The sequence below is a fragment of the Pithys albifrons genome, chromosome Z (genome assembly GCF_047495875.1).
Source record: "Pithys albifrons albifrons isolate INPA30051 chromosome Z, PitAlb_v1, whole genome shotgun sequence".
NCBI lineage: Eukaryota > Metazoa > Chordata > Aves > Passeriformes > Thamnophilidae > Pithys > Pithys albifrons.
Genome location: NC_092497.1, coordinates 54,179,133 through 54,323,311, shown reverse-complemented (window position 1 = coordinate 54,323,311; position 144,179 = coordinate 54,179,133). Strand labels below are relative to the sequence as shown.

The 144,179-nt window shown below is 40.4% G+C and overlaps 1 protein-coding gene and 1 pseudogene across 3 annotated transcripts; both read left to right on the top strand.

Annotated features, from left to right (window-relative positions):
* The first annotated feature begins 24,946 nt into the window (after positions 1-24,946).
* Positions 24,947-25,896, top strand: LOC139685041 (NADH-ubiquinone oxidoreductase chain 2-like; annotated as a pseudogene).
* A 36,240-nt stretch (positions 25,897-62,136) lies between these two features.
* Positions 62,137-130,160, top strand: SLC12A2 (solute carrier family 12 member 2). 3 transcript variants are annotated; one of them, XM_071579879.1, is made up of 27 exons: positions 62,137-62,859; positions 85,078-85,197; positions 86,732-86,807; positions 87,410-87,505; positions 89,119-89,258; positions 90,176-90,286; positions 94,368-94,476; positions 94,918-95,045; positions 95,132-95,216; positions 100,250-100,398; positions 105,291-105,398; positions 106,045-106,168; positions 107,781-107,882; positions 109,054-109,209; positions 110,321-110,420; positions 113,539-113,650; positions 115,703-115,843; positions 116,604-116,710; positions 118,555-118,634; positions 119,918-120,055; positions 121,082-121,129; positions 122,613-122,732; positions 122,889-123,000; positions 123,471-123,557; positions 125,335-125,470; positions 126,375-126,442; positions 127,169-130,160. In XM_071579879.1, exons 1-27 carry the CDS (start codon positions 62,380-62,382, stop codon positions 127,302-127,304), a joined length of 3,369 nt encoding a protein of 1,122 aa, XP_071435980.1. In that variant the 5' UTR covers positions 62,137-62,379; the 3' UTR covers positions 127,305-130,160. The 3 variants fall into 3 exon arrangements, with proteins under 3 accessions (XP_071435980.1, XP_071435979.1, XP_071435981.1); XM_071579878.1 differs by having other exon boundaries at positions 62,138-62,859; positions 119,915-120,055; XM_071579880.1 differs by lacking the exon at positions 121,082-121,129 and having other exon boundaries at positions 62,138-62,859; positions 119,915-120,055.
* Positions 130,161-144,179: the final 14,019 nt, after the last annotated feature.

Here is a 144,179-nt window from a genome sequence, read left to right as displayed (position 1 = left end):
TGCTTATATCTTTCAGGTGCCCATTCGTAATTTTTTTTAATTTATATTTGCAACTGGAAAGTTTACTGCCATCTCATGTGAGACAAAAGTTCCTGGTGAAGGACTACTTCTTATTCTGTGTGCAATGATTTTATCTGATCTTTTAATTCATGCTTGGTGAGCAACAGTGAGTAAAGTATCACATTTCTTTACTGCCCTGTCTGGACTACAGACAGTGATAATGATCTCTTCTTGTGAAGATACCTCTTGTGAGGCAGCTGCTCTCCTTCACTGTGAAATCTGCCATGCATTCCTCTCCAACTGCATCCACTGCATGATTTACAGCATTTAGTGCCTGGCCATAGAACCTACATCTTGGACATAAACCCTCCTTACCATCCTTATATCCTCCACATACTTTGGAAAGAAACAGCTAAAATGTCTTACAATTTCTTGTGCCATTTACCCTAGACTCTGCTTATGATATACCACTTCATTTTCCCTAAATTTTTAAAGAAATTTGTGCTTCCCTTTTCTGTTCCTTCTTTATACCTTTATATACTGCTGGATTTGGGGTCAGGAATTTGGCTTGGAACTTGCTTTCATTTTCAGCCAGGCTTTTATGTGCCCTAAATGATACGTTTAAATTTTTAACATTATATATCCTTGTTTTACACCTCTCTTCATGGCTGGCAGCCCAGACAGTTTTTATTTTTGGTGACTTCTCTCTCAACAAGATGAATATACAGTGGAAATCTGGTGTAGACACTACAAACAGCAGCAGCCAGTTGCTACTGTGGGGTTAAAACCTGCCCATTTTCACTTTAAGTTCAGTGTTTCCACTGAAGTCCCCCTTCTCTGGGGTTAAAAAGCCAAAGGAAAATGTAAACTTTCACCTGCTGTATGCTCACAGTTATGAAAGAGTAGTTTGAAACATGTATGTGATTGTAGAAGCAGAGAAATGTCAGGATTTCGATTTCTGTCGTAACTTTTATTTTTGGAGGACTCACTGCTTCTCAGGGTGTCTGATAATACTATGTCCTTGACAGAGGTTTCTGGAGGTTATTTGGCAATCCAGCACAGCAAATGCCTGTCTGTGGCTGCTGCTGACACTGGTGCCTGAGGACCTCAAAGAAAAAATATCAAGGTATGTAAATAAATCGTAGGAGTCAAAGGTCTATATTGAAAAAACACTGTACACTAATATTTCTCTTATGAGTGACAGGGCCCTTTCATACTTTATCCTCCTGAAGGCTTGGTTAAAAAAGTAGCTGGGCCTCAGAAACATATGGTGCACGTTCCTTCCCTTTCCTTGTCCTTTATTAATGAAAATATTTAGACAAAAAGGGAAACTTGTTTCCTTGCAGTTCATCTGCCTCTCCTGTTTATTCTCTACCTGGTGTCACAGTCCTCCGAGTTTTGGCAGCGTAATAATTTCCACAGCAGTCCTGCTGTGATGTCACAGGCAGAGGTTTAGGATTTCACATTTTTAATAAGTAGAAAAAGGAAGATGAATACCTAAACAAAGACTCTGTCTTTAAGTAAATATCCTCAATAATGTATGATAAGGAAAGAAAAATAGGGGAAATGTCTAATACCTACACAGAACTGTGTGAGAACAGTTTAGCTTTCTCAAACTTTTCCACACACTCCCAGATGGACTTCAGGAATGCCACTGCCTTTTGTCTTTATCCTCTCTTAGGAAGCTGGTTCTGTATTTTTTGGGGGAAGAAAGCACTTGGCAAAGTTTAAGACTGGAATTAATTAGATATTAATGACTTTTTTTGTAAAGCTTAATGGCAGGATCCCACCTTAAACACAGGGCTGGATACTCAAAACCATGTAGAGAGAATTCCTCCTAGATGAAGGCAGAGCTAGGCAAGTATGAGATGTACTGGAGAGAACCAGGCAGTGCTGCTGCTTATTGTTTAGGGCTTGGAGATGTGAAAAAACATCAGATGTGGTTCAGAGGAGGCCTCAGCAGTTTGTAATCTGCATTGTGGGGCACACTAAAAGAGGTACAGGTGGGTTAGACAAATTGGATGGGTTAGTCAAACACACAAATAATTCACCTTTAAATTAAAGGCACTATGAAGCCTGTGAAGCAATTGCAGTTTGCAACCATGAATACAAACCTCCAGGTGTAGCTTGCATGTCTAATTCAAGTTAAAATAATCACTAGGGACCAGATTGTGCCATCAGAATTCCCACTGGGTAGTTGTTTATTCTCCAAGTAATCCCTTTGAAACCGAGAGTGTTTAGAACTGCAAAACCTCTGGTAAATATGTACCACCAAGTGACCAGGCAGCAAATAGGAATTCTCTGAGAAACTATGCTTCCATATTTTAGTTGCCCAACCATGTCTAACCAGAATAGCATTTCGGTGATAGCTTTTTAACTCACAGCATTTCACACCACTTCTTAGATAGGATGGGACAACCCCAATCCTGGGGAAATCTGCATTTGTTGTGAGACAAAAACAAAGTGAAATAAAAACCTAAGTTGTATGACCTGTATAATGTGCTGTTTTCCCTGCAATATGTTTCACTGCACTTTTGCAAATACAGCAGGAAGAAAATTTTTATGCTTTGGTTAAAGGAAGTAGCACATAATTTAAAAGAAAACTGGTATTTTACACATCATATTTTATTTTCAATAATGATAATGTCTTTTGTTAAATGCTTCCCTCCAAAACGCTGAATTGCTTAAGGGTTTTCTGAGACTGATCATTTTTCTATTGTAGTAAAACAAATCAATTCTGAGTGAGAAGTAGGTCCTTGGTACTTAGTTTCTTGCTCTGTGTTTGCAGCCTCTTAAATAAGTTCAGTAGTCAGAGCAAGGTATAAAGTAAATACTACTTTGCTCTGTGACTGCCCTCCATAGTTCTAGTCAGTTCTGTACCAGGAAATTAGCACTGATTTCCTGAAAATATAGCACAAAATAAATACAACACAAAAATAAAAGGTATCCCTGGAGTAGACTGGATAAACATGCAGGTTTTCAGGACTACACTTGCACTTCATGTGTGTTTTACATGGTCAAATCAGTAATACTGTGATGTATTTTCTCATACATGCCTATAGCAGTTACTGTGCAATTTGTCCAAACAGTGGTTTCATTTGCATATTCAACCATTGTAATTATATTTGCAAATTAGGTATGTACTTATGCATATGCATGAGATTACCGCTTTTTTTTTCTATTTAGATTATATTTATTTTTTCCAAATGAACATTTATCTTATTAATTTCTCCATTGTGCATAAGTCTTTCTTCTGAGTGGGAGCTGCTTCAGCCTGCAAAATACTATATTCTTACCCACACTAGAAAATAAGTTTGCTGTCATTTGTACAGCTCCATCTTCACACCAAGTTGTGGATTATTGTAATGCCAAAACTCTCACAGCTTCTCTTCATTACATGTTTGTTTCCTGATGATTAGAGCACAAAGTCCTCCCCAGCTGAGCTATTCCCTCTGGTAGTTTACCTCTGGCAGCATTCCCAAAGGGTTTGGGGTTCCTTTGGGGTTGATATTTTCATACTCTCTGCTTCTGTAAGTGACTTTACAATGAGTAGCATTACTAGTTCAAAGTTAGCCCATTTTCCCCTACTCTGTGCCAATCATGATGCTGGAGACACATGAAAAGACAATTAGGTAAGGACAAATAAAGATAATCTAATGCCACTGGGGGCATTTAGGGATGTGGATAGGTTTATTTGGATGATATGTTATCTGGGTTGTGCTGCTTGTTTTTATTTCTGAGAATCACAGAATCATAGAATGGATTGGATTGGAAAAGACCTCCGAGATCATCAAGTCCAGCCCTTGGTCCAACTCCAGCCCCTTTACCAGATCATGGCACTCAGTGCCACGGCCAAGCTCACCTTAAAAACCTCCAGGGATGGGGAATCCACCCCCTCTCTGGGCAGCCCATTCCAATGCCTGAGCACTCTCTCTGCAAAGAAGTTTTTTCTGATCTCCAACTTCCATTTCCCCTGGCAGAGCTTGAGCCCATCGTGCCCCCTTGTCCCATTGCTGAGTGCCTGGGAGAAGAGACCAACCCCCACCTGGCCAGAACTTCCCTTCAGGCAGTTCCAGACAGTGCTGAGGTCACCTCTGAGCCTCCTCTTCTCCAGGCTAAACACCCCCAGCTCCCTCAGCCTCTCCCCATAGCACTTGTGCTCCAGTCCCTTCTCCAGCCTCGTTGCTCTTCTCTGGCCCCGCTCCAGCCCCTCAATCTCTTTCCTCAACTGAGGGGCCCAGAACTGAACACAACACTCAAGGTGTGGCCTCCCCAAGGCAGAGTCCAGGGGAAGTGTCACTGCCCTGGTCCTGCTGACCACGCTAGTTTGGATCCAGGCCAGGATCCCATTGGCCTTCTTGGCCACCTGGGCACACTGTTGGCTCATGTTGAGCTTCCTGTCCCTCAGTCCCCCCAGGTCCCTTTCTGACTGGCTGCTCTCCAGCCACTCTGTGCCCAGCCTGGAGCACTGCAGGGGGTTGTTTGGCCAAAGGGCAGGACCTGCGCTTGGCCTTGTTAAACCTCATCCCATTGGAATCAGCCCATCCCTCCAGTCTATCCAGATCCCTCTGCAGAGCCCTCCTGCCTTCCAGCAGGTCAACACTCCCTCCCACCGTGGTGTTATCAGCAAATTTGCTGATGATGGACTCAATCCCCTCATCTAAATCATCAATAAAGATGTTAAACAGGACTGGACCCAACACAGCCCCCTGGGGAACACCACTGGTGACCACTGGACACAGCCCTGTTCACCAGCACTCTCTGGGCACGGCCCTCCAGCCAGCTCCTAACCCAGCAGAGGGTACACTTGTCCAGGCCATGGACTACCAGCTTTTCCAGGAGTATATTATGGGAGACAGTGTCAAAGGCCTTGCTGAAGTCCAGGCAGACACATCCACAGCCTTCCCCTCATCCACCAGGTGCGTCCCCTGATTGTAAAAAGAGATCAGGTTGGTCAGACACGACCTGCCCCTCCTAAACCCATGCTGGCTGGGTCTAATCCCTTGTCCACCCTGAAGGTGCTGTGTGATTGCACTCAGGATGATCTGCTCCATAACCCTGCCAGGCACTGAGGTCAGGCTGACAGGCCTGGAGTTGCCAGGGTCAGCCTTGCAGCCCCATTTGTGGATTGGGGTGAAATTACGAGAAATCAATTTTTTGATATAAGATGGTGTGCCACAGGCAAGGAGAGATGGATGAAAATAGTAGGTGAGGTGAATGTTCAAGTAACTTTGTTCAAGTAATTGTTTTCCTCTGCTGTTTCAGCGTGGAATAATCTGCTATTTGTAGATCCATTACACACTGGCAAGTGGGGGCAGTTTCCAACTGAAGGGATGTGTCCTTAAACCATCAGGGGGATAAACTTGTGCATTGGTGTTAACACTTCCAGGGACTGCAGGTGAATGGCCACCACTTGCAGCACATCATCCAATCATGCTGTGGAATCCCTGGTATAAAACTCCTCGAGGTTATTTATTTAATTGATGGAAATTTGTGAAAGAACTTGAGGATTATCTGTTCACAATATCCAAATTCAGGCAGCAGAAAAATTTTCAAAGTCACCAAACCTTTCAGGATCAGACCTGGGAAACAGGATATGGGGTTTAGCATGCTGAACAGTGAAAAACATGATTTTTATGTAGAAAACATGAAAAAATAAGAGTAAAGCAAACTTCTCAGAGTGCCAAGGATTCCCTAGGGATTTAAAACAGGGATTGTGTTTCTGCAGGTGTAGTTGGAAATGTCTTTGAGTAGGAGTCACAGGGTAGATTTTTCTTAACCATGAATGATGCAAAAAGATATGTTTCAAAAGTCACAGGGACTCCCATACGATTTTTGGGGGGTGTAGCTTAGATTATACTGAAGAGCCTCCAACCACCCATTCCCACTTTAGAGGGATCCATTTAACAGATTGTTCCTGAAAGGATGGACTTCAAAACTCCTGTTTATCTCTATGAGGGGCTCTGTGGAACACAGAATCAGTTCAATTTGCCTTTGCAGACGAGTAAGGATATAGCTGGAGTTACAGCAGTCCAGGATGAGAATCATTGCTCCCCAGAGAGGAGGTTCATATAGTCCTCCCTTCTCATGTGGAAAGAGGGGCTGCCACAGAAACTACTCTGGCATTTCTGCTTCTTTCTGTTTGTTCTTCATCTGAGTTTCACAGCAATATGGTTTGAAACTAAAATTAAGGTTCACCTTAATGTAATTCCAAAAATTTTCTATGTGTAGCAGCTCCCAAAAGTTTGAGTATTGAGAACATCCCTTTTCAACTTGGATTTCACAGATTTCAGAGGTCTTTCCTGAAGAGGGAGATTTTCTTTTGAAGCTTGGCCATAATATTTCCTCCTATGCATTACAGCTGCTGATTTCCAAAGTAACTGCATTACAATGGCCCTGGTTGAAAAATCTTAAAACTTCTGAGATAAAATGGCTACACCAATTTTAAAACACATCTGTTGTAAGAAATCTGGAAGTTCTACAGCCTTGTAATGGGAATATACCTACTAAACCAGGCTTTGCCTGGAGCTTCCACCAAGGAAACAGACTGAGAATTGTGCACGGGAGGGGCTCAGAGAGCAAGAGTCTCTTTTTGGAAGGCAGAATGGAGTTGTTGCACCAGTCTCTGACTGAAGAGCTAGTCCTTGGATGGCAAGAGGAGCTAGATTTAGACTTGGCATTACAATAACAGCCTCTCTGACAGCTGGTTTTGGAATACTGGGGGGAGGGGTTATGTGTTTGTTTGGGGGTTTTTGAGTGTTTGTTTTTTTAACAAGGATTAAAGAGAGAAATAACCAAATCCAGAGTAACAGTATTTGAGAACTCAGATATTAAAGAGTATGAGGGAAGAGAGTTTATCTGGTGAGGAGGTAGTGATGCTGTGATTTCTGACTTTATAGTGTATTTTTTTCACCAGGCAGCTCCTTCTCTCTTGTCTTCATGAAGCCACATATTGCGACTGTTTTGGAAATACAGCACCTGTTCTGTAGTGGTTGTGTTGCTTTCCTGTCTTGTTCCTTGTTCATTTTTCTCCTCTTTTGTGAATCATTATCAATGTAACTTTGTTCTGAGCATAACTGTGCTGTGGAAAGAAAAGGATTCGTGTCTAAAAAACGAGAATACTGTGGAGCTTTATGGTGTCAGTTTTACTCTCTTTTGTTTTAAGAGAAGCAACCTTATATGAGATTAGATAAATGAGAGATAATCATGGTTCTTACATTTTTAGAACTTGTTGAGGTCCTTACATGGACCACAAGTTAATTTTCCGGTAGATGTAACTATTATTTTATTTTCAACTTGTTATCAAGTGTATTGCAGCTAATCATCCATTTTATTATATTTATCCTAGGAAATAAATGGCCCTTCATTTTTTGTTTTAGATTTCCTGAAAAATTACTGTTTGGATAAACTATGGATCAGTACAGAAACTGTGAGCCATATCTGGTATTTTTTTCTAAAAAATCAGGTAAAATTGTGATCTATTTTCTAGTAAAATCAAAGCTAAATATGTGAGCTAAATATTTTTATGGAAAAATTTTCTGGTATTTGCTTTGGGGCTGACAACATAAATTTTTAATACTGTGCTGAAGGATAAGAATTAGACAACAAATTGAAATTGTCTGGTCTCATTAAGATGAAAGGAAAATCAAATCACATAATTAACAAAAATATCAAATTATAGAAATAACTGTTCAATTTGTCATATATTTTTTCTTTTAAATTATTACTTGTGGGAGGACATTCCTCTGCAGACAGTCTTCTGAGTATACTTGATGAAATTAAGGGATTAAGTTATTGCTAAAATAGGTAAATCTATTACTGAGTAACTTGGCAGGTTCACTTGTGCTTTCAATTAATTTTAGTATTTTGGACTATTATTTAATTAACCAACCAAAAAAATTTGCCTGAAAAAGTGGGAAAAGGATCAAAGGCTGTTAAATGCTTTAGCAAAAAAAAAAAAAAAACCTGCATAAGAAAGATGGGGAAAGACTTTTTACAAGGTTCATGACAGGACAAGGGGCACAGCACATTTCCAGTGTAAACCACCTTAGGATTCCTTGCCTTTTAGCAAAACTTTTCACGGGTCTCAAAATAAAATAATATCTTTGTTGACCCTTTTTTCTTGGCCTCAAAGAATGCTGAATGGCATAGTTGAAGTAAAACAAGGACTTGGCTTTGAGGTTGTATTGAAACATAGTGTTACTCCAACCTTCTGCTTTTGCACTTGTTGCTTAGATGAGAAATGGCACACAAAGAAAACTTCTACAATAGTTTATTGTCACACATGTAAATAGGAAATGTTTGCCACATAGGGGCATGTTTACCATAAAGACTCACTGCATACACAGGGAAGGTCACAACTTTGCAGTGTGGAGAAAGCCAGTTCCTTCTGGCAGGTCCTGGGGCTCTCTAGCAGGAGATTTTATGACATTGACCTTAATTTATGGTTTATTGTCTTGTATTCTGTGTGGTGAAATGTTCAACATTTCTTATATGAAGCCCTGCTTCTAATACTGTGTCAGAAGGATAACTGTACATAAACAGATAAATTGCACAGGTAGCATGGACTTTACGGAGTTTATTGAATCTGATTTCAAGTGCAGGTATGGGGTTTTTTCCAGCTGGTACTAACAAAAACAAAGCATTAGTGACCCACCGTGTTAAATGGTAAACTGAAACCTACCATAACTGAATTGCAGAAGTAACTGTATGTAGAAACATAAGAGTAAAATCTCTGGTGCACTGAGGAAAGCTTTACATCTGTAGAATATCCTTGAAGATGTTGCCCCTTATTTCCATGTGCCTATTCCAGCAGCCTGTGCCTCCAACAAGGAGTAGTAATCTGGGTTATGTTTTCTTGTTGCTACTGCAGTTTTTGCCTCCCTGATCATTTGCTATTCTGCTATACCTGAGTAAGAACTGTGTCTATACCAAGTATATTAACACTGCTGAGGACTGTCCAGTCCTGTCCTGGCTGACAGGGACTGTAGGCTCACATTGATTTGACAGGTTCATAGAACACTTAAAAGTAGCCCCAACTAGTTCCACTAGATTCACAGCATTCTTGTGCTCAGACACCAGTGTGAGGCTGCTCTAAAGAGCCTTGGAGTCAGAACAGGTTTTTTCACTTTTCTTCAGGCAACAAATAAAAAGTTGTTTTAAAATAAAAGGGAAGTAAAAACTTCAGAAATCCCAAGTGCCAACCAATATAAGATCTCACAAAACCTGCTATGTAGAAACCATTTTTCAAGGTGATTCAGGTGTTTCAGGTCAAGGTGGCAGTCAAAAAAAATTGTTGCTCTCACTGGTTTAGGTGTTTAAATCCCTTGAAAATCTGGCTTTCAAGTCATGTGTACTGTGCTTACCTATCAGAACAGCAGTCATTTTTACAACTTCCATTTTCTTTAGGATATACAAATTCTGTGAATCCTATACTTATTTCATGTGCTTTCCTTCCTGCTGTCTTCCTCTTTGTGCTCTGTATCTTTCCTCTAGGGAAAAGGGTGACTTTCAAGAACATGGAAAATATTTGGATACTGGATTTGAAGATCCTCACATTTCTGGTTGCTTAAGGAACTAATAAATCTTCAGATATTCAGCCTTATTCTATGGTAAGATTGGAGCTTCAAGCTCTCTTCCAAATTCCTCTCTGTCAGTGTCACCATAGTTGTCAGCTGTTGGCAGTAGTGATAATAACCCGTCTTCACATACATGGTATCCAAATATACAGTGGTAAAAAAGTCAGATAAAAGGGAAATCAATCAGAACTCTTCAGACACAGCTGATATAAGTTTAACTTCAGAAGTTTTCCAGCAGGAACCCACAAGTGTCAACATCAGTTGTAACTCTTTAGCCTGTTTTGATTTTTTTTAAACTTTTCTAAGAATTTGTGTAACATAGTGACCAGAGGAAAAGGAAACTTCTCACTTCAGCCAAGTGAAATTGAACAGACCTTCTTTTAAAGTTTATTTTAGAGAAAAGCCTGCCAGAATAGGTCTGTAGAGGTCTCAGACCAGCTGGGGAGAGAGACACTAGGCTTTGTTTCATTCTGCTGTCATCTGCTCAAGTTCACTGTAGCCTGAGAAGATAAAGCAACTGCAACAAATTTCAGAGCAAAGTGAAAAGAAGATGCAGCAGCTGGTAGCAGATTTGGACTCCATGGCTATTCTGGTTGCTCAAATCTCTTAAAAGCATTTATCAAATACACTGAATGGCAATAATGTCAGGATAAATCTCACTGAAACTTCTGAGAACTGGAACTTTCTTAAGTGAAACCACCGAGTTTATAATGTGATATCAAATCAGCTAACGTCCACACAGTTCCCAAAAGCAAAATACACAGCAGCATGTTTCCCAGCAATAAACAGGACTTCTTCCTGCTTAGTTCTATCACTTAGGAATAAAACCCGACAAATTTCAAAGCCAAATCAGGGAGCTGAGCCTTAACGATAAGTTTAATTGTGTAATTAGCAAGGTATGAATAACCTTGAGTGAGGGAGACACGGTATCGGTTAAACTGGAAAGAATGCAGCAGTCACACTCATTAGAGAAAGCAGAGAAAAACAAACAGAAATAGTGCAGTTCAAAGTTACTGAGCAACTTCATTTAAAGGAAGAAATACCACACTCTGCATTACTCTTTGTATGTCCTGTTTATTGAATTCATTGCAAAATTATTGCTAAGCAATAAATTAGCCCGGAAAGTGTCTCTGAGTTTTCTAAGTTTTGTTGCTGTTGCTTTTTATTTGTCTAGAACACATTTCATTAACAGTTCATAAATGTTCACAACACTAAAAAGACAGTCTAGGCTAACTGTGGTGTGATAATTCCAGTCAAGTGGGCAAATTCCCTGCAGATGTTGGGAGTACAAATCTGTGAAAGCACAAGAAAGTACTTTCTCTCGTGTCTATAGTTGACTAAAAAAGGAAGTGGAAATACCAATGAAAGTTCTACCTTGTTCAGACACCATGGTGGGAGTAACTCTTGGGGAGGGAAAATTTTTTTCTTTTAAATGGAAAGGGAAATTTGGATAAACACAGAACCACTCTGTGTCTGACCCCTCACAGAATGCCAATGTGCTGAGCCACAGCCTCACAAACGTTGTGGATCAGTTCAGAGCTGCAGTCTAAGCACTCTTCTTCCTCAGTGATTAAATCCCACGGGGTGGACAGAGGTAGAGTCCTGAGCACAGCTCATCAGCAGCTTGAGGCAGAGGAAAGTGTTACTCCTTGCAAACTAAGGTGTTTTGTGGGTTCAGGGAAGCCTTTCAGTTCTTGTTTCTACTGTTTGGTGGCACGGTATAAAACATTACAACGTGAAATCTCATTCATTCTGTGCAAAGTGTAACAACAGCTTTTATCTTCACAGGGAGCAATCCTTTCTCATCTCAGCTGCAGCCTGTGCTTCTCAGGCTCCAGATGATTTAGGGGCTCCTACAGTCTGCCCTGCAGTCTCTCCTAGAGCCTGAAGCTGCCACTCATCATTATAGTTAATTTTTTTTTTTTTACTGATATAAAGCTTCCTTAAGATCCATAACTTATTCCATTTAATGAGCCATTTAACCATAGCATAATGAAGAATGTTCATTGTATCGTTTTAGGACACAGAAAAAGAGTTGCATGAAGAAGGACATTAAGAGATATTAAAACACTGAATGTCCCCCATCCATGTGACAGTTTAATTTTGTCACATGACATGGGGTGATATATCCATGAAGACCATTGTCCTCCCTGGACTTTGAGAAGTTGCTGATGCTGTATAGCATCAAAGTGAAGGTTGATAGAAAAATGATATAATTGATTTTCCACTAGAGAAAACTGCTGTGACAGAAACTTCTTTGTTAAGCAAATCATAGCACTTTCAATCTCTTAATAAAAAAAAAAAAGTTGGAAAGTGTTAAAAATTACCTAAACACCCATTTTCATATTTTAAATTTATATTAATAATTTCAAAATAATTATTTACTTACTGTATTTCTTAGTGTTTCAAAGGGATGTGAATTTCAAATTAAATGTTTCACATTTATTTAAGTAAAATATTTATGTTGATCCAATTTGGCCTTTCCAGGCATTTGAAAGTATCCATGAGCTTGAAAACCAATTTTCTGAGAAGGCATAACTAAGCTTATGATAGAAAATATGAATTCATGAACTATAATAATGATCAAGCTTCGTAGCTTTGCATAAAGCAGTGAATAACTTCAGTTAGTCACAGAACAAACACACTGTGGTCATGTAAGAATTTAGTAAATCCACAATAAACTAGATTCAAAGTAAATTTACTTTTAAAGCACAGTAAAAGCTGTTTCAGAGTCAGTCCTTATGTAGTGAAAAATCATTATTTTCAAAGCCAAAAGTTGCATTCAGATACTCATGGTAACAAAGGCTGTAACCTGCAGTCATGAAGCAGGAGAAACAGCTCTGGCATGACATGCTGTGAAAGCCCTGATGTTTCTCATCAGAAATTAGCCAGCTGTAGGAGAGTTGAGGAACTGTTCAGAACAGACTATGTAGTTTTTGTACAACAAGCCTGTAAAAATCCCAAAGTGCAATATTTAAAATTTTTAGAATGGATTATTGCTACTTATCACCTAAGTCCTGATGAAGCAAGGAGCTTAAGCATCACTGCTAATCCCTTTGACTTGAATGAGCTTTGAGTCAATTGCTTTTTTGTATTCACACCCTTTATTGTAAGTGTTTTCTGATGCAAAACAGAGTCTAAGTTGGTTGTATTGCCTACTTGAATACAAATGCTGTAGTTGTTTTTTCATATAGTTAGTTACCAAGTCCAGAAGCATGGAGCTTGTTCAGAGAATCCAAAGCAGCATCATATCACACTGCTTGTAGGTTGCTGTCCTGTGTACACAATATAATGCATGTGATCCTGCCAGGAATTTGGTACTCTTAAATATCACTTATTCCTTGGTGCATCACTTATTCTTTGAAATCTATTTGGAGCAATTACATGAAAGAAATATTGTATGTAAATGCAAAAATATTAATTCTGGTTTTCCTATGATTTAAAAATTAGATGTATGTTTGTGATTGTAATTGCTTCTGCAACAGAGTCTAGTGTAATTTTTACTTCACTTTTTAAAAATTCAGCAGGTTATGCTAAATGTTTAGTTAACACATACACCAAAAAAACCCACCCCCCCCCCCAGGAAACAAAACCACACAATAAACCCCTTGCTCCCCATAATTCCTGTAGAAAATAAAAACGTCAACCAAGAGGGACATTTAGCAAATATCTTCAAAAAATATTCATAAGAAACATAAAATTTAAGCTGAGCATTTCTACCACTATTGTATTTCACAAACATAACCAGCTGAACACGTGATATAAGGTTTTCTCTATTTGGGATAAACAATTTTTCTTTTAATCTTCTCTTAATCATTTAGTAATTTTTCTATATCTATTTGCCTCAGAAATGTTTAGTGTGAGATGAGATCATCCCACACATACAAACATACTAATGTAGTTTCAACACTTTAAGGAAGAAAATATCAAATGAAAGAATTGCACAAACACAAAATACTTTGGCAGTAGGTCTAAACTATAGCAGTGTAACTATGAATATAGTTTTGGGAAAAAAACCCACTGTTCATCAATACTTGGCTCGTGATTGGAATGTTTTTCTCATTAATTTCATTCCTACATGTTTGCAAGAGTGAGAATGAGAGTGTCCTATCATTAACCTTGGGAAAATATTAGAGTGCTCATGACAACTTGACTACTTCTTTTTGCTTAAGGATAATGAGAGCATCATTTCCCAAATATCTAACCAAATATTTGGGACAAGCAGTTGAGACATACAAGCACATATGACTCCCCAAAACTTAGAGTCTGTTGTCTGAGTTGAAAAATTATCATTGTCATTAATATTAAAGTCCTAAATAAGTTGTCAGAAAAGTGTGAGAACTATGTAGAAAGTAAATTATTAAGCTTTTCCTGAACCTTGAATAAAAGAATTGTTCATTTTTAAAGAATGTGACCCTGAAAGGATATGTTTGTACAAGGATGCAAATAACCTTGCACTTCACTATGTTTTGGTTCCATCTAAAGAAAGGTGTAATGAACATGTATCAGCTGTGAGAAAACAGAACAAAGACAACACAGGGAGGAAGAAGAGACCTAATAATCACTTTTATGTGTGTAAAAAGGGATCTGTTTGTATGAAAAATTGAGCAACCAGGTCTGACAGAAAGATGCTGCAGCCCATGACAATGTGGTTGGAACTAGGAGAACCTGAAGACCCTTTCCAATCCAAACCTGTGTCTGATCCTATGAAAAAAACAGATTCATATTAGTGGATTCCTGCTCACTTCTTGCTGGTATGAATTTTTTTAATATACATTATTTTTTCACCTTTATGTATTTTAATTAAAGGAATCAGGGCCTGATTTTAGGAATTTTGAAACTGATACAAAGTTTTCCCTTTTTATTTTCTGTTTGCTGGATTCATCTCATGGGACAGAAGACCAAATGCAAGAGAAAGGTCATGATGACAGGATCTCTCTCCTAGACCATTTCCAACTTGTTTTAGGGGTTTGAATGGTCTTCTGGAGGCAAGTGTTTGCAATAACTTTCTGCAAGTGCAATTTGCTCACTGTCATGTATACAAAAGCACATCCCTCTGTAGAAATGACAACAGAATAACCCAAGCAGTAGCTTCCACCACCCATACTTTTACCCAGCTTTATTGTTGTTTTTCTTTCAAGACATTTATCACCTGAGGATGTTGCATTTTTGTTTTCAAGTCCCTGAAATAACTCCAGATGTGGACAAACACCTCAGTGGGCCTTTGAAAACTGACATTCATCTTAAAATTAATTAGATGTGCAGGGGGTTTGCAAGTTCTGTGTCGGTATGTAATCTTTAAATACCTCTAAAACCTTTAAATACCAGCACCTTGATAAATATCAGTATTGGCTTTCAAGGACATCCTTCCAGGAAGTAATAATCCCTCTTGGTAGAACAAAACTAATTTCTTTCTGACATTTATTGCACATGCTTACTGGTTTAAACAAACAGGTCATTTCAGGCTATACATGGGAAAAACAAAGAGGTTTGTAGGATTGCTACCTCTTGCAGATTATGTAGAAAACAAAAACTCTGTGTTTGAGCGGTGATTTAACATCCAAGTACTTAAGAACTACTATCAAATACAAATGCACTGAAACGTGTATATCATAATTTCTTCAAATTAAAACAATGTGGCAATACATGGAAATATACAGAATGATACTTAAGTATTACTTTTTTAATTCTTACAAGAAGAAAGGCTCAGACTGACATTTTTGCCCAATGGTGGATGGAATGCTAATTAAGCAAACAGCTCCCATCAATAGAGAACGTTATTCCTGCTTGTCATCTTTGTGGGTCTGCAGTTACAGTCTGGCAATTTTCAGGACATCTTGTCTCTCTGTAAACCTCTCCACACATGAAGTTCAATGAGCTATGGGTTTTCTATATGTTATATTTGAGATGTGGAGGTACTACAGTACCTGGAATGAATGATCTCACTTTACCCCTAATACATGTAAAATTATTTTCGCTTCAGTCACTGGTGTTACACAGTTCAATCACACACAAGTCAATAAAGACACTTCCCTCTTGGCTGCTTTTCTTGCAAAGCAATAGGTCCCTCTTCCTTCTTTTCCTTCTTTGCCCATAGCATGGGAATTTCTGTGCTGCTTCCACTCTCAAGAGACCACCCACCCCCAGCTGCTGACAACATTTACTACATACTTGCTGTGCATTTCCCAATAAGGAATGGAGCCACATTCTTTGACCTTTCATTTAGCTTTCACAGTAGCTTTGTTCCACTGACAATGTGTAGTCCTGACTAGCTGAGTTCTGCAAGACTGGCTGTACAACCAGTTTTTAGGGAGAGTGTTTACAAGTGGCATAGCTTACTCCACTCATTAAATTCTCAGGCAGTCAGAATCCAGGAAATTAGTATCATAGCTCTGAGTTTAAAAATAAACAATTAGTATTATTAGCCCACTCCCCTCAGTGCCATCCCCTCCATTTTTCATGAAAAACATTGTGGTGCCACAGTGTGAGCCAGGAGCTGTCACACACTGAATTCTGTACATAGCTCTGAGTGCTTCATTTTGGAAAACAGTGGCACAAGAAAAGGTTCACAAAATCCAAGTGAAGCATGTGATCCATGAACAGGAGTGGCATGAAGGTGGGAACACATACACCAGAGCTCCTCTCTTTGGAAAAGGCTGAAAAAGGCCCAGACAGCACTCCATAAAAATAAAGCGCTTGGGACAGGGGAAATGCAATGAGTTGATTGCCTTTCAAATACAAGAATCAGGAAACATCTAATAACACATCCAACAAATCTGTGGTCTTGCAGGTTCAGGTCAACAAAAAGGAAAGATAAAAGTTGTCATGTACTCATAAAGTGACCATAAAAATCTAATGGAAAAACAATCCAGCAGGAGCAATTAAAAGCTTGGAGTGGCAATTACTGAAGGCTGTGTCTTTTCTGAGAAAGTACTATCACTAAGTGATGCTGGTGTCCTCTGTTCTTATTTAAAGTATCCAGCGTTGGCCCCCATTTGCTTTATTACTCCAGTAATTTTGTGGATTTTCTGCACATTTTGAAATGACAACACTGACACTGATTTTTTTTAAACTTATACAGGTATCCCTGCATTTACCACAGTGATTGCTGTGGTCTGTCACTGCAGGTGTGCTAAGTAACACACTCTCACAAACAGGAGGGATTCCCAATAGCGCAGAGTTAATTCACTGCAGTCCTTTGGCAACATCCAACTTTATCCCTCAGAATAACAGGCAAGTCCCCATTTCTCTCCTCCATTCTGCTTCGCCAATGGTACTCTATATTTGACTGCTTTGTGCTTATCTCACAAAATCAGTGAAGTAAACCCTGCACACAAGAACAACCAATTAGGTAAGAGCTTCCCTTCACAACAAATCAAGTAAAATTTCTTTAGCATACTTATTTTTGCATAATTTAGGGGATCATTTAAAGGACTCCATGTAAGCAGCCATATGTGGTACATATTACATAGCAGGTTTTCTCCTGTTTGCACGGAGAGTGTAGCCGGAACTTATCTCCTTGCTTCTTGCTGGCAGCTTCCATTCCTTCCAGTCTGGAGGAAAGCAGTTTGAGAGGCTACTGTGGAATTAAACTCAGTATTTATTGTGATCCTAATAATTTACTCTGCCAGCAGGATTGAGTGAGCAGCTTTACAATGAGCTGTGTGACAGAGCAACCTGCCAGTAGAAAAGCTCTGTGTGTTGCTGATTTTCATCCCAGCTGGTTGATTCCATGGAGCCCTGGATCTATTGGAAAGAGGAAAGCCTGAGAGCTGGACTAAATAGGGTGGAAAAATAAGAAAGTGAGGTGGTTTACATCATGGATCCTTCAGCACCTCCCATACACACACCACCACCTATGGAGTGTAAAGGTGGAAATGAGACAGATTCCTTCTGAGCTTCCCTGCCAAAAGCTAAGGAAAGACTTCTGAAACTAAGTCCAAGGTGAGTAGAGAGGGTCTAGATATTTCAAGCACAACCTGTGCACTTCAGCACCTGTGCTAACCTGTGGTATGTGCAGTATTCTGGCTCAACTGTACATTGCCCTGAAAATTTTCTTTCCTGGCCAGCAGTATCTTTTAGAACCGAAATAAACAGATCTTTTAGAAAATAAATAAATTCCATATTTAATGTTATGTAAACTTCTGTGCAGCTCCCCCGCTGCTATTTTGCCTTCTTTAAAATTATTTTTCATCAACTATGAACATGGTAATCAGGCTTCTCACACTGTGCTTGTGCTTTGTGCATTTCCTGAGGATATGAGAAAAAATTCACCACCTAACTGACTTAAAATGATTGAGCCATTCACTTAACCTGCCAGGGGCAAAGCCAGAGGAGCCTCCTCACACTTTTGGGGTTTTGAAAGAGACTAATTATTTTTTTTCTACCTTCCTGTAAGTAGATAGTTGTAGCGCTCCTACATCTAATGCAAAGGGCACAAAGAAATATCCAGACTGAGATGAAGCTCCAGTTTTGACTTTGACTTGACAATCCTGTTCAAACCAACAGGAAACACTGAAAAACCTTCTCACAAACAGATTGTTCTTTTCCTTTGACAAACATTACATATATATAAATAAAGTAAAATTTGCCACCATTCATGGGCACAGTTTTATGATTCCAAAAGGAGCTGAGCCTCTTGGGCAGGCACATTCCCTACAGGACAGAGGCAAAATTCCTATGGTGTGATCACAATATTTTTTGTGCCTTGAAATAACCTCCTTTGCTGCAGAACTCTTTGTTTCAGCCTTGCTCACTTGTTGAGACACCCAGTCATGGGAAACTGCGATTAAAACCCCCACCCCTCCTTAAATACTGTGGGAAGAGTCCTTTCAGTTGCTGCCATGGCTATGAGATATAAGCCAAGGTCATTGTTTGTTATGATTGTAGCTGTGCTGAGCCTGGTTTGTTGGGGTTTTTTTTGTTTTTTGTTTTGTTTTTCTTTTTTAAATCAACAGCTGCTGCATATCAGGGAAATTAAATCATGTTTGAGGCAGATATAAAGTGTAGGATTTTTCTAATTCAGGTGAATCATGTTGGTATTTCTGACCTCTCTAATCACCATTGTCACCCTACTTTAAATACAGAATAACATCTCTAATAGTCCTGCATCATAAAAAGTATATCAGAATGTGTGACTTCATATTAATAATTTGAAATAAATTGGTAGTTACAGAAGTGGGTTCAGTTTGCTCGTTTGCAAACATCCATGTTTTAGAGATGCTTTTTCTAAAACTAATGGCATTGCTGGCAATCTGCACTTGTGTTTTATTTAAGTCGTATTATCTTCTGAATTAATCAGATTTATCAGATTTATTCTGCGTGGATTTAGGATCAGCCACTCACAAGTAATTTCAAAAACAAGATAAACAAAGAGACATGTAAAAAATAAGGACCCTTCTCTTTATAACTCTAAGGTTGATTTGACTTTTTTTTTTTATATTTCTAGTTTAAAGAAGTTACTTTTAAGTACCTGTGCTGCAAGGAAATCTGTCATGTATTTTAAATGAGGTCTCTACTAAGGACCACTTCCCAACATATGGTGAAAACATATCCTAGGATGAAAGAAGCTGCTCCAGAGCCACCTTGTTTTTTAGGCCCATTCAGGAAACAAGAGAAGTAAAACCAATTTTCAGGGTAACTTAAAGAAAATTCAGAATTGCTATTGTGTGTGAACTGGGATTGTTTCCTCCAGTGACTTAATGCTTGTATTAGGTTAAAATTGCTGCTACAATAGCAGGGGTTTTGATACAGAGCAGAAGTCAAGGCAATAAATGAGATATGGTGTGATGTTGGGTATGGAACTAACTTCTCTGGAGTAGTTTTTTCTAAGCATAACCCAGGGAACTGAAATACAAATGACAGAACATGTAGTATTTTGCTTTTTGCTTACTCTCTGTTTATAAAAGCTGTTTTCCATGTGCAATTTTCCAAAATACATAACAAGGGTTATGACAGGTATTTGTCACAAAAGAGAAATATTGCCAACATGTGTATTCCTCTGCAGAAAATTTCCTGTACTAATGCATTTTCCTTTCAAAATGGAGTAAAACACAATGCTTCACATCTCCAGATGAAATATGATCACCCTCTAAGCATCCACTTCCTTAAAAAAATTATATATATATATATACACACTTATAACCAAAGCTGTGCTTATCTTCTATTTCATGTGGACAGCCATGGAATATGTGTTCTTAATACATCCATGACCTTAGCTAAACCTCACAGTGCAGGCTCTTATTTTCTATCATTTCCTTTCTGACAGTGTTGGCACTAAGCCAAGTGAGCAGACAGAATCCTTATCTTGGTGTATAATGAAATAATTAAGGATGTTACTTTTCCAGGACTAAATCACTCAGTTTCAGAAAGGCATATGGAATAAAGTACTTTGCAAAGAATCACTGAGTTAATGATCTCTTTGCTTTCAAGCCTTAATATATTGCAGTATTTCTGAATGTAAACAGACTGAAGATTTGTTAGTAGGGAAAATAGTGGATGACAAATTCTTGGGGAAAATTATTTACAGGAAGATAGGAAATGAGTCAGGATTCTCAGGAAAAAATAGCTATCTTACAGGCATCTGAAAAAATGTCCAAAGTGTTTTGTTTTTGGTTTTGTTGGTTTTTTTTTTTTTTTTTAGCTGGAGGAAGGAAGGGGAAATGTATCAATAGGAGCTACAAATCACAAATTCCTAACTTCCTTCTTAGCTGCATACCAACTTTGTCTTAAACTTCTAGTGCTAGGCCCCAATGGGCAAAGGAGAGAAATGGTTCAGCTTTTTCTGTATGTTAAAGGCTCCTTGATGCATACAACAAATAGAATTTGAATAAGCAATTCGCTCTGCTCCTGAAATTCTTTGGAAATGTCAATAGCACTGCACAAAAAAGGTTTTTGAAAGCTGCTTCAGGAGCTTTTCATATGCAATGCAGAATGGATTTTCATATGATAAGCAGAATAACAGGATAGTTAGCATGTGGTAACTACAGTTTTGTGTGCTCAGAAAAATCCAAAATGTTCATGGAGAGAATAAGGAAGATATCAGGGCAAGCAATCACTGAGTACTATTTTAAAACTTTGATAATTCAAAGAAATGGCTTTATAGTTGAGGAAAACAAGGTTTCAATAGCATCATCTGGTATATTCTTTTGGGATGACTTGCTATTTTCATGCAGCAATGAGATGGATGCCTTTCTGCATGTCTTTCCTTTGGTATCCAAGAGATATTAAAGAGTCTGTGAGACTCTTGCTAGGACCAAATTATAAAAGTTGCATGTTAGTCAGAAATGTGATGTGGATGAAGGGCAGAGAAATACTATGGAGAGTTTCTTTTTTTTGCTAAACAAGTGAAAATTCTCGCTTATAAGATGTAAGCTTGAAGATGATACTGAGTGTTGACTCTCTGGAGGACAGGAAGGCTCTGCAGAGAGATCTGGACAGGCTGGGTCCTTGGGATGAGGCCAGAGGTGTGAGGGACAACAAGGGGAAGTACTGGTTCCTGACCCTGTGTCACAGCAACCCTACAGAACACTCCAGGCTGGAGAACAAGTAATTGGAAAGCTGGAAAAAGGACCCATGGGTACTGGCTGACAGTGTCTGAACATAAGCCCAGGGGTGTCCAGGGGTGCCCAGGTGGGCAGGAGGCCAATGGCCCTTGGGCTGTGCCAGCCATGGGGTGTCACAGCCCCAGGGCAGGCACTGACCCTGTGCTGGGCATGGCTGAAACCACCCCTCGAGTCCTGAGGGCAGCTCTGGGAACCCCAGGGACAGAGGCTGGAGCTTTGCAGGGCAGGGAGCTGGGCTGGGAAGGGGCTGGAGCAGCAGGAGTGGCTGAGGGACCTGGTGGGGGGCTCAGCTGGAGACAAGGAGGCTCAGGGGGGACCTTCTGGCTCTGCAATCCCTGCCAGGAGGGGGGAGCTGGGGGAGGTCGGTCTCTGCTCCAGGGAACAGGGGACAGGAAATGTCCTGAATTTGACTAGGGGAGGCTTAGATTGGATATTAGGAAAAATTTCTTCACCCAGAGATGTCCAGTATTCGAAGAGGCTGCCCAGGGAAGTGGTTGGAGTTACCGTTCCTAGTGGGATTTAAAAGACATGCAGATGTGGCACTTGGGGTCTTGGGTTAGTGGTGGACTTGGTAGTGCTGGGTCAGTGACGGGACTCCATGATCCTAAGGGTTTTTCCAACCTCAGTGATCCTATGATTCCAAGAACATGAACCCAGAGGGAAAGGGCTCATTTTTCCAGGGGGTCTAATTCAGATAAAACCCCTCACCTTGATTCATATGGGCAAGTTTTTCTGGCGTAGTGGCAATACAGTCATTACTGCCCTCCAGAGAAGTTGGTCAGTTCTCTGTGCACAGGATTTTTCATGCCAAGCAGGTGCTCGTAAAGGCTTTTCAAGATTTGAAAGTTAGAAAAGGGTGTGGATAATTTTCAACTAAACTGTGGTAATTTGCTTTAAAAATTTAAGATTAATCAGACCTGGTCTGACATCTTTATTTCCATTTTAGCAGGTCATCTTACAGCTCCACAGACCACAAATCTATTAGCTCAAATCAATTGGGGAATTGATCTCCTTCTCTTACCCCCAAGAGAGCACCAGCATCCACAGCTCTATATCATTACTGTCAATCTCTTTGAAAAGGTGGTGATTTCCTTGAAAAAAGAAGCAAAAATCAAATCTCATTTACTGAGGCCTTTTTTTATATGGAACCCATAACTTATTTTTATTGTAATTCTCAGGTTCACATATGTCAGCAGTAAAAAAGCCAGCCCGGATGGCAGTCCAGGCTTTAAAGAACAATCCATTTCTCTATACAGATGATTAATAGATCTTTTTTGAGCCTTTTTTTTTTCGAGGGGAGGGTGGTAGTTGTTGGTTCACTGTTTTGGTTTTTTTTTAAACATAAGCCTACTTAGGTTAAGTTGTTATTATTATATTTGCTGTTGCTCCCCAAAATGCATGTTTAAATCCAGTGTTGCTCTTGACTAAAAATACCTCTAACTTTGACAGACACATCTTCGATTGTGTGATAGTCCCAGACAATGATTTGACAAAACAGGCAGAAAATGACCTAATTGATTCTCTGTACTCTTCTTAGGTTATCTCAGTCTTTCCAAAGCTCCAGAGAAGTATTTTAAGTATGTAACCTATATTTTAGATACTCTATGTTCCCTTATAAATATTATTAATGGAAAAAAATACTTCAGGTATTTTTATATCAGAACAGCTCAATCCCTTCTCTTGCAGTCCTCAGAATGTGTAACTACCACAAAATAAATCACCAGCCAGTAATGAGTGTTATGCAATCATTTGGTGTAAGACCTTGTGCATTATTTACTCTTCATCATTGGTATTTACATTATACATACAGAAGGATTAATTTCCTCCTAGATTTTTCTCTGTGGTCTCATGATTTTAGGACTTCTTTCAACATGATTTAATCACCCTCCAATGTCCCATGTCTATTTGCTCTCATAAGTTTTTAATATGTCTATTTCAACTCTAAGCACTTATTATCTGCACCTTGATTGTTTGAAAATGTTGCTCAATAACAACTATGAAGTTAGCTGGCAATTTTCTTAACTGGGGAGGAGGCTGGGAAAACATTAAACTTAAAATTAATTCAGAATTGACAGTTTTATAGTATTTATAAAATACTATAAAATACCTTTTTTTCAGAATGTTTAGCTTATTATAGGTCATTGGAAAGTAAGCTGTTCACTTTGACAGCAACAGTCACTGCTGAAATTTAGTGCAGAGCAGGTCCCAGAGCCTGACAGAATAAAACTATTAATTAAAGATCCTATCCATCCATCTACCTTATCCCCATCCCTTTTTATCATGACACCAATTCTAGCCCTCCTCATAGCAATCACAATCTGAACCCCACCCCCCCTTCCTTTCTCCCTAACTGACTTAAACCTGGGAATACTCTTTCTAGTAGCCCTGTCAAGCCAGCAGTCTACTCAATTCTGTGATCTGGCTGAGCCTTCAACTCCAAATACTCCCTACTTGGCACCCTATGATCAGTCGCACAGACCATCTCCTGTGAAGTAAAACTGGCCATCATCCTTTTATCTGTAATCATTTTAAGCTGAAACTATGCCATCAACACCCTCGTCATAACTCAAGAACCCCCATACCTGTACTACTCCTCCTGACCCCTGGCAATGATATGATATTTCTACACTTGTCAAGGCAAACCGAGCCCCATTCAACCTTACAGAAGGTGAATCTGAACTAGTCTCTGGGTTTAATGTAGAGTACTCTGCAGGACCATTCCACTGTTCTTCCTAGCTGAATATGCTGATGCCTATTCCTCTGAAAATAGACATTTGGAAATAGTTTTAATGGAGAAAGATATACAGCTTACCTTTATTAAAAGCTTCCAAGGTGCACACCAGAAGGTCTGCCCCCATGACCAGGAATGTTACAATTTTTTATCTTCTCCAGTAATTTACATTTGAGATATTGATAACAAACCATGATCTTCATTTCCCTCTGTACCCCTCCCATAGGGGTCCTCAGAACTGCCCCTTGGATATCTCTCAGGACCTCCAGGCCTTCTTCTTGTGTTTTCTCTTCACTCTATCTACAGATGGCTTCTCATAAACACCATGGCCTTGGCAGGGCATGAGAAAGCTCCCAAATCTGTGAGAAATAGCTTTAGTAACTGACTTTAGGATGTGAACAATGTAGAAGAATCTGTGGAACTTACATGATTCTAAAAATCTACGAAAACACACTAAAATCCTTAGGCATCAATGCAAATATTATGCTCATAAATACACTCACTGCCATTCTATTTTTCAATCCTAGCTCACTAAGCCTACCCCAAGAACTCTTTCCCTCAATCCTAGCCACAAAAAACCTGCTCCTCTCTATGGGCTTCCTTTGAGTCTGTGCCACATACCATCGATTCCACTATGACCATCTCATGCACCTCCTCTGAAAAAACTCCCTGCCCTTAACACTGTCACCATGCCTATGGCACACCAGCCCAACAATCTGCCACACAGGTTTACCCCTGTTATGGGTTTAGCCAGGTGGGCCTAAATTTAGGTTTTAAAGTTCAGACTAGTTACACCTGGTTACTAAGGAAGCCATGGATCAAACCCATCACAACCCCCCAGCTAAGACCCCTAAGGAAATGTGCCTGAGTCCCAAGGATCACTATGATAAAGTGAACATAGAGGTATACCAATCCTCTCATTTCATATACTTAGAAAAGTAGGAGTCGAACCTACACAGAAGGCATCAAACCCTTCATACTTCCCTTACAGTATTATCTACCCAAGTGGGGTCAGCTAAAAAAGCTATTGGGTCCATACCCTGAAAACAATGGTTTAACCCCTTCCCCTACTAATGAACCCCCAAGCCAAATTAATCTCTATCATAAACTCATTCATAGGAACAACCATCACAATCTCAAGCAGCCACTGAACAATAGCATGGGCTGGATTAAAAATGAACACTCTAGCCATCCTACCCCTTATCTCAAAATCTCATCACCCACAAGCCATCAAAGCTGCAACCAAATACTTCCTAGTCCAAGCAACTTCCTCAGCACCACTACTATTCTCTAGCATGACTAATGCATGATATACTGGGCATTGAGATATCAGCCAGCTCACCCTCCCCACATCATGCCTGCTCCTTACAGCAGCTATCTCAATCAATCTAGGACTAATCCCATTCCACTTTGAGTCCCAGAAGTCTGTCAAGGTGCATCTTTAACTGATGGCCTTCTACAACAAACCACCATTAAATTCCCACCAACCACGCTATTCCTCCTCACATCCCTCTCACTCAATCCCACCCCACTGACCCTCATAGCCATTGCCTCAGCAGCCCGAGGTGGCTGAGCTGGACTAAAATCCCAGCTTGTTTTTCCATCTTCCATCTAGGCTAAATAACTATCATTCTTGTGTACAGCCCTAAACTCACTCTACTCATCTTATACTTAAGCTGCCTGATAACTGCCCCCATTTTTCTCACCCTCAATGCAACCAAAAGCTTGAAGTTAACTACAATAACAACTTCATGAACAAAAAATCCCTTCATTAACAGCCACCCTTATACTAATACTTTTATCCCTAGCTGGATTACCCCCACTGACAGGATTGCTCGCAAAATGATTGATTATCCAGGAACTGACTAAGCAAGAAACAACCACAGCAGCAACAATCATCTCCCTACTATCCCCACTTGGACTTTCCTTTTACATATGCCCTGCCTACCTTGCCACAGTCACACTGGCAGAAATGAACAGCATCTGGGGAAGTGGGACATGGCCAGCACTGCATCCCATCTAATTATTCAAGGTGACATTCGTGTACCATGAATGTGAAATTGTTTGGATTTTCCTGGATTTTTTTTTTCTCTTGATTTGTTGCCCACCTTTGGCTACATCCAGTAAGTCATACATGTAAATAATTGATTTAATGAATAAATAAATACATTCAAGAAATGTATGAATGAACATTTTAGATCTCAGACACTTCAGCTTTGGATAAAATTTATAAATTATTTCTGCTAGTTAATAGACTTTCTTTGAAAACTATGACAGTCTGATGCTTGATGGATTGCTAGCAATGCAAATTATTTTACAATTAATTTTGAATACATTTGCATAAACTTTAACCTCTAATTCAAAAATCCTGGAAAATTTTTAAGTTATATTTTTGTCTACACCTGGATGCAAATGCAATTGCACAGAGCTGAAGTCCTGGTCTCTGAAATACCTGTTTAAGCCAAGTACTTCATTAATTCTCCTCCTTAAATAAATGTCATGGATTATCTTGTTCTTTCAGCAGTGTAGCTGAAACAGTAAGTCTCATTAATTAATTAATGAGAAGGATAAGAAAGAAAAGAATCAGCTTATCAACAAATACATTCAACAGTTTAGTCATAATAAGGTGCTCTTACCACCATGTGAACTTTCAGGATATAGGATTGAGCAAAATGGGTACAGCTTTCTTTGTAAAGGTCAGGTGCTGTTGGAATTTCTCTTCCACAAAAAAGAGAATTTATTTTACCTTCTAAACTCTCACAAGGTGAAGTTTGTCAGACAAAGTCAGCTCAAGTGTCTGATTTTAGGGCCTTGTTGTTCCAATATTTTTGCCCTTTTGTTTGTGAAAATCTACAGAGTTTAGAATAATTCTTCTTTAAATCTCCTTTGAAATGGAATAATTTCTATTTATAATGATATTTCAGTCTTAGTTCATAGAGGTGCCAGATTTCTCTTCTTTCTTTTTGAATCAAGAGCATGTTCTGTTTTACCAATTTAATCATAAAACCAGAAAATAATTTAAGAGAGCTAATCCCCCCATCAACTGTGTACAGCTTAGCTATGGTACTGAGGCTATAGGACAGTTATATTGTAGCTTTAATGATGTGAATAAGCATAATACAGTTTCTTGAAACATCTTTGCTTGTACTGATGGGGTTTTTTTAATATTATTTCAGTATTTGAAGACTTCAAGAAGGACTGATTTCTCATATTGTTGCATGTTGTGCAAACATAGTAAAAACCAGTCTGTCCACTGAAAACCTCTGGTCTAACATGAGGCAGTCACAGAACTATGAAGAGAAGAAAAAAAGCCATAGAAAAAGTGTGACATCCAGTTGTTATATAGCCAGCTGCTGAGTATCATAATTAGTTGATATACTTGTCATTAGTTCAGTTGTTATTTGTTGCACCTTTATATTGTTATCTATATTGTCCATATAAAGTAATCATGTCTGTGGAGACTTTACCCGTATGATAACCTGCATTATCTGTATTGCAGAGCTATTACAGACCTTCTCTTGTCAGCAGGAACTGTTAAAAGAACTAACCTGTTTTACAGATAACTAATGGATTCTTATCCATTCTTGTTACAAAAAAGACTGAAAACATTGAGGTCAGGGTTAAAACCCTTATTAACAGTAGTACTGTGTGAGTCCTGCAACATGCATTAGCAGTTAACTCTCACATTACTGCAGCAAGTTGACTGGAACATGGCAGTTTCATTTCTCATTAAAAAGGTTAACCAAAGAGATCTGTGAAGTTGGCAAAAATTATGAAATTTAGAAGAGGTGAAAATCCCTTAGGTTCAGACTGTTCTTCTGCTTTTTAAAGAGAAAGTAAGTCTAGAAATGAATTTTCCACAAAATTAAGACAGAAAAATAAGAGAATCCATGATTCACAACAGTTGTAGCTTCATGTTTCACTATTGCTTTCGTTTTCTCTCAGGACTACAATGCACTGTGCTCCTGGAATTAACATATTAGACTCTAAAAAGAAAATTAGGTATTCTTCCTGACCTCCTGTGCAGGAAGTTATTAGCATGGTATTTATTTTCAGTGACTAAACCCCGGGTTAACCATGCCCCAGATCAGCAGAGCAAATCATCTGTCCTGGTCTAAACTGTTTTGCTTTAGCCTGTAAATAAAAGAGCACATTTACAACACATAAGAATCTTGAATTGCAGTAATTAATTCATGGAGACATCACAGTTCAGAAAAATCCATCCTGCTGATTAAATTCTTGGATGGGAATCAGCGGCTTCACTGCTTGGACATATTAACTTTCTGAATATCATCTCTGTGGGTTTCATTACAGAGAACACAATGGGTTGCACAAGTCTGAGATGCCATCTGATCAAACCCAGGGCGGGAAACAAGGAGGTTTGTTTTTTGTAGTTTTCAGGAAGCTGGATGGTTTGACAAAAATTTTTCAAACTGAAAAATTGGAGGTCTTTGAAATTTAATGAGAAACAAGTTGTTAGTTATATTTTCCTTCTCTCTTTGCTTCCTTCTGTCTAATCCCATTGTTCTTTTCCTCACACCGAAGACAATGTAGTATTTAGAGCTTTTTGTTTCCTGTTTCCATTTGAAACTTTTATAAAGTGAGGAAAGTTTTGTGAGAGAGAACTTGCAGCAGGTTACTTGTATTTTTTCCTCCAATTTTCATATTTTTATAGCTTGAGAGTTACCTATTCTGCCACACTCAATTGCAAAAAAAAAAAAAAAAGAAAGAAAGAAAAAAAAGAGAGAGAAAATTTAATTTGCACTAAAATAACCAAAGAACGAAAATCAGAAAATACTTATACTGAAAAAATCTTTTCTTTCTTATTTTAAGCCCTTCGGTTACAGGAGCTGTGGAGTTTCTAGAATACATGACCTGTGCCAAACCTTGAGACACTTGACTTGAACTAAATGTTGCCCTCATTTACAAAGTGAAGGGCTCTTTGGTGATATCCCTAAACATGGTGATCACACTGATGGGGTACCTGTCAAGTGCACTGTTACTGTGGAATTGCAGTGTTTGGGATGCTCCAAAGCTACAGTGTGTTATTGTACCACAATATCACCTTTGATTTAAGTGACTTACATGGTTTTGTTCAGGTTTTCCTACTTCTTGTTTCTTAGCTCATCTATATCTAAACCTTTCTTGCCTCATGATTTATTCTCCCAGCCCATGGTGGTACTTAGCATGGCCAATCCCAAGCACCAGCAATACCTGAAAAATGTTACCATTAAGGGCATATTCTCTCCTCAGATGCTCTGCAAGTCTAGTGGGCCACTTTTACTGTTTTTGTGTCAAGGCTAAACATAGGAAGACCAAAGATAACATTAGATGTTTTCTAAAGTATTTAAAATCTCTCTCCAAAGATTGCCATTTCTATGACACTCTACACAGATTTACACGTCCAGAGTCAGAAAAAGATATTTTATTTGGCATTATTTGGTATTTTGAATGGACACATGGTTAAAAATCTTTTTTCTCTAACTAACTAGGAGCTGGAATCCTGATGTTCAGAATATGCAGTGTTCAAAAGATAAACAGCACTACTCTATTAACATCTCAATGAACTTACAGGAAAGCCCATCTGATGTCTTAAATTCATGTTTCATACATGCTGAACAGTTTTGTTTCTTTTACATTCCTCTGAGGTCCTTACAATGCAGAAGGTCATCACAACATTTTTTTTTCAACATCAGATATTAAGACCAGTTGCATGTCTGACTCCAAGGCTGTTGATATATGGCATAGCAGAGAGAAAACAAAGTGCCAGGCCTTTATCATAAACACCACCGGTTTCAGACACTGTCAGTTGCCAGTCTTTTGAATTTCTCATCTCCTCTCAGACATGGCATTGAGAAAGAGGAAAGGGAGCTGGGGAAGGACAGAAAGATTTCAAGGCAAAAGCTCAAAAAACAAACTCCAGCTTCCTTCCAGCCCAGGGAGTGCACCAGAAACATCCCTGCCTGAAACAAAGCAGAGGGAGGAAGGGTGAGGTTGAGTTTTGTGTTTTACAGTCTATCTCAGTTCCACATGAGCATTTATTATAGATCAGGCTTGAAACATAGTTATTTCTGGGTCAGCACAGATGAGACCAACTTGTTTAAACATTGGCTTCATAAAATACTTTTACAGTTTCATAGATGCACTCTTTGTGGACCATTTCCAAGGTACATTTAATCTGTGAGATTCATCACAGTTATGAAGGAACACAATTTTCAATCTAAGCCGTTTCACAAGTGATTTTGGTTATACCTTGAAAGACTGAGTGGGAATTTATTTTTTAATTCAAATTTTCAAAAATTCTGTCCTTAAATAGGGATTTCAGGGACGGAATTCCATGTTTTGTAACTCCGTCAGACTCACTGCTCAACCAAGTGAAATTCAGGCATTTAATTTTTCAGTCATTGTTCAGGTGGGGTAAATATCTGTAAGATGATGATAAAGAAATTGCTCTTGTGTGATGTCAGTGTATCCAGAAAGCTGAAAAAACTTTAAAGAAATTTTATCCCATAACACCAAGTTATGGATATACAAAAATAATTTTTTATTATGATAATGATTAGACTACGAGATCTCAATCAGAATTACTTACTATAGGTGGATATAATTGCCAGTATAGTATAGCATAGTATAGTATAGTGTGCTATTTTTGAAGTAATATTGAATCAAATCTATTGAAGCAATTATACTGAAGCAATTGTAATGGAGCAATAATACTGGAGCCAGCAAAAACCAGGTATCGAGCAGAGGTCTGTGTAGCCCACCCATACCAATAACTGTGTTCAAATCTCTTTCCCTGTCCGGAGAGGTCATTTTGAGGGACTGTCCCCACTCAAGGGAGGAATCTCACACACTCTAAGGAGGGATGTGCTAGAAGACTCTTCCATTAAAAGTGGGACTGGGCTTTTCTAGTGATTTTATGGCCACTGACTCAATCAGATGCCTCCAGGCCAGTTTTGGATGTGTTATCAGCAGTATCATTTGTTTGTTCCTTTATCGGGTACTTTACAAGCTCTGCTGCATCCATCCCCACCTCACCAGCAGGATGTTTAACTTTGGCCTTGGTAACTCAGGATGGTTTCATATTATTCAACACCAAACCCACCAAGACATCCCCCTCTCCATTCACCACTGAGAGGGTATTGTTCCTGTTGTTTCACACCCACTCCAGACAGAGCATCCTGCTGGAATTACTACTTTTTATTTTTGATTGAACGCCTTAAGTGGTGTATGTGGGTTGGAAAACTTCTCAGATGCTTTTCCTGTACTCCTCCTTCCATGAATCAAAAGGCACTTACTGAGAAGTTAGTTTGTTTGGTTTTGTTTTTTTTTTTTTTTAAAGTCCCTGTGAACTGAGGGCAACATATTCACCTTCAGAAAGCCCGAGGAACCAGAGTGGTAGGATTCTCGGGGACAAGAAATAGGATTGATTTAATTATTTACAATGCTGTTGGCATTGTGTAAACAAGATTCCTGACCGAAGACTTCTATCAGTAAGCTGTTCAACAGAATAAGAAATAGTATCTTAAGGACACTTGGGCTGCCTAAGGTAAAACAAATGTTGTAAGGCATAATAGAGACTTTGAAAAACAACATTGGCTTGTTATGATAACAATTGATATTTATGACACTTCAGTTGTCACAGACTCAGAAAAGCCTTACAAACTGAGTCATCCTGGATGACATCCAAACCTCCTACATACAACCTGTAAAGAATAGTCTTTTATAAATTATAGCTTAACAATCCTGCCCATTTTCTGGAGTTACTGTCTGATATTCTGTTGACTTTGTGTCGCAGGAGCCTGATGTGTGGCAAGTAATACAACACTGTTTTTCTAGTAACAGCTTAAAAACCTTGAAACAGGAGTCACCTTCCTAATCAGATACACATTACTGAGTAAACTAAGAAATTATAGGAAATCGCTGCTATTCTGGTACATAGTGCATTACTCACATGTTTCTGTAATCCAGAGTTCAACTTTTTATATAAGCACTAGGTGAATATGAAAGAAATGTTCCTAAAATACTTATCACATCCTGGAGCTGCCACTGAGCTACCACTGGACCTGCCAGGCAATTCCTCGTCAGTAACTCCACGTGAAAAGTGGGGGCAGTTACCCAGAAGTAAATTGAACTCTGAGATCACTAAGGGTGCTCAGTATAAAAGGCTTAACAGCTCTATCAGATGTTGAATAACACTAAAAAAGGTACAATTTAGGTTTTGGATCAAAGCTGGAGAACCCTATGGTCTGCTATGTCTTCAGTATTCTTGGGAGCATTGCATTACTAGATTTTTAAAAATCAGAAATAGATGTTTTATTTGCTTCTCTGGTGCAATCCAGGGATGATAAACCTTGTGGGTCCCTTCCAACTCAGCATACTCTCTGATCTGATTGTTGATCTGTACAGTACCTAGGAGGGTGAGCTTTATAATTATACCCCTTTCTGCTCCTTCATCAGGTACCACTGACTGCCAGTACAGCTTCACACTCATGAATTTGAGTTGTTTAAACATCATGATGCTTGTATTTGTTTTGTTTACATTCGAGGGTATGGTTTCATTTGAAGCATGGGACAGTGGTAAAACTGTGACATCTAACCTCATCACCGCTGTACCAATTTCCACATGTTGTTTCTAGATCTTCAAACTGAATAAAACATGCTTTTATAGTGCCTAACACACAACTGAGCCTCACAGCAGCTCATGAACTGCTGGATTATTTTAAAAATTAGTCTGGCAAATATTGAAGTGTGGAAAGTGTCCTTTCTTGAAACTTGTTTACCCGCCTCCTAAATTGTCATAATCTCCCTTTTAATTGCTGTATATTTATTGGATTCTGACAAAGAGTTGCAAAACATGGCTCTGATGATTGCATACATTCAAACACATTCAGATAGCACTTGCCTTAAGCAATCATGCTGTGAAAGCAATCCTTATGTAAAAGAGGTGAAAAAACCCTGTAAACCAAAAAGGAGACAATGTTCTGTCATCTTCAGAAACACACAGCCAGTCAAATACTAACAACAAGCCTGATAAACAGTGGAAAAACCCCAAGCATTGTACGTCAGCATTACACTGTCTTCCACAAATGGTTCTTGCAGCTTTGTGACAAGAAGACACAAGACATCAATCTTCTCCCTATCTGCAAAAATAAAATCGTATTCCACTTGGGACATGCAATTTATTTTCTCTGTCTTATACGCAGAAGCAATGTTCACTCATGTACTAAAATGCTCTGAAATAAATGTGGGGCAGTGCTGTGCCAGTGAAAACTTTATTGGTATGTTATCATAATCTAATGATTAAGTGAGAAGTAAGGTGTGCCAGGGTAGATTTCTCTCTTGTATTTAGACTTCTGGAAAAATATTTGCACAGAATGTTCTGTCACCTAAACTGTTGACTCGTTGCCTTAGTGGGTCATCATTTCCTTCTTTCTGCAAGAAGGTCGTTGGCATTCATATGTCACTCTGATGTAACAATCAATATTGGCATCTGGTTCACTCTTAACAGTAGAAGGCATGAAAGAGGTGCTAATTATGCCAAGAGAAAAGAAAGAAGGGAGGGAGTGTAACAGAAAATTATAATTTAGGGAAAAGGGGGTGGAAGTCACAATTAAACACAAAAATTCCTTAACAAAAGAATGTTCGGTGACCTATTTCTATCATAATTACTAACTATGACAGTGATGTGTCTCAAACAGATCACTTGCAGTGCATGGTACAGTCTGCTTGAAAAAAAACATTAAATAACAACATCAGAAAGTGTGTGACTGGCTCCCCAGTAATTCGAACATGTGTCCTTCTCTCCGCGTGCTTGCACTGCCTCTTGCTTGAATTTAGTAAAGCAGAAGATTAAAGCTGTCAGTTACATATAAGGGTTAAGAACTCCAAAAGGATTTATGATCTCTGTGCAGTCTCCAGGGAGAATAAGCAGACTGTTCCCTGCCAAAACACTCCTAAGCTGCCCTGCAGTGAGGAGCATTACAGGAAAAGTACCAGGGTTAGACAGGGGGAGGGGGAATGGCTCAGGAGTAGGGAAATGCAGCTGTCAGCACCTTACCTGCTGTGTCTACTCTCCACTCCTACCTCAGTGTAATTCTTCTTTTCTTTCAATAAATGTATTTAAATAAACTTTAATTTAAATTTTAATTAATTCAAGTTACAGAGTACCAGTACATCTTCTGCTGCATATGGAAACTTGCTTAGAATATTGAACCTAAGGAACTCAGAAATAATGAACTACTAAGAATAGTGAATTACTAATGAAGACGGCTCCCTTCTCAATTTGCCTATTCAGTCCTTGAACCAATATTAATTGTTTACTATTATTAATAGTTTACTATTAAACTTCTCTGCTGGCTGAGACAATTTTTATTGCTTTAGTACTCTTCTGGAGAATAGTGCTTATCAAACTGTAATTAAAGATTACAGTATTTCAGTGTCTGAAAATCTGGGAATACAATTTGCTTTCAGTTCCTGTTATTTAACTATTACTAAAAGGGAAATTATCACAGTCCAGTGTCTTGTCAAAAGCTAATCATTTCATCTGCCTCTGCCTCGGTAGCTTTTGCACAAATTTACCAGTCAGCAGAGGTCTTTCAATCACTGATTTCTCAAAGGGTTGTTGAGAGGACACAAACTGCAGCCAAGGGGGAAAAAACCCTGTGCTTTGACTACAGATCTGCAGCTGAGGTGAATGCTTATGTGCTGCAGCTGTGCGAAGCCTCCAGCTGCAGGAACACACATTTCTGTAAATATCAAACCCATGCATCAGCCATAGTTCACCTCAGTCTGCATTTCTACAGCTGCATCAGACTGTGGCAAAGGTGATGATAAACGTTTACAAGAGCTAAGCTCACCCACACGCTTATTCACGCGATTCCTGACATTTGGGTTGGCATTTTAAAAACTGCCCAGCTGGCACCAAATCTGCTGCATAAGGGTACCTTCAGCAGGGTCAACCCCACCCTGAACATGGAGAAAGGGGTTGTTTCTCATTGCACAGCTCTTCCCTGTTAGTGATGAAGGAACAGTGTTTTGTCAATCCCAAAATGAGAGGAAAACAAGCCAGAGGGAGGGTTTTGCTATCTGGCGCAGGGAAGGGCCATGACGACTGCACCTCAATAACCTTTTCAGGCATAATGCTGCATGTCCTCACTTGAGTAGCAATTTATATCTTGTTTGCATAAGGTGTGTGAATGAGATGCGTCTTTCCTGTGAAATGGGAGCATTTCTGAACAGTTATGTAATAAAGGTATTAGTGTGCCTGTCTGCTGCATAATGCTGAAGGAGGAGGATAGTGGCTGAAACTGAAGGAAAAAATAAGAAGCTCAAGACTAGTCTATAACTCCAAATTAAATTTATGTGCATCTCTGTCCAATGCCTTTCTGCATTATAGAACACTGGGATAAGGAAGTTCAGTCTGGTGCAAGTGGTGCACAAACCTAACTGTGACTCTGAATATGCAGCCCCAAGTGCTGCTAAAATTTGGCAAGCAGGGAAAGAATCTGATACCTCTGTATACTAGATTGGTTTCAAATCACACCTTCCAAGTGTGTCTGTGATATAGTGGTCTTATAATTTCATTGGGTGTCTTAATCAAGTGAAAATCCACGTGAAACAATTCATGGGGAAAGAAAAACAACCACAGGTTACCTAGAGATGCAGTTCTGCCTGAACTCTGCAGTTCTGCCCAAACTCTGCAGTTCTGCACAGTTTGGGCTAAATTGTCTATCAGAATGACTCATTGAACCTGGATCATTACATTGGAAAAGAACCCTTTTGGAAGGAAATTAATGAGTTGAAGGTACTATCTAGCAAGACTCAGGATACTGGTACCAGTTCCAAGCAAATAGGCGGTTTCTTTATGGAACACATGTATTTTTGGATAGTGCTAAGACAGTGCCATAAGGAAGTGTAGGAGGAGAGCAGACTGCAAGCCAGGATTTCAGAAAAACTCAGAGGCAGGAAACAAGCAGAAGAAGCTGTGGGGAGCCTGTCTAGATCCAAAAGGCTCTTTGGAATGACTCTGGAGTTAGGAACTGAGAAGGTACAGGAAAAGCAAGACAAGTTAATATATTTTCAGCTTATACAATGCTCTTATTGTTATCCCCATCCTTTCCATGCCAGAGCTAACAGCCTCATAAATTTCAGCCAATGAACTGAAGCAGTACCTCAACATTCCCTTTTTCTTCTAGTTCCCGTGCCCAGCCCAAGTGTCAGTTTTATCACACTTCAACACCTGACTTGTTTCCTTTTCCAGGCAATGCAGGACTTTTTATCCTTGTGTGAGACCATTTCCAGGATGTTCCTTTTCCATGTGGGCCAGAAGTCCAAGGCAGATGCCTGATAGATGTTGACTGCATTTTGTCTCTAGCCCCTGACTACATATGCAAAAAATTCACAGAAAGAATAAATACAGTAAAACAATCACAAAATTATCATTAATACAGTTCCTTTCAAGCACTCCACTGTTAGCTGCTGAATTCAATGTATTTTTAAAAGAAAACAGGAAAAAAATCTTAATGGTTCTTCTGTCCTCAAGAATAGACTCAGCTTTGTATTTAATTTATTGCTTAAGTTGGTAGTCTCATAGTCAGGTGATAGTAAATTCCCTGTAATCCCCAACAAATTCTTGTGTGGTTTTCCCATTTCTGGAGTATGCATTTTGGGAAGGATTTCTCTCAACTAATTTTACATGTTTGAAAGTCAGATATCTTCCATAAATCCAAAATCTGGGTGACTCCCCTAATGAAAAGACAGGCGTTTCCCATCTGTCTTACATTTCCACCTCAAGTGGCCGAAAGAATTTATCTCTCTCCATTAGAATATTGTGAGAAACTAGACAAGTAGATGGCTAAAGTTAGGTGTGACAAATCCCACCCTCTGACACTTCAACAGAACCTTAAGTTACATTTCTCTCTATTTCCAAGTGACAATATTTTAGGAGCATTTCTAGTTACTGGAGCCACACTCTTCTTGCAGATAATCCCAAAGTAATCAGGTGTGAAACTAGATTATAAATATTTCTTGAGAATAGAAAAAGCAAGCCAATTTATTTTGCTCCCTGGAAAATTTTACTGGCATTCATAGACAGAAAGGAGTTCTGTTCCTGATTTGGGACAATTGCCTGTAACAGAGAGATATACTTTAATCCTCATCAGCATTGTTTTGTAGTTCAAATCTCCTAACAAAATTTAGTACACCTGACTGATATCTTATGGAAGGGGTCTTGTTTTCAAGCTGCAGATACTAAGTCTATAACAGTTTGATGGTGAAGAAGTATGTGCTTGGAGCTTTGGTTAAAAGTCAGTTTTGCTGAAGTAAATTTTGCCAGAATGAGTCTAATTTACAAACATAATACTGTATTGTCCCAATTCAAGTAAATCAGTCTTTAAGTCAATAGCTCAAATAACAAACAAAACAAAACAAAACAAAATAAAAAATATATTGTGGCCAAACACTGTTTTTAAAAGGTATTTATCATTAACAACATTCAGAACTACATGCAGAAGATCTTCAGAGTACACTTACTAGACAATTATTTTTTTCTGAGCAATATTGGGACCATTCTGCCTATATTGGAAAGGATTAGAAAGGAGAACATTAACATTTTTAAATCAAAGCCTTGCTTAATGGTAGTGCCCCATTTGAGATACATGCCATTCACTTTTCCTATGTTGAGTTCTGGTCTTGCGTTCCCATGTTTCTCTGTTACTGTGTTTCTGTCCAAGGATGCTGAGTTTCTTATGTTGAGCTCTGATACCCCACTGAAGTGCACAGAAGCCTCAGTTATCACAGGAGAAATGGTTCCTAAGTGTCTTTAGTTGGCTTTGTGAAATCAAGGGATGCTTTGGAAATCCCTCATATGAATGATAATTCAAGGTGACCCCTAAAGACACCAGCCATTCTAGGAACAAAGCCTACTTATTCTCAATCTGTTGTTTCAAATATTTTTCCCCTAGTTTTTAGGATTAGCCTTCTACCACAAAATCAGGTAATTATAATTAGAAAATACAAAAATCTTGAGCCTTAAATGCAGCATGTATTCAAGGGAGCCCTAGATAGATGGATGAAATTCCAAGAGGCATTCACAAATTAGTAATTAAGTTAACCTGCATAGTTGATACATTTTCTATCTTTTATTTTTCTTTGTAAATCATTAACTGAAAGAATTATTTTCTCACCAATAACAAAAAAAGGCAAACATTATTTGATCATGACTTTGACTCATGACCTTGTCCAGACAACAAAGGAAAAACTCAAGGCTGCATGACTAAAATGTATCCATAGACTCAAAGAACAGAGAATTTAACAGAGACAGAAAGTCCTCTCAGAGGAGGTCTGGCATGTAAGATGAGTGAGAAAGAGACTCAGCAGCGAGTCCAGCGTGGCCTCTCAGTCCATCACAAAGCATGTGCTGACACAGTTTCCCCCCTTTTTAAAGGACAAGAGTAAGAGAAAGGCTGATTCCTTCAGCACAGCTGACCCAGGGAAAGCAGCAATGTTTTCCTTGTGGTAGCCGGGCGACTGCTACCATTGCTTGATCCCTAAGGCTACCCTCTGAGACAAGCACTCTAACATTTAGGAAACATCTGTCTTTGCTAGTTTTCATTGTTTCTGTTATTCGGAGCTATCTGCCATCTTCCTACAAAGTGACTTCATCTGAGAAACTTGCAACGAGCTACAGCCAAGTGTCAAAGAAGCCAAACAATAAGACAGAGAGTGTAGAAGTTTAATATTTACTTAGTGTTTTAAAATAGAACATCTATTCCAACATACTAGGGGTTTAGATGCTGTGGAAAAGGCAGTGCACTCTTCTGAGAAGCAGAACACCATGCACTTATTATTACCCTGTAGCTTTCCCTCTTCTGCTTTACAGCTTTAATGAGACTTTACAAGCAATTCTGTTTCCAGGTCAATTTACACATTGCCTTGCACTTGTCAGAGTAATTTTATATTTTATTTCTTTTTTTTTTCTTTTTCTTTTCTTCCTTAGGTCTGGAACACTACTGAGAAGAAAGATAACTGGAGGATGTGTGTAACATGAAACACTTGCAGATTTGTATAAATACTTTCTTGTTTATGTTTCCCATGACTTACTAAAAGAATTGGGAAACAGGCCCAAATCAATACAAGTTAGATGTATGCACTGTGTAAATGTGGTCACATCCCAAAGAGAAGCATTAATTGAGAGGGCACTGAACACTAGGTAGGATTTTTTGCTCATGTCTTGTATATCAGTATATCCTGTAAAAAGGATAATTAGGTACGTGGCACTTTTATGGTCTTCCCCTTCCCCCTCCCCCCCCCCCCACTTTAGAAACTAGAATGCTAACATTTTGTGGGTTTGTAGTTAATCTGCTTGAGTGCACATTTAGAATTTCACTTTAGTCTTTTTTATTATTCAAAATCCTGGCCACAGATACTCAGACACTATTTTCTAAATCCATCCCCTTATATCCCACATTGTGGTTCAGAATCAGGATAACCCAAGCCCGCAGCACAAACTCAGGCATTGGCATTTTGATGTTTCCTTTGGAGCTGAGGTTCCTACATGCCACTTAGGGAAGCTGATTCTCAAAGGAATGGTCTTTCAGAAGATAAAGTGAGCACGAGCTTGAAAGAAAAGCTTAGGAGAGGAGCTTATGACTAATCTGATTCAGCCAGCTGATAGGCATGTCTCTTTCTCAAGATAATCAGCCTTCAATCCTTTCCTGGTGGTGGTAATCATTCAAGAAGCTTAGTTTGGACCTGCTAAACCCCTGTACTTGTCATTCGGTTGCACTGGCTTTCTCTCATGTATTCCGTAAATTCCAAGAGCTTTCTGCATGAGCCCTCTGCTGTCTCTCACCTTTTAGAAACCTGTCTTCTCTCATGCTACTGTTAAGTAATAGTTACCAGACATGTGGTAAGAGTGCCTGTGATAAGGAAAGGATGCCTGGGGCTCCTATTGTGAATAGTTCAGCTGTGGTACCCACAACACTCTCCCTCACATGTGGCTAGGCTGAAGGCTCCTGGGCAGTCCTAATCCTAACCTCAGGAACAAGGTCACCATGAGACTCGGCTACAGAGTCAGCAATGTCCAGTGCAGTTAACATCCAGACTAAATCCACTGGAAGCTCCTGTCATCAGCCTTTAACCCCATAGAGCTCTCTTCCTTTGGCCTCACCATGTGTTCTCTGGGGTCCAGCCTCTGTGAACATTTTGACAGATAACACCAGGAAGGTTGGCTTAAGGAATTGTACATTTTCAGCCTACCTAAACAATCCACTTCAGGGGCCTTGGAAGTGTTAGAAGTTGGGTGTTCCACAATGTTTTAGTTAAGGAGTGACACACGGTGGTTTCTAAATGTGAAAAGGTAGAAAAAATAAATGGTAAAGGACAGGTATCTGAGTATTTCTGAGGTTTTATGCTGGAGCAAGATGGGAACAAAACCTGAAACTGCTGTCATAACCTGCATGTCAGCCTCTCTTCATCTATTTATTAATTGCGTTTGTTCCAGTAATGGCTAAAGAATAGTCTCTCCTATCATTTGGTCTCATTTATTATTGTACAAAATTAAATATATAGCAATGTATAATGTTGCTTTTTTAGTGCTTTATATCCAAAGTACATTTGGAGGCTCTCAGAGGTACATGTTGTCCTGCTTGCAGCCAGCCTGTCACAGAGATGATCAAGAATTCTGTGCTATGCAAAACTGACATTCTGAAAACATTGCACCTACTAAATGTCAGGCTGAAAGCAATTTTCCAGCATGCAGACCTGCATATCCTCACATAAGAATGATTTTACTTGTTAATGTGGAAATGATATGAAACTGGCACAAACTCTAAATGACCAGAATCATTCTATCCTTTTATTCAACACAGGTCGGCATAATCCAAGTGAGTTTTAAGTTTAAAAATGTTCAGCAACACCTCCTGTGATGTGTTTCTTTAGATCCAACTTGTTCAGATTAACACCTGATTGATCCTCCTAGGAAGGGTCACTGCAACAGGAATAAAAACCCCACACAATACTGCTCAGGCAAATTTTCAGAATACTTGCTCCTACTTTCAAAGACAAGACAGATACTGAAATGATACAGCTGCAAGGAAACCATCTTGGACTCTAAGACCATTTTATTGCCAATATCACTATCAAAACATGAATATTGTTTCTAACTCCCCTACTCCTGCGCAGCTCCTGAATAGTTTAGTACCCTGAACATTGCTTTGAAAGATCTCAGCCCAAGTACATTCTTTTGTCTCCCTCTGTAAATGTTTAATTACTGGCTCACAGCGTAATGTCCAGTTGACACAACCATGCACACATCCTGGTGTCTACATTTCCATTACCTTGTAGTCACACAACACTTTGTGAATGTTGTTAGAAGTCATTTAAACGTTTTGCACCACATGAAAATCACTGTGCAGCATGTTGAGTGTTTTTACAAAAATCCACACAATCATAACTTTATCATGTGTGATAATTAAAATGCTATTTAATAATAATGTAAATGTATTGATATGCATAAGAAAAATATTTTTAAACCTCTTTCAAAATTCAGTGATCCACTTTATAGGAATTGGACTCACAGAAAAGATAGTCCAGCATTATGAAATACAATGGTGCAAGGAAATACTTCTACTGCATTGTAACTCAAAGCTCTGCTGGAGTATGTAAGAATTTATCAAGACATGTCAAACAAATTGCTCATATCTGTATCACAGCAATGAAGAAAATCTAACCCAAGATTCAAAACACAGCAGAATGCACATAAAACCTCAACAAATCTGCCTGAGAGGTAAGGAGTTTGTTTGGATGTGTGATAGCTTGTTCCATTTTTAACATGTTCAGTAGAAAACAAGTAAACTCAGCACTCAGGTGAAAAGAAATGTGAAAATATTTATCAGTGGATGAATGTGTGGAAAAGATGGCACCATCTCCAGTTTTCTTATTATTAAAGTCACTGTTTGTGCAGAGTCACTTAACCTCCTGTGTAACAAAGTCCTTCAGCATTTGTCAGCATTTTAGCACCAACCAATCCTACTCCTGATCAACAAAACATCTAGTCAGTTCTAACAGAATTTAAATACATATAAAAATTGTAAGTTTAAGTGTGTTCCTCAAAGCAAATGTTATTCTGACACGGAGTTTAACATCACCTGAATGTAAATGCCACAAATTAAACAGAAGCTGATCTCTTTCCCTCTGGGGATTTTAACATTACTCATACAGCACTTAGTTTGAGGTTACTCTACTGAAAGTAATCAGTTTTGCTAAAAGTTACTCGTGATGGTAAAATTTAAATTTTAAAGACAAAAAAAGTCAGCCCCACAACATATTTCAGTCCATTTCACTGTGAGTGGTGGGTTTGCCTACTGTAGATTTGCAACTTTCAACAATGTAGGTGATACTGTTTTAGTCTAATTTCCACCACAACTTAGCAGCCACAGCACAAACTCCAAGGAAAAGGTTATATTCCTGAAAGGGCAAGTTATCAAAGCACTTCATAGCCCTAATAATAGCTTTCTGGCATTAACAACCTAGAACACAAATGACATCCGCTGGATATTTGTTAATTATGTTTTTGAATTGCTTATAGCTACAGTGGAGGATATATTCCAGGCTCTGTTTTCTATTAATAGATGCCTGCTTTGGAAAGCATAAAACTCCCTCTTTCCTATCCAACCTCTCCATAGCTAAGACAGTAAGGCCCCTTCTTTTAGATCCCCTACTCTCAACAAAGCAAAAAACTGATGTTTTCCTATAATATTTAGGGAATATACACATGGATGCATATGTAGATCTCTAAGTTTTGTGAAATGCTTTGTGAGCACTTAAGAAATGCAGAAGACTAATTGATCTGAGACAGCAGTTGTACTTAATGCTCTCATAGACCTCTGTGTTCTGTAACCCTTCAGTAATAGGTGAGGTTCAGTTCAAAGGGATGTTTATCGTAGCTATCTGAACGTATTGAGATTAGACTAGACTGTAAATAGCATGAAGTGAACTTTCTTACTAGGCTTCTATTAATTTCTCTTTTGATCACTCAGAAACAATTCAAGTGCAATCAGAGCCCAAGCCAAAACCTGGAACTGTGGAGCTATAAGGTTTACACAATGTTTTGATAACAAATACTGAGTTTCAGAAAGTTCTGACAACAACTCAAGTCTGCTTTTGTTTTACTTCTTCAGCTTTTCTGAACTGACTTGATCTAAAGAAGGCCACAGGTTTCTCCCCAGTTTTAGGATCACTAAGCATCTGTCAGCTAAGCCATGTCACAGCAGAACAAATTTTCTCTTCCACCTTCGCTGTTAAGTCACCTTTGTTTCTACACCTGCGAGGGGGAAGACACATTGTGAAGTACCTTTTCCCTCATGTTTCCTATAGAAAATACAAGTTATATTTTGAAAAGCAAGAAGATGTGAGAGCAACCCTGAAAATGCTGTGGAATGTTTTCTTCAGGAGATGGAATATTGCTACGACAAAAGCAGCCTTTTAAAAATCCACAGTATTCACAAAATATTATCATTATGTTGTAAGTAATAGTATTAAATTAATTGCCCTTTTTGTGTAACCAGGAGATAGTCTTTCAAGAAGCCTTATCCTGTTTTTCAAAAAATGCCCTTGAAAAGTACATACTCACTGCAGACACAAACATTTACATGTTGCAGCTCGTGGTACAGATTAAAAAAAAAATCCATGAAAACATATTACGTATGTATTGACAAGTTGGATAAGAATGTAAAGACTGATCCAGGAACATGTATCTGCCACTTTTGGCATGGAATAAGCCTGACATTACACCTGCCCTGGCTAGGTGAAAGATTGTCTAGATATGGAAAGGCAGAACAAACACTAACAATGAGGCTTTCATGTGAGAGGCTGGAGAACTTTGTGGTGTGAGGGCAGGGCAGATAGAAACCTCTGCTCAAATGAGCTCTCCAAGGGCAGAGCATCAAAGCCAGTTAACACCAGAGGAGAGAGAGAGAGACAGTGGGAAATCTACCGTTGCAGGTTTTATTAGGCAAACATGTATCATGAATGGCATTGGGTCAGTTGATTTGTCTTACTCCAAAGCTACAATTACACACCTTCTGAAAATCTGTTTTCCTTCCTCCTCACCCTGCCCATTATTGTTCTCACGGTCTTAGTCTATTGCACCTCTTTCCTGGTCAAATTTGCCTCTCTAGGTCATCTAGGGCTGTGATAACTCTACTGCTTCCTATCAAGAGAGGAAAAGAATCAAGAAGAAGCCCAAACATGCTGCATCCAGAGGCAAAGGATTTATTTCCCCAGTGGTAGAGCCCTGTGTAGAAGAGCTCTATTCTTGCAGACTGGTTGACAAAAACCTGCCCACTTCTATCCTTGTCCCAAGTTTTGATGGTAGCACCAACATACCTCTTGGGTTGTGTGCCAGCTCCCTAATTTTGCAAACTTTAAGCACTTTGCTGACCTATCTGCTCTCCACAGGACCCTTTGGGGAGGTCACTGGAACTTGACCAGGCCAATTGCATTCCCAACCATTCAGGCTGACTAAGGGAAGACAAGGCACCTGAGCTGAATGGCTTCATTCATTTCATGTGAGCTGAGGCTTCTGTGCAGTACAATAACTGATTTTCCTCAGAGAATAGGATTGCAAAACTCTTGGAGTTAACCTTTAACTCAAATGGCTAATCCAGTGTTTTGTATACTGGGAGCAGGCAACCTCCTACTGTTCCCATAAGAAGAGGAGGACAAGGTGCTTTGGCACAGCCAGGTTGTAGGATGCTGGCACTGGGAGGTAGCTCTGGAAGAGGCTGTTCTATTCCTGTCCTTGGGCAGTTCCCATTCAGGCTAGTCCTGTAGGGCAGAAATGAAGAATAAAAGCAGAAAATTTATTCACAGGGAAAGGCTCTTTGCCTTCTAGAAGTTATGTTTATGCTGATGGCTCTGTAAACCTGGAGGCGGGGAGCAAAAGGAAGACCTGGCTCATACTGTGGGGAGGGAGAGAGAGGAAGCAAATGAAGAAAAAGAACAGCCTTATCCTGGCAGGAAAAGAATGGTGAGAGGGAGAGGAAAGAATTTTCCCTGCATACTTTCCCAAGTCAGAACACCACCGAGGAAGCATCTGAGTTAGTTCTCTGCGGGTTGTTTGCACTCTTGAAATCTTTGGATGTAATTTGACATTCAAAGTAGTTACTCCTGTATTTACCAGCCAAGAAAAACCAAAATACAGCATTTCTTTTGTGAAATTAAGAAGTCAGCAAATGATTGGACCTAATTAGCTATGGGGCTTATAGTATTTTTGTCAAATATATAGGAGCACATATGTAATCTTCTAGAATAGTACTGTGTGAATCAGAGTAACTGTCATAATTAATTCATATTTAATTAAAGAATACCTACCTTCCTGTATGATTGATAGATAGATAGATAGATAGATAGATAGATAGATAGATAGATAGATAGATAGATAGATAGATATGGATGGATGGATAGATAGATAGATAGATAGATAGATGTAGATGTAGATGTAGATATAGATCTAGACAGAGAGATAGAGAGATAGAGAGATAGATGTTTTTTCCAGTTTGCCCTTTCATCACAGTTTTCATGCAAGAGTGCTAATGCTTCACCCTCCCTTATGTATTGACAGGTCCTATAAATTACTGGGATATGTTTCAACTAGGGCATTGTTATGATGAACTTCTAGAGGTATTTCTGAAAATTCACTATTTTGGAGAAATGCTATTTCCTATTTAGAAATCAAATCTTAGGAAGATAAAATTAGCATCAAGTTATCAACTTACAGACCCATTAATCAGATTCAGAACAAAACAAAAGGATGTCTTACTGCTAAACCAGTGTCCAAACCTGACAAGAATTTGAATAGAGGTTGCAATATTTCACTGGCAGGGCAGAACTAAAATAAACAGATTGATAACACATTTTGACCTTGTTTTGTGGGTTGTGTTTCGGGGGTTGTTTGTTTGAAATACTAAATTAGCTAAGCATTATTCAATTTTTATCAATTACATTTAAAAAAAGCAGTACAACATAAATGTTGGTTAGAAAAAATCACATCACAAAACAATGGAAAAACTATTCGGAAGAATCAAAGATTTTTCTCAGCACTGTGTTTTTCCTCAATATCTGCAGAATGACCTGACTGGTAAAATATAGGACTGAAATTTGACCCATGTCCAAGTCAGAACACAGGTGAAGAAATCAAGAGTGCCTTCAACGGTATGTATGAAATGTTCAGTGTTAAATACAACATTATCCAGATTAAAACAAAGAATTTTGGTACAACTGGATAGTACAGAAAGAGGGATGGCAACAACTGCAAAAATTTAAAACATACCATAACTTTTCACCCTGGAATTCTAAACTTTCTGCCTTTAGCCCTGACCTTTCCTTCCTGTGCATATTGGATAAACAGAAAACAAAATTTGTACTGTGAACTCTCACTGAGTCATATTTGTATTCATGAGCCAGTGATCTTAAAGGAATATTCATTCAGCCACTAAAATATTTTTTTATAAAAATAGTAATAACTTTCCAGAAATGTAAGGACTATGTTATGTGGAGTATTAGTAGCTAACATAACAGTTTTAATGTAAAGTTATTTTCTAATTTCATTGTCCTTAGTGATAAAATCATTACATTACATAATGTTTTAAAGTCACCCTCCTTTCTTCAAGAAAAGCAATTAATTTTCTTTGGGGAAAATAGAAGTACTGTGGGGTTTTAATTTAAAAAAAACATTAATGAAATATCACCAGAAATCCAGTTGAAGAGAAGATGCAAATGTATGAAAAATGTTTTGATTATTAATTCACAATTCACAAAGTACTGCAAAGTATAAGTTTTCAGATAACCTTATTAGGGACAGCCTTTCTATCTTCTATGCATTTAATAATGCCTAAATTTTAGCAATGGTAATATTTCATGAATAGACAAGACCATTTAATTGCATCCAGTTGCCAAATGGTTGAGATGTTGACACTTCATCCACCTGTTGATGAGGAATCAAGGAATGAGTGGTGTGGCAAGTTCTGCCTTCCTAAATGCCATTTTCAGCATTTACCTGGGGTTTTTTGGTAAAAAAGAGAAAACACCTCCTTTCCTGTTGGAACATGGAAGTAGGTGCACTAATACTCTACATATATAGAAATAATTGTCACACTAGCAAAGTAATGATGGCATCCATATTCCAATAGATGTAGGAAATTAGAAAAAAAACACCTACAGTATTTTTGTCTCAGGTTACATTTCTGAAGTGTATAATTGCCTTGACACGAAATATGCTGTGTGTTATTTCATGCAAAAGCTGTAATTAGAATTTAAAATTAACCATTAATTCCTCTTAAATAATATGCAGAATTTTTCCTTATATTATGTTATGTATTATATATGTTATTATATTTCCTTATAATTAATACAAGGACAAGTTACAATGCCAGTGGATGGATCACAGTACATGTTCACCTGAGGAGGAGTTGTATGGTCAAATGGAAAAAACCCTGTATGAATCATAAAATAATCTTTTATGGAGTTCACTGTCTGTGGCTTACAACTAGGCTCAGTTGCTAGAAAACTAAATGCAAGGAAATTCAAGGTAAATATCATTACTCAATTCTATTTCCAGTTTCTACCAAATACACTTCCTTACAAACAAACCCTAAACAAACAAAAACCCCCAAAACAACAACATCAACAAAAACCCCCACAAAAAACTAACCAAATAAATAACCTCAGTGACAAGATTTAAACATGTCTGGTGAGAGGTGAAGTATTTCAATTTGCAACTCAAAAATTCCTCATTAGTGTCCATTTTTTTAACCTTTTTCCCCCCATGCAACAAACTTCAAAACAAGCCATCCACCTCTGTTTGTCATGTCTCTTAAACAAACTGCTTGACCTTAGTGAACCTAAACAAGTTTAATATTAAATGCATTCTTCAGTGCCTTGCTGAATAGCAAAGGAGACAAACACATGCTTACATAATTTGCTAAGGTGGGTGTCCAGCTATGTATATAATATAGCTATTCAACTGAATATTTATTCCAATACAGTATAGGACATTAAGAATTTTTTAAAATTCAGTGGCCTAGAGGAGTACTGAAGACTTATTCTGGGATGAGATGCCTTTCAGCACACTGAAACTCAAACTGTATTACTGGACAAAGGCCAAGAGGAAAGACAGAGCAGAACAAGACAAAGAATATAAAACAGAGTACTAGCAATAGCTTAGGAGAAACAATCAGTTAGGGATCCAGAATTTCACTTGTAAATGAGACAAGGTAGTGACAAAATGGTGGCAAATCCTCATCTAAGGTGTGTCTTCACTGTGGAAAGTAGCTGCTCACACAAGAAATAAGGTTTGTCATTACAGGGGCAAATAGGAGGACAAAAGTAATGAAGAATCAGTTTTCATTTCCATTACAAAACAAAACAAAAACATTCTTTGAGTTGATCATTCCATACAGGGATAGGAGGAAAAACTGCTGCTTCCTGACAGAGTAAAGAGATAAGAAGGAACACTGAGGCCTGCAAAAACACAAATTTGGTTATTTTTGCACTTTGATATTCTGGTTGAGAAGAATAACCCATATCTCACAAGTAGAGGATGTGCAGAGACAGCTGCAGGACGGTATTTCTGGTGCATTTTCTTCCAGGCCATTGTGAAGATTAAGGAGTGCCTAGGGTATTAATTCCCTTTGACACAAATGGGTGATGACAATAGACTGTGATGTGTGGGGGTGATGCTTGCCATATGTTTTTTGACACAGTTGAAGAAGTTATTTCTGAAACCGGATAAAACAAATTTTACAACATGACATGTGGGATAGGAATGAGCTATAGTTACAGCAGAAGTTCTCCCTGTTGGTCTAAATGAACTGCTTACAGGATGTTATGAAAATATGAACCAGTTATTCGACCAAAACAGAAGAAGTTGGTCTGTGTTTTGCTGGTGCTTTAGGTACCTTCCATTAAGGGGGAAGAAAATGAAAAGAGTAGATTGTCTTTTGAATATTTCTCCCAGAATTTGTATCAGATTTTGTGCCTCCAGTTTAGTTCCCCAACATTTATAAAAGTACTTCATGTCCACATTTTCCACCAGCTCCCTCTGAATAGGGGTGTTTTGCTAGGAACAAAAACACTACATAATGTAAGATAATATAAACATCATCTGGAAACCTAGTCTCTTAAGTGACCAGTGCCAGAAGCAAGCATGGGGGAAATTAAGGTAGCAGTCAGTACACTGATTTGGTAGGAAATTCTTTCTAATCCTTGTTAAGAGTTTAGATATACTTTGACAGAAACAGGTAAAGAGCTTTTAAAAAAAAAGTCTTCCTTCTGCCTGAAAACTACTAATGTGTTATTGGTCTTTTGAATGGCTAGTCCTTTCTTCCCACCCAGCTAAGTCTATGGCACATGCATCAGGGAGTTTATTATGCTGTGTGCCACTATTTTTAACTTAAACCCCATTCTAGTTGAATGGGTGTCTGTAGTTCCCTATTTTCTCTCTTACAGTGCCTTACAGCACTTTGCATATACTTTGTACTAAGCCCCTTCTTATTTGACCTTTCTAAAGAACCACAGCCTTTTCAATCTCTCATTTTTTCACTTCTAAACACTTTTATTTCTCTAAAACTGGATATTTTTGTCTATTCTTTTTTTTAATGCAAACCTATCAAGCAGAACTGCCTGTATGATTTCAAATGGAGATGAGTGACTGATTATTATTATTATAGCAATTTCAGAGAACAACAGAATTATAGAATGGTTTGGGTTGGAATGGACCACAAACACCATCTTGTTCCACTCCCTGCCATGGGCAGGGACACCTTCCACTATCCCAGGTTGCTCCAAGCCCCATCCAACCTGGCCTTGCGCACTTGCAGGGATGGGGCAGCCACAGCTTCTCAGGGCACCCTGTGCCAGAGCCTGCCCACCCTCACAGGTTTTATCTCTTTTTTAACTGCTGCAGCATCATGGTGGGGTTTTCATCATATTTTTTTTTCTTTGAATCATTCATGATTACTTAGAAGGATCATGTACAGCTATCTTTTCCAATGAATTTTCATGAACATTTAATTTCTTTAGCTCTCCTGGAGACCATTCATTCAGGTTAGCCTGATCTTATCCGAGGGAAAAGAGTAAAAAGACATTTTTAATGATAAAAAGAAAAACATTTGGATTCCAGCTCTATATGGGGCTATCATTTTTTTTTTTTTTAATTCAAACTTTGGTGTAATGATTTTCCGAGATTAGCGATAAACTCTTTGAAAGGATGCAGGTGAGTCACTATGTGAGCATTCAAAGACTTCAATAGCATATACAAAAATACCCCAAGAAAAAAGAACACTTGACCACAATATTTTGCATTGTTCAGGAATACAATATACAGCAACTTATCCTGGAAACATATCTTTAAAAGTTACACAAAGGACCTACAACTAATATCTGTAATGCAATCTGTAATTCTAAGTCTGAAAGCAAAGGAAAAACAAGTGCATTGATACAAAAGTGTGTTTTCAGCTTCCACTACTTATAAGATTATAATGGATTTGACTGCCTTTGCTATTAGTAATTTCCCCAATGAATCTGTGGGTGGAACAAAAATGTGGAAATGAAAACTGAGAGAGTATTGTATGTTCAAGATAATCAACCTCCACTCTTACACAGTAGATGCAATTCCAGTTGTCATCTCTCTGTGCCTCAGCTTTCCCATTTGTAAAGTAGTTCATTTCAGAATATGCTTTTTTACCACTACTAGGTATCTTCTACCACCTTAACTCCTTTGTGTTCCCACACTAATTTCCTGTTTTGAAGATGAAAGGAGAGAAGTAATTATCAAAACTGCTTATGAACAGGCTTTCTTGATTCCCTCCCAGTGGCTGCACTCCAAAGGCTGGAACATGTGTGGGCCACAATTCCCCTGTGCAGACATCCCCAGTGATGTGGTAAAGGTGGATCTTCCCTGCCTGGTCACCCAGGATCCTGTCTTCTGATGCCAACCATACACCATGAACATCACAATTACACACCATACATCCCCAAGTATTTGAATATGAATTGAAGTTTAAGGAGTAAAAGACACTGGTGACACATGATAGAAGTAGTGTAATCCTCCTTTCCTATCGGTTTAACTTCCTGAACATGTAAACTCTACAAACTCAAAAAGTGACAGAAGAAAGGTATACAATGAATGGATAAACAACATTTTATGCTGTTGGCATATGGGAGACATGAAGTTTGTCTTATCAGGGGAGGATATGAAGACTTCCATTCAAACATTCAAATTATATTTCTCTCTCTAGTCTCAACCACTTGGTTTTAAGCAGTTATTTTACTCCACTATGCCAAATAGCTTTATGGCACATGCCAGAAAGACACTGGAGCTAAATTCTCCTTAGATTTCTGACCACCTTAAACAGCATTCTAGAATTAATTAGTATCCATCTTCCTGGCAAATTCAGTAGTAGAAAGGAATGAAAAATTCTTTCATTGCAGGGACATGTAGCACACATGAATGTCTTTGGCAGGGCCTACTCAGGTTCCCACTCTTCAAATGCATGTTAGAACTTCTGTTGCTGAGTGGTAGATCACAAATCTAACTCAAATTGATTTAAGTCCTATAAGGTCAGTGTACAAGACTTGGCAAGTTTAAGCTGCTGGAAAGCTACATAGTAGGAATCCACTGAATCCATATGAACATAATGCATATTAAGGTATCACTGAGATATGACTGGTATCAAGTGACATCAGGCAGTAACCATGAAAACTCCTTAATAAACACCAAACTGGTAGTTACACTCTACAGGCAAATCATGACAGTTTGGAACATGAGAGGCAGTAACACTGAATAGCCATGGTCAAAACCCAGTGAAATAAGTCAACATGACCCTGTCAGCATCACTTGGACTACAAAGGCTGTGAATGCCAAATGCCATTCTATTAATTTCTGTAGTTTCCCTGAGTTCTGGATTATTGTTTACAAGCATAAACTTATTTTGAAATACTAGGATTTTCTAGGTTTGCCTTTTTCTTTTCTTTGAGAAAAATGTGTTATAATCCTCAAGATGTAAAAGAGCTGATAAATATCATCAGGTACATGGTGTGCCCTGTGTGCTTCTGCCTCTCTGCTGGCGGGACCCAGGGATGTGGAGCTGAGCAGCCTTATCTCTTCCTCCCCCAGGCTCTTGGATCCAGCAGGTTGTATTTGCTCTTATACTTTGTCTCCTACACCTTTTTTAGTCTCCTGTCACTTGACTGACCAGTCATTAAATAATAAATATTGCTAGATGGTTTCTCATAAGAAAAATGCAGAAAGAAGTATGTAAAATAACACATTATAATAAGACAGGGTAAAAACTGAGAGTTTTCCAAACATTGAAGGAAGTAGAGCAAGGTGAAAAAAAAGGGCAAAAAGATGACTAGCATAAATGATTGGTAACATCCATTCAATTTTGATAATGAATGTTTATAGAACATGAAAGAAAAAAAATAATGGACTTGCAAGAAGAATTAAAAGGACTGAAAATTAATTATGTGAGTAGGATGTGGTTGACTGGATTGAGCTTCTGAAAATCTAGATATCTGTGGACACTGGTGGGCTGCTGGCCAGACTGTCTCCTCTGGCTTCTTTACAAAATGGTATTTGGTCCAAAGGACATGCATTTTGGAAGATAATGAAAGGGATGCAGAGATGGGGAAAGTATTTTATCTTCAAGAAACGTGATTAAGTAACTGAATGCAAAAAATATCACTTTGAAAAGGAAAAATGAGAAACAGAACTCACCTTGCTACATCCCTGGAGGGTAAAGCACATCCTCATCCCTGTATTCTACTTGTCACCATACACAGACTACAATCTCTAGAAGCTTTGTTTCTGAGACAAACTCATGCCTTTAGTTCCAGGGAGAAGAGAGATGAACTGAAGAAGCAACTGAATCATTCAAAATGGACTTTGTTCACACAGAGGAGTCAGGAAGAAAGTATCAGAACAGGTTCCTGGCTTACAGAGAAATTAAATAGGAGGATCTCTGGTGAGATCAATTATGAGCTCTGTCCTGAGCTACTTGTCTGCATGGTTTGAGTCAAAATTAGTACTCTGTAGTCTGGACTGAACAGTTATTGAGCATTCAGTCTGCCCACTTTGCATTTCAGCAGCAACTCAGTGATACTCTGCAGCTTCATCTACTAAAAAATTCCATAGAGACTGAGACACATAGAAATTACTAAAACGAGGAACATAACAAAAAAAATCACCAACAGAATCATTTTGCTTTGAAGATACATTAGACTGCACAAAAACCTGTTTGTTGGCTTTTTTATTTACATTTCCAGAATTGTTGCAATAACTCCATGTATGTTCTCAAGTTATTCTTGATGTATCTGCCTATAACCAGAGAAGTTTAAGATAACAAACTCTATCTCCCTTTGAATAATTTCTCCTTCCTAATGCATATACATACACACTGCAATTTTCAAATGCTGGGCAAAAAGAAAGGAATGAGTCAGACATTAAGTGCTCTGAATGATATGTGATAATTAAAGTTCGTAATTATAAGGTCTTTGCATTTAATCTCACTGTGTCACATGTACACCTTGGCAGTGGTTTCTAGAGCCTGTGGGGCTTTACTGGTCTCGACTGGACTGATATGGGCACAGGATGAAAGGCAGTCTCTTGGATACTAAGACAACCAGAACTGTAAAGACAAACCAGCACCCTAAAATGAGACATGGAAACTCACAAACTCAGGGCAGGGAGCAGGTGCTGAATATCCTTCCTCCAGCTACCAAAAATTCACAGCATCTTGCAAAACCTTACATTTCTGGATGAGATTTACCCTCCACCTCACTCCTAAGCAAATACTTTGCTGACAGAGTATTAAACCTGAAGTGCTTTGGAGAAGCCATCCAAAACCTTCCTTGCAAATCAGCCTTCAGAGAATGTTAAGAATACTGAAATTTTAGGAATGGTGTCATTACGGAGGTGGTCTCACTACCACCAGGTCCACAAAAACAAGGGCAGTGGAATATTGAAAACAGACATTAACACACCAAAAGTGTGGTCGGGACAAGAAAGACCCCCTAGAAGAGATTTTCCAGCACCACATCCGGCTGCCAGCAAACGGATTTCATTTCTGAGTGTCTTAATCATAGGATTTATCTGGCAGCCTCTCAAAAGTGTTGCTGCAATTACCCTTTTTTCTTGTAAGCTAGGATTAGTGTAATACAAATATAGGTAAGTTACCACATGACAATACAGTATTTGTTAGGACTTCATCCAGGTTTCTTGGAAAAGAAAGACAGTATTACTTAAACAGTGATTTGGATGAACACCTGTAATAATTATAATGGATACAATAAACAGCACAGTAGGAGAACACAAATATTAACTCTCTGAAATGAAGGAAGGAAAAGAAAGAATGAATTAGGTTGCGTGCTGGCTGGGGAATTGTGACATGGGATCAAGATGCAGAAACAACATTTTTAGAGGTTAACAACAACTATAACAAGGGGCAACTGAGCAGATGATACGTAAAAGGGGAAACAACCCTCATTATGGTTCAAACATTACACACATAGAACCTGCTCTTAAATCCTAGCACTGGAGAACTGCATTGCAACATTGACTACAGCTTGCCCTGTGGGAACAAAAAGTACACAAACCCCCAGAATCTGACAGACCTAAGCTCAGCAAAAAAACCCCAAAATGACTAAGATGATCAAAGACAAAGCTGGCAAGGACACCAAAACCAGTTAGGTTCTTACAGGTGCCAGTTGCGGAAAAACATAGTTTTGGAGGGATGACAAATTTGTATCACCAATCAAGAATGTCTTGAGAAAGGTTGAAAAGGAAGCTGGCACAATCAAACAGCAGGAATAAGGCAAGTTACAAGGAAAACTTTTCCCTTGGAAAAGATATAGTGTCAAAATAGATTAAACCTAAATCAAAACAGATCATAAACATGAGATGATTGCCCAAGTAGAACAAACAAAAAAAAATTAGTAAGAAATCACTCCTTACATGTATCTGGAGCAGCAAGCCTGTCAAGAACCCAAGGCCAGTGGATGAAGATGATACAAAAAGAGCCTTCAGAGAAGACAAGGTCCTATCAGGAGCCAAAATGAGTTCTTGTCATCTGCCTGCACTGTGGAAGAGGCAGGAGATGTTCCTCTGCTGGAGCAAATAGGAGGGATCTGCCTTAGCAATAGCAAGGCACTATGTCCAAATGACACTCAGAAGCTCTAGTGGAACTCAAGGGTGAAACTGCTGAATTATTAACTCTGATGCACAGCATCTCAAATCGAGATTTGTGCCTATGGACATCAGCTTTGGAAACAAGATACCCAGTTTAAAGGATCTGAGAGGAGATCTGGGGGTGTACAGGCTTGTAAGTCTGGTGCCTGACATCAGACAAACCATGAAAACTTTAGCAAAGTTCAGAATCAGTGGATACGTGAGCAAATGTGATTTTTGTAGTTTCAGCACAGTTCTTGTACATTGGGAGTACACTGATTTTCAAAGAATGTTCACAGTCAAGTAGATAATATTTATATGAAACTATTTATATGCTTTTCTCAAACCCTTTTGATGAGATCTCTTGCCGTTTTTTAAGAAAACCAAGGACCAAAAAAAATACTGGGGAAGGTCTCTGTTTTGGTACGTAGCCAATTTAAACACAGTGAAGTGTTTAGACCACACTAAAAGGTCTGTTCACATACTAAAAGGAAGCCCACAGTGCACCCAGAAGCTGAACACTGTGTGTACCTCTCAGAAAGGATCTGTTAGAACCAGAGAGGCACAAAGAAGTGAGGAACAGGGTTCACAGGCACAGAGACCTAAAATAAGAGTTCTTCTGCTTGGAAAAGAGGTAAACAAGAGAGAGATCTAGTCAAGGACTAAATGATTACCACAATACTAATGTAATGAAATTTGCATTTTCCAGTGTTTCACATTGGTTATCAAATGAGCAATATAGCATATCCACTGAGGATGGCAAATGGCAAGTTCAAAGTAGAAGAAGGAGGCCATGTGGCTAAAATCAAATTTGGGATTTTCAGTAGGCCTTTTGCATCTTCAACAGGGTACTGAAACCCTTCACAGCTCCTCCCTCCTCCCCTTCCAAATTGAAAAATAAATTTCTACTGTTCTGTAGTAAATAATCTTGGCCAGAAGAAGTGTAATTTATTGTATACTTTAATGTGTTATGCTATTTTATTATTGTCTGATACACAAACTCTACCATGCTAATATTTTAAGTAGTGGGATGCCAGAATTCATTTCATCATTAGCCTAAAGTGAATATTTTTTTCTCAAATCTTATTTTTTAGTATTGATGACATTTAAATTGGCAGTTAATGGGAATTTATGTGTCTTTCATTCTCCTTAACAGCTGCAGGTTCTCTCACCCTTCTTGTGGGTTACATGAAGCCCCAGAGCTTTGATGAAGACTTGGTTCATTTTCCTCTTGCTGCTGCCGGTTTCCCATATAGTGGTATTTAATTTCTTTGATCCTTTTGGTTCTGAGAAGTCTGCATTTTCCTCACCCATCTTCTTCTCGGGTCCTCCATTTCCCTGGGGAGTGTTAAGGGGTTGGAATGGACCTTAAAGTCCACCTAGTCCCAACCCCGCACTTCCCTGCACCTTCCCCTGGTCCATGTTGCTCAAGGACTTAACCAGCCTGGCTTTGGACACTGCCAGGACAGGGTCATCCACAGCATCCCTGGGCAATCCATTCCAGTGTCTCCCCACCCTGACAGTGAAAAATTTGTTTATGATGTCTAACCTAAAGTTTCCCTCTGTCAATCTGTATCCCTTACTCCCTGTCCTATCACTATAGTTTCTGACAAAGATTTCCTCTCCAGCTTCCCTGTAGACCCCCCCTTCAAATACTGGAAGATGGCTATGAACCTTACATCTTGTCTTTTTTTCTCTTTTTCATTTCGATAAGGTAGAATTCCATCCCTCTGCTGGAATCACATGTCCCTGCTTACTGTCCTTCCGTGTGGATGGTGTAATCTCCCTGTTAGGGCTTCTCTGTGCCCCATTTTCTCTCTATTAGCACACTTTTTATGCCCACTTCCCTATTCCTTTTTTCTAAGGAGGAACCACTTCCCGAAGCCTGAAGAGCAAAGGGTTGCTTTGGCCTCCCTCAGCATGAGCACCATCACTGGATCTGGGGATACACAATTGTAGGAAATGTTAAACGTTTGAGTCCTGCATTGCAATAATGTAAATGAAGACCCAAGAGGAACCGACACCTCGCAGACGCAGCCGACACACATCCAGTCGTACACGTAGAATGTTCCTTAAAACAGCTAAATACTGTAACATAATCCCATCATCACCAACTGAGCAACATCCACAGGATTTCATGAGCTCCTTCCCTCCTCTGTTTTCACTTATTTAAACAGGGAACTGACAGAAATTGCTATTTCCAAGTCCAAACTGTTTCCTAACACCTTATCATATGACAGTCTATGCAGATGCTGATCAAGAAGTGTTTATGTCTGCCTATGAAAAACGTACCGTGTATTTTCTTTGTGTGTCATCTGCTGTTTGAGTGCTGTCTGCTTTCAATTCTGAACAAGTCTTCTCTTCTGACTCGTTCTCTTCATCATCCACTGTTTTTTAATCAAAATAGTAAAAACTTCATGGCTTAACCTTTTACTTTTCACATAAATCATTTTTCTCAACATTCTGAAGATTACCAACTTCTGCATATTTTAAAATATTTTCTCTTCTTTTTTCTTTTTTTAAATTTTTGAGTCCTTCAAGGAATTTTTCAAAGTGTGCTGAACTATATGATTTTTATTGTATTTCTGGAATAAGGACAATCTGTCAATGCTTTCTCAGCTTTTTTAGGCATGTACACATCTCTAAGATTGAAATACTTCTTCCTCTAACTAACTGTTATGGAAAAGCAAAGTTTGTTTTATAACTCTAGTCATTTTCTGTTGGATTATGTCTCCAGGTTTGCTGTTAATTGAAATAAAACAGTAGAGATGTGGTGAGCTACAAAGCGGATGTTAGCACTCAGAGTTTGCCAGGCAGAGCGGGAAAATATACAGAAATGCACGGTAGGGGAAAAAAAAAGATTTGGAACCAAGAAGGACCAACAGAAATGTTACTGAAATAAAGAGGTGCCATTGCTCTAGAGACCTAACTGAAGGGAATGTTTGCTAGAGGATTTTTAGTACCTAATTTAGTACCTCTCCTGATATGCTGTGAGCTTCTACCTTCAAGTATAAATACAATAAAAATACACAACGAAAAATCATTAGGGAGTCTTTGTTTGAGTTCTGACTATGGAAGCTGAAGTATTGGCCTCATATATGAGGGGTTTTTCACAACCTCAGAGCTAACTTCCTATGCTTTAATGGATTATCCAGACACTTTTATTCCAGTAAGAGCAGGAGGCAGAATGACCCCGCTTTTCAAATTAAATAAGCATGTACTTCTGGAGAAAGAATGAGCTCCAAGAGAACAGGGATTAAAAACTGCAGCAGAGGAGGCAGAAAAAGACATTACTGAAATTAGATCTATTATGAAAGCGGTTTTTACAGTAAATTTGGCAGAGGTCTGGAGGCTGGAAAGTGAAAACAGAGATTTGAGGGGGGTTGTGAGGGAATTTGGTGGGATGCTTGAAGGGTATGGGGGTATGTGAGGGGATTTGGGGGCAACGAGGATGATTCAGGGACTGAAGCATCTCTCTTATGAGTACAGGCGGGAGCTGGGCCTGTTCAGCCTCAAGAACAGGCGGCTGAGGGGACTCCATTAATGTGTATAAATATCTGCAGGGAGTGCCAAGAAGATGCACCAGCCTCTCCTTGGTGGTGCCTGGAGACAGGACACGAGACAATGGACAGAAACCGATGCCCAGGGAAGTTCCACCTGAACAAGAGGAAGAATTTCTTTATGTTATGGGTGACCCTGCACTGGAGCAGATACCCAGAGAGGGTGTGGAGTCTTCCTTCCTCAGATATTCCAAACCTGTCAGAACACAGTCCTGTGCCACATGCTCTGGGATGACCCTGCTGGAGCAGGGAGGTGGGATGGGATGAGCCACTGTGGTCCCTCCCAACCTGAACCATTCTGGGATTCTGGGGGGTGTTTGAGGGGTTTCCCTGTGTGCAGAACTGGAGTCTGTATGTGAGGGATGGAGTGAGGGACGTGAGGAGATCCAGGGGGCTGTGAGAGGGTCCCTGGGGGTGTGTGAGGGGTCATGGGGCTGTGTCAGGGGTCCAGGGGTGTTTGGGGGTCCAGGGATGCTTTAGGGACTGGGTGTCTGTGAGGGGATGCTGTGGGTGTGTATGAGGGACTGCGATGTGTGAGGGACTCTGGGGAGGTGTGTGAGAGACCAGGGTGTGCGTGGGTGGGTTTGGGGCACTGATCAGGGGTTCAGGAGTATCTGAGCATCCAGAAGTGTCTGAAGGGGTTAAGAGCATGAGGGTCCAGAGGGTGTCTGAGGGACTGAAGGGTGTTTGAGGTGACCTGGAGGTGTGAGAGGGGGGTCTCTGGTGTGTATGAGGGTCCAGGGTATGTTAAGGGGTTGCTGGGGATGTGTGAGGGTCCAGGGTGTGTGTGACTGACCAGGGATGTGTGTGACTGACCAGGGGTGTGTGTGACTGACTGGGGGGGGGGGGAGGTGTGACTGACTGAGTGTGTGTGTGTGACTGACCAGGGGTGTATGAGAGGGGTCCAAGGTGTGTGTGATGGATCAGGATGTGTGTGACTGATCGTGTGTGTGGGACTGACCATGGGGTGTGTGGGACTGACCATGCGTGTGTGACTGACCATGGGATGTGCATGACTGACTGTGTGTGTGACTGAGTGGAGGGTGTATGCGAGGAGTCCAAGGTGCGTGTGACTGAGCATGGGGTATGCGTGACTGACCATGGGGGGGCTGTGATTGACTCTGTGTGTGTGTGACTGACTGTGTGTGTGTGTGACTGACTGGGGTGTGTGTAACTGACTGGGGTGTGTGTAACTGACTGGGGTGTGTGTGACTGAGCAGGGTGTTTGCAAGGGGTCCAAGGTGTGTGTAACTGAGCTGGGTGTGGTGACTGACCATGGGGTGTGACTGAGCAGGGTGTGTGTTAGGGGTCCATGCTGTGTCTGAAGGGGGTCCAGGCTGTGTCTGAGGGCTCTGTCTAGTGTGTGAGGGGTCCAGGCTGTGTCTGGAGGGTCCAGGCTGTGTGTGAGGGCTCTGTGGGGTATGTGAGGGATCCAGGCTGTATCTTGAGGGGCCCATGTCTGTGTGAGGGGTCCAGGCAGTGTGTGAGGGGTCCAGGCTGTGTGTGAGGCTCTGTGCTGTGTCTCAGGGCTCTGTGTGTCTGAGGGCTCCATGTACATGTGAGGGGTCCGTGGTGTGTGGGAGGAGTCTGTGCTGTGTCTGAAGGGTCCATGGGTATCTGAAGGAGCTCGGGGGGGGGGGGGGGGGGGAGGAGGGCAAGGGAGGGGTCCAGGCTGTGTCTGAAGGGGGTCCATGGTGTGTGTGAGTGGTCCATGCTCCATGTGTGATTGAGGGGTCCATGTGTGTCTGAAGGGTCCGTGTGTGTGTGAGAGGTCTGTGCTGTGTCTGAAGGGTCTGTGTGTGACTAAGCAGGGTGTGTGTTAAGAGTCCGTGCTATGTCTGAAGGGGGTTGGCGTGTGTGTCAGGGGTCCACATGTGTCTGAGCACTCCATGTGTGTGAGGGGTCCAGGCTGTGTCTGAAGGGGGTCCAGGTGTGTGTGAGGGGTCCAGGTTGTCTTGAGTGTCCTGTGTGTGTGTGAGGGGTCTGTGCTGTGTCTGAAGGGTCCGTGTGTATTTGAAGGGCTCCATGTGTGTCTGAAGGGGGTCAGTGTATGTGTGAGGGCTCTGTGAATGTGTGAGGGGTCTATGTGTGTGTGAGGGGTCCGTGTGTGTCTGAAGGTCCATGTGTGTGTGAGGGCTCTGTGTACGTGTGAAGGGTCTGTGGTGTGTGTGAGTGGTCCAAGCTATGTCTGAGTGCTCTATGTGTGTCTGAGGGGTCATGGTGTGTTTGAGGGGTCCGTGTGTGTCTGAAGGGGCTCCATGTCTGTGTCTGGGGGGTCCAGGCTGTGTGTGAGGGGTGCATGTGTGTCTGAAGGGGCTCTCTGTGTGTGCGTGAGGGGCTCTGTGCTCTATCTGAAGGGGGTCCGTGTGTGTGTGAGGGGTCTGTGTGCTCCTGAGGGGTCCAGGCTGTGTCTGAAGGGGATCCTTGGTGTGTGCGAGTGGTCCAAGCTATGTCTGAAGGCTCCATGTGTGACTGAGGGGTCCGTGTGTGTCTGAAGGGTCCATGTGTGTGTGAGGGGTCCAGGATGTGTGTGAGGGGTCCATGTGTATATGAAGGGTCCATGTGTGTGTGTGAGGGGTCTGCACTGTGTCTGAAGGGTCCATGTGTATCTGAGGGGGCTCCATGTGTGTCTGAAGGGCCCATATCTGAGTCTGGGGGGTCCAGGCTGTGTGTGAGGGGTCCATGGTGTGTGCGTGAGGGCTTTGTGAATGTGTGAGGGGATTACATGTGTTTGAGGGGCCCGTGTGTGTATGAGGGCTCCATGAATGTGTGAGGGGTCCATTGTGTGTGTGAGTGGTCCAAGCTATGTCTGAGGGCTCCATGTGTGTCTGAGGGGTCCATATGTGTCTGAAGGGTCCGTGTGTATCTGAAGGGGCTCCATGCTGTGTCTGAAGGAGGTCCGTTTGTGTCTAAAGGGTCCATGTCTGTGTCTGGGGGGTCCAGGCTGTGTGTGAGGGGTCCATGTGTATCTGAAGGGTCCATGTCTGTGTCTGGGGGGTCCAGGCTGTGTGTGAGGGGTCCATGTGTATCTGAAGGGTCCATTGTGTGTGTGTGAGGGGTCTGTGCTGTGTCTGAAGGGTCCGTGAGTGTCTGAAGGGGCTCCGTGTGTGTGAGGGATCCATGTGTGTCTGAGCACTCCGTGTGTGTGTGAGGGGTCTGTGCTGTGTCTGAAGGGCCCGGGTGTATCTGAGGGGGGTCCGTGTGTACGTCCGGGGTCCATGCGAAGTCCGAAAGCTCCCTGTGCGTGTAACGGACCCGAGCTTTAAGCGCAGCTCTCGCGATACGCGGGGGGGGGCGGGTCCCTGCGGGGCAGGGCGGGCCCTTGCGGGGCGGGCCCGCGGGCCCACCGCCCTCCCCTCCCTCTCTCTGTCCCTCCCTCCTCCCTCCCTCCCTCCCTCCTCCCTCTCTCTGTCCCTCCCTCCTCCCTCCCCCCGTTGGTCCCTCCCTCGCCGCCAGCGCCGCCGCGGGGCGGATGCGGCGGGGCCGCCATAGTGCGGGCGGGAGGAGCCGCCGCCGCCCGGGCGCTCCCGCCGCTCCCTCCGCCGCAGCCGGAGCGGGCGGAGCCTGCGCCGCCGCTTTATCCCCCGCATCCCTCCGGCCCGCGGCGAGCCGAGCCCGCGCAGCGCGGCCACCGCAGCGGCACCTGGCGCTGTCGGGGCGGGGAGGCTGCGGCAGCCCCTGAAGCAGCGCGGGCGGTGCGGGAGCCGCGGAGCGGAGCATGGAGAGCGCGCAGCCCTCGGCGGGGCCCGCGGGCGAGGAGGGCGCCAGGGATGCGCTGGGCAGGGCGCTCGGTCCCACGCCGAGCCAGAGCCGCTTCCAGGTGGACTTGGTGGCCGAGGCGCCCCGCAAGGCAGGCGGGGACGGCGAGAAGGGCGGCGAGGAAGCCAAGGGCAGGTTTCGCGTGAACTTCGTGGACCCGTCGGCCGGCGGAGAGAGCCCCGGCGAGCCCGGCGGGGGCGGCTCGGAGGGCGCCGTGCAGAACGGCGGCGACACGGTGATGAGCGAGGGCAGCCTGCACTCGGGCGGGCACCACCACTACTACTATGACACACACACCAACACCTACTACCTGCGCACCTTCGGGCACAACACCATGGACGCCGTGCCCCGCATCGACCACTACCGACACACGGCCGCAGACCTGGGCGAGAAGCTGCTCCGGCCCAGCCTGGCCGAGCTGCACGATGAGCTGGACAAGGTGAGAGCGGCACCCCTACCCCCGGCGCTCCTCGGCGGAAAAAACCTTAAAAAAAGCTAAAAAATAAGCCGAAAGCTCGCCCAGCCTCGGGGAGGCGCAAACAGCACGGATGCATCGCTTGCGTTTCAGTTTTGTTATTTTTTATGTTTCTTTTCGTGACGCAGTGATATACATTCCCCCCACATTCCCCCCCGCCGTCTCCCCACGTGTTTTTGGGAGATAGTCCCCCCTGCAGTGCGAGAGAGGGATGCAGAGCTGGAGGTCTGTATCTCCAGGGCCGAGCGGGTTTCCCACTTGCACATCGCCTCGGGGAGATAGGGAATTCGTTAGGGGGGTTGCCATAGGTGTTAGTCTGGGAATGGGAATGATGGGAAGAAAGGCTTAAAATAAAAACAAACAAACACCCTAAAAACAAACCAAGGATGCGCCGCTTTCAGCAGCGTGCGGAGGTTTGTCTGGGAGCATCCGCAGAGCGCGATGGATCCGATCGGATCCGGAGCAGATGCCGCTGGATCTGCACAGCACAGATCCTTGGACAAGCTTTCCCAGGGGTGCCGAGTGGCCCTGGCGTCGGGATCAAGGCTTCGGAGCTCCAGCTTCTATTTTGGACTGCTAGCCGGTGTGTTATTCGACACGAGTTACAGTGAAAGCTGCCTGTGCTTTGCAGGCTGTCTGTGCTAAAAGACGAGCCTGAGCTGAACGTAGGATTCATTTCATACATTTTTTTAAAGTCTCATCATTAAACTAATGCCACACAAAGCTGCTGCAGTGCTGTTTGCTGGCAGTTTTTGGCTGTGCTCTGAGAAATACTTACTCCGGTGGGATTTTTTCCGCTGGCTTTAGGGAAATAAAGGAGCAAACGGGTCACGTCCCAGTGATGGGAAGAATATTTTGCTTCCGGAACTTTTTTCATCCCACCTTTCACTCCTTGTAGGTAGAGTTCAATGAGGAAATGTCTGTCCTTGCCAGACTTTCCTGTTTCACACCATTATTAGACTGTTCAGCACTGGTCTGTAGGGGGTTTTTTTGAGGGGTGGGGGGTTGTGGTGATTGTTTTAAGTCTCTTTTTTTGAAACTGACTCTTCAACTGTGACAGAAATAATGGTTCAGTGTATTACAAAGGTACTTCCTTGTGACATCTAAGATTAGATCTGCAAATAATTACTACTTGTAACAGCGAGTTGCTCCTGCCTTCCAGGTCCCCTCCTGATGGAGTTAAATGATGTTCTGTAGTCTGATTTTAAGTTAATATAAAATAGAAACTGGCAGCTACTCTCTTGTGCACGGACTAGTTACACTATAAATAGAACACACACACACACGTATATGTGTATATATATATATATATATATATATATATGAAAACACACTGATTTCCTGCCTCCTCCCCCAGATCTGCCACTTGTGGCCCACGATGGGATGACCAGGTGTTGGTTACTCTGCACTGTAAGCAGGACACTGCTTGAATTTCTGAGCTTGGCAGGTGGGTTTTTTGGCCAGGAAAGCTCTTTGACACCTTTAAGTCATTTGAGTGCAGAATCTTTTGTATTCCGGAGCTCTGATTTCTAAAACCGTAATGTCTTCATTAAGAGGAAACCCACGGCAAGCAATTTTCTTCATAGTTTGTGGCACAGAGGAGTAGTAGACGGCCTAATTACAGGGTCATTATCAAAACAGTTTCATTGTGAGTGTTAATTAAGTCAAATTCTTAATTTCTTAGATGTCATGAGTTTGTTCTGCTGCGTGGATAGATGTATACCTGAAGGTACTTTTTAAAGTCACACTCTGCCTGCTTTGGCCCTCCCTCTCCAAAAAATAAAAAAAAAAAATTTGGGGATGGAATCTGCAATTTTGGTTGCATTTAAGTATCAATTTTAAAACCGGTCAGAGGTATAAACTCCAGAATTTAAGGTGAAGTTCAGTGGAGTAACTCAGCTGTTCTGTTGTGGGATGTTTTAATTTCCAAAGCAATTAATGTGTTAGTCGTTATTTCACAGAATCACAGACTGTTCTGAGTTCGAAGGGACCCACAAGGGTCATCGAGTCCAACTCTTAAGTCAGTGGCCCACAGTTTGGGCTTGTATGAAGAGGGTAAGCTGCTAGTTGTGTTTTTAACTTAGCAAAACATTTTCCAAGGTGAAGTTGAGAACACAAAAGCTTTTGATAAGGGCGTGTCGTGCGTGGTAATGGCATTGGCCACGGACGTTTCTCCCAGTGTGAAGTACATCACATCTGTGATTGTGTACTTTATTTCTGGACACGGAGCTGATAACTTTTCAACGCAGATAGTGCCATATTTCTGTATGGAAGGTGTTCACAAAGCTGTTGTGCTTTTTTTGCTGTTTTCAGGAGGGTTATTGTCTCCATTCCCAAAGTCTCCAGTTCTTGCTGACTAATAGTGATGATTTCTGCTGTTAAATAATGCTGTGCATTAAAGAAGGTGTTTTCTTGAACTTCAAGGGTTAAGCTCGCTCCTTAGCTGTGGATTTTATGCTGATTTAACAGGTACGGCACTGTCTGTCAAGGGCAGCTGGTACAAACATCCCGGGACCCTTACATTAAGTTTCCTCTGTGTGAATACCTATTGTTATGCCTCTGCTCTTGACCCGGCGAATCAAGGCTGGCAGTTCCTTTGTGTTAGGACTGCTCCAAAACTGCTCACCAACAATGTGGTTCGTTGCTTTGAACACAGCCAATTTCATCCTGCAGTTAAGAGTTTGTGCTTTTCTGTTGGCTTTTAAGAGGTAAACAAATACCAGGGAGTGTTGAAGCATTGGTACCACTGCAAGTTACAGAACAGTTGTTTTGTTCACTTGTTTTTGTTTACAAGAGCTTCTTATGTCTTAACTGTTCTGCTCATTGTGTTCTCACAGAAGGGCACTGTTGGAAGAAGATGCACAGTCTGAGGAACATGCACACACAAGGGGTACCATTTCTCAGGGGTTTGTCCTGCAGTCCCAGTAGGACTGGTGTCCATGTGCTCATTCCAACGGTGGCTTTTCTAGTGGAAAAGAGGCTCTTAAAACTGGTTGTGGAATTGCAGCTGGGTGATGCTGCAGTACTCTGAGGTACAGGAATTGCATAACACTGATCTTGGCTGATCATCTTATATTTCAGGGGAGGGGGTCTTGTTTTAGTGTGTGCTGCAGATACCCAGGGTGAAAGGATGTTGTAGCCAGGTGGGAATTGGTCTCTTCTGTCAGGCAACCAACAGCAGGACAAGAGGGCACAGCTTAAGCTCTGTCAGGGGAGGGTTAGGTTGGATATCAGGAAGAAATTCTTTCCAGAGAGAGTGCTCAGGCATTGGAATGGGCTGCCCAGAGAGGGGGTGGATTCTCCGACCCTGGAGGTGTTTTAGGTGAGACTGGATGTGGCACTGAGTGCCATGATCTGGTAACCAAAGTGGGGTTGGATTGAGGGTTGGACTTGATGATCTCAGAGGTCTCTTCCAACCCAACTGATTCTGTGATTGTATGACCAGTCTGTTCCTTACCCAACTGGTGTGCATCAATCCTGCCGTGGTTTAGCAGGATGAGAGGGAATTTGGGAATGGGGTTACAGTTGTTGATCTCTTGGATGGAAGGGAATGCTTCAGTCTCCTGAGATGTAGAGGTGACAGGATGTTTATTAGCAAAGAAAAGGGAAGGAAACCAGCATACCATGACACACAGGATTTTGTTGTGGTGTCCCATGCCCTCTTGAGGGGATCTCCCTTCAGACAGGAGGAAGATTAAAGTCTTCTTGAGTTTCTTAATCTTTTTTCCCTGTGTTAAAGTTTAAGAATATCTGTTTTGCCTGAGTCAGCTACACCTGTACATAAAGGTACAGCCTGTAGAAGATTCCCACCTACATTCACATTCCTCAGTTCATCAGTTACTGCGTCATATTGTCACATACCTTATACTTCTGAAAGGTGTGTGTTCATAAGGTGACCTCAGCACTGTCTAGAACTCCCTGAAGGGAAGTTCTGGCCAGGTAGGGGTTGGTCTCTTCTCCCAGGCACTCAGCAATAGGACAAGGGGGCACGATGTGCTCAAGCTCTGCCAGGGGAAATTGAGGTTGAAGAGCAGAAAAAACTTCTTTGCAGAGAGAGTGCTCAGGCATTGGAATGCGCTGCCCAGAGAGGGGGTGGAGTCCCCACCCCTGGAGGTTTTTAAGGTGAGATTGGCCGTGGCACTGAGTGCCTTGATCTGGTAAAGGGGCTGGAGTTGGACCAAGGGTTGGACTTGATGATCTCGGAGGTCTTTTCCAAGCCAGTCGATTCTATTCTATGATTCTGTGATTCTATAAAATACTCAGAATTGCACAGTGTCGTCCACTAATGTGCATTAATTCGTGATTTTTCCGCACAGAATTTAATTAATTGCGGAGCTTTTTGTTGTTGTTTGTTTTGTTTAAGGCTGAACCTCGCTGTGTGAGAGCGATTCTAATCTGAGCTCTGTGCAGTCTCAGAGCTGCAGTGATGGGCCGGTGTGAGCCAAGCCCTCTGCTGGCAGCTCTGCTCTCTTAGCTAAAAACTCACCCAGAGCATGACAGGCCACAAGAGAGACCTCGGGGAAGGTCTTCACGCCACTCCACGCCCCCGACAAAAATTATAAAGCAAAACAAAAAGAAATCCAGGAGCATTTAGGAACAAGTGTGCTTTGCTTCCTCCACGTAGAAATTCATCCACCTGTCATCTGAATTTGGAGGCAGAAATAAGGCATTATTGATAGTCTTGATGCAGAATTGAGTGGGTTTTTTCGCTCAGATTGGATGACTATAAATTTTTTGAATTGTCCCTCTGGCATTGATAAGTATTTTCTGAAGCATTGCAGTTTACCTTCTGGCTTGATAACTCTGAATGTTTAACATAAACACAGCGAGGAGGCTTTGTATGGCACTGCTTTGTAACAAAGGATGTGTTCTGTCTTGAAAATGTTAAACAGCTGCTTCACCTCTAATATTTGTTTATTTTTATTGTCTTTCAGCTCTTGGTTTATGTCTGCTTAGCCTCTAAAGGAAGCAGAACTCAGCTAAAGCTGCATAAAAGGCTAAAACATGATTCTAGGTCATCAAGTTAGCTGACCATGTTATGTAAGGTCTGTCTTCAGACACTCCTTCCTCCCTTCTCCCAGGAGATTGAGACCCTCAAGCAGGTTGTTTTATTGCACCACTTTTCTGGATCTTGTTTGCAGTGTGGAGCTCTCTTATTTCTTGAGTCCCTGTGGTCTTTAATTCTGACAGCTTTTCCTTGTTGCTGCCCTTTATATATGTGAGCAGAATGCAGATTTTCTTTCTGAACTTCATTTTACTGAAATAAAACAAGAAACTCTTAGTCTTGGTCTCCATTCTCCAGAAGCCTGTAATTAATAGCTGTACTTTAATCACTGTTGAACAGCATTGATCTTAATGCACATGTACACAGAGAAGGCTTTACTAACACCATATAAAGTGATGGGTTTGTGCTTTTTCAGTCTGTGTGGAGAATCCTCAGTTTGCTTGTCCTGCTATCCCACTTAATTACAACCCTTTTAATTAAGGGAAAATCATATTAGTGATCCAGGTCTTGTGCTTTTACATTGCTTGAACTGTGTCTCTCTTTTATCTCTGTGATAAGTCTTCAGTCCAGAACACCTATGGAATACTGAAACACTTCATCTTCAGCAAACTACTAATCTTGTTCTTACTACTCTTTGTCCCAGAGAAGCTGAAAATAACCCTGTTAACAGTCTGTAATTTCACAGCACAGGGCTGAACTTCTGAAAGGGGTGAACTTCTGAACCCTCACAGATCTTAGCTGGATCTGGGAGCTGATCCTGGTTTACAGAAAGCGGCACCCCCTCAACTGCAGTCTTGTGCTGGATGTGGTGATTCAGTTCCCAGACCCATTGCTTCAGTGATCTCCACAGTGACTGCTCACTATCCACAAGAAATACTGAGTGTGCACTGCTAATAATCATACATTTATTTACTTAAAAAATTTAAATATATGTACTAATGTACAAGTATTGTGGGTAGTACAAAATAAAAGTTCAAGCATTATATAAAGATGAAATAAACACTCTCAAAACATCTTTTTTTATCTTTATTACCATTACAGAAAACAACCTGAAAGAACAGTGCTGACTTCTCTGTAGTTCAGCATAACCTATTTCAGAAGGGGTTAAAGAGGAAGGTGCAGCAGAATTAATCTTCAGATAAATTTTTTCCCTTTTAGTACTGTATTTGATTAGACCTCAGATGATTTTCATTCTTGAAGAACATTCTTGCAGAGGAGGAGCTTGGCAAGATCAGTATCTTGGAGTAATTTAAACCAGTGTGCTACATCTTGTGTTGAATTCTTCAGATTTTTTCCAAAGCCTCATACAATATTCATTCATGAGCCACCACAAACCCATTTCCCTCACTTCTTGGTATAGGTAATGGCAGTCACGCCGTGGTCATTTGTCACTAATAAGAATTTTTTTAATAGTTGACTTGAAATTCTTAGCCTTTCAGTATTTTGGAAGCTGTCCAGGTTTGGCAGCTTAAGCACGTGGAAGGTCTTGAGTTTATTTCTGCACTTCATCATGTTTATACCTGACAGACTTACTGAACTTTCTTTTTATGCATAAAAAAACCTTAGGATGCATTATCTGTGGCTAGAAACTTAAGTCACTCAAGGGTACAACAATTCCATTTTAATAAGGAGGCTTATTTAGCTGGTTAACTTTCCTTCTTGGAATTAACTGCTTCTATTTCAGATTATTCACTTATTTGTTTGGGGTTTTTTTGTTTTGTTTTAAAGATAAGAGCCATGTCTGTTTCATGTGTGAAGGAGCTGTGACGCTGGGTTACTGTTTCATCTTAGTCTGACAGTTTACATGGCAGAGGCTTCTCAGACTGTTCTGAGTAATTCTGGTTTTGAACTGTTTGGCAGGTTTGGCTGTGCCAGTACCAGTGAGTGCTGTGTGAGTGTCCCAGCTCTGATCAGGGCTGGCTCTGGGGCTGTGCTGGGCCTGCATCCACCACTTGGTGACATGACATTGGAAATCAGGCACTGCCACAATGGGCTTTTTGAACTGCTGTTAGACAACAGGTTAAATGAAATTTTTAAGGAACTCACTGCACTTGGAACTGGACTTATCATAAAAATGGGATGTTTTATTAAAGTTGTTGCTGCATAGTGTTATTGGCTCTGTATCATAGAATCATGGAATCAATTGGGTTGGAAAAGACCTCTGAGATCATCAAGTCCAGCCCTTGGTCCAACTCCAGTCCCTTTACCAGATCATGGCTCTCAGCGCCACGGCCAATCTCACCTTAAAAACCTCCAGGGATGGGGAATCCACCCCCTCTCTGGGCAGCGCATTCCAATGCCTGAGCACTCTCTCTGCAAAGAATTTTTTTCTGCTCTCCAACTTCAATTTCCCCTGGTAGAGCTTGAGCCCATCGTGCCCCCTTGTCCTATTGCTGAGTGCCTGGGAGAAGAGACCAACCCCTACCTGGCCAGAACTTCCCTTCAGGGAGTTCCAGACAGTGCTGAGGTCACCTCTGAGCCTCCTCTTCTCCAGGCTAAACACCCCCAGCTCCCTCAGCCTCTCCCCACAGCACCTGTGCTCCAGTCCCTTCTCCAGCCTCGTTGCTCTTCTCTGGCCCTGTTCCAGCCCCTCAGTCTCTTTCCTCAACTGAGGGGCCCAGAACTGAACACAACACTCAAGGTGTGGCCTCCCCAAGGCAGAGTCCAGGGGAAGAGTCACTGCCCTGGGCCTGTTGGCCACGCTAGTTTGGATCCAGGCCAGGATCCCATTGGCCTTCTTGGCCACCTGGGCACACTCTTGGCTCCTGTTGAGCTTCCTGTCCCTCAGTCCCCCCAGGTCCCTTTCTGCCTGGCTGCTCTCCAGCCACTCTGTGCCCAGCCTGTAGCGCTGCAGGGGGTTGGTGTGGCCAAAGGGCAGGACCTGCACTTGGCCTTGTTGAACTTCACCCTGTTGGAATCAGCCATTGGAACTGGACTTCTCATAAAAATGGGATGTTTTATTAAGGTTATTGCTACATAGTGTTATTGGCTCCCTGTCCCCCAGTTCTGTAAAGTGCATCATTCTGTTTTGCACCAAAAGGCGCAGAGAGCAAGAATGCCCCAAATTAACCTTTTTTTTTTTTTGGTGGAATATAGAGAGTGACTTGTGTGCTGCTTTTGGCTGGAGTGGAATTAATTGTCTTCCCAGTGGTTGTGTTTGAGTTTGTGCTGAACACAGAGTTGATAACATGTTTTTATTATTGCTGAGCTTACACAGAGCCAAGGCCTTTTCTGCTTTTGTGCTGCCACACTTGGGAGGGGATGGACTGATTGGGAGGTTGGGAAGAGGCACAGCCAGGACAGGAGATCTCATACTGACTGAAGAGATATTGCAGACCATATGACATCGTGCACAGTGTATGAATTGGGGGAAAGAAAGAGGAAATGTTTGGAGAAATGGGATATTTCTTGACAAGTCACTGTTATATGGGATGGTGCCTTCCCCTCCTGGGGATGGCTGAACTTCTGCCTGACCATGGGAAGCACTGAAGTCATTCTTGTTTTGCCTTGCTTTTCAGTGTGACTTTTGCTTAATAAATTTTCTTTAGCTCAAACCATGAGTTTTCCAGCTTCTACCCTTCCCATTCTCTCCCTGATGCTGCTGGTGGAGGGCAAGTGAGCAAGTGTTAGATTGTTTTAAGCCACAACAACGTGGAAATTTGGCGTGTTCAAAACAACTTCTTGACAAGACTGAAATGGATTCTCTTTCGTACCTAATTACACAACATTGTATTTCTTGGACTGTAATTGAGAACGCAAAACTGCTCTGTAGGAGACTTGCTAATTGGATTTACTTCAGCTCTCCATCAATCAAGTGCTGGATCTGCTTCATTCTGGGGTCTTTCAGGCTTGGGTGTTTCAGTACTCAGGTGAAAACTCCATGTTCAGAGCTTGGATCCATTTTTCTGAGAAGGGTGATGATTTCTCCTTGCAGGACAATTGGTATCAAAAGGAACGTTGGAGTCAGTGCACAGTAAGGAATAATTACTTGGATAAGTCGTTCAGGGTACTTGTGGAAAGGATCAAACACAGCAGTGCAGAAGGGGAGGTGCATTCTCGAGGCATGAAGCAGACTGTGTGTATTTTCTCCCCTTAGGATGAATGGATTGGTTGCCCCTGTGCTTGTGCAGGAACTCATCCTTCCTTCTGGCCATGTTAGTGGTGCAGTTTTCTGTCAATTAGAAGTGGAGAGACTGACAAAGGAAGTTTGGGCTTTTTTGGGGAAGGCTTAGGAGGTTGTTTTTGTTGATTTGCTGTGGTTTTTGGTTTGTTTTTGTTGGTTTTAGCTTTTTAATTGTTTATTTTTGTTGTTGCTTTTACAATGACAGACCATGGTGACTGTTTTTGACAGGAGGGTCTGACTTCGCCTACAATATTTCTGGGAGTGTGACCATATTGTGGATTTTCCGTGGGGTGGCCACACTGCAGAGCTGCCAGACAGAGGCTTTTTCTCATTTTTCTAGTTCTCATGATGACCTTGTCCAGACTTTTCATAGGAGGGATGTAGGAATCAAGGTGTGAAGATGTAAGGAGTTTTATTTTGCAAAGTGCTCTCTTTCTTTAATGTTTTTGGTATGGAGGAAAAAAATATTTATATTTCAGGTAGGAAGGATACTGCTCCTGTGTACCTGCAGATGTCAACAAAGCTTTGGTGTCGTGTCACATGCAAGAACTACTTCAAAGGAATTTTTCTGGTCACACCATACTGGCTGTGGACTTTCAAATCTCAGACGTCAGTGCTTCATAGAATCATAGAATCAGTTGGGTTGGAAGAGACCTCTGAGATCATCAAGTCCAAACCTTAATCCAACCCCACTTTGGTTACCAGATCATGGCACTCAGTGCCACGGCCAATCTCACCCTAAACACCTCCAGGGTCGGAGAATCCACCCCCTCCCTGGGCAGCCCATTCCAATGCCTGAGCACTCTCTCTGGAAAGAACTGCTTCCTGATATCCAACCTAAACCTCCCCTCTGGAACTTTTCTTCTGGAAATACAATTAATCTTTTCCTGTCAGGAAAGGTGCAAAGATTTGATCCTGAGAGGTGTGTGCTGATGTAATGGCACGTAGATCAAATGGTGTTGACACTGTCATTTCCAGAGGCACTGACTATGAATCTGCCTTGAGAGAGACTTTATTTTGATGTGATGCTAAGGAAAGCTTTAAATCTTCCTTTTTGCTTATAAAAGAGTGAAAGCTGAAAATTCTAATGGTAAAATCATAGAATAGAATCACAGAATCAGTTGGGTTGGAAAAGACCTCCGAGATCCTCAAGTCCAACCCTTGGTCCAGCTCCAGTCCCTTTACCAGATCATGGCACTCAGTGCCACGGCCAATCTCAGGTTCAAAACCTCCAGGGATGGGGAATCCACCCCCTCTCTGGGCAGCCCATTCCAATGCCTGAGCACTCTCTCTGCAAAGAATGTTTTTCTGCTCTCCAACTTCAATTTCCCCTGGCAGAGCTTGAGCCCATCGTGCCCCCTTGTCCCATTGCTGAGTGCCTGGGAGAAGAGACCAACCCCCACCTGGCTACAACATCCTTTCAGGGAGTTGTAGAGAGTGATAAGCAGAAAGATGAAGGGATGAACTCACCCTGGGATCATTGCACAGCGTTCTGATGCCTGGATTACCTGGAGGACATGGCAGGTTGGGGGCTGTTGGACACTGCCTGACAAACAAGGTCGTCAGGATCACTCAGGGGCCAGTTTCTGGCTATTTTCACCAGTTAAAGTACTCTTTAAGTTTGGGCAGTTTTCTGTTATTTCTGAATTGATTCCAGACTTTTTTCTTCCAGCAGAAATCTACCAGGTTCCATTTTGTACCCAGCCCATTTTAGGAAAGGATGAGAATCATCTCCTTAAAGAGAAAAGCCTGTATAGCCTTGATGTAATGATCTTAGGGAATCATCCAGAAAACTGCGTGCATGTAAGACATTAAAGTGGTGCTAATCTTCATAAGCAAAGCTCCTGCCTATCCTCTGTAAGGGTACCACCTTGAGAGAGTTTGGGATTTGCTCCTAAGCTGAAGTCAGTGGCCTGAGTAAGTTTCTGGATGAACAGTCTTGCTAGGCTGGTTAATGCATTATCGTGCTGTAAGAGCTGGGAGGGTGAGGGTGGGAGTATCCCTTTAAAGGGACTAAAGTACAAATGGCTTTTAAAATCTCTGTATATATATATATATACACATACACATACATGCCCACAAAAAGCTTTGTTTAATGTTTATTAAATGCACTGTTGACTTCAGGACAGAGGAATACAAAGCTGATGGCAGAGACACATAGCTAATTTTTCAGTTGACATGTTAATTGCAACTATAAATTTCTTCTGTTTAAAATTGCTCTGCTGTAATCAAAGTGCAGCACTCTTTAATTTCAGCTTAAGATAACATTAATGTTCTGTGTTTGATGCAATCTCTTCTAAAATCTCTGGAAATGGATGCCAAAGGCGTTTGCTGCTGTATTTTAAATGTGTAATTGTAGAGAAGGTAATACAGCCAAAGCACTTAAGTTTTGGTCTCTTGGCTGCAAACCTGCAAAGGATTTCCTTTGATTGAAGGGAGTAACCAGTGGTTGAAGCTGTTCATGTTTGATTCCATGGAATCCTGAGTTTTAAGAACTGTCTCTGTCTTATCTGGGCAATTTATCTGCTCTTGTTGCTCTGGGTAACTTCTGGATGCCATTTAATGGGTCAGTAATGGCTTTTTTTAGACTAAAGATGCTGGAGTGGGAATTATGGCAAGTTCACTAATAGCATTTATAATTCACTCTTTTTTCATAACCAAGCAGTAAAGTACCTACTGTGACTGAAATGTCAGAACTGCTGTCAACAGGCAGTGACTGGGAGTGTTCCCTGATCGTGGTTTGGGTTTGTTTTCTCAAGAAAAAAACGGGTTTAGGCAGACTGAGATGCCTCAGACATTTCCTGTGTCGTGTTTTCCTTTGCATGTGATTCCTGTTTCTTTTCCCCGCTGGTGGCAATACCCATCAATCCAGCTTCCCATCTAACTCTTGAAATACCTGAACACCTCAATCTGGTAACTTAAAATTATTTTTAACTGATGAATTATCAGAAAATTGTAAATTCTTCAACAAGTTTCTATTTGTAAACTGCTCCACATGCTTCTGAAAGATCCTGGGCTTATGAGTACCAGTTTTCAGGTGAGAGACAACCCTGTTTGAAGCACCAAAGATCTTCAGACTGTTACAATCAGTTGGTAAGATGTGAATCAGTGATGTAATTATGATGCAGAAAGTCAGAACCTACTTTCAGTTTTAGAATTTACACTTTAATTGCTCTTTCATCAGTCAGGGCTTTACAAAGCATGAACTGGGAGTTGCTCTCACTTGTTCTTAGTTCCCAAACTTTCTCAGGGTAGCCCTGTCACCATCCTTATTGCAGCAGAGTAGGGAATGACTGGAACTGCTTGCAGTATTTAAAGGCTGTGTGTACTGCAGATGTGTATTGTGGTTTTTTCCTGCTTAGTTTACTCATTACAGAATTATATTTCTGGTTTTGTCGTCTTCTCAACTGTTACTGTGTAGAAAGGTGATGGAAAGGTCAGAAAAAGTTCTTTCAAGGATATTGGAAGATGTAGAGAACATATTTTTTTTCCTTATTACTTCACTTTCATCGTCATTGAGTTTCAGTTCTGTCAATTTCCAGTTCCGAGTTCTGATAAAGATTATTCTGCATTGAGATTTTTCTGCTTTGTTTGATAGACCCAAATAGCAAATGCCTTTCTTTAGAAGTTCCAGTCAGGTTTGGATATTGGCAGGGTGTCGTTTTGAGGTTTTAATGGGAGTGAGGCTTAGATAGATTCATTTTGGTACAAATGAAAGCAAAGAGGAGATACCTGACAGAGCTTTAGAGTCAGCACTTCTGAAACAGACCAGGATAGAGAAGAAATAGCTGTTTGCAAACAGTGTTACTTGTTTACAAAAGTGTGTCCAGTCAGACTGTTCTTTAAGAGAGCACTGTGTAGAGTAAGATCTTTTAAAGGTCATTACCTGTGATACTTCCTCCCTTTTAGATCTATTTTATTAACCTTGCACAAAAAAGAAACAAACAAAAACAAATAAACAGCCATTTGAAAACTGTCAGACCTGGCAGAGATGTCTTTCAAATTAAAAACTGTGAATTAATTAGTCTGTAAGCAGAGTTAAAAATGGTGCCTCGGCCTCTTTAAACAGGGGTTGTTTGAGGAAGTGGATGCAAAAATAACCAGTGTCACCAGATTAAGTCAAAGACTGGTGAGAACTCAGATTTCCTCTCTTATATTTAAATACTGAAATACTTTTGAATTTTGTTGCCTGACTGAGATTTCCAGGCTTTGCTTGATTAAAGGTTTGATGACAGGACTGAGTGGTGTCCCTGGACAGTCTGCTTGAAACATTCAGTGGAGATTTGGGTGTTCTGGAAAGGAAGTTCAGTGCTCTTGGTTTCTTTCACAGCTGGTTGGATAAAACCATTAAAACATAAAAAGACCTTACCAGACTGACCCTTGAGCAAAAATTGGAAATTTCAGAACTGCAAATGTTAATGTGCTGCAAGAGTAATGTTTAAAGAACAGATATATTTGATACATTTTGGTGTCCTTCAGCTGGTTTGTTATTATGTATCACACAGTATCACACTGACCAGTACAGACTCTGCAAGTGTTGTGACTGTTGTATCAGAGGTAACACCATTGCAGCAGGATTATTATTATTATTATTATTATTATTATTATTATTATTATTATTATTATTATTATTATTATTATTATTATTATTATTATTATTATTATTATTAATGCAATAACTGTATTCAGATCATTAGAAATGTCACAGGTGGTGGAAGATAGAATCCAAAAGTTCATTCCAGGTGGGAAAATGGAAGGTTTAATCTTCCAAGAAGAGATAGTAGATAGTGTTTAAAAATCATGACAAGTGTTTGAATAATTTGAGGCAAAATGTTTAGTAATTCTGCTGTGGTTTGGTAACTTCCTTTAAACTACTGTCATTCCTATTTTATCCACACTCTGGATAAAGTGTGTTTGAATTAGAAAAACAAACCACAGATGTTCAAAGTCTCATTTTTGGTGTAGGTTTTGAGCTGTGTTAATTCTGAAAACAGAAAATATTCTGTCAGACTTTGTACTTGAGTAGCAAGAGTTCTATCAGTGTGCAGCTCCAGAGTTGGGATATTTGAGAGTATAATCTCTGCAGGTGTTGGTTCTTCCTCTGTTCAGACAGCTGGGATGGCACATCTGGGGCAATACATTTTACTGCCCGTTTCCTTCCACAGTAAGGAGTATGTTGAAATGGCAGTGCCTACAAAATTAACCTTTGGGAAACAAGAAATGATTAGAGTAAGGAACATGAACAGCGTGGCAGTAACACTGGAAGCTGCAGTGCAGGGGCTGCAGAAGGGGGGCGTGTGTCTTAGTTTGAGGGGAAACCAAAATGTTCACCAAAGGCCAGAGAAGAGGATTCCTCCTCAATAATTACGTCACTCCTTATTAAATTTAAGAAAAAGGAACTTTAATTAGAAGATGGATATAAGAAAGGTAACTGTTCTTAACTACTATATATATGTAGATATAGATATAACTGTAAACAGACCAGAGCAAACAACTCTTCCAGCACCAAAAGCAACCCCCAGACTGTGGGTTCCTCCTGGAACAGTTCTATTTATGGACAGTGTCAGTGTCACACCTGGGCTGGCTGCAAGGGGAATCCTCAGTCTTTTGCCAGCGAGGCAGAGACAAGGGGTGAACACTCACATGGGTGCGCTCTCTGTCTGTCTCTGTCTGTCTCTGTCTGTCTCTGTCTGTCTCTGTCTGTCTCTGTCTCTGTCTGTCTCTCTCTTTCTCTCTTTCTCGCGCTCTCTCGCGCTCTCTCGCGCTCTCGCTCGCTCTCGCTCGCTCTCGCTCGCTCTCTCTCCCCGAAGCTCAGGGTGCCCAGAGATGGAGGGGGTAAAGCAAAGAGCAAAGCCAGAAATAGGGCTCTCACCAGCAAGCAGTGCCTCTCCCCCAGGTGCTGGGGTTCTGTTTCTCACCTCCATCCCACCATTCAGCTGGAATCTGAAAGTCATCATCCATCCTTTGTCCTCAGTCCTGGCACTCCAAGCCCAAACCTTTGTGTTGTGAGAAAAACTCTCTGAGGGGGCTCCTCCCAACACCACCTTCCTGTGTTTGAACCTTTAACAGTGTGAAAGTCTGTCTTGTGAGGAAGGATTTCTGCAAACACTTCTGGCATCAGAGCTCCTTCTCTCGAGGCTTTGACTGCAGCTGGTACTGCAGAAACTTTTGCTGCTGCACAGGTTTGTTCTGTCAGTAGCTCTTGGGGAAAAATGGTTCTCAGGTGTCTTCTCTGATGTTTTTGTTCTTGGCAACCATGTTAAATGATGACAGAACTGTGCTCTGTCAGAATATGTAAGTACAAAGCAATTTTGAATTTAAGCATCTTGATGGCCGTGCCCAGAGAGTGCTGGTGAACAGGGCTGTGTCCAGTGGTCACCAGTGGTGTTCCCCAGGGGTCAGTGTTGGGTCCAGTCCTGTTTAACATCTTTGTTGATGATTTAGATGAGGGGATTGAGTCCATCATCAGCAAATTTGCTGATGACACCAAGTTGGGAGGGAGTGTCGACCTGCTGAAAGGCAGGAGGGCTCTGCAGAGGGACTTGGGTAGGTTGGAGAGATGGGCAGTGGGATGAAGTTCAACAAGGCCAGGTGCAGGTCCTGCCCTTTGGCCACAACAACCCCCTGCAGCAGCACAGGCTGGGGACAGAGTGGCTGGAGAGCAGCCAGGGGGAAAGGGACCTGGGGGGACTGAGGGACAGGAAGCTCAACAGGAGCCAACAGTGTGCCCAGGTGGCCAAGAAGGCCAATGGGATCCTGGCCTGGATCCAAACTAGCGTGGCCAGCAGGCCCAGGGCAGTGACCCTTCCCCTGGACTCTGCCTTGGGGAGGCCACACCTTGAGTGTTGTGTTCAATTCTGGGCCCCTCAGTTGAGGAAAGAGATTGAGGGGCTGGAACAGGGCCAGAGAAGAGCAACGAGGCTGGAGAAGGGACTGGAGCACAAGTGCTGTGGAGAGAGGCTGAGGGTGCTGGGGGTGTTTAGCCTGGAGAAGAGGAGGCTCAGAGGTGACCTCAGGACTGTCTGGAACTCCCTGAAGGGAAGTTCTGGCCAGGTAGGGGTTGGTCTCTTCTCCCAGGCACTCAGCAATGGGACAAGGGGGCACGATGGGCTCAAGCTCTGCCAGGGGAAATTGAAGTTGGAGAGCAGAAAAAAATTCTTTGCAGACAGAGTGCTCAGGCATTGGAATGGGCTGCCCAGAGAGGGGGTGGATTCCCCATCCCTGCAGGTTTTTAACCTGAGATTGGCCGTGGCACTGAGTGCCATGATCTGGTAAAGGGGCTGGAGTTGGACCAAGGGTTGGACTTGAGGATCTCGAAGGTCTCTTCCAACCCATCTGATTCTATGATTTCTATGATTATATGTGGTGGAATGCTGTCTTTGTATTTCCTTACTGAAAGTGAAGCTTGAAAATTATGAAGCTTTCCATTTCCTTTAACATTATGATTGTATAAACTTTTGAAACCAACTTCAGTGCTGTATCCCACCAAGAGAGGAAAAGCTGCTGTTGTGAAGCCTTTCTAAGGAATTATATGAGGAGAACCTTGTGCTACATGGCATGTGCTAAACCTGTAGCTGGTCAGACTTCATCATGGCTAGGCTTCGTGAATGAAGATTTGAGAAGGGCGCTAGACTTGAGAGATGGGTAAAAGCAGTGAAGTGCTCCAGTTGCAGCTGCTTCTTTGGCCTCCTCTTTCCACACAGTACTGATGACTGCAGGAAGTGTTGGCTGAAGGAGGTGGTGATTGCTTGGGACAAACCAAATCAAGCAGTCCACAAAGACAGCAGCCTGCCTGAGGAACCACCCAGCAGTCGTACACACAAACCTGCTGCTTGTCCTGTCCTCCACCTGGGGCTTCCAATTGTGCTTTCTGAAAATAAACAAGAGTTGGAGACTTCATGTCAGTTTATTCTGGTGCTGCCTCACACATAACCCAAGTTTGTTGCCATTGAGGTGGGATTTAGTTAAGATGACCACAGACAGATCTGCTGCATGGCATACACCACTATCAAGGACTCTTAAGTAAAACTAAATAGCAGCTTTTACTGATTAGAAACTTTTCCATGCACTGATGTATTCCAGGGTGTGTGTAGAAAGTCTCAAATCTCTCCTGGCTACCAAGTATTTCCCCATTACTAATCTACAAGGCTGTTCACCATTGGCACAAGTAACTTATTGTTATGATCCAGTACTGAAGATGAAATAGTAGATTATTTGTATTTTTCGGATACTGTGATACAGCAATGCAAATTTCTGTGTAGGAGCAGAATTAACTGTTCCTTGTCTGGAGTCCTCTCAGTGTATGATAGAATTGTCAGCATATAAATGTATCTTGCTTTTCCTCTAGCAGCTCAAGTGAACACCATAACTGAGTATTTTTGGACTGATTATTTGAATTAAAACTTGTGCTAATAGAGCAGCATTTCTGATCTGAAATGCTAAAACCTCTTTTCTTTCCCCTTTTGTTACACCCCCTCCAAATCCACAGTGTGTTAGTGTTTTTTATGAAGATCTTATCGTGCATGTATTGCTGTTCTAAAATAGTGCTGGTGCAGTTTTTTCCATTCAGTGTGTGACTTGAGTAGCAGCATTGTTTCCTCATGAGCACAAGCATGAAAAATACTACGCCTGCTTGATTTACAACTGAGACCACAGTGGGGCTTTCTGAATCTCTCATTAAAGGGCTGAACTCGGAGCGTCATGTGGTGGAATTCTTTTGTGCCCACACTCTGTAATATCTCTTCTCACTGGTGCTTTATTGGGCACCCACTAGTACTGATAACCAGGAAGAACCTTTCAGTTATTACATTTGACTTGCGCTTCAAAACATTTTCCCAAGAAATATTGCATAGTGTGGAGAGACGAGACATACAGAACAAAACTTCCTTGTGTTCACAGTGTGCGTGTCCTGGGGCTGATCTGGTAACTGATAACTCAAAATGCCAGTTGTGAGCCATTATCTCCTCCACAGGGTACAGCAGGCTGAGCCAGGGGCTTTTCTGAGCACTGCAGTAAAACCTGCAGCTGTGACAGGATGGGTGAGGTTGGAAGTGACCTCTGCAGGTCGCCTTGTTGGTGTGTGCAGGTTCTGACAATACCTGGTGTCTCAGTTTGGGGGAAAAACTAAAATGTTTACCAAAAACCAGAGGAGAGGATTCCTCCTCAATAATCATGTCACTCTTTATTAAATTTAGGGAAAAGGAACTTGTCACTCTTTATTAAATTTAAGAAAAAGGAACTTTAATTGCAAAATGGATATAAGAAGGATAACTGTTCTCAACTACTACTATATATACTATATATATATGTAGATATAGATATAACTGTAAACAGACCAGAGCAAACAACTCCCCCAGCACCAAAAGTAAAACGAAAAGAGAACAACCCCCAAACTGTTGGTTCCTCCTGGAGCAGTTCTATTTATGGACAGTGTCAGTGTCACACCTGAGCTGGCTGCGAGGGGAATCCTCAGTCTTTTGCCAGCGAGGCAGAGACAAGGGGTGAACACTCACCCCATGGGCGCTCTCCCTCTCTCTCTCCTTGTCCTTTGTCCCAAACAAAGAAGGCAAAGCTGGGAGTGGAGGAATGGTGATAATTCCCAGGAATCTCCTTGCAGTCCAAGTCGGTCACCAGGAATAAAAAAAATGTCTGCAGTGTCCTGAAGCAGCTGCGACCCTCCTCTTTTCTCTCTCTCCCTTAAGCTCCGGGTGCCCAGAGATGGAGGGGGGGAAAGCAGAGAGCAGAGCCAGCTGAAATATCTCACCAGCAAGCAGTGGCTCCTTTTCTGCAGCTGCCCAAAGAAAGCTCTCCAGAAAGTCAAACCAGCACACAGTGAAAAAGAAAGAAAAACCTCTCCCCACCCCCAGGTGCTGGGATTCTGTTTCTCACCTCCACCCAGTTGTTAAGCTTGAATCTGAAAGTCATCATCCGTCCTTGTCCTCAGTCCTGGCACTCCAAGCTCAAACCTTTTGTGTTGGTAAAGTGAGAAAAATTGTCTGAGGGGGCTCCTCCCAACACCACCTTCCTGTGTTTGAGCCTTTAACACCTGGCCAGCCTCACTCAGGTGCTGAAGTCTGTGATCCTCTCTCACACTACATACTAAGATATTCTCCACTTTCTTGTAAAACCTAAATGTGCAGTAAACAAACCCGCAGCTTGTTGGAAAAAAGAGACATTAATGACTTAGTCACGTGTTTGAGTGGTTTAGGACATGAAGATACGAATTGCAAATTCCTTCTCCCTCTCCTTGATCCTTCCTGACCATTTCTCTCAAGGAACATTTTGTTGTTTCCATTAGAGGCACGATGTGCGTTTTTGTAATTGCAGAAGATGTTACCTGATGTTGGCACTTTTCTTGGCCAGAGCTTAAAAATTTCTCACATAATAGGAATGTGACTCCCTTTGTGTTTTAAATTGAATTTGTTGCAGGTAAAATGTGATGGTTTTCTGTGAGAGATAAGAATGGGGTTTCTATCATCAACAAATAGGTAGTTGACTGTTTAATGCTTGATTGGGGGGTTTGTTGTAGTTGTGAACATGTTTATAATCTGTCCCTTGTTTTAATGCATCTTTTTCTCTCTTTGTTTCCTCCCCACTTCTGAAGGTGGGTGGGAGAGAAATGGGAAGAAACTTCTGATGAGTGTTACAGGAAACACCAGAATCTGAGAGAAACCTGGATACCTAAAAGGATTTGTATGGTTTACTCCTGCATTTCCAGGTTATTGGAGCAGGGCAGTAGGGAGGCTTATCCTCTGTTTTAGGCAGGTCAGTGTATCTGATGTAGCAGAATGGTAATTTTCTGGTTTTGGTTCTCACTGTTCTTCCAAATAGATCACAAACCACTGCCTGATTTGGCTTGAGTGGGAGTGCAAATAATCAGCAAATCAACAGATTCATGTGGTCAAAGGCAGTGCAGATCTCCCAAGAATTACAGATTACAGCCATTAGTTCTTTTCTATCCAGAAGAGCTGCAGTTCACCAAATTGCGTGACTCCTGGTTATGTTTCTTTTTGTCCTCTGTTTAATATATATAACACAGTATATAATATATATACACACATGTATGCAAGAATATATATATAAAATATGTAGATATCTGTTTTTTTAATTTAAATCCCTTCTGGAGTCCATAAAATTTACTCTTTAAGAAAGCTGTTAAGGGTGATGATCTGGAAACTGAAGAGAAGTTCTGGCCAGGTGGGGGTTGGTCTCTTCTCCCAGGCACTCAGCAATAGGACAAGGGGGCACGATGGGCTCAAGCTCTGCCAGGGGAAATTGAAGTTGGAGAGCAGAAAAAAACTTCTTTGCAGAGAGAGTGCTCAGGCATTGGAATGGGCTGCCCAGAGAGGGCGTGGATTCCCCATCCCTGGAGGTTTTTAAGGTGAGCTTGGCCGTGGCACTGAGTGCCATGATCTGGTAAAGGGACTGGAGTTGGACCAAGGGTTGGACTTGGTGATCTCGGAGGTCTTTTCCAATCCAATCCATTCTATGATTCTATGGATGTGACACTGAGAATCCACCATGTCTTGATCCAACCCCACTGTGATCACCAGCCCACTCCGTGCCCTGATCTGGTGATCACAGTGGGGTTGGATCAAGGGTTGGACTTGATGATCTCAGAGGTCTTTTCCAACCCAATCTATTCTGTGATTCTGTGATTGTAGTGGTGGAAAGTTTATGTTACAGGTGTGCATGGATGGCTTCATGAGAATTTCATAATTCAGTCAGTGGGAGAAGCACTGATGGGAATCTGTGCTAATGACCTTTGGATTAGCTCAACATAATCAGATTTTTTAAAGTCTATTTTTTGTGTTTACTGCTGGTTATAAGGGGAAATAGATGACACCCTTTATAACTGACAGGTTTAGAAATATTTCCTCTGGACTATGTGCTGGGGTACATGAGCAGAAATAATTTGATAAAATGCCTCATCCTAATCCCTCTTAGTCCTTCCATTCAGGGTGACCCTTCTCAAAAGCATTATTTGTGTCGTCTGTGTCTTCTATCTGTCCTGGAAAATGTGGGGTTTGCCCGTTGCCTCACTGGGTTTGCACCTCTGATTGTTTAAATGTTTCCTGAGCCCTCTGGGGCTGCCCCACCTGGTTTGTTGGATGGTATTCAGTGGCTGCCTGGCCTGGTTTGTTAGATGGTATTCAGGGTCTTTCTAGTGCATCTATTCTTAATACTTGTTCCCTTGGATAACTAACACACTTTGCTGGGAGTGCTCCTTGCAGATTTCTTACAGCAGATGGAGGAGGTATTTGAGTGTAAATGTTCAGGTGTTTGCTTGGCTTAGCAGAACAGAACTGCCTCTTAAGGAAGCAGCATGTGAATATCCATGTGAATATACACATCATTTTTAATACATTCCAGACAGTCGTTAAGATTGTGAGACTGGGAGTTGAGTTGTAAAGTGAAGCCCTAAGTTTGTCCATTAGACTGATGTTTTCTACATCTGTCATTCTTCCCATTTAAACAGGGGAGAGTGGTTGGGAAGAGACTTCTCTTCCCTCCTTTTCCCTGAAATACCAATCTCCCACCCTTCTTTCCAGCAGCATCACCTTACAATGAATGGTACAATAGTTCACAGGGAAGTGAATAATTTATTTCCTGAAAAATTGATCAAATGACAGGTCAGTCTGAACTGCAGGAAATGCTGTAACTGAGACCAGTAACTTGTGGCAGAACAGCAAATGCTTTCAGATTAAGGAGTAAAACTTCCTGTGCTGTGGAAGTCACTGCATTTGGGATCTTACAGCCCCTTTTCTGACAGACCAGGTGTTTTCTTAGGCATGTAGAACTGATTCTTGGAGATAGTTAATGCACTGGCTTCTAATAGTTTGCCCTTGTGAGTTTGTTTTACATTCTTTGAAACCTGAGATGTGTGTCATGCAAAGAACATAAAGGAGCAGCTCAGAACTTCTCCTGTGTCATTCTTCCGATTTTTCTGTTTGCAGAAGGAGATGAGGTTGGTTTTTTGCAACATAAATATCACTCGCTCACTCTGCTCTTTCTGTCACGTAAAATACAAACTTTTTCTTGTTTGTTTCCCAAGGAGCCCTTTGAAGATGGGTTTGCAAATGGTGAGGAAGGCACCCCAGCTGGGGAAGCAGCTGCCACTTACACACCTAACAGCAAAGGAGTGGTCAAGTTTGGGTGGATTAAAGGTGTCTTGGTAAGTTCGATGTATTATACTTCAGTTTCTTACAGAGATAATCTGATAATCTTCTTCTTTGGGATGTATTGTGATAGTGCAGTAATAAAGAAAAGATTATATGTATGAGAGGTGTGAAATATCCCATAATTTTAGGAAGAGTTGCTCCTATTTTTACTCTATTTTAAGGAAGTAAGTACTTTGGATTTCAGTTTTTGGGGGATTGTGTATTCTTAGCACATGTTTTACAGTTTTCAAGTTGCATAATTTCCAAGAAGGAAAAAATTCATGAAGTACTGATAGACAGCAGGAAAACAACATACAAACTTTTCAGTGCCAAATGGAAATGGAGAGAATACACTTAAGGTGTGTTCACTTTGAATTTGGACAGCAAGAAGCAAACAATGATGTGCTGGGGAGAATACCTACCTATATGTATCAACACATGACCAGAGCTAAGTATTTAAATTGTGTTGAACATGTTACAGAAAGTCACCCTCTAAGCTGTGGAAGTCTTGACACTAAATACAGTGTAGTGATGGTGGGAAAAAACCTGATATGGAGCAGTGAGAAATTAGGGGTTGCTTGGGCTTTTTTATTGCAAGTACATATTAATTTAATTTTAATATGTTGACAAAGACTACTCTTGTAAGCAACAGAGTGTTAAAGAGTTACGGGGTAAATGTTGCTGACCATTTTTTTCCAAAGCCAACTTGAAAGTTTATAGATGGATGAGCCACTCACCTTGAATGGTTTGGAAGCTGCAGTTTGTGTTTCCTACTAAGCATGATCTGCCTGGATGATAATTTCCAGCTTAGGTGATCTTTTCACAAAAGACTTTTTTAAATCTTTGCAAAGTTCTATGGTTTGGAGAGGTCCCTGTCTCCCTTCTTTTTGCAGGATTGATATCCTGTTGTTCAGGTAAGAGAGACCCAAGATCTGTTTTTATTTTACTGTCTCAATTCTATACAGTGCAAAGTCTATTGAGAACTAAGAGTTTTAAATGCAAGGATTAACAAAATACACAATCCTCCATCCTGTTACTGAGCAGCTGTGTTGTAAGATACCAAAGGGTTTAGGAGTGAGAAGTTTTATCAATTGTTTTTTATGTGAAAAATAATAAATTATTTAGTAGATTGTTGCTTTAGTACATTTCTTTTTTTTTGAGAAAGATTTGTTGGAGATGTGAACTGGGGTTGTAGACCTCAAGTTTATTTTTAGTCATATATTCTATAATATGAATTTTGGATCCTGAAGGATGGGATCTAAATAATTTTTGTTATCTGATCAAGACATACTGGAAGTGTCAGATCTGAAGTGATCTTCATCTGTGTTCAAGGTGTTAACTTTTAAATTTTATTTAGGTTCTCTTTTGGTAAAATCAGACCTTAACTTGTCTAATAACAGAATCTATTCTTGTGAAATAATTTGAAAAGTGATGGGGAAAGACAGCAAGATAATGTGAAGAGTATTAAATAAAAGCTGAAATGAAGACCAAGTGAAAATGACTGCAGATATCAGACCTAACCATTGTAACATTTCTCACTTGTCCCAGGTACGATGCATGTTAAATATTTGGGGTGTGATGCTCTTCATCAGACTGTCATGGATTGTAGGACAGGCTGGGATAGGTACGTGCACTGGTGCTGTAATTTTATTTCAATTACTTGAATGTGATCCAAAAGAGGTGTTGGTGCTGAGCTTACACTTGAAACAGGAGTACAAAATTACCTTGATAGTGCCAATTTTTATGGTAATTTACCCTTATCAAAACTTGAAGCAGTTGCTTAGACTTTTTCATTTATGTGTAAGGCATGCAATTTAAAATTGAGATTTTTAAGTCTTCAGTGAACTGTAGAGATAAACTTTTGATCTCTGGCTATTGAAATCTGAGTATAGACTGTGTAGCATGTGAGCAATTTTATTTCAAAGGCTTTCCTTAGTATTGGACTGCACAAAATCTGTGATCTGCAAAAGGCAAGTGTTTCCTTGGAGCTCTGGGATACAGCTCTTACCTTGCTGATTTAGGAGAACATTTACCCAGTTTTATTTGTATCCTGGAAACTTCTCTGTACACTAGGGGGGAGAAGAATCCCTTTGCTTGAATGTAGGATCACCTCAGTAACTTTGTTTTGTATTTGCAAGATTAAAGTATTTAAATGGAGTTAAGTTGAAGGTCTGAGCTCTTTAATACTACCAGGCTTACAATGTTTCCCCCCTCTTTTTCCAAAAGGTCTGTCTGTCCTGGTGATTGGAATGGCCACTGTTGTGACAACTATTACAGGACTCTCTACTTCAGCCATAGCCACAAATGGGTTTGTAAGAGGAGGTAACTCAACTTTCCTGAAGTTTTCTAAGCCTTGCTCCCTCTGAAGTGCACACCTTTAGACTGCTGAGGAGCAGAGTCCTCTTTATCTTCTGTTATTTGACTAAATAGTCATATAAATACTATTTATTGGCTAAGCAGTCATGTAAATAAACAGTCATGTTAATAAAAAGTCAACAGTTAGCCTACTAATTTGATTTGAATATTGGCTTATTTTTCACTGTGAAAGAAACATTATGTATTCTTAACTTCCAGAATTCAAACATTTTTGGGGATACACATCCAGGAATAACAGGGTCTGAGTATTCTGCTGCATCTGCACTAGACACATATGTGTTCATGTCCTGAAATAAACCTTCACACAAGTAACTCTCCAAACTCTTGGCTACCTCCAACTTCCCTGAGGTTGATGGTTTTAATTCTCTTTAATGGTTTATGTGCTTTTATCAGCAATTCCTACAAATATTTTTGTAAGTGGTTGGTGCCTCTGACATGGTCAAGCTGCTTCATGACATACAAGACTGCTACTGGTAGAAAATACAGGGGAATTAAAGTAGAAACTTAAGAAAGTATCCTCATTGAGGTTAAGAATGAAGAGAAAAACCTCACTATCATGAAGAGATACAATAGGAAAGATCAGCTATAAGTGTTAGCCTTACATCAAGCTTAGTTTCTAAATGGCCTTTCTATTTTTTAAATTTCATTATGCATATGAGATTTTTCCCATTCTTATGGGAGCCACTTTCTTTTTTGTCACTCTTGAAATAGCAGCACTCATTGGAAAATTTGAAGTGGTGAATGGGAAGAACTGTAGAATAAAATCACAGTTTCTATGAAAATCTTACAGTAAGACTTTTCCTACTTTACATAAGACATACAGATGGTGGCCAAGCTGGGTACATACATCTGATTTGCACAAGATGTGTACAATGCAGTGAAATTACGGATTTCCTCGGTTACTTCAGACTGAAGCTGGAAGATTTTGTTCCTTGTAGAAAGCTTAGCCTTAAATTTGAGGAATAAGGCTTTGCTACATTTTCTAAACTTTACTTTTCTATAATGCTGTGGATACTCAGATTTCCATTTGTCATGTGAGATGTATCTGTCAGGCTCAAAAGTACAAAGAACGGGCTCTTGGAGGACAGAAAATTCCTTTAACACAACAGAGCTTTATGAAACAAGTCTTGGAGGTTTGGAACTTTGATGGGTTTATTACAGTTAACTTTGCCAGTTTCTTGATCTATAACTAAAGAAAATGTTTAACAGTAGAACTGTGCACAAATACTTTGAGCAGTTTGAATTAGAAAGCCCAGTAATACTGGTGCTTGTGTTTTGCAGTTTGTTTTTTTAACCAGAGAACTGTTTGCATGGCTGAATATGATGTGGTGCATGAGTCATCCTTATCTCCAGCTGGTGTCTTTTCTTAAAAACTTCAGATACATTCCTGAGACTTCAGCATGTCTGTCCCTAAAATACCAAGTTTAGGGTTATTTTGGAATAGATCAGGGAAGATGCAGGAATAAGTAGATTCATTAAATTGAACATTAAATTGCTGATGACTGTATTTTTAGGCTCTATAATATAACAAGGCTTTTTGTCTTTTTTCTTTTTTTCAGGGGGAGCATATTACTTAATTTCCAGAAGTCTGGGGCCAGAGTTTGGTGGTGCCATAGGTCTGATCTTTGCCTTTGCCAATGCTGTAGCAGTAGCCATGTATGTTGTTGGCTTTGCAGAGACAGTTGTGGAGCTGCTCAAGGTACAGAGACAACAGTGGTTACACTGATCACACTTGATGCAAGTTTGAGATGTCACCTGGTCATAGAATAGTTTGGGTTGGAAGGGACCTTAAAGATACTCAGTTCCATTCCATGCCATGGGCAGGGACACCTCCCACTGTCCCAGGTGGCTCCAAGCCCTGTCCAACCTGGCCTTGGATACTCTCAGGGATGGGACAGCCACAGCTCCACTGGACAACGTAGCCACCCTCACTGTAGAATCATAGAATAGAATCACAGAATGGATTGGATTGGAAAAGACCTCTGAGATCCTCAAGTCCAACCCTTGGTCCAACTCCAGTCCCTTTACCAGATCATGGCACTCAGTGCCACGGCCAAGCTCAAGTTAAAAACCTGCAGGGATGGGGAATCCACCCCCTCTCTGGGCAGCCCATTCCAATGCCTGAGCACTCTCTATGCAAAGTTTTTTCCTCATCTCCAACTTCAATTTCCCCTGGCAGAGCTTGAGCCCATCGTGCCCCCTTGTCCTATTGCTGAGTGCCTGGGAGAAGAGAATGTTTCTTCATTATATCTAGTCTTAAGTCTGCACTCTTTTAATCTAAAACCAGCACTCCTTGGCATTTTTCTCACTACAAGCCCTATCCAAAAGTCTCTCTTGATCTTTCTTGTAAGGCTCCTTTAAATATTGAGAGGTTGCAGTAAGGTCTCTGTTCAGCTTTCTTTTCCCCAGGCTGAATTACCCCAACAACCCCCATCATTTCCAAACAATGCAAAACCCAAATGTTTTGTGTTCTTAAAGGGAATTTAAAATCAGTGCATTTGTGATACGGAGTTTAACTACTGTTGAATTGCAGTACATGAAATGCTGTTGTGTAGTAGGGAAGATGACTACCTGATGAAGTTTATGACTGTGTATTTTTTCTGTTTGTTTTCTTAGGAAAATGGAACGCTGATGATCGATGAAATGAATGATATCAGAATCATAGGGGCTATCACAGTGGTTATATTGCTGGGTATTTCCATTGCAGGAATGGAATGGGAAGCAAAAGTAAGGAACTCTGTCTTTTATTTTATTCTCTGCTCCTTAATTCTGATTCCATTTTTGTACTCAGCTGTTTGATGTGTTTTTCATGTATTTGGTGTGTTCAGTATTGAGTGATGGTGTGTTAGAAGTCAGTCAGTTGTTTATTATGTAATAGCTCCTGGTCTGGCACTGGCATGTGCAGGTCTGGACAGCATTTCAGACCTTACACCACTTCAGTGAAAGCTTAAGATTCTATGAGAACCCAAAATCCAGCATAATCTACTAATTACACTACCAAGTAGGTTAATGGCATTTCCCTCTTCTGGGCAATTAGAGCATACGAAGAGAAGGTAAGAACTTTAGCATGAGAGTTTTCTGTTACTGTGAACTTCAGGTGAGTTCCGTCAATGAAAAACACAGGAATTCCATCTAGAGCTGTGTAATTTCTCCTAACTGAAACCCAGTATTCTTCCCTTCTCTTCCATTCTCTTCTGGCTTTGTTTTCTCCTGGAAACAACCAGACAGTGTGATGTGTTCTCTAGGCCGAGCATTGATAAGGGTTTTGAATGTTGTTGGTGATGAATGTGTGGGAGAATAAACCTACTTCCCTTATCTTCTTGTGGCTGGAGAGTCTTAGGTTAGCTCTGATGTTGGAAACAAACACTTCAGAGATCTCAGAGTACCTTGATAATAGAGGTTGCCTTAGTTTTTGCTTCTTGGCAGTGCTAGGCAGTGTATCTTGCTGTCTGTCTCCTGCACCTGGTGGCCTTTTTCTGATTATCTGTCCATGTTCTGTGCTCAAAAATAATTGTGAAGAGCCTCTCATTTGGCTTCCCTTCCCAGCTGATATTTGTTTCACTATAGCTCCCATTTTCTGCACTGAGAGGCAACTGAAGGAACTTCATGAAGTGTGCTCTTGCATCAAGAAGATGATCACAGTCATAATCAAAGTGAGGGAGGTTCTTCTCATTGTTGCTTCCAGCCCTAGGAATAGGGATCATAGAAGAAGCAAGTGAAGATCAACTGCATTACTTGGATCTTCTACAGGGAGAAAAGACACTTGGAGAAATTGGCTTCAGGATGTAGTTATAAATTGAAGTTCTGTAAAATCTGTTCACCTTTATCAAGCAGTCCCTCACTGTAACTTGAGTTTGTAGTGGTGTCTTTATACACCCAACATTGAACTATACTGACCTCCTTATTCTGAACTGTTTAGCTTCCTTTGAATAAATTAGTTGTTATTAACACTCTGGCCACTGCCAGTTGAAGTCACAAGAAATATCTTGCTTTGGCTGTGTAGCGTGAGCAATTACATAACAATTGCTTGCACAGAAATGCCCCTGTTCAGTGTTCTTGTATCAAACCTGATTTGTGGTATCACCTCAGTGCCATCCTTACTAGGGAATGGGCAGCTCACAAAAATCCAGTGCCTAGTGCAGAAGGCAAGACTTGTTGTCCTTGTTTGTGCCTCATGGAAGGAGGAAGGCGGGAATAGTGATGAGTTGCTGAACCTGTCAAACGAGCATTTCATGTGGGCTAACAAACTCAGCACAGCAAAACACTAATGCTCCCCTCCTGATTAGAGTATCTAGGATGTTCTCCTATGCCTTTACCCATGGAGAAATGTCTAGGTTTGAGGGGAAAAAAACCAAAATGTTTACCCACCAGCAGGGGAGGGGCCTCCTCCACGATAATCACACCACTCTTTATCAAATTTAAGAAAAAGAATTTTAATACAAGAAGGATAACTGATATATATATATATGTAAACAGACTAGTGCAACCCACTTCCCCAACACCACAAGAGAAAGAAAAAAAAACCAAAACAACAACAAAACCCAGCAGGTTTTTTCTCTGGGAGAAAAGGTTATACTTAAGTGTCAATGTCACACACAGCCCGGCTGGCTGCAGAGTGAGTTTCAGTCCCTCTCCAGCAAGACAGACGAGCAGTGAGCTTTCAGATGGACTCAGTCTCTTCCCCCTGTGTTCCCCGTCCAAGAAGTAGAAAGGTACGAGCAACCAGAAGCAAATCCAAGGCAGGCAGCAGCAGCAGCGCGGCACGAAAAGTAATCCGAGGTAGGCAGCAGCGAGACAGCCAGGAAAAAACCCAGCAGTAACCAGCAGGGCAGCCTGCCTCCTTCGAGCCCCCACTCCCGCGTTCCGCCAAGCCAAGACTGGGAAGAATATCCGAAAAAAAAACCAAAAGAGACAAACCTGCCCCCACCCAAGCGATCAACAGTTAACTGCTTCTTTTGTTAACCGTTGTCTGGGCAGTTAAGTGGCAGGGGAAAGAATTTACATAATAATCCCAAACTACAACAAGAATGCCTTGGAAAACAGAATAGCAGGAATCTGTAATAACGCCTCTTAAATAGGTCTGAAAGCCAGGAGAGATTTGGATTCCTGGGAAATCTGCTTTAAAAAATGGCTTTTCAGAGTTTGTGATCTCTTACTGCTCAAATCCTTGTGTTGAAGGAGTGTATTGGGCTAGAAGCCCATTTTTTCAGTCTTTTGAATTTAATGAAAATAGTGAGCAAACACCCCTATCTTAAGGGAGAAGGCCAAGTTTGTGGCTGGAAAAATCCAGTAACTCCTGACAATTGCTCTGTGATAACTTCACATTGAATCTCTGGTCTTACTGAAGACTTCTGTAAGCACCCAGCTGTATCCTCACACCTCTTACCTATTCTTGAGGCTTTAAAATGATTAAGATACGATGCACAAACTGGTTTCTTCAGGTGGATGTTTAAATTGCTCCAGGATGTTGTGCTCTGTTTATGCCTGTCCTACCTTGTTTTCTTCAGGGGCTGTGTGGACTGAAGACCTTTGTTTTGTAGCAGTCAGCAATGCCACATTGCTATTGCTTGTGAACTTGTGATCCTATGCTTGAAAAAAGTCAGGGAATGTCTTGAAGAACTCAAAAAATAACAGAGCAGTGTGGTTGTTTATTTAAATGTAAAACCTGAAGTATGTCCTCAGTGCCTATATTTCTCTTTATTGACACTTTTGAGGTGTTGGATGGTTTAAAGTCTTTCTCGTCACATTTGTAGGGTTTATAATAGTTCTGTGAACAGTGACTAAAAATGCAGATTGTAATCAAGAAGTCTCCAGAAAAGTAGAAATTAACAAGTGATTGTTGTAGTCTGCAATTTCGTAAATAAGGGTTGATAACATGGCAGTGTAGAAAACTAACCTAGTTAATTGCATAAAATGGGAAACCAAGGCTGTGTGGTTCCAAATGTAATAAAATTTTTCGTAAATCACAGAATCATAGAATGGATTGGGTTGGAAAAGACCTCAGAGATCATCGAGTCCAACCCTTGGTCCAACTCCAGTCCCTTTACCAGATCATGGCACTCAGTGCCACGGCCAATCTCAGGTTAAAAACCTGCAGGGATGGGGAATCCACCCCCTCTCTGGGCAGCCCATTCCAATGCCTGAGCACTCTCTCTGCAAAGAATTTTTTTCTGCTCTCCAACTTCAATTTCCCCTGGCAGAGCTTGAGCCCATCATGCCCCCTTGTCCTATTGCTGAGTGCCTGGGAGAAGAGACCAACCCCCACCTGGCCAGAACTTCCCTTCAGGCAGTTCCAGACAGTGCTGAGGTCACCTCTGAGCCTCCTCTTCTCCAGGCTAAACACCCCCAGCTCCCTCAGCCTCTCCCCATAGCACTTGTGCTCCAGTCCCTTCTCCAGCCTTGTCACACATTGAAGTATAAGGCAAAGAATGATCAGGGTTTATAAGGCAGTGGCAGCATTTGTGTTTTATTTGGCTATTTTCTTGCAAATTTCTTCAGTCTACTCAAATGTTTTTCATTCTGGAAGGTTTATAGAAAAGAGTTCTTTTAAGCATTTTGTCTTTACAAGTGTGAGTTTGAGGTACTTGGTAATAAGAAACTCCTTTTTGATTGGATATTAAACTTGGAAATTATTCCGGTTTATTCATAAAAATCCTGTTCTTTCCAGCTTTCCTTATTTATTTGTGGAAAACTCGCTGATAAGACTAAGCTGAATTTGGAATCAAGTAAACATTTACCTTTCAGAGCACAAGACTTGATACTGTGAAGAGAACAAGTCCTTGTGTCTGACTGCATTGTTGTGTTCCAGGCACAGATCGTCCTGCTGGTGATCCTCATACTTGCTATTGGGGACTTTGTCATAGGAACATTTATTCCTTTGGACAGCAAGAAGCCTAAAGGATTCTTCGGTTATAAAGGTACGTTGGAACAGTCTGCAGTATTGTAAACAATTCCTTTTTTGAGGAAAGGAAATGGGGTGTTACAATGAAGTTGAACATCTGTGATGGGTTATAATCCTGTTTACCTACAGAGATTTTTCTTTTTCCTGATTCTTTCAAAGTTCTGCAGTTTTGGTCCTAAAAGCTGTAGGGCCAAAACTTGCTAGTGCCTTCTTAATATTGAATATATTAATTTTTTTTTTAAGGTGGATGATACTATAAGTACTTTTTCTGGTTATAAAAGCTATTTGAGTTCACTGTATTGACTTTGAGGTGAAATTATGAATAAGGGCTTAAAAGTTCAGCACTTAAGAAGGTCACACAGCTGTGACGTTTTTTTGGTGGGCCTAGTAATGACTGGAGTGGGCTAATACTGTAACTCCTGTATGGATATTGATACACCTAAATCTTTTCCTACAGCCGAAATATTTATGGAGAATTTTGGACCAGATTTCCGAGATGATGAAACTTTCTTTTCCGTGTTTGCTATTTTCTTCCCTGCTGCCACTGGCATTCTTGCTGGTGCAAATATCTCTGGGGACCTTGCGGTGAGTAGTGGATGAGCAAACTGTTCTCAGCCTCTGGAGTGTTCATCTGTCTCTGTCATCACTGTCCACGGGCATTTTTCTTTCAGGATCCTCAGTCAGCCATACCCAAAGGGACGCTGTTGGCCATCTTGATCACCACACTGGTTTACGTAGGAATTGCAGTATCTGTAGGTAAGTAGAGAGTGTTTTTAACTTTACCCTTTCACGTTAATTCTGAGGATGTATTTTGATATGGTTGTGTGTGATTCGTTATCTCAAGTCTTTATGTGTAATTGACTGTTGTCTTGGTTTAACCCAAACTGCCTTCCCTCACTCTTCCCAGCAAAGGGAAAAAACCTGAGAACTCAAAAGAAACCGAATCAAACCAGAATATACATATATTTTCTAACATTTACAACTACATATGCAATTTGTACACACTCTTGGGGGGCCCCCAGGGAAAAAAGGGAAGAGGAAAGGGGAAGGAGGAATAAGGAGGGGACAAAACAAAAACAAAATACAGAAATAAAATCAAAAACTCTAAAGAAAGAAACTGGCAAAAATGCAGTCTCACCAACCCCAAAGAGAAAAGACCAGCTGCCCTTTCTTCCCTCTCTGTGTGGCTCTGACCAAGGGACAGACGTCTGGGTTTCTTCTGCTCCTCGAGCCTTGCTGGAAGAAGGGAAAAAAACCCCTAACTTCCTGTCTCTCTTTTAGTCCATCCTCCCTTGTTATATGGACAACACGTGTGGGATACTTATGTAATGCTCATTTTCCTAGTTACAACTGGTTACTAAGGAAGTCTGGGTCAAACCCATCACAACTGTCCTGCACAGGAAAATAATTGCCAAAGGTTTCTAATTTTTACTGTTGGAGATTCAGGTGTCAGTTGGTTTTATAATTCCCTGAAATGACTGATGTTTTCCTAAGAGTAGTGCCTGGCTCAGACTGAAGATGGCAAAAGACTCCACATGGATTTTTCCTCATTTATTGCAGATATTTATGTTGAAGAATTTACAGTTCAGCAATGGGATAATCCCTGGATTAGAAAAGTGTGTTTTCAGGGAATTCTCACTGAACTAACACCTGTGTGTGTTTGAGGGTGGTGGTAATAAGGGAACTGTGGGATGATCAGACAGCAGTTTGGTGAGGATGACTGAGCAGTAATTCCCCAGCTGAGGGAGGAGACTGAGAAATGCCTGAGTCAGCCCTGTTGGAGGTGTCACGCTCAGAAACTTGGTCTGTAGGTTTATTTTCATGTGGAAAGAGGAGAAACAACCATAGACTGAGTTTTGTACATCTTCTCCTCCCAATGCTCCTTGCCCCACAGTGGTTTGAAATTCTCTCTGAAAGTTTCATTGGAACTTGATACCAGTTTTGCTCTAGAGCAGCCGTGGTTAACCAGGTTTTTCCGACCCATAAAAGTAATTCTAGTAACCCTAGGACTGTAAAATTGTAATTGTATCTTGCATATTTCTTGCCTGTGGTTGGAAATCATTTGATTCGTGTCACATTAAATATCTTCTGGCAGCAATAATCAGTTTTCTTATACAAAGACCTTGTTCTGTCATAGCTGTGCTGCCTTTCTGATGAAATTCTCATTTAATAAGAGTACCATTGATCTTACCACTAATGATACTTCCTTTCTAAAGATACCCATCTTGCTCATTGCCTCTGTTGGCCAACACTGGAGTGTAGCTCTGCCAAGTAGCTGCTCTGCAGTGATTGTGCTTTATGCAGCATAATGACCTGCACTCATTTCTTAATTAGATTGACTCCATAGACCTCTGCTACCAAATTTGAATACTTTGGAATTTCAGCCCACATGAGAGGAAAATGCTTGTTAATAATGACTTGTTACTGGCATACTTTGATCATCTTCCAAACATGAAAAATGCAATAAAAATGACAAAAGAAGCAGTTTGCAAACCCAACCGAATGTGAAATTGTTTGATGCTCGTTAGAAAAGGCCAGCAGGAGTCAGAGATTATAAGTGAAATTCAGCTTTTTTTGAAGAATTTAATTAGGAATATTGGCCAAATACAAATACTTCTATCCTTTTTCCAGAGTAGTGGCAAGCAAGTCAGTAAAACTCTGAAGGTGCCAGTAAATATTGCTGGGTAGTCATATCTGAAGAGGAAGATGATGTTCTGAACTTAGCTCAGTGCTTTTATGCTCTGTAGTAAGTAAGGGGGGTAAAACTGAATAGAAAAGGCCTAAAAAGTGAATATTGCTGGTCCTGCTCATAGAGCAAGGCACCTATTTCAAAAAGGTAACAGCTGTTATTGAGAAGGTTACACAGTCCCCTGTTTTAGCAAAGGACTAATGCAAACATGCAGGAGGCAGATTTCATAGTCTAATTTTGCATCAAAATTCTTGAAGGATAAATTTCAGAGAACACCAACTGCTTTAAAAGCAAAGGAAGATGTAATTAAAATAAAAAAGGCCGAGGTTCTGAGTAGGGTTAAGATGTGCTTCCTGTACTCACAAAGTAAAACTAATTAACAAGAGCTTAACAGTAGCTGCTGGTAGCATTGCTGAAGTTAAACACTCTGACCTGCATCTAAAGGGCTCAGGGTGACACCTCTGGAATTCCTGTAGTTAAGGACATATCTGATGTAGATGACCTGTTAATCTTGTTAGGTTTGTAGCATGGCAGAAATGTATTTGACTTTGGCAGAAACGTGCTTATAAATGCTTGTGAGAAGGCAAAATGCTGTTTTTACAGTAAAGAAAACCTGGAGGTTCTTAGGGAACATGTTGCCAGAATCAAATAACTCAATAACTTAAAAAAGGTGCCTGGACTTCTACTTATATCTAAGTGTCTTCTGGGAATGGAGCCTGCCCAGCTGGCTGGTGTTCTACATTCCCTCTCAGTAAGGCCCACATTAAGTTTGCTCCTAGTGCCATTATTCCTTTCTGTCTGACTCTGTGTGTGAAAGTCCTGCCAGCCAGTGGCATCTGAAGTATGAGGAAATGAGGAAGAGGAGGGCTGTGATAGTGCACTGTGGGTATTTAAAGGGTTGCTCAGCTTAATGGTCTTGCCCCTGCAGTCTGTCACCAAAAAAATGTTACCTGCAAATGGCTCAGGTGGGAACTGTATCGTCCCACACATTGTGTACTGCTTGAGTGTCTGGGGCAACACTTGTGTGGTGGAGGAGAACAAACATTTTCCTTTTACTGAGCTCTTAATTCCATTTAAAGCGGAGAACAACCTACCCCCTCCATGTGCTCACAGGAAAAGCATAAGGCAGGTGATCAGTGTAGGAAACTCTACTGTAATTTAACCAACTGGGCCTAATAAGTAGCTAAAAAAGAAATCTTAGGACTGGAAGGATTAAGTGATGTCCCTCTACTGGGACCAGGTGTTGCTGTGGACTGTTAATCAAGTTCTGATGGCTGAGGAGCAATCTGAATATGGTGTAGGTAATTAGGAATTCATTTTCCCAGTGGAAGAGAGACAATTTACATAGATATCCAGGAATATGGCTGGAGAAACTTAAACCTGCAGCACAAACCGTAACCCTTTTCATTTTGCAAGTAGGTAGTTTAGGCCCTTGAATGTTCAGGTTGCCAGGAACCCCCGTCACTGAAGTTCCTAAAAGATCAAAGGTAAATAATTAATAGTTATTGACTACTGCTGTGTAGACTTTTCTCTTCCCAATTCCTTGTTTAATTCTTGTTCTTGGAAGTACTTGCTGTGTCCAGAAAATTTGACTGCTTCAACTATTAAACCATAAAATATTAAATAGTACTTAGTCTGTTCTAGTTTTTATCCTATATGAGATAAAAACCCTTTAAGTAGAAGACTTATGACCTTTTAGTACCTTTAGTTTTATCTTAGTGCTTGAAGGCTGAAATAGTGTGTCTTCACCATTTTCTTGACTAGCACAATTACAAATAATGATAGATGAGCTGTAGATAGAAATTCAGGTGATGATTATTTAAAAAAATGTGGAAGGAGTGATACTGTGTGGCTTTGTTTTTCACCAGGAGACCAACTCAAAATACCATAGTCACACAGGGCATGGCTTGTTTAAGTGGTGGGAAGTGGCTTTCAACAGATTTTCATGACTATTCAATTTTGGGTTTTTTTAATTTCTGAGCCATATTGGCTGGGGGAGAAAAGAAACTGCAGCACCGTGTACAGCTGTGTACCTGTATCTGTACATGCAAAACAAACATGCACTCCTAGGGAAACTGACCAAAGGAGAAAGTACAAAGTCACAGAACCACAGAATGGCCTGGGTTGGAAAGGACCTTAAGGATCACCCAGTGCCACCCCCTGCCATGGGCAGAAACACCTCCCACTATCCCAGGTTGCTCCAAGCCCTGTCCAACCTGGCCTTGGACACTCCCAGGGATGGGGCAGCCACCGCTGCTCTGGGCACCCTGTGCCAGGGCCTCCCTCACAGCCAGGAATTTCTTCCTAATATCCAATATCCAAATCTAAAGAAAAAAACCTCTGTCTTCTATTGCTTCTTCCCCCATCCCCTCAGCACGCTCAGGAACCTGCCATGCTGTTAAAAGAAATGCCACCTTAGATCAGACACCAGCTTAAGGTGCACATTATTCACCTCAGAGGTTCCTCTAGCAAAGTGAAGTTGCTTTATGAGATGAAGGAGGGAAGGTGCTTCAAGTGGAGAAGAATGGAAGAAGTTCATAGAATCAAATCCCAGGATGGTTTGGCTTGGAAAGGACCTCAAAGCCCATCCAGTGCCACCCCTGCCATGGGCAGGGACACCTTCCACTGTCCCAGGTTGCTTCTAGCCCTGTCCAGCCTGGCCTTGGACACTCCTAGGGATGGGGCAGACACAGCTTCTCTGGGCACCCTGTGCCAACCCTGTCAAATCAAATGTTGGTGCATGATACTCACTTCAATTCAAGAGCTTTGTGGGAGCTCACGTTTCAGAGAAATAGTGTATTAAGCTAAAATTGTGCCATGAAACTTCTGCAGGTCTACTGACATTTTTTCCCTCTGTGCTAAAGCTTTCCTTTTCTAACTAGACTCAGATTTGTTAAAAAACTGAAGATCATCTCAGGCAAGAGAGCAGTTTGCTTGTTTGTGTTTTTCTTCATAGTGCTTAAAATGTGTTAAAAATAACTGCATTTTAACGTTGCTCTGTGAGGTCGTGTGTGTTTACATAGAAAGGGAACTGAGCTTGACACGTCCTTAAGTACCGGTTGAGTTTGTTAATGCCTCTTTTGCTGCTGTGTCCCTGTAGGTTCCTGTGTTGTGCGAGATGCCACCGGGAGCGTTAATGACACCATTGTCACCCAGCTGACAAACTGCACTACTGCAGCCTGCAAACTGAACTATGATTTCTCATCCTGCCAGACCAGCTGTCCATACGGGCTGATGAACAATTTCCAGGTCTAAAACTTTCTTCTAAATTTGTTCTTTGGCTTTTGTGTCTGTTTTGTTGGGTTTTTTTGGTTTTTCTGTGTTTTTTGTTTGATTGATTTTCAATTTGCTGCTTGTTTTCCTGTTTTGTGTTTGTTTGGTTTTGGTTTTGTTTTTATTTTCTCTTTCTTTCGGTTTTTGCTTTTGTTTGTGGTGTTTGGTTGTTTTGTTTTGTTTTGTTTAAATTGCACGTTAAGATAAATCACAGACTAAATATTCCCATCTCGAAAAAGACAAGATTTATCTGGAATAGTTCATGCCACTCCAGCCTGTATGTGGAACAATGTATGCATATCAAGCTTCTTGGTGTTTATCAGCAAGTGGTATAAATATTTGCTTTTCTTCTGAGTAAACTGGTCAGGTGGTGGCACTGCAACTTTCTTTAGGTATCTGAACATCATCATTCACTGGTGGGGATGGATACACTCATTTTTTCAATAGTGGTGCATGACAATCATAGGTGGCCTCTGCCAATAACTTGCTTGTTAATTTTAAAAGTTTCTTAGAAAATATGCTGACTTTTTAAGGATGTTTTACATCTTTATCACAGTATCCTCTTTAATGATAGGAATGTTGTGAATTTTCTTTGAAGCTGATGTTACTGTGTTTAAAAGACCTCTGGGAGTTAAGGGGGTAATTCATGGCCTTTCACATGCACAACCCCAGGTAACCGGGCTGTCCATGAGCTATTGGCAAATATGTGGAAGAACCCAAGGAAAATGTACTTAGCCAGTTGATTTTCATCTTGGTTTATGGTAGCCCATCTTTGCCCTAAATTTTTCCAAAAGGTGAACAAAACGTTGGCTAAACTATAAGTTGAAATCCAGTAATGAAAGGAATGTTGGATTTGGTAAGAAGTACATGTGGGACTTGTAGTCCTTATGTATGGTGGAATGTTGAGCTGACAGCCCTTTCTGCAAAGCTGTGTGGAATTCTGTTTCATACATGCTGAAATCACACTGCAGGGCAGACCATTCTGTTGGAGTAAAACATTTTTACAGTGCAATAATCTGAGTTATGTGTGTGGTGTTACTTTGCTCTCATTTATCGGGAGTCAGAACTGCTCTTGTGGGAGTGACAATTCTGCAAAATCCTCATCCTGAGATGTTCAGCTGCAAACACCACGTTACTGGTTTCCTCTGATTGTGTCTTTTTCTTTCAGTCATAACTTTTGCTTACCATGAGTGTTGCTTGTATTCTTAATAGATGGTTTCTACCTCCAGAATTACTCCTGCTTCTCTCTGGGTAAACGAGTGAGTGCCAAATAGTCACTTTTAAGGCCGGAGGCAGCACAGAGTGCCCCTCACACCCCCCTGCTTTGTTGAGGTTTTGAAAACTTTGTCATGGAGACTGCACAGCATCCCTGGGCAACCCGCTGCAGTGCTTAGCCACCTTCTCTCTGGAATTTTGTTTTTCTAATGCCTGGTGGGACTTCCCCTTGCTGCTAGCTTTTTTTCTATCCTCACAGCTTTTGCTGTTCCTCTGTGAGAAAATCTTCTGTCCTAGAGGATGTCAGAAGGAAATTGTTTGTCTGATAGGCTGTTTGCTGAACAAGAAACCCTTGTGCATTTCCTAAGAGAGCTCTTCTGAACTTCTTATCTCTGAGTGGTACCTGATACAAAGGAGGAATTTTTTTTTCCTATGCAGGGCAGGGTATCTGTGGAAATAAGGACTCCAAGCTTGTATGCTTCTCAATCTTTTCCATACAAACATAACTCCTTTCTGTGTGCTAAATAACTTGAGAACAATTTCTTCACAAACTGAAATAAATCCCTAAAGTGAGCTAAGAGTGTTAAATTTGTGGTAGAGCTTGTGAACATGGAGATTCTGAGGCTGAAGGTGCCAGTTTCTGTGCACAGCCTGATGGCTTTACTGCCTCAGTACACTCTGTGCTGCATCCAGCTCCTCTGGCAAAGGGCTGGTCTGAAGTTCTGCTGAGGCAGCTCCATGTGTTTGGACAGCAAATGCATTACCTGTGGAAATCATGGATGAGAAATTTAAAATGAGGACAGTTGGTGAGACAGTCTTAGTCAGACTTGCATAAAAAGACCATCTTCAGTTTCTGTTGTACTCAGTGTGGGTGAATTACAGGTTCTCCTCATGGTCCTCAGTGATTTCTCTGCTCAGTGTCAGATTATTCAGTGCCCAGGCTGTTGTTGCCTGGCAGAAGAGGAGCTTCAAAAACTTACTTTGGGCTCTGTATCCTCAGCCTAAAACTTCCACAGGAGAAGTCACACTTTTGAGTAACTTAAACTCGGGATTTAAGCAAATTGGGATGAAAGTTGAAAGTGGCATGAAAATCCTTTTTTTGACACAACATTTTGTTCTGCTCCACAATGGCTGGACCCTGGAACTAAAACTGCAGTCAGGATATGATATCTCATTATCCCAAACCTTTGGAACTTAAGAAACTGCCTGAACTGCAAATGCCCAGCAAACATAACGAGACCCTTGTCAGCAGGAGCTGTTGTGTGTCTGTGGTACCACACCAGGCCATTCTGCCCTTCCAATCCTGCATGGCCTTTCAGGGATGAAAATTTCCATCCTGCCTTTGTGGGCTCCTTGGTTTGTGGTCACGAGGTTTGGGTTGGGGTGTCTGTGTTGGGGGTGGGAGGGAGGGTGTTCAGCCAATACTGGTTCTACTGGAGCTGGTTCCGCTTGTGTTCCCCCAGCCTAGGAAAAGCTTCCTGATGCCTCTTACATTAGTAACCTAAAGCATCACTTGGTAGCTTTTAAAATGCCAAGTGTTAATTGCTTATGTATTGCTCAGAGACCTCTCAATTTTATATATTTTATTTATTTAAAACATTGTAGTACCCAAAAATAGATCGTGCAAATAACTGGAGGCATTGGACAAAAAGAGAATGTAAAGTGTGAGTAGATTGACAGAAGTTAATGAAATTATTTAAAAGAATAATTAATTATTATGCAAGTGCAGTAAAGTGAAGGCCTCAAAATAACAATGTTTTACATCAAATGGGAAGAAAACTGATGGGGATTTGTACATAATTTCTGCCTGTAACTAGGGAAGATTGGTTAAGCCATCCTTGCAGAGAAGAAAATTTTCATGGTGCTTCCATAAAAATTATTCTGTGCTTGTTTATTATGTTGCTATAGTGGAAGTTTATTTCTAAAATAATCGACAGTAAAGCATTTGCACCCTTAAGATCTCTTTTATATTACAGTGTAGGGTTATAAGAAACTTGTGTTTAAAACTGTAACTTTTTCTGTGTCTCATAAAACTAATGTAAACCTGGGCATAGGAGAGGGAGAACTTAGTACATGTGGTTTTAGTTCTTTTCATCTATGATTAAAGGCCTGCCATACCTTTTTTTTTTGTTAGCAACTAGGTGTAGTGCAGACATCCAGTGGCCTGTTGGAGTGGCCCAGCATCTTTGTCAGCTTGTTCTAGGGAAAACCACTAAATTTTATCATGAATTTTGCCCTGGGAATGTGAGCAAACTTGATTAGTTACCCATATATTGTGTCTGAGAGCATGTCCTACCTAGTAAGGCTGCTGTAGAAAGCTGGATTCCCCAACTTCAGCTGGCAATAACTTTAAGATGGGGCACTTCTGCATGATCTCTCTTGCCTTCCTTCAGTTGCTTTCCTCATCATCGGGGTGATTTTGCCAGGATGAAAGGCAAGTAAGCAGTGCAGATAATGCAGAGCCAAGGTTTGGTCTGTTGACTAAAAACATGCTTTTCTCGAGATGATATAAAATTCTTATCATAGAAAAATAGAATGGATTAGGTTGGAAAAGGCCTCCGAGATGATCAAGTCCAACCCTTGGTCCAACTCCAGTCCCTTTACCAGATCATGGCACTCAGTGCCACGGCCAATCTCACCTTAAAAACCTCCAGGGATGGGGAATCCACCCCCTCTCTGGGCAGCCCATTCCAATGCCTGAGCACTCTCTCTGCAAAGAATTTTTTTCTGCTCTCCAACTTCAATTTCCCCTGGCAGAGCTTCAGCCTGTGCCCCTTTGTCCTATTGCTGACAGGATTGACTGTTTTAAAGCAACTTGGGCTTTTGTTTTATAAAGAGAAATTCTCTATTAAAGCATTTTAAATAGTTCTATGACTTAATTGTGCAGCTTTTTGCTACAAAAAAAGCCTAAGCCCTTCCCAGTGAATTCTCCTCCTAGTCTGTACTCATGTCTGGGTCTATGTGGCAATCAGAAACTGTTTTGGTTCTTTTTGGGGGTTGGGGTTTTTAATGCTTTATCAACATTGTTCTTTTGCCCTGAGCTTACTGAGCATTTGCCACCTAGTTGGTCGACCTGTTTACCAAGAATTGCATATTTGCATGTTTTATTTCTCTCACTTGGGCTACAGAGCTGTGCAGGATGTGATCCTGGGGAGACAGGAAGCAAGTTTGTCTTGACCTTGTGGTTTTGAGTAGGAAAAAAACTTTACTTAGAATGATGGAGATGTTGAGAAAGACAATCAGCTTTCCCAAGATCTTTCTCAATTTCAGTTATTTTGTCACTTGGGCTTTATTGGATCGTGTTAGTCAGCGATAGGCCTGTTGAAATATGCAGCAAATTCCTATGTATTTATCTTACATTAGCATTCTTTAATCTTATGGTCCCATGAAGAGTTTTGCCACTGGTTATTTGACTTGAGAATTACATGAGTTGACAAGATACTGTGTGAAAAGCCACCTTCTCTTGTTCTAAAATAGGGTCCATTTATATCCCCTGATTTGTCTCTAGTTCATAGGAATACACGATACTCAGACAGCTTTTAAGTAGAGAGTACATAGCATTTCTTTTTCTGTTTCTGTAGTTAATCATGTCATCCATTTGTGTAGGATACTTCTTTCACATTCTTTAAAACAAGACATTATTTTGCTTTCAGGTCATGAGCATGGTGTCAGGATTTGCACCACTGATCTCTGCAGGTATTTTTTCAGCCACCTTGTCTTCTGCATTAGCATCTCTTGTGAGTGCACCCAAGATCTTCCAGGTGAGTAGGGGAATAGAACCATAGTATTTTAAAGAATAATTAATTTTGAGTCATGATTTTTGGAAGGGGACTCTGACATATTCCCACAGCAATTCATACCAGTTGACATCAGTAGATTGTTCTAATATTAACCTGTTGTTTAGAATGAGAGAACGATGTGTTATTGTTTGATGTTTCTGAGTGATATTTTGCTTTACCTTCTTTTAACTATTTAGTCTCCTTTGTCTTAGAAGTTCTCTTCAATTGAGTTTAAAAAAAACCAGTAGGATGTCAGTCATAGAAAGGATTTTATTGCAGAGTTGAAAGACAAGAATTGATGCAGAGAACGAATTTATGTATTGGACAAACTTTACACTTTCTGAGAAAACAGTCTCTAAAGAAAGACTTTCTGTGATTGTAAGACTGCAGTAATGTAAAATAGACCCCCAGAGAAGAGCAGAGTTGCTTCCTGTAGATGGACATTGCTGAAGGGTAGAATATTGGAAATGCAAAATGCCAGGATGCAGAGACAACTGAAAACTGAATTAGTGCATGATGGTTGTAAACCTTGGTTCAGGAAGGTAATCTGCACTGGGAGGTGGCATTAGTGAGGATACACCTGGAACAAAATGCATGCTCACTTGTGACTTTTTTTTTTTATCCTTAGGCTTTGTGCAAAGACAACATTTACCCAGGATTTCAAATGTTTGCTAAAGGCTATGGGAAGAACAACGAGCCACTGAGAGGATATATTCTGACATTTTTAATTGCTCTTGGATTCATACTGATTGGTTAGTTGGAAATTGAAATAAATCTCAGTCCTGTTTTGTCCTTCAGAATGTGTTCTGTTCCAGATTGTGACTGGATGAGATCTAATGCACAGCTTAATTCTAAGCCAGCATTCAAAATGTGTTTATTTGGAGTGTTACTTTCTCATATCTTCTAGATAAAACTGTCTGGAACTGCAGTAAATTGTAACTGTAGAGTACTGCACTTTCCTGAGTAACCACAGATAATCTCTCTTTAGATACTATCCATCTAATAAAAATAAATTTGCTTAAAGGAGAGATGTTACATCTACTAAATATGAAAGTTCATTTCAGATTTTTAATAATTACAAACAGCTTCAGTAAAGGGACAAACTTCTCTGAGCAATACTTTTTAAAGTGTGGTTTTCTGTCAAGTTACAAATGGTAAGATGAGTGCTGATGCTGCTGTTCCTAAAGGTGAGGATGGTATAGGTAGATTTACATGTCCTCTGTGTAGATAGAAAACTAAATGTGCTGTGTCCACTCATGAATCCTGTGCCAGTGCTTTTAAACTTCTTTTCCCAGTTTGTTCTTTCCCCCAAGTCTACTTGAGGCAGAGATACACCCATGAGGTCCCTGCTGACCATGGTGACTGGGAGCTTGATTAAAGCAAGCAGAAACTTGCAGACTAGCATGGCACATTCTGTATTAACTTCTCTTCTTTTGATGGTGAGAGTACAAACATAAATGTTTTGTACCATGCTGCCTCAAAGGAAGGAGGGCATCAGGTTCTTCCTTCTCACTAAAGAGGATTTCAGCATCAGTGTTGTGATGGTCTTGGTCTTTAATAATGCTCTGCACTGGCACCACTGATGCAACTTTCAGCTTAATAAAATGCAAGCAGATGAATGTGTTTATCCTATTGCTCACACTAACTTTGTCTGCTGCTGCTGTTCACCGTAGTTGAGTCTTAAACTTGAGAGTGTCTTAGAATCACAGAATCATTGAATGGGTTGGGTTGGAAAAGACCTCCGAGATCATCAAGTCCAACCCTTGGTCCAACTCCAGTCCCTTTACCAGATCATGGCACTCAGTGCCACGGCCAATCTCAGGTTAAAAACCTGCAGGGATGGGGAATCCACCCCCTCTCTGGGCAGCCCATTCCAATGCCTGAGCACTCTGTCTGCAAAGGATTTTTTTCTGCTCTCCAACTTCAATTTCCCCTGGCAGAGCTTGAGCCCATCGTGCCCCCTTGTCCTATTGCTGAGTGCCTGGGAGAAGAGACCAACCCTCACCTGGCCAGAACTTTCCTTCAGTTTCCAGATCATCACCTTTAACAGCTTTGTTAAAGAGTAAATTTTATTGACTCCAGAGGGAATTAAATTTTTTTTTAAAACAGACATTACATATTTTATATATATGATCTTGTTCTTTGTTCTTTGGGAGCTGAGCTGGAGATGATTGTACTGCCGGTGTGTTACTGCTCTGTCTGCTCATGCTGGCATTCCTCAGAACCCAGTGTGTTGGTGCACTGAACTCCAACTCAATCTCCTTAGAATGTATCACAAAATAAGGTGGTTTGTAGCAGAATTTTCACTTTATACAAAGCCATGGATTTCTTTTATAACAGCCTGCTTTGTTTTTCATTTTGCAGCTGAACTGAATGTCATTGCTCCAATTATTTCTAATTTCTTCTTGGCCTCATATGCCTTGATTAACTTCTCTGTATTCCATGCTTCTCTTGCAAAATCTCCAGGTAGGAACTACATTTTGGGGGTGGGAGTTTAACCTGCAATTCCTTTATGTGTAAATGCCATTTAAAAGATATTAATATAAATTAAGGTTTACTTTAATTACTAAATATATATTTGATTCTCATGGCACATTTGAATTAAAAGAGTAATATGTTGTGTCCTTGGGTCTTCTGAAATTAGAGAAGTGGGTGGTCCAGTAGAGCTTGGGAGGTACTAATTTTGTCATCTTTGCTGAGGGAACACGAGGTGATTCAGAGTCTATTCAACAACTCCACCCTTTGCTTGTCTGTGGAGTTCTGTTAATGTATTTCATCTTCCAGTCCAGAAGAAACAGGAATTGCATGTGGTGTGGCCAGATTTATATCAGTGTGGGAGGTCAGTTAACTTACAGGATTAAGCCAAAACTTGCAGAGCAGATGTGTATCATACCTAGTACACATGCATTTGTACTGAAATAACACTTAGAAAGCTTCCTAACTTACTGAACTGGTAGATAGTTGGGTTTTGGGGTTTTTTTCCCCAAGGGGATGGGCATAACAGTGTAGACAACAGGTCTGTGTTTAATCCACTTATTAATCTTGGATGTGTTCCTGGGGGTCTGCATGTGTATTTACCTGATTTTGGATAAACTTGTGACAAATGACCCTGTAAAACAGTGACAGTCCAGTGCTTTGACATACTCAAGTTCTACTTGGATGTATCTCCTTTTCATGTAGTGAAAGTTTCTGTGTGAAAATAGTAAAAATGCTTAACTAAAAACAGTTAGTAGCATACAGGAGACACAGAGTCATGAGCTGATGATTCATATTGTACTGCCTTTGAAAGCAAAAATCAGTTGTCAGACAAGCCACTGTCACAGGTTTCTGCAGCCTGATTTAATAGATATCTGGCACAGACATCTTCAAACTTGCTTTTGAGCTATTCTTTTAGAGGGAAAAATTAGGATCATTTAGATATCTGTCTAAGAAAGGTGCAAATTCATTCAAAAGGTGTTGGAAAAGTAAAATCATAAATGTGCCAATCTGTATTTTGTACATCACTGAAACTCACACATCCACATGAAATGTGATGCAGAACACTTGGGAAGAAAAAAAGGGATAGTGATTCCTTCTCTTGGAGTAGTGATTAAATTAATTTTCCCATCTTTTCTATCAAAAATTGTATTTTGACTAGGTTGGCGCCCTGCTTTCAAATACTACAATATGTGGATTTCCCTTCTTGGAGCCATTCTGTGCTGCATTGTAATGTTTGTGATTAATTGGTGGGCAGCACTTCTGACATATGTCATAGTCCTTGGGCTTTACATTTATGTCACTTACAAGAAACCAGGTATGTACAGGGGCTTCTTTTGGTTGTGGGGAGGGGGAAAGAGGGTTGCAGAAGGGAGAAAGTGATGGCCTTTGTGGGAAGGAAACCGCCAACTTCTTCCTTTTTGGGTAGCCAGTTCAAACTTCTGTTTCAGGCGTTTTTAGTTGTAGTGAAGTGTAATTATGCCTGTGTAGTCACTGCTGTTCCCCCTCCTCCCAAATTATGAAGATGGATGACTTTCACTTAGGCATAAACATCTGAATGAAAATTGGAGGAAAAGCAGCTTGCAGAAAGAGCTTTGGCTGCAGCAAAAAAGGCACTTAGGAAAACATATGATACCTTGATGGCAAGTGAGAGGATGCTTCTCTACCTTTCCTAATTGAAAAGGGATTTGGGTGGTGGTTGCTTTTTCAGTAAACCATTCCTAGTGCTGTGAATGATGTGTTGGTGCTTCCAAGGGCACTGTATGTCCTAAGTCCAAGATGGAGCAGAACTGAGCAAAAAAGTGTTCATGAAGTTGAAAATGAGGAAAACTTACATCCTGGTCTATGAAGATGTATGAAGTACTTGCCTGATAAGGGTTAGACTCAATGATCCTTGTGGGATGTTCTTTGATTCTGTGATAAATTCTTTAGCTGTCAGATGATGTCTATGAAAACAAAAGCAGAGAATAGTGGGGTCTTTCTTTCTCTCATAAAAATAATAATCTAAAAAGGTCTGCTTGATTTAGCAGTTTTTCACTGAAAATAACCTGACTTTGTTTAGGAAATGCTTTGAGATTGCTTTCTTCTTTGCTGTGATATATAATAACACAGCATTTCTGGAATGTAACTGCTTTGAGTGAAATTGTCATGGTCTTTGAAATGTTGAGGGAAGAAAACCTCAGTTTACTTTTCCTGTAATTGCAATATATCAAATTCCAACTTGTTTGCCAAAACTGCTGCTGAAATTTTATCTTTAAATAGAGTTGCCTGTGTAGGTGTAGGCTTTGTTGGCTAGTAGTTTAGAATGTATCCAGGTGTAGCTTAAACCTCTTGTTTTCAGTTGATAGTAAACATTAGCGTAGAGAACATGTAGTTTTACAATGAACAGCTTTATAAATAACATACTGAAACTCCAAATCTTTCAACAGATGTGAACTGGGGATCCTCAACGCAAGCCTTGACATACCTGAATGCTCTGCAGCATTCCATTCGGCTCTCAGGAGTGGAGGATCATGTGAAGAACTTCAGGTAACAGCTGATGTTAAAGACAGGCAATTCTGTGTCCAGTAGGGCACTGTCCCAGTGTCTGCTGTCAAGGTTTCCATTAAATGCACTGTGTCACCCTATCCTGCTCAGCAGGTTTAGGGGAACATTGTTTGGTTCACCCTGGGCAGTGCACAGGGCAGACAGCAGAACTCTCAGGAGGTTCAGTAGCAAACTTTTACTTGTAAGCTTTAGAACATTAAGAGAGAGTAAGGTACTCACAAAGTTTGGAACAACAGTCAGATCATAGAATGGATTGGGTTGGAAAAGACCTCCGAGATCATCAAGTCCAACCCTTGGTCCAACTCCAGTCCCTTTACCAGATCATGGCACTCAGTGCCACGGTCAATCTCAGGTTAAAAACCTCCAGGGATGGGGAATCCACCCCCTCTCAGGGCAGCCCATTCCAATGCCTGAGCACTCTCTCTGCAAAGAATTTTTTTCTGCTCTCCAACTTCAATTTCCCCTGGCAGAGCTTGAGCCCATCGTGCCCCCTTGTCCTATTGCTGAGTGCCTGGGAGAAGAGACCAACCCCCACCTGGCTAGAACTTTAGTCTGGCTTACTATGTATTTCAAGAAGTTAGGAGAGAAAGAAAGAGCAAGGAAGGATGAGAATAGAAGGGTATCACCACCCATGTATCCAGCAACAAGATGTGATTGTTGTAGTTTTGACATCTGTTGGTTCAGTGGTGGTCACAGCCCTGATCTGTCAGGGGCAGAGGAAACCCACGAAACACAAAGTTCAGTGGGTTCAGTTACACATTCAGGATCAGGTGAGAACACTCACATATCTCTGCTGAAGAGGGAGTTTAGCATGATTGCAACACTGTGGATCATGTGCAGTCCTCTGGTGGAAGGCCCCAAAAGAGTTTGGGGGCAGTTTGGGAGTCTTCGGTGGTCTGGGATGCCTTCTAAGACATGACAGCTCCTCTCACTTGCATGGCTGAGCCAGTTATGCCCCATAAAAAGGGTTGTCTCCTCCTTGGCGGGGGAGTTTTACGTCTGAGCCAGTTACTCAGGGGAGGACGTTTCTGTGATAAAGGGCAGGATCTGCTTCTTTTTGGGCCTCTTCCCTTATCTGACTCTAAACCCAGCTTTTTGCCAAGCAGAGTTGATTTGTTGTGGTCATCCTCTCCTGCTCTGCACCTGGGATGTCGATTTGCACATCATCAACAAAGCATGGGCTGCTTTTGCAAATGGCCAGTTGTCTGAGCCATTGACCACTAACATTTCAATCTCTCACGTACATACATACTCATCTCCTCTGATGATAACAACTTTGAATTTCTTCACTGTGAACATGCCATGAGCATTTTGCTTGGGATCAGGAGTGCACTTCAGAAGTAAGGCTGTGGGTGATGCCTGCTTGTTGTTGGATGCCTCATGGTCTGCATCCTGAGCTGTAATTTGTGTTCCTCTTTGAAACTGGATTGGAAGATGTGCTCCACTCTGCTAATGAGCATTTACTCCCCGTGGGATGAAACTGATCTAACCTAAAATCCTGAGGATACGTTCCCTGTGGGTGTTGTACTCCATACCAGCTTTTTCACCTCAGTGGTACTTTCTCATTGCTCTTCAGTAATGGCAAACAGGCTGGACAGTGTTTCTCTCACAGCTGAGGAGCACAGCTGGTTTGTTGTCTCTCATTATGGCTGCCCAGGAATGGTCCTGCTCAGGGAGGCAGCTTTCTGTCCTTTTAGTAATTGCACCATTAATCTGGGATAAACTGTCAGAGAAGAAAGATGCTTCAAAGAGATTTAACAAAAATTATTCATTTTAAACTAATCCATCCAAATAAACGGAGTTACGGGTTGAACGGGATCATTTTCCATTGAATGTGACTTTCCCATGTGGTCTTGTCCAGTCCCTGAATGAACTGACTCTCAGACAACCAACAGTAGGACAAGAGGGCAGGGGCTTAAGCTCTGCCAGAGGAGGGTTAGGTTGGATATCAGGAAGAAGTTCTTTCCAAAGAGAGTGCTCAGGCATTGGAATGGCCTGCCCAGAGAGGGGGTGGATTCTCTGACCCTGGAGGTTTTTAAGGTGAGACTGAATGTGGCACTGAGTGCCATGATCTGGTAATCAAAGTGGGGTTGGATTGAGGGTTGGACTTGGTGATCTCAGAGGTCTCTTCCAACCCAACTGATTCTGTGAACTGTAAAATTAGACCAGACTTTGATGTTACACCACTTTGCCCAGGGCCATATCCAGTCAGGTGCTGAGTCTTTCCAAGGATGGATGTTCTGCTGCCCTGTCTCTGTTCAAGCAGAGCACTCACCTCCTCTTGCTGCCTATGCCCAGCACAGGAATTGTAGTCTTGGCAATGAGTCCAGCTCATCTCTTATCTTTGCATTCTAAGGACAGGATTTAGTAAGAAACAAGTTAAGGGAGAGATTCTTAGTACAGATGCCATTCTCTGAGATTGTGAAGAACCCATGAGGAACACAAGGTTTAGTGGTGGATTTAGTAGTGCTGAGTTTATGGTTGGACTCAATAATCTTAAGGGTCTTTTCCAGCCTAAATAATTCTGTTTCCATTCTGTGATTCTAGCATTAAAAATGAACTGGAGCTGCTGCAGAGATTGAGACAGATTCCTGAAACTAATTCTGAAATCTGGACATGTAATGTCTTAAAATTAATTAGAAAGTTGTCTTTACTAACTTAATTGCAGTAGCTTGGCTCTGCTTTCTGAATGATAGTAATTTAAAAAGAAGATATGATTCCAGTTTCTGTGTTGGACAGAAGCATCTAAGCTAGAAGTGTGAAGGGATGTGACTGGGAAAAAGAAAGTCATCCCTCTGACTTAGTCTTGTCTAAAATCTGTTCTTGAATTTTTTAAATGTGCAAATTCTTAGATTAAGTGGGAATATGAAATCTTTACTGTATTACTCATAGATCTGCTGACCATTGTGAAATAATTTATCTTGATTTAATTTAACAAAGTCTTGTAAAAGTAGATGCAGTTATTACATTTTCAGTGATGATTATGTTGGTATGGCTATTATTTGGAAGAAACCTTTCTGTTAATAAAAACCTCCCAGAACTCCACATTAATGCCAAACTTTTTTTCCCCCCCCTCTCAATTATCTCTTGATAATTCTAGACCTCAGTGCTTAATCATGACAGGTGCTCCAAATGCACGTCCTGCTTTGCTTCATCTTGTCCATGCTTTCACCAAGAATGTGGGCTTGATGATCTGTGGCCATGTACATACAGTAAGTGTATTCTGTCTTTACTTTAAAATTACCTTGATGTTTGGTTGGTTGTTTTTTTCCTGTCCATTTCGAGTTTTGGTTTTGGGTTTTTTTTAACCTGCTTTCTTTTTGTTTCTGGTTTTCTGTTCAAATGTGGGAGTTGTGGTTTGTTTCTTTGGATTCCTTTTTTAAATGAAAGCATCATTAGACATTAAGAAGTGTGGAAAAAGGTTGTAGGTCATCACTATTCCTGTTAGGGGAAACTTGCCAAAATTAGTACCTTCAATCATTTGATGCCTGAATGCTGAGGAACCTTTGCAGGAGTGAAATGAACACTGAATTACAGCCTGGGCCTCTTTCTGTCCTTGTGTCATACAGTCTCATGTACTCTCTCATGCTTTGGATCAGTGATCTGCAGTATGGAGGTAAATTCCCTCTCAATGTGGCTGTCTCAGAGAGAGTGATTCCTGTGTGGAGTTCTTACAAAGCCTGGGAGAAAGTAAACCTTTGTGAGCAGGGGAGTCAGTATCAGTTCAGCCAGTAGTTAAAAATTGCTCTTAAACTTCCAATTGGTTTTCTAATTTCTTCAGTTATCATTTCATTTTATTGCCAGGTGAAACAGTAGCATGAACAGGAATTTCCTGTTCCCTTTCTGTCCAGCCCTGAGTATTTCACTAAGTATCCCTGGGTACTTTTTATCAGAATATGAAGTGTGGGTGTTTTTGCACTAGGGTGTCTTGCGAGGGTGGTCCTGCAAGAACATAATTTTAACAGCTCTTACAACCTAAAATGTCTTTTATGGCATAACTTAAATCATGGTTTTGTGGTGGGAAGGAAGCAAGAAAGCTTCAAGGAATCATCCTTCAGAATCACACTTGCCATGAGTTGTGTTAACTGAGGTGTAGGGTGGCTGTCACACCATGATCTTTACCAAAATTTTTGCTGGCTACAGAGAGGCCATGGCAAATAAATAAACGTTGGTAAATACATTTAAACACATTGGGATTGTGTAGTTCAGCTTCATGTCTTCAGGCCAAACTTTGTCATATCACTAAGACCATCTACATGAGTATAAATGCGACTGAGAGATGCCACCTCAGCACAAGAAAGATGTGATGTGTTAAAAGGAGTCTAGAGCCGGGCCATGGAGATGTGCAGAGAGTTGCTGGAGCAACTGTCCTACATATTTTGTCTTCAGAAACTTCTATACAAACATTAATATTTCAGTGAGTGTGAAAGTACAGAAACTGAGTGGAGAGCTGAGATATCACAGATGGAATTACTGCCTTTGAAAAATAGGGTTGTACTGAAAAGAACAAGGTAGCATCAACCAATTCTGATCAGATATTTGAGAGAAATATCCTATCTCTATTTAAAATGGCATTCCCACAAAGAAGAGTTGACACTACCTAATTCTTCACTAGCTCTGACCTTTTGGTCAGAGTCTGTGTCCTTTTGCAAAAACTAGGCTGCTTTTTTCTTGGCTATACCTCGTCCTGTATTCTGCATTTTGATGTCTTGGAGGAAAACAAAGGATTAATCCTGATGAAAGTCATAAAAAGGGAATAAAGAGGAGGTGACTTCTGACTGCGAGATCAAACTCTGAAGTGGCACTACTGTGACAAAGGCTTTCTGGTTAGGATTAGTACACGTGGACAGCTTGAATCAAATATTTCCATAAAGCCTCGTATTAAGTCATCCTGTATCTGTGTGTGTTTCTTTACAAAGCACTTTCCTTTTAAAACTGTTATGCTTTGGAGGACAAACTTGTGCCACCCTCTGGGGAAGAGCATCATGCTCTGCAGGAACAAGATTGCTAAAGCTGGAGCAACCCTCTTCCTAAAAATGATAAACTTGTTCAGCCATTGCTGCTGATAATACCTGGTGTTTTGCAGTTTTGGGGTGGTTTTGATAGTGTGGAAGCACCTTTTGCATTTATTTGAATTTGGATTGTATTGTATCAATGAAATTAAAAAAAAAACCCAAAAGTGTGGTGGGGGAGCTTTTTTACTCCCACTGCTTATACCCCTAATTCTTGTTCCCTCCCCTCTTATCATTTCCTTACTTCCAAAGGGCCCTCGGAGGCAAGCCATGAAGGAGCTGTCCACTGATCTGGCTAGGTATCAGCGGTGGCTGATTAAAAACAAGATGAAAGCTTTCTATGCACCAGTGCATGCAGAGGACTTGAGGGATGGAGGACAATATTTAATGCAGGTACATCGCTCTCAATTTTTTTTTAAAGTGGTAAAGATACACATCAAAATCAGAAGTGGCTTTACACTTTGACATCTGTTCCTTTGTCTGGGTTTGGCCTAGTTCTTTTACTAACTCTGGACTGCCCTCCTCCCTCCTCCCAGAGTCTTCCCAGCAGAGGAAAAAAAAACTGTAAAGAAAAGCAAGAACTCGAATGAAACTGAACTGAATTAAAACAGAAATTATATTTTCTAACATCTACAACTACGTATGCAATTTGTACACACTATTTGGGGGGCCCCCCAGGGGAAAAGGGAATGGGTAACAAGGAATACAGAGGGACAAAACTAAAACAAACAAAACAGACAAATACAATCAAAAACTTTAGGAAAGGAGGGGAACAGGCAATGATACAGTCTCACTACGATACCACAAGGAAACCAACTGAAACAAGGGACCGTCTGGGTTCCTCCTCCTCCTCCAAGCTTTGCTGGAAGTAGGAAGACTAAACCACCTCCTACTGCTGCACTCATATCTTAGGTTTGCATCATCTGGTATGAAATATTTCCTTGGTTACCCAGTCAGGTGAGAGCTGTCTCCCAATCCACGTAGATTCTCTGAGCCTGCTAATTTGAGGCCTAGCTAAAACCACTGCATCCTTTCACAGTGTTATCTGAAAGCTTTGATGAAGAGCACTTTTATTTTCTGCTTAAGAGAATAATAGAACCTTTAGTTGTTTCAATAGCATGTTATTTTATAATACACTTTTTATTCTTCTTAGGCTGCTGGTCTTGGTAGAATGAGACCTAACACCCTTGTTGTTGGATTTAAGAAAAACTGGAGACAAGGTGATATGAGGGATGTTGAAACCTATATCAATTTATTCCAGTAAGTAGAAAATGTGAAGCTGTAGCTGTTGTGTTCCATTTCAGTATGTTTGGTACTTAGTCAAGAAAGATTTTAGTTCCATGAAGTCTCTTACAAGCAGACTTAGACTTCCCATGTGTGACTGATCCAGAAGTCTTCAATACCTTTGAGTTTTTTCCAATGTGGAATTAATAGGCAAGTCTGTGTCGTTTAAGCAGATTAGAAAACACAGCACTGACCCCTAAGATAATACAGTAGCTAAAAAGGAGATGGGGAAGGAAAACCCAATAATTTGACAGTACTGAAAGCCAGACCAGTTTTTGCTGAAAAATTTTAATAGAATGATTTGTGCTACACCAGCACTTAAGGAAAAACCCATTTATTTCATTTACACAGAGATTTTTTTTGTTCAGATCAAGTGCTGCTTAACCCACTTCATTGGTGCTTTATACTTCTTGTGTACTGTGCTTTTAAAAGAAAGAGAGGATGGAATTAGACCCTGAGATCAGCTCAGTTGGTTAAAGCTTGGTTGTAATAACTCCAAGGTCATGGGTTCAATCCCCTGTGTGGGGCATTGACTTAAGGTCGATGATCCTTGTGGGTCCCTTCCAACTCAGAATGGTTTGTGATTCTGTGAATTTTACAGGCAGAGATTAGAAAAGGTCCTTAAGAGAAAAGCAGGAGCACAAAATGCAGGGGAAAATAAGGAAACATGTTGGTTAGTTCTTGGTTTTTGTTTTTTTCCTTTTTTATTTTGGGATGGCTTTTGCTGGAAGATCTGTCCAGGCCAACAAGTCATGTGGTTCTCCACATCCCTAAAGAAACCTCAGGAGGTAATAACTGCAGGTCAAGTGTATTTCTGGAAAATTTAAAGTTTCCTGAAGCACACAATAGAAACACATCTAATCTGTGTAATTCTAACACATTGAATAATGAAATTAAAATGTTCACTAATGCACAAAACATTTTCTTCCTAAATCAAGCTCAATTCTTGCACTTACAGAATATCTTGATGCTTCAGACATTTCTAATCGAGCCTTACTGCTTCTAAAGAGAAGCTTTTATTGAGTGAAATCCTGAGTAATTTCTATCTTTGGAAATGATGTGGGAGGGAGTTCTCTGATTTATGGTTGCTTGTAATAAATGAGGTGTATATATATATATATATATATATATGTAAAGGATGGTGATTAATGGCTCATGCAAACTGTGATATGGTTAAGTTCATGCTTTTCATGTCTTATATCTTGGGAGAGGGTGGGAAGATGTTTTTACTCCAGTTTTACTCAACAGTTTATTCAAGCTCTTTGCTTGTTTCTGCAATAACAAAGTTTTCCCTCTACTTCTGAATTGAGTGAGCTCCTACCTCATCAGGTGTAATGGTGCTAAGGACACTGTAGCTTATCTGTAGATAACTTGATTCCTAATTACAACATCATTGATGTTTTTAATACTCAAATGTTTTGAAAAGATGGCAGAAATTTTAAGTTCTGACTAAAAGCTTTTAGTTCTGACACAGTAAATCCCTCCGTTGTGGGAGGAAATAAAAACTAAGCTTTTTAGTATATCTTGGCATCTGGGCAGAACTTGGCTGACCTGTTCATGCTGCTTTTATTTACATAGAGGGGAGGAGGAGGAGAGTGAATAGTCATCCTCTCTGCCCATTGCTTTTCAGTATGTGGTGCTCAGTTCACTGATGCAGTTCATGCTTTGGAATTGAAACCGAAATTGTAACGCAGTTTTAGGATTTGGAACTTCCAATGGGAGGGGTTAATCACTGGAATTTGTTCAAGGAGAGTGCATAAGGTAGGTCCTTTGGAAAAGAAAAAGATATACAATAATTTAGTTTTGTCCCTTTTGTTTAGTGATGCCTTTGATGTTCAGTATGGTGTAGTTGTCATTCGCCTGCAGGAGGGTCTGGACATCTCTCATCTTCAGGGCCAAGGTAAGATTGATTTTGTTCTCTCTGGTGGAATAGCTGTTCTAATTCCCTTTTAATGCTGCTTTCCAAATACATTAAATGAAAAAATTTTAAGAAAATAAACCACCACTCCTCTTATGGCATTAAATTCACTGAAATTAGCAAGTCAGAATGGTAAAATAAGAGTAATCCAATCAGACAACATGTTTTTTTGTGTGTTTCAACTCTGTATTTGTAAACTGTATGTAATTGCTTCCCAAAGATTTACTATTTTACTGGAACAAATGAAAGATGATGATAAGTTGGTATCAAGTGTTTGGGACTCAAGCCTAGAAATTGTGAAAATCACAGAAAATGTTCCATGATGCAGGAATGTCATGAGTGTGGCATGGGATGCCAACCCCTACACACACCAGTGTAGCTGAGCAGTCTGTCTCAAATTTGGAAAGGTCTTCTGTTCTCCATGTAGAAGAATTGGTTGTGCTTTGTGGGTAGTTGTTCTTAAGCTGAATGGTATAATTTTAGTTCAGCTTCAAGCAGAATAATGAAGACAGCCTGTGAGCTTTGGTGACAACTGTCTGCTGAGTTGATAATGTGTAATTTATATTTTGCTCCTGGCAAAGCTGCTGCAGTGAGAAGGAATCCTTGTGACACAATCTCTTGTAGGAGGGGGTTGTTCCTCCAGTGGAAACAGATGAATGTGTTAGGAGAGAGTCAGAATCAGTCACTGTGTGCAAGGAGACAGAGTGTGGGAAATGGGACTGAACCTGCAGTGTGGAAACAACACTGCTGAGGAAACTGGGAATGTAACACCAAGAAGAATCTCAGTACCCACTGGGGACTGTGAGTCTGATTTAACTCTGGCAGCAGCCAAGTTGCTTCATGGAAGCCAAACCTGGAAAAAAGACTTGGCTGTGACCCATACTTGGTCTGTGCCTTGTCTAGGGCTTGTCTTCCTCTTGGAGTTAGAGTGGAAATGCAAAACATTTCACCAACTAATTTTCTGTCCTCCTTGTTGTGCTTCCACAGTGTTAACTGGCTCTGTTTTATTATGTTTATCCTCTGGGAATGCAGTCAACAACCACAATCTGAGAAAGCAGCAGAGTTACAGCTCCACTCAGAGAAGGAGGAGCCTCTCTGTACTCTGAAGCAGTTCATGACCAGACCTTGTGTTGGTGTTTTCTCAACTCTGCCAAAGCCCAGCAGTTTCTGTAGAGTTTAATTAATTGTGAATGAGCACCCTATGGTCAAATACCTCTGCTGATACTAAGTGGTTTATAATGTGTTTCTCTGCTTTCTCAAAGAAGAGTTACTGTCATCCCAAGAAAAATCTCCCTGCACCAAGGATGTCATAGTAAAAGTGGATTACAGCAAGAAGTCTGAGACAGACACTTCCATAGCTTTTGCTCCATCATCTAGTGAAAGAACTCCCACTCCACGTAAAGGTAACTTGCTAGTTAGTAATGAAATCTGAATTCTCACTCTTTCTCTCTCTCATGCTCTCTTCAGTTCCTCTCTCCCTTCACCAAGGAGGCTCAGAGGTGACCTCAGCACTGTCTGGAACTCCCTGAAGGGAAGTTCTGGCCAGGTGGGGGTTGGTCTCTTCTCCCAGGCACTCAGCAATAGGACAAGGGGGCACGATGCGCTCAAGCTCTGCCAGGGGAAATTGAAGCTGGAGAGCAGAAAAAAATTCTTTGCAGAGAGAGTGCTCAGGCATTGGAATGGGCTGCCCAGAGAGGGGGTGGATTCCCCATCCCTGGAGGTCTTTAAGGTGAGATTGGCCATGGCACTGAGTGCCATGATCTGGTAAAGGGACTGGAGTTGGACCAAGGGTTGGACTTGATGATCTTGGAGGTCTTTTCCAACCCAATCCATTCAATGATTCTGTGCTTATTTATGGGATTTTTGTGTCTGTGGAACGGAAGTGTGTCATGCTTTTCTAGACATTGATGGATAATCACTTAAGTACTTTGGTTTAGAGCTTACCAGTACGTAAAATAAATCTTCTGTTTCTAGTCCCTAAATAAAGCAGGTGCTACACAATGTCCTATGATGGATTTTCTTTCTTACTGAGTTTGACAGGCATTTAAAAAGTACCTGAGAATTGTATCCCACGTGTGATTGGAAGGCTGCTAAATTTAGGGAGGCCTTTTCATCCTGGACTAGAAAATTACATGCATATTAACAGACACAGATCATTCAGAATACTTGCCATGACCACAACCCACTTTGCTCTTCTCTTACAAAGCAAAAGCCCCGAATAGTTGACTGAGCAATGGGAATATCCTTTTTTTTTTTAAGTACAAATGAATCTCAGGGTTTGGTAGACTGCATTTGTGTTCTTTTCTTTGTGTGAGAATCCACTTCATTCTACATCTTTATTTTCTGGTTTTTTATATGCACTTGTATTGTTTTCATTAATACCACAAAGGAATTAACCTTTTTATTTTGTATCTTTAAAAACCTTCCAGAGGAGGACGAGGATGGAAAGACTTCAACACAACCACTGTTGAAAAAAGGCAGGCATTTTCCACCTTTTTGTGTTAAATCATTCTTTCACATTGTTGATTTCAGTTTTCCTTTTGTACTTCTTTCTACACCTAAATACTGGAGAGGAAAATACCAACCATGCAATGTTAAGTTGTTTCTTCATACCTACCTTAGAATGTGTTTTATCTCTAGGGATTAGGCTGTGAAAAAAAGCAACATTGTGGAAATTCTTAAAACGTTGGTAATGAGAAAGGATTGTGCATAAATGTTGAAATTTAAAAAAAAAAGTGGGGTTTTGTTTTTGAAATATTTTAAGTAATATTTGAAATGTGTTCGGGAGGCTTTTGCTTTCTTAGTTTTTGGTGTGTCAGGTATCTGGTTCCTTGGTTAGTTCAGGAATAAGGGGAATAATATCCAGTGGTGTAGTGGAAGTGCTGTGTTACTTCATTCACCAGATCTTCTAAAGCAATAGTTACTGCTCTGTTATTTGGAATTGTTCAATATCCTTCACAGCATAATATTGACACTGAGTCATGTGAACATCTGAAATAATGTGAGGTGGTTGTTCAGATCAGAGCAGTTTGAGAGGTTTATTTCAGACTTGTTTTGAGTTAATCAGGTGGTTTTTGCCTTAACTAAATTCATCTTCACTGGTCTGACATTTTCTTTGTAATTTCAGCAGCTAGAAGCTTTTGTGTTTTAATCATAGAAAGTGAGATGGCATCTTGAGGCACAAGATGGCAGTTTGGAAGATGTCCCAGTATGCAGTAAAGTAGTATTTAATGTAAATCAGTCACAGAGTGCTCTAAATATAAAAATTCCTAATAAAACAAGGACAGAGACAAATGTCAAACTCCCGGCTCTTGCTCGGGCTGAGATCCTAATTAAGAGAAAGAAGTTAGAGGGTTTTTTTCTATACTGAAAAAACCTTCCTGTATTATTCTAAATGAAAATGTTGTTATTGTCTTGTTCTCAACAAATCAAATAATTTTGTTATGCTAAACAGTCTGTGTTGTGCTTTAGAGTCTTGTACATGCAAAAAGGTATTGCAGAGGATTCCAATATGCATAAGGAGCTTATATTTTCACCACTTGCTTAAGGAAATTTGGATTTAAGGGAAGAATTGCTTAGGGTGTGGTATTTGCTTGTAAAATCAGTTATCTATTTTAGGGAAGTTCTGTCATTTGCAAGGGGTGGTGACAGTCTGTGACCTAAAGCTCTGAAACAAGGTTAGTTAAATTGTCCTGGCAGATGTCACTCTAAAGATCTCACACATCCTTTATTTGTCAGACAGCTGATAAACCACTTCATCTGCTGAAGCTGTGAGTTAGACTCCCTCAATGCAGGTAGCTCAGTTTATATCCAGTCAATCAAAACTGGGTTGGGGGAAATAGAAACAATTATTATTTAAAATTATGGGTGCCACAAAATGTTAAGAAGTTGCATTTGGTTAATTTAAGGGTGATTAAGCAAAACAGTTAAAAAATGAAGTTTCATCCTAATTTTTTCCAGATTCAAAGAGCTCATCTCCTTTAAACGTGTCTGACCAAAGACTTCTTGATGCCAGTTCTCAGTTTCAGAAGAAACAAGGCAAAAGCAATATTGATGTCTGGTGGCTCTTTGATGATGGAGGTAATGTGCTTTATAGTTAAAAAAACTTCATAAAAATTACTGAAGTGATTTCAGATTAAATGTCAACAGATATCCTTCAGTCAGTTAATGTAAAATCTGTGCTCTTTAACAAGATGCTGTTTTCTTAATCATTCTCAAACTGTGATCTGAACACAGGTTTGACCCTGTTGATTCCTTACCTTATCACAACCAAGAAGAAGTGGAAAGACTGTAAGATCAGAGTGTTCATTGGTGGAAAAATAAACAGGATTGATCATGACAGAAGAGCGTGAGTTTCCCTTAAAATTCCTTTTCAGATGCTATTGGAGCATGTTGCACTTTAGATTATTTTCTCTTGCTGTGGCCTTATTTCAGTTGTTCTTGGGTTGAGGTGTATTCATATTTTATTCCCTTTATCCAAAAAACATTTCATTTCCCCCAGGTTTGGCTGAGATGCCTCTTAACTTTTCTGCAGTACTGTCTGATGTCAACATTTTCTTTTCCAAATATTTTCTGAGTTTGTCATTAAGGGGAAGCTCTTCTTAAAACCATAAAACTGTTTGGAGTTTTTTCTAAACCATGTTGTTGATTCATAGTCAAATGCCCCGTCTGTTTGATTTATTCCTCCCCCCCTGCTACATTTGCTTTTTTTTGTTGTTTCTTAAACCAGTGTTTTTATTACCAAACATGTACCTTTTTACCCTGTGAAATAATTAAAAATAAGATCATGTCTAAAGGCTTCTTCTTTTTCTGATACAGGATGGCTACTTTGCTGAGCAAATTTCGGATAGACTTCTCAGACATTATGGTTCTTGGGGATATTAATACTAAGCCAAAGAAAGAAAAGTAAGTCTCAAAAACCCACATCTTGATTGTTACTTGAATTTGTGATGTCTTTCATTAATTTAGAACACCTCATTCTTTCCTTCATAGCAGTTTTGTCCCAGTAGTTCCTGAGCCATTCATTTGACAGAAATGTTGGAAATTAATTGAGCAATAATTCCTGCATCCAAGAATATAGAAATCTGATTTTTATTTAGATTTCTGGACCTTTGACTGTAATTCTGAATTCAGACAAATGCAGATTAGGAAAATAATTCAAATTGTGGAGCAAGCTTCTATAAAAAAGAGAAATGCTCACAAAAACTCAAATGGTCTGAATCTTTTTTGGAGTCCTAGTTTGATATAACAAAGCTTGTTCTTGAAAAAGCCTGATCTGGGGTTTTTGGTTTTTTAAGGTTTGGGGTTTTTGATTTTGTGGGTTTTTCTGGCTGTCTGTTTTTTTGTTTTCCTGTTGGTTTGTCTGGTTTTTTGGTTTGATTCATTTTTATTGCTGTTGGTTGATTGGTTTTTATTGTTGTTTGGGGTTGAGTTTGGGTTTTTTTGGTTTTTCTTTTTTAAAACTGCTTATACAGGAATGATCATGGATGTGATACTTCTGCCTTTCAAGTTCAAAAACTATTAATTGCAGGTGGCTCCCAGTCCAGATTTGTAACAGATTGTGTGCAGTCTAAAAATATTATTCTCCTTTCGCTTCAAGTCTTCAAAATACCTTTTATATGAATATTCATGTATCTGAAGGGCTTGACATGCCATACAGATTGGGAAGGGTTGTTTTACAGTGTAGGTAAATGCTAAATACTGATACACATTCTTTTATATACTGCTTTTTAATCTTCTTTTCTTCAGTGTGTAGGATATATTGAGTAGCTAAAACAGTGCAGGAATTCTGGCACTCTGGTGCTTGGAGATGTCTTTGCTCCCAGAATTCTGCTGCTGTGAGGGGTATAAACTTTGAGTTACAGCACCCATTTATGCATCAAAGATGAGGTCATAGAATTACATGGAATCAGTTTTATTTTATAGAAATGATCTGTGAGTTATTCTGAGAGCATTTTTCCTTCTCCAAGCAGATACATTCCCCACAATATATCCAAATAATTTCTAGAATACTATTTGGAATTAACAGGAGCTGAAAACCAAATGCAGGAAGATTTATTTGTAACAGTTGCTGCTGTGATCTATAATATAAAATTGTCAGTAGTTCTCCTTTTTGTCCAGCCAGAAAGTAGCAGATCACATTTGTTTTGTTCCTTTTGATTGAGGTGAAGTCATTGCTACAACCACAGTGAAGACCACCAAGGGCAGATAAAAAGTCTGTGTTTTTTTCATTTGGCTCTTAGGCTGTATTGGAAAGATTAAAAAAAGAAGCAAAATGAAAATGCCAAAGCCAAATCTTAATTACAATACCATGAGACTTGATAGCTGGGGTTTTTAAGTGTGACATGTTAACTCCTCCTGTCCAGTTTCTAAGTGTATTGCTCTTCAGCTTTCAAAATTAGGAAAACTGTAGGAAAAGTAGAGAGGGGGTTGTTTGTTTTTGGAGCTGGATGAAACTTCAGCTGGATAATGAACAGTGAAAGCTCCTACAGCTGTCACAGTGCTGAATTACAATGTCTGTGTATAAAAGTAGCTGATTGGATGTTCTAACTGCACCAGGCACTGAAAAAAAGCCTCACTTTATTTTTATTTAGTTATAAAACTTTGTTTCTGACACTGTGAAAGTCATTGCTGACAGAGACTCACATCTATTTTAATTTGTCTGTTCACTTAATCCTTCCAGTATTGCAGCATTTGAGGAAATGATAGAGCCCTTCCGACTTCATGAGGATGATAAAGAGCAGGAAGTTGCAGATAAAATGAAGGAGGATGAACCGTGGAGGATAACAGATAATGAACTTGAGCTTTACAAAACAAAGGTATTGTTTTCTTCAGAGTGTTGTGTTAGTTACAGTTTTTTTCTCCTAAGGAATTTGTGGGTGTGATACCAAGAAGTCCGTTCTTGTTATTCTCTCTTGTAGCTGTTTTTATGTGTGGCTGATGGAAAGCATTTTGATGGTTCACAGAAGAAAAAAGCTTTGCATTTGAGTGTGATCAGAGGCCAAACTGCTTTCCTACAGTATTTCGATAGTTACCTTAGAATAACAAAGTATATTCAGGTGTTTGCCTCTTTTTTTTTTTTTTTACCAAACTAGCATTTTTTCCTTCATTATTTTTAAAAACCAAAACCAAGCAACACAGCACATCTGATTATGATTAAAGGAGCAGTGAAAGCTTTGACATTGGGCACTATAGAGACATCACAATTGCTTCTTCTCAAGGCAATAAATGTCATCTATAACAGGATGCAGACACAGACACGTATCTAAAGAAAGACTGGGTAAAGTTTCACTGATCTGAAATTCTTCAACATCATCCTGAGTTTATTTCACCCATATCTTTTTTCCTGTTTGGATTTTTACAGCTTCTGTGAGGATGTGCAGTAGTGGGGGTTGGAACTAGAGGAGCTGCAAGGTCTCTTCCAACCCAAACCATCCTCTGTTGCTGTGGCAAGTCACTTGCAGGAGCTGTGGAGTGTTGTGGAACTACCTTAAATTTATGTTACAGTACTTGACTTATTTGCACACTTTGCTCTTTCTTCCAGCCTTGCAACCATTTTCTTTTTTTAATAGAGAACAAGCTGCCACATGAGGTGGAAGTACATGTTTCTTATAAATTACTCATACTAATTGATCATAGCTGTTTTTCTTCTTTCTTGAATAAATGAACTTTTTGTAGTGCTTAAATAAAAGATCTTCCTGACAAGTTTCATTTTATTCACAGACCTACCGACAGATTAGGCTAAACGAGCTGCTGAAAGAACATTCAAGTACAGCTAACATAATTGTCATGTAAGTGAACTATTTGGATTTGTGTTGTTACCCTAATTGATACAGAATTGAAATTTTAAATATAAATGTGTGTAAATACAGATCAGGAACTAGTCTGGCGTTACGTATAGAAAGGAATTTCAGTGCTGACTGTATTTATTTATTAGAAGCATGAAGCTACTGTACTAATGAAAAAAAAGTCCTTTAAAGGTACATCCTTTTGATATCCTCCCTCAGTTGATCACCTCCACATTTTTAGTGCTGCCCAGGATTTTCAGGTTCTTTCTCCTCCTGTGAGCCACCTGTTCCCCTCTTTTTCAGGTCCTTCCTTTCAGTTGTTTTTCTGTGGGATCCCTCTAGATAAAGTGAGATCATTACCCTGCTCACAGATGTTCATGCAGCTGCTTTTGGTGTAAACAAGCAGAATGCAGATCACAGGTTTCTGGGTGATATTATTTTAAAATTTTAAAATCTTGAAACATTTTCCAAGAGATTGTTCTCAGCTGAGGAGAGTTTTTCATTAAAAAACTGCCTGAATACAAAGTGGTAACAGGCCAGAAGGGGTAAATAGATGTAAAGGCTTGTGATGCTTGAGGTACAAACTCTCAGCTCATTAACTGAGCTCTGAGAGGACAGTAATAAAAAGATTAGGAAACCCTACTTTATATCTACTTCTCTGCAGAGCCGCAGGTTTGTGTTTGTTGTGATCTGACCTGTTTTTCTGGGTGTTTCCCTGGTGTCTTGCAGGAGTTTGCCTGTCGCTCGGAAAGGTGCAGTTTCCAGTGCTCTGTACATGGCCTGGTTAGAAGCTCTTTCTAAAGATCTGCCACCAATTCTCCTTGTTCGTGGGAATCATCAGAGTGTTCTCACCTTCTATTCCTAAGAGTACTGCACATGGCACAGCTGTGATGAAATGGTACTTCAGTGCCCAGGGGAGAGGGACTGACGTGGTCTATAGTTCATTAACATCACAAAGGCAAAAAGTGACTCTTCTTTCACTATTTCACTGACTTGAAAGCACACAAGGAAAGTCACTGTATTTCTAAAGTTGTGACATGTTCAGTTTTATTCTATATTTTCTGTAATTTAATCTTGCTTAATGGGGGAGGATTCCTTGTTAGACTGAAGAACAAGACAAGCTTTTTTGTTTGCTATTTGAATAGCAGCAATAAAATGTTGTATTTTTGATCAATGAAAGGATTATAGATTTATAAAAGCCTTTTAGCCTTGAGGTGCCTTCTGAAATTAACCAAATCTCACCCATACATCCTATTTTGTAAATTTATATAGAATGTCAAAATCTGCCTTCAACTAAGAGTTTAGATCAGACTTCCTTTAGTTTCTAGTCTCTTCCACATTACAATAAAAATGAATGCTGCTTTTCAGTCTTCCATTGAGCTATTAGTTCTTAGTACTGTATGTTTTCTATCGTCAGAAAGTTTTTGGTTTTTTTTATTATTATATCTGTTAGATTTAAAGGTGAGAATTGGGGCAGGTCAGTTGAACTAAAGCAGATCCCTGATGTTATTGTCAAGACTTGATTCTACTAAGTTTTGTAACAGTTAAAATAAAACTAGTTCTACCTGCAGAGAGGGTCCTTTTCTCAGATTTGACAATGTGTACTACTTTGGCACTAGTGTGAGACAGACAACTAACATTACCTACCTTGGCAGAGGATACTGGTCAGTCTTAGCTGTACTATGAAACCCAATTTATCCTGCTGGCTGGCTGAGGCTTTTTATCTTACTACAAACTAGAAGAAAATAAAAAGACCTGTCCTAGTTCTTGGCCTGTTATGTCTTAGTGTCACTTTCAACTTATTTTTGAAACAAAACAACTTAAGGCTTGAATGGGGATAATATAAGCAATGTGATGCTATCTAACAGAAAACAGTAAACACTATGTGGAATTGTGCTATCCAATATGAAATGTAAAAACTGCAGTTCTCTTGCATTTTTCAACAAATGGTTAAAAGGACCACTAGTTATTAGGGGAGATGTTTTTAGGTCAGTTCATTCAGTTGTCAGAAAATGCATTTAGTCTTATTAAATAATACTCAGGTTTGATTGTCTAGCAGTTTTGGTCTGTTCCATACATCCTACTTTATACATTTTCTATGTTCACTGAAAAAACTGCCAGTCTTGTGTGCCCTTCCATTGTATATTTTGAAAACTTCATAATTTAGTGTACTAGAACACCTGCTAAAGAAATTTCACTTGAGCCTTTGTATAAAGGTTAGTAATGTGAACTGTTTTTTAAATTCCTAATATATTTTGGATGGGAAGGATTGCCTAAAAACATTTCACAAGCTTTTGATATTAGCATTGGACATGCTACTGGATCAGTTTAGCAGTGGGTGAGTGACTTTCATTTAAGGATGCACAGAAAAGGTGTTTTGTGGTTTTTGTTTTGTTTGTTTTTTATTTGTTTTTTTTTTTTTGCTAAATACAGGATCAAATTGAAATGTAACTGTTCTTTTGAAGGACAAAGCATAATCATTGTGTGGCAAGATAGAGCTTCAACTTGTGATTAAAGATTAAAATATTCTACACTGTGCAGTATACACTGTTGTCAAGTTATTGGTAAACTGCAAAAAGTCTTTTGTTTTGGGGGTTTTTTTTGGCTGTTTCTGTCAATTGGATTTGAGACTATTGAATAATTTCACTTTGAAAAACTTAAGAAAAACAAACATGCATGTCTTGCTGCTAAGTGTGAGCTAACTGATGCCAGCATGAACCCAGCTTGTTATGATAAACATTGTAAGACAAGACAGTTTGCAGTAAAAGTAGTTTCCTTCCAGGTTAGGGAGTGTGGATCAAGCTTACCAACATATCTATCACACAGGTTTTACAGTGGTTTTTTAGGGGATAAGGTTGTCACATTGTTCATAGGGAATCATTGCCACGTTTCTCGTTGTTTTGTGGGTAACATTCTTTTGAACAGACAGATAGTATGGCATGGACTTAGTGCTGCTATCTTAAAAAAAGCAAACGTGCACAGGTACACTTATTTAAGAGGTTTATTTGCCCATTCAGGAAACCATTGCTTGTGATCTGTAACACAACACAGAAACCAAATGAAGTGTGTGTATACATGCATATATGTGTATAAAATTATATGAAATATATCTAAATATGCATACGGGGATAGTTAAGGTAATGTCTGTGAAATTAAGACAGGATGCTTTTCACATGCACTCTCAGGAGTCCACTAATGCTAGGCAGGAGGGCAAGTTCCAAGGGTATTTGCTCACCAAAATTTGGGCAGTTCATGGCAATTACCTGCAACAGAGGTCAGTTAGTGGCAGCCACTCCAAATTCTGCTTTGATTTTGACGCCAAATTTACTTGTGTTCCACTCATCATTAGTTATGTGGGAAATGAAATCACATGGCAACTCATGCCTTCTTTAGATTAGGTTCCTTTGTATGGGTTTAGAAAGACAGCAGTAGCTGGCAAAAATCAATTATTTATTTGTTCACTTGTATTTAGGTTTCCTTTTACATACATTCTTTTTATATACTTTTTTCTGACATTGCATATTTAAAAAATAACTGAGAATAATTTAAAGATTTGAGCGTTCAGTGGGTCGTGGCCCACTGGGTTTGAAGATGTAAGATTTGACACTGTACTGTAACTGTCACACACAAATGCTTTTCTAATGTTTTAACGTAATTATTGCAGTTAAAACTTTGTACCAGGGGGATGTCACTGCAATAAAAGGAAGTGAATTCAATACAACTGTCTTGTCTAACAAAGCCTTTTTTTTTTTTGGTGGTGGGAAGGGAATAATATCCATAATTAAACAGATTAATCCTGAGTATAGTCCCCGAAATGTGACTGTGCTTATTGTGTGCATCTGATAATTGCCTTTACAGTGGAATTTGTGTAGTACCAGTAGAACTTTAGGCAGGTCATGTGTCTGGTTTTTCTGGCAGAAATGTTTGCCTCTGCTGGATTAGGGAGACAGCAGTGGTGGCATAACAAATAAACCTTGTTTCACCCTCCAAAATCTGTCATGACTTCCCAGACAACACAGACCCATCCTCAGCACTTGATGTGTTTAAGCTGGAACACTGTATCTGAAAATCTGTTCCAGTTTGTTTTGACTCTGAATACAGTGAAGGACCGTTAACTCCTCTTTCTCCCTTAAAATAGTTCCCTCATGGGACATGAGGAAATATGTTGGGAAAATAACTTGTAAGAATTTTGCAAAGTTGCGTCTAAACCATGACATGTTTGGCCTTAACTTCACTAATGTACATTCAGCTAAAAACTGGTTGAAAAATCAAAGTTTAAAAACATGATGATAAGAAAGGGCAAGTTCTTTTCTCACATTATTATCACACTTAAAAACACTGCAGAATTTTTTAAACACATCAGTTTTGGTGTTCAATCTCTGCTAAATTCAGAGCTCCACTGTGTATCCATTGTTAATCGTGTTTAGATTGAGGTCTTTAGGGTGAGATGTGGAGGCCACTGGAAAGGTAAGGTTAAAAGTACACTGCCAATTCCTATGGCATTGACACTGGCCTGTTTTATTCTGTAAAGAGGCACAGGAGAGGGCATGTAACAGTTTTTTCTAGAGCTCCTGTTAGCTGGAGAAGTGTTTGACCTAAAATACGAAGCCAGCATTTATTGAATTCATAGATAAGAGACCAGGTGCACGTCTAGACCCTGCTGACTTCTTACATCCCCATTCTTACTGAACTGAGAATCAGGAAAAGGAACCTGAGAACAGATTCTTTGTCATGCTGCCCACTGTTTCTGCCAGAAAACATTGGCCTTGTAGCTCCAGAATCTCCACCCTGCCCTCTGCCAGCCTGTCTGCTACTCTGAGCTGGGTTTAACCAAACACAGGGTGCAAAGAGGACCATTCAGAGTTTAAACTGTCAGGCTGAATTAAACTTTTTAACCATCCTCCTCCAAACTGCCCTGTCCCGTGCCCTTTGCAGTCCCCTCGCCCCCTGTTCATTGGGAGTCCAATGGAACACCTGGATGTGAGAAGGGCCTCACAATCCTGGTCCCACACTGGGGACCTGGGGAAAACTGACCCTGGCGAGCTGTAGCCAGAACAAATTTCATGGTGAGGTTCTTTTGGCTCATCTTCATAGTCCCTCAGTCGTGTGCACAGTAATAATACCAAAATCTTGCTAATACACCATCATTTTTAGTGAAGGAAATACTATCCCCTTAGTTTTCTGGGAGCTCAAACTAAAGGAGTATCAGCAGGTGGCACTGCTGTCTCTCAGCATTTCAGGTAATGCCTGAAACTGCACTGTCAAATACATTTTTCCTTTGGTTTTGTGGACTAATTGACTAAATACTTTGAATAAACAACACATATCAGCATGATAATATTCTTTGCCATTACTTTTTTTTGATAATTTTGACTGTGGATTGGAGAAAAATGTGATGTTAATTCCACTGACCCCCATGGGAATAATAACTCTGGTTGTTCCAGAGGGATGCAAGGAATCTACAAGCAGATGCTGCCTGTTGAGATCAAACAGCCTTTGTACCACCAAGTAACCACCTTTTCATAACACCCTGGGGGATGCTCTTCTCACTGGGTATTCCCATCTGTGTTAACCGTGGAGAGCAGGAGAAATGCTTCAGGTCGAGAAGAGACATTATGAAAACAAAACAAATAGGCATGTCCCATCTAATTTCAGAGTGATGTTTAACATTTCAACAAGGTTTTTTTGCTGCATAAGTAGCTGTGGGAACCTTTTGGGTAGAAACAGCAATAGATTGAGTTATTAATTAAAAAGTGAGCAGTCAGCAAGAACACAGTTGCTGACATGAGACTATAACTGTAATTTAGTATGACTAAAACAATGGCCTGTGTTTAAGAGAACAATGATCAATGCTTAGGTACGTGACTAAATTATAGAGAAACAATGTAGTTAATAAATGAAGATATAAAGATATATGCGCAAATGTAGTGCAAATAGTGAAAACCAATCCTAGTATGGATAGAGACTGGTGAGAATTGTATCTACAATATGTATAGCCAATCATTAAGTTGCTAGACGCGTGTTCAGCAGAAAAAATAGCATAAAAGCAAAGCTTGCACACATAATAAACTGGACTTCTATGTCATCATATTGATGTGTGAAGTGCCCATTACTCTCACAACCAGAGGAAAACAAGTAGCAAGACAAGTATCTGCCACCTTCTACAAGTACAAAGGTGAAAGCTGGGCAAGAAAAACTATGTCATCCTGGAATATTCAGGTATGGCTGTTTAAAGTACTGGAGGAAACTGACTAGTGTAGCACTAGGAATTTTCAGATTTATTAAGCCTGATTATAACTTCATCATTCTGTTGAAGTGTATTACAACTACTAAACCTTGGAACGTCGCTCTGCAATTAAATTTGTCTCCGCAGAACAGATGGTAAAATGCAGTCACAAGCAAAGGATTTCCACAGGCTCTGGCTGACAATTAGAGAGCTGGGATTAGCCTTGAAATATCCTCACTCCCAGCCCATTAAAGTTACTTGTTTTCAGATCAAGCTGCCTGCCTGGGTGGTTTAACCACAGTGCTACAATTTATGGGGACTCTTGGACATTGTACTGCTGTTACTGATGACACAGATTAACATTCAGAGCAGTAGTAAAAAAAAAAAAAACCAAAAACCCCAAGTTTACATAAAGCAAGGGATGGGATACATACACAGAAGAATATGCCAGGTAATCCAATGTGTTTTATAATCTTTGGGGTCAATTTCATGCGACTCATCCCCGATCAGCAGTGGGGAGTAAAGGAAAATGGAATCAAACCAGATGTCAAGTGCAAAAATAGGACACAAAAATTAAGCATTGCTGCTTGTAGGTTAAGCACAGGTAACCCGGGAATCGTGGCAGGTCAAAGCACAGTGGCTGCCAATGGGAACAAATGGCACTACGGAGTCAACCAAGGACAGTCACTCACAGTATTAACACCTGAAATCAAGGCTAACCACAAAAAACAGTGTCAGCTTCCACATGGGATCTCAGCTAACCTCACACAGGTTTCATTTTACAGAGCATTGTTAATTTTAAGAATCTTTGTTCTCATTAAAATCACCTCTCTATCCTTCAACTAGTAGTAGTAGTGATTTAGGCACAATGGGACTTACTGGGGAAGCTCAACCCTTGGTATATACATACCCAACCTTGCTGAGCTCTCTTTTATTCATGTTATTTTTATTTTAATTGTATTGCAGGAATTGGGAGTTGCTGCTTTCATGTTCTTGCCATATTTGTAAGTACATTCCCAGCTGAGACTTGGAACTGCAAATCATTCCAACAGGTTGAAAAAAAAAAAAAATTAGGATTTCTTGGCAAATCTGGGAACTGAGCATCCCCTCTAGCCAGAAAGCAGATCTGACTTTTTCCATTCTGTACTACTGGCCAACACTGAAACCCTTGACTCGTTGTAGAAAACTCATTCTGTCCCAGACACAAAACATTCCAGTATTAATTTATGGTTTGGAGCCTGTCTTTGCAAATGTATCCATGTGCCATCACTCCAAATGCATCATGGTCAAGAAATTTTCACTTTCCTGGGGTTAGGGAAGGTTAGTAGTAAAAACCATCTTCCCCTACTGTAGCTTTGTAGTTCTGTCCCTGTTCTGACAGTCATTAACCATGTTCCATGGCAGCTTTTTATGCCAGAAAATGACTCAGTGAGAGACTTGGAATTCAGATCAAACCCTGTTTTCTAGGTTTTGTTGTGAATATTAGTATTATTTCCTTTAATGGGAAAATCTTTAAAATTAATTCTTTGTAAATACTTTAAAATTACCCTTTAGAATTAAAATGATTCTTTGTTATCTGCTTTAAAACACAATTTATGCCTGTGTTGTGGAATAATTGATTGTTACTGATAAGAAAAAAATCAAATGCATAAAATAGCTTGTTCCTTCAGTCCCAAAGCATAATAATTCCCAAATCTAAGCAAAAGCAGGAAAAGACACCATGTAGGTTCACTGCCCTCACTGCAATGTATGTACAGATACTGAAATAGGCCTATGCGAGATGGAGCTTCAAGAAATGACAATGTTCCTCCTAAGGCTTAAGACTTTCACAATGGCAGAAGTAAAGTTGGGGCTGGTCAGGTCACACATCATTTAATAGGTTTTTGGAGTTTGTATTCCTTGTCCTCTAGTTTCCTTTTTAATTTTGTTTGCTTGTTTTCATAATGAACCATTTAGTTATGGAATACTTAATATTACTTATTGTTACTTGCATCATTGAAAACTTTCTGGATTTGGCAGCTTTTGTGGACCATATTCTGGATTCTGCTTCCTCTTGCTTTTTAACAAATCTTGTTTTTTTCTTGCTCCTTTCAGAATATTTGGGTTTGGTTCTCTCACAACCAGCTTGTTTGAGGCAGAGTGCATTCTACATCTGAATGTGTAGTTCTTTTTTATGTTACTACAGCAGCAAGTGACAGAACCTCTGTATTTATGAGGACTGGTGATGGGTGTTCTGCCTTTAGAGGTGAGACTTCTAAATGTTATGGAGAAAAAAAAAGGAGAAGATGTGACACTAGGAAACTGAGAGGCAATTTTAAAAAAATAAAAATTAATGACTGAAAGTGAAACACTAAGAAAATAAGTGTTGTTAATTAGGTAGCAAGACTAAACAAAAGCAAAACTAAGAAGTCTTCCTAACAAGGAGCAAAGTTATTTCACAAAAAAGAAAAAAAAATCAACACACCAACAGCAACACCACCAAAAAAATGAAAAAAAAGAAAAAACCCAACCAACCAAACAAAAAATATTAAGTGATATTTTTGTTAGTCTGAAGAGAGAAAAGGACTGTGAGAATTAAGAGAGGTTTCTACTCATGTATATAAGACATTTCCATTATATTCATTTTGGAAAGTATTGTCTGAACATGAGTGAGAAGTAGCTCTGGCACTGTGACTAACATTTTTGCTGTGGATAAACAGGTATTATGCAATTTTCTGTATGTGTTCACCTGGAAAATTCAGAAACATTAAAAAAAAAACTGGTTTCCACAAAGGAAATGTTTGTTGGGTTTTGTGGTTTTTGTTTTTTATTAATGATACACATTTTTTATGCTCTTTTCATGTTGTCTCTCCCTGGGTTTTTTGTCTTGTCAGCAGCAATGTTTTCATGGGTGTTTAATGTAACTGTAGTGGCACAAGAGCTTTTCAATACTTTGCTCTGCTGGTGCTGAGATTTGGTTACTGTGCTTTGTTTTCCCTGGATATTTCCTTTGGACTGTGCTTTCCTTAGGAACACATGTCCTGATGAAGGGTAGCTCAGTTTTCCTTTCACTGGAAGTATGTGGGGGACATCTCAGAGTAGGCAGGACCTCAAGCACAAGAACCAGTTCAGCCCATTTAATCCCATTCTGTTCAGTTTTGTGTGGATTCAGAAGGAAAAAAAGGCTCATCCGTGGTTTGCTCCATATTCCACGAGCTTTTGTGTTTTGGAAATGAGTGCGTTTATAAAATTTACATCTTGTTCTCAGCAGCTGAAAAATTACTAATAAAACGATATCATTTATCTTCAAACGGTCATCTTATACTTTGACCCATGGCTTTAAAACTGGATTCCAGGACAGCTTAGCCAAAAAAACAGCCTTTTTGAGAGTGAATGGATCTCATTGCTCGGTGGGATGCTTAGAAATAGCATTTCTTTGCATCATGTGACAAGCAAGCAAAGGAATTTCAATCCATTTAGTGAACAGCATGCCTGGTGTAGTTGGTATTTTCCATGTAGTGATATTAATAGACGAGCTATATTGGGAGCCATCCCAATGAAGCTCAGCTCTAATTCAAGAGCAGCTATTTAAGACCATCACTCTGTGCTGGGTCAGTGCAAAAATAGTACACTTTGTAAAGATTTCACTGAGTTTTAGGCATGCTGAAATAAAAGCCTAAAATACCATGCATGCCCAAGAATTCAATGAATGATTCAGGAAAGTGCTTTTCTGCAGAGTTCAGAGAGCTATTGCGGAACTCAATGCACTTTCCAGAGCTGGGGCTGCTGTTGATAGAACTGTCTGGTGTTTTATTCTTTCTGATCAAGATTGAGAGATACAGAGCTGAGGTATCTCAGTAACTGAGCTTGGCCTTAAAATTACTGCACTTGGGTTTTTTTGTTTTTAATTTATGTAAGCTCTGGGCACCAATTGATAAATTTAATCACAGGCATTTCAAGCTGAGTCATGATTCTTAACTACCAGTTTTCAGTCTCTCAGTTGTGCATTTGAAACAATGCCATGAAAATAAAGCATCCAGCAACGCTGTGCCAAGTAACAGCTGTCATTTTACAGATGTAAATGTGGAATACTGACACAGAAATTATTAAGTTAGTGTTTGCATAATTCATGAGTAATTCAGATGGGGAAAAAGCAGAACTCTCTGACTGCCAGGTGGTGTGAGATTGCAGACTGCATTCTAGACCAGAAGCTGAAGATTGGGGTTATCCACAAAACCAGGACCTGGAAATAAGTGCAGCTTGGATGTTGAGGATGCAAGAGCAGGGTAGGGCAGTGCTGAATCAGTGAGGTTGAGAGGGAGACTGGTGTTGGCATTGTAATCTACATTTTGACAGATCAAACATAAAATATGAAGGCTACACAATTTTGAAAGTCTGTTTGTAAGAGGTAGGAATAGTTGAATTTCTGAGTTTATCTCAGAATTCCCAAATCGGATTTCTTCTTGATGGGCCGATGGTGCAAACACCCAGGGAAAAATATGTGCACAAAATGATGGTATAAACTTCCTATCTCATTAAATGATGTGTTATATTTGTACAAAACAACGTTTTCTCCTTGATGTTAAATCTTTGCAGGCCACTCAGGCTGTAAATTCATTTGTGCCTGTCAATGTTATGTGGGAGCTGATCTCAAATATTTTTTATATCTCAGATGCTCAAAACTGACTTCATTTCTGACTTTTAGGAACTCATAGCTTTCAAAAATGAGTGGGGAAGAGCAATTTGAATTTTAACCTTCAGGTTGAACTACTGGCAGGGTTTCTATTGAATTGGTAAGTTTTTAATCAGTTACTTGCCTACTTTCAGCCTTCTGCTGGATGATTTTACTGGAACAGAAAAAATCCAACAATGCAACCTGTGACTTTGGGTGTTATGGTTGATCTGCATGTGTTGAGTTTTATCTTAAAGATAATTTTTTATAAAAATAATTTGAATGTGAACTTAAAGGTTATGGTAGTTATGGTAGTTATTTGATATGCCTTCCATCCACCTATCTTCACATGAACAGTAAAGCCTAGAGATATGATAATTATTTTACAAAATTCAGAGATGCCCTTGTATGTTTGCATCACTTGGGTATATAAGGCAGCTTTTTTTACTGAATAAGTAAAATGGGTTTGGATCCTGTCTTTCTGAACCATATATCTATTCTTTGGCTTGAAAACCACACTTGATATTCACCTCTCAGTTTAGTGGTCTGGCCTAAAATTTAAAATATTTCCAAAATTCGAGTGTACCAGTAATTCATTAGTCATTGCATAGACAGGGAAATGTCTGTCTAGCTACGTGCATATATATGGTCTTAGTTCTATTTTGGAATGTATTCTTTTTTTTGGCAGCTTCTTAGTAGTCTTGCCCAAGGGCAATCCTTCGTGTCATCTGACAGGATTTTGTTGAGTTTTCACGGTGCAAGAAATGCTACAGGATGAACCATAGAAATACCAGATATTTCTGTAAGTATATGAGCAGCACAGAAATACCAGAATTGATAACACTTCAGTACTGTAATATTGTTAACTGTAAAAAGACAGATGATATGTTACTGTTAATGGAAACTTAATATAAGTGTAGCATATGTACTTTTTTTAAGAACATCTTCAGACATTGGATTTGAAAATAAACAACAAAACTTTTCCTTTTCCTTTTCTTTTCCCTCTCCCTCTCCGTCTCTCCTTTTCCCTTTCCCTTTCTCTTTCCCTTCCCCTTTCCCTTTTCTTTTCCTTTTCTTTTCCCTCTCCCTCTCCATCTCTCCTTTTCCTTTTCCCTTTCCCTTTCCCTTTCCTTTTCCTTTTCCCTTTCTCTTTCCCTTTCCCTTTCCCTTTCCCTTTCCCTTTCCCTTTCCCTTTCCCTTTCCCTTTCCCTTTCTCTTTCCCTTTCCTCTCATGTCCTCTCTTCTCCTCTCTCCTCTCCCTTTTCCTCCTTTCTCATTCAGCATGGGCAGTGTTCACTCTGTTATTTCCTGATGATTTCTCTGGTGTCCCATTTGTATTGGTGTTTTCTGAGGTTGTCTGTGTTTGAGCTGGGTCTGGGTACCTCAGTTTGGGATATCCTCTAGTACATCACAGACCCACTCTGGTGCTTGGAAGTGCTGCTGAGCCCCTGCTTTGGTCTCAGGGTTCAGAAACCAAATATACACTCCAAACTTTTCTGTAACCAGTCCTGTTGACATAAGGTTGGCATTCCTGAAACATGGGAGAAACCACATCCTCTATCAGTTCTGTAAGACTGTGGGAGCAAGGAGCTTATTTCCTATTTCTGCTACAGCAATTGGTGTCAAATATATAAACAGCCACACGAGGTACTAGGATTTTATCCTAGGTATAAAATGTTATACTCCTTCCCTCTCATGTTTTCATCTCCTCCTGCTTTAAGAAATGTAAATGTAGTGAATCTTCATTTCCTCAGAGTGAAGTTCATAAATCCAGCCTTTTTCTTGGAATTAGGACTTACCTGTGTTGCAGCACTGATTAATTTAGGTGCTTCATTCATTACACATGGGAACCATTAAGAAACACACTTAGGGCAGTGAGATTTTTTGCTGTATTTAGTTTTGCAATGTGTTGCCACTCCTGAGTTCCTCTGTGTGTTTAGCAAAGGCTCCTCAGCTGCCAATATGCACATCCAAGTTTTAACTGGTGATTGATTCCAAGGCAGTGCAATGGAGTCCCATACAATAATCCCATAGTCCTTTCCAGAATGCTGACTGAAGAGCTGGGCTGTGCAAACCAGATATATTTATATGAATGAAATTAATTATTTTTTTAAGTTGGTGATGATAATGATTAGAACTAAAATACCTTAATCAAACATATGTCTATCCTACAGTTTTAACTGATGTAAATAGGAACAAATGTAAATACTGCCTAAACAGAACACCATAAATATGCTTGTATTTTTGGTCTTTGGAGTTCTAGCTTTGTGGATTAGCCCCTAGCACCCTTTGCTGTACAGAACTGTAATAAATCAAATAAATACTTGGACCTTGTCTGTCTGTTGACTTTGCACACTGGGTGAAAGTTCCCATGTTTCAGGGACAACATAACTGACAGTATAGGACACTATTTTTTTAAGTAATATTGAAGCAGTGATATCAAAGCTAGCAAAATAATTGTTAAGTTTGGTGTTACCCATACCAGTCACCATGGACAAATGTCTCTCATCCATGAGGAGTGACCTTCAGGGGCATCAAGGGAAGAATCTCCACACACAACCTGCTGTTAAAAAGTTAAACCCTGTGCTAAAAAGTGGGTCTGGACTTTGACAGAATAAAGTGACTGTCAGGCAGGTGTCCCCAGGCTCCTGTGTCAGCTCAGCAGCCTTTAGTAAGTTACCACTTTTTGGTTCCTTTATCAGGAGCTTTGTCTGTCACAGCCTCACTGGCACCAGTTTCTCTCAGGAAATATTGTTCTTCACATCCTCAAAGTGTTTAACGTTGGAATGATGAGCCAAGCTGGTCTTCAGCACCGAAAGCAGCGTGACCCCCCCAGTCTCCATCTACCACTGTTAAGTTTAGAAAACAAGGTGGTGTTGTTGGAGCTGTTTCACACCATCTAGCTACAGCCTGGTGATGTTGTGGGGTTGTAGGAAATTATGCTGAACCTCAGTGCTGACTTTCTGGGAAAGCAAATGTTTACACCCAGAGATGAGGAACTGAGGCCTTCAAGTAAAGCTGGAAAGAACCAAGAGACAATTATTTGTTCATACATATTTTAAAATTAATGTAATCAGGAAGAATCACAGACCTGCTAGAATAACTGGAGTGTACTGATGCCTATGCCTACCTTAGATGTTGCCTTTAGTCACTAAAATCTTTTGCTTCAATTTGCCAAGAGATTGAAACAATTTTCATTTTACTGCTAACAAGAGATTTGGGGGTTTTGTAGCTTTATGGCACAACGAGTCTATCTGTGCTTTCTCATTAAACTTTTACCATTAAAAGGCTATAGGCCTTTAAAGGGTAGAGTTTGGAGAAATGGGTATAGAAATAAATACTCAAACAGGCTGGATTGAAAGGAGGTAGTTCTGTTTTGGATTTCTTTCTTGGGATTATTTTTATTTCTTAATAATTCAAGATATTTTGCCATCTGAATTTGAAGCAGCAGGTACCTTCTTTCTGGGTTTTGTGCATAATTGTCTTGTGCATTTTAAAATGGTAAAGGATAATGCTGCCTTTGTAGTAAAGGGGTAAGGCATTTTTTGTATTTTATACTTACTGTCTGATTAGTTAACACAGGTATAGGTCAATGATGTTTTCTTGTTTAGAAAAAAAGGCTGCTTTTATCTAAAAAGTGTGCATAGCACATGGGAATAACCTCTGTCTACCAATAAAATCCTCCAGTTCTTGTAGCCTCAGAGCTCTGAGTCATTAGTGAGTGTTGTTACTATTTCCTTTCCTTTTTTTGAGAGCTGGCAACAAAGGATAATTTGCTTTACTGGGTTCAGTCTGTTGGCTTTTCTTGCAGTACATACTTCCTGGAAAAGCTCCCATTTTGGACAGAGATTAGACTTCTTGGAAACTGGCTGTTAGAGTTGTTTAGTCTTAAATTCTGTTATCAGTCCTCTAGACGTCTTCTTTATTCTGTAGATGTCAATCTTTACCCAGAAGAAGCTTTGAATCCTAATGAAGCTTTCACAACACTAAGGTCAGTTTCATATCGTTTTGTCTAATCTGATGCACTCCTAAATGTCAGATAAATCTGAACACATGGGTGGGTTTGTGGTGCTTTGACCTTGGCTGGATGCCAGATGCCCACCTAAGCTGCTCCATCACTGGTCAGGGGAGAGAAAATACAGCAACAGGTTCATGACTCGAGACAAGGACCACAAAAAAATCACTCACTGATCACAGTCAGGGGCAAAACAGACTTAGGTCAGGGATATGAATTAAATTTATTACTAACAAAATGAGAAGCAAAATAAATCTTAAAAATACCTTCTCCCACCCCTTTTTCTTTTCCAGGCTCTCCTTCCTACATCCAACTGCTCAGGGAGGTGGGAATGGGGGTCACAGTCAGATCATCACAGGTTGTTTCCGCTGCTGCTCAGGGAGGAGTCAAGCCCTTCCCTTGCTCCCCACAGAGACAGTCCTTCAAGAGCTTTTACCATTATGACATGAATTACAATGCCTTGATTCCTGTTTTCTTTCTTGAATGAAATCTAAGTGTGTAGCTCCTTTAAAAACTTGTGCTTCTTTTATTAATTTATGAATATTTTGGGGAAGAGCGATGCAGCAAGGTGGCAGAAGTATTTTTGCTTGGGCCTTTGAAAGCATGGCAAAGAGTAATTTTATGCTGAAAAAAATTCTCAGACACTAGGGACACTCACTGTTACTGTGTCCAATAATTAGAACCCCAGACCCTCAACTGGACTTTTAATGCAATTAACTTTGAAGTGCCACCCACCAGAAGAGCCCCAACAGAGCATGTAGGGCTAATTATGCTGGTCCAGACTGATTTTTAATTCTCTTATACTCAGAATTGAAAGAGTATCATTAAACTGAGCATTTCTCATCTTAATTTGGTGCTAAATCCAATGTGTCCAATTTCCCTTTCTCTGGCAATTACCACTGTGAGAAAACATACATTCAGTACTGGCTATTAATTAAAAGCAATTCCCAGTTTAACTCTGAATAGAATAAAAGGACAGGACAGCTTATGTCTTCATGGAAAACTTGAGTACTTTAGGGGAAGCAAAACAAAAAAGGCATTTTTTGCATTGTTTGATTGTGTACCTAATGAAGGGCATTCAAGGAAGCAACTGCCAGCAAGCAAAAGTACCTTTACTGGTGGTGTTGACAGAATTCTGCTGCTCAGGTGGGATGGAGCTTTTACACTCCTACTCTTCAGTGCATGCAGATCTTTTACAGCTGAGTTACAAAACTTGTATTATTGGGATGGTCCTTCAGCACTCTGCAAGACCAACCCTACCTGAACCTAATTTATGGCAGACTCAGAGCTGCAGTTTTAACTTTGTAAGGACATTTTAACTCTCCTATTTCAGCTGTGTCATGATGGAGAAACTAAGTCAGCAAATGCTGCATAATCTTAAATGTGAGTGAAGAAGTGTTTGGACCATAACAGCTTTTTTTCCTGCTCTGAATCTTTCAGACTTAGTATCTGATTTCTTATCTTGTGTAAAGAATACAGAGATTTCAAAGAAAAAGAATTAACCCAAAATAAGCTTTATTGCATGAATGTGTTGTCTTACTCATACAGACCTTTTAAGAAAAACATTTTTTTCTTATATGACATTTGATTAAAAATGTACAAAGTTTCTTTTTCTTTTCAAAATCCCCAAACTCAACAAAAGAAAAATCACTGAGTTTAACTTCATATAATCTTTGGTCAGCATTTACATGAGACTGAAACAATTCTGGAATCAGCATGTGCTTTGTCTATTTTCACATACGAGATTATGTTACATGACTTAATTACAGGCACCAGCTGTCAAAAAAAGAGCACCATTGAGACCTACACTTAACACATAATGGTACAAAACTTAAAACAAAAGAAGAAATTACTACAGTAAACTAAAACTCCACTCATGGTACAATCATCTTTCTTACAAAACAAGCTATGATAAAATGAGGCATATGGTTTATAACTACAGCATTAATGAAATTTCTAACAAATGAACTTCAAAACCACATTTTGGTCTGTGCTGTGTAATTAGTTTGCACACCTGGCAGTCCTGAAACAGCTCTCAGGTTTTAGCAAATGCACCATTAATTCCAGCCAGCACCAAACAGTACCAAACATGGTGTGTTCCCTTCTGAGGGACATTCTCTTCAGCTGCCTGCAGTAATGCAAGTTTTTAGAGCACCCTTTCTGAGAGTGAGGTGTGTTTGCTTGTGTGGCTCTTTGAGGTCATTGGAAGGAAGTACAGTACAATTTGGTTCTGCAGTTCTAATGGTATTAAAAACAGTCCAGGTATTTTGCTACAGGGGTTGTGCCTCTTCCATTATTTGCTGTGGCTGATGGGAAACGATCTCTGCAGAGAATGATATTGTAAAACTTGTCCTCTATGACTCTCTTGAATTATTCCCTTTTTTAAAATTATTTTAAATACTCAGTTTTGCAAGAGCACTTTAGAATATCCAGAAGATGTACTATGGTGATCCTTCAGCTCTGATACATTTTAAAAATTATTTATGTACTATTTGGATGACTGGCCCAAAACCAAAACATCTTTCAAATCTGGTTTATTTTTTTAACAAAGTACCTCTAAAATGTTATAGCTCAAATTTACAAATCTAAAGAAAACCAAGCAATTTTCCCTTTTTGTTTACATAATTTGTTATTTTCTCCATATATTACTGCATTAAAAATAAATAAATTTCTATATTTTTTTAATAGGAACTATAGCAAAATACCCAAAGTGTTATGACTGCTAACAGGAAAAAAACAAAAAAAATCTCACATTTTGTGCCATTTAGTCGCCATTATGATTTTTTCAACTTTAGCTTTTTAATACACTTTAAACTGAGGTTATATAGAAATACAGTAACCATGATTG

Excerpts from the sequence above, each read along its gene's own strand:
- SLC12A2 (XM_071579878.1), top strand. The coding sequence starts at position 62,380 with ATGGAGAGCGCGCAGCCCTCGGCGGGGCCCGCGGGCGAGGAGGGCGCC. Across the intron at positions 85,198-86,731 it reads GGTGGATTAAAGGTGTCTTG|GTACGATGCATGTTAAATAT; the intron begins GTAAGTTCGATG and ends CACTTGTCCCAG. Across the intron at positions 105,399-106,044 it reads GTGCACCCAAGATCTTCCAG|GCTTTGTGCAAAGACAACAT; the intron begins GTGAGTAGGGGA and ends TTTTATCCTTAG.